A 144,179-nucleotide genomic window follows, 5' to 3' on the forward strand; every position below is an offset into this window, starting at 1 on the left:
CTACCTGTAGAGGTTGGTGGTGTTTTCCTGATCCAATCACTACCGCAGGCAGCTACATTATTTTAACGTTAGTGTAGTGCATACTCTGCACTGTGTTCAGCTAAAGCTATCTTTAGAAGGTTGGTGGTGTTTTCCTGATCCTATCACTACCGCAGGCAGCTACATTATTTTTAACGTTGGTGTAATGCATCCTCTGCACAGTGTTCAGCTAAAGCTACAAGTTAGTGTAGTGCGACCTCTGGACAGTGTTCAGCTAAAGCTACCTGTAGAAGGTTGGTGGTGTTTTCCTGATCCTATCACTACCGCAGGCAGCTACATTATTTTAACATTAGTGTAGTGCGTCCTCTGCACAGTGTTCAGCTAAAGCTATCTTCAGAAGGTTGGTGGTGTTTTCCTGATCCTATCACTACCGCAGGCAGCTACATTATTTACACGTTAGTCTAGTGTGACCTCTGCACAGTGTTCAGCTAAAGCTACCTGTAGAAGGTTGGTGGTGTTTTCCTGATCCTATCACTACCGCAGGCAGCTACATTATTTTAACGTTAGTGTAGTGCGTCCTCTGCACAGTGTTCACCTAAAGCTACCTGTAGAAGGTTGGTGGTGTTTTCTTGATCCTATCACTACCGCAGGCAGCTACATTATTTCAACATTAGTGTAGTACGTCCTCTGCACAGTGTTCAGCTAAAGCTATCTTTAGAAGGTTGGTGGTGTTTTCCTGATCCTATCACTACCGCAGGCAGCTACATTATTTACACATTAGTCTAGTGTGACCTCTGCACAGTGTTCAGCTAAAGCTACCTGTAGAAGGTTGGTGGTGTAAAAGTGGACCTCTCCTTGCTCCTCATCAGCTGGGATCTCCAACCCCACTATACCTCCAGTCCTCTCTGAGAGTGTAGTGCACAGTGTCCAACTAAAGCTACAAGTTAGTGTAGTGTGTCCTCCTCACAGTGTTCAGCTAAAGCTACAAGTTAGTGTAGTGCGTCCTCCTCACAGTGTTCAGCTAAAGCTACAAGTTAGTGTAATGCGACCGCTGCACAGTGTTCAGCTAAATCTACAAATTAGTGTAGTGTGTCCTCAGCTAAAACTACAAGTTAGTGTAGTGCGTCCTCTGAACAGTGTTCATCTAAAGCTACAAGTTAGTGTAGTGCACAGTGTTCAGCTAAAGCTACAAGTTAGTGTAGTGCGTCCTCCGCACAGTGTTCAGCTAAAGCTCCAAGTTAGTGCAGTGCGACCTCTGCACAGTGTTCAGCTAAAGCTACCTGTAGAGGTTGGTGGTGTTTTCCTGATCCAATCACTACCGCAGGCAGCTACATTTTTTTAACGTTAGTGTAGTGCATACTCTGCACAGTGTTCAGCTAAAGCTATCTTTAGAAGGTTGGTGGTGTTTTCCTGATCCTATCACTACCGCAGGCAGCTACATTATTTACACGTTAGTCTAGTGTGACCTCTGCACAGTGTTCAGCTAAAGCTACCTGTAGAAGGTTGGTGGTGTTTTCCTGATCCTATCACTACCGCAGGCAGCTACATTATTTTAACGTTGGTGTAATGCGTCCTCTGCACAGTGTTCAGCTAAAGCTACAAGTTAGTGTAGTGCGACCTCTGCACAGTGTTCAGCTAAAGCTACCTGTAGAAGGTTGGTGGTGTTTTCCTGATCCTATCACTACCGCAGGCAGCTACATTATTTTAACATTAGTGTAGTGCGTCCTCTGCACAGTGTTCAGCTAAAGCTATCTTTAGAAGGTTGGTGGTGTTTTCCTGATTCTATCACTACTGCAGGCAGCTACATTATTTTAACGTTGGTGTAGTGCGTCCTCTGCACAGTCTCCAGCTAAAGCTATCTTTAGAAGGTTGGTGGTGTTTTCCAGATCCTATCACTACTGCAGGCAGCTACATTATTTTAACGTTAGTGTAGTGCGTCCTCTGCACAGTCTCCAGCTAAAGCTATCTTTAGAAGGTTGGTGGTGTTTTCCTGATCCTATCACTACTGCAGGCAGCTACATTATTTACACGTTAGTCTAGTGCGACCTCTCCACAGTGTTCAGCTAAAGCTACCTGTAGAAGGTTGGTGGTGTGTTCCTGATCCTATCACTACCGCAGGCAGCTACATTATTTACACGTTAGTCTAGAGTGACCTCTGCACAGTATTCAGCTAAAGCTACCTGTAGAAGGTTGGTGGTGTAAAAGTGGACCTCTCCTTGCTCCTCATCAGCTGGGATCTCCTATTCCACTATACCTCCAGTCCTCTCTGAGAGTGTAGTGCACAGTGTTCAGCTAAAGCTACAAGTTAGTGTAGTGCGACCTCTGCACAGTGTTCAGCTAAAGCTACAAGTTAGTGTAGTGCGTCCTCCTCACAGTGTTCAGCTAAAGCTACCTGTAGAAGATTGGTGGTGTTTTCCTGATCCTATCACTACCGCAGGCAGCTACATTATTTTAACATTAGTGTAGTGCGTCCTCTGCACAGTGTTCAGCTAAAGCTATCTTTAGAAGGTTGGTGGTGTTTTCCTGATCCTATCACTACCGAAGGCAGCTACATTATTTACACGTTAGTCTAGTGTGACCTCTGCACAGTGTTCATCTAAATCTACCTGTAGAAGGTTGGTGGTGTTTTCCTGATCCTATCACTACCGCAGGCAGCTACATTATTTTAACGTTGGTGTAGTGCGTCCTCTGCACAGTGTTCATCTAAAGCTACCTGTAGAAGGTTGGTGGTGTTTTCCTGATCCTATCACTACCGCAGGCAGCTACATTATTTTAACGTTAGTGTAGTGCGTCCTCTGCACAGTGTTCAGCTAAAGCTATCTTTAGAAGGTTGGTGGTGTTTTCCTGATCCTATCACTACCGCAGGCAGCTACATTATTTACACGTTAGTCTAGTGCGACCTCTGCACAGTGTTCAGCTAAAGCTACCTGTAGAAGGATGGTGGTGTTTTCCTGATCCTATCACTACCGCAGGCAGCTACATTATTTACACGTTAGTCTAGTGTGACCTCTGCACAGTGTTCAGCTAAAGCTACCTGTAGAAGGCTGGTGGTGTTTTCCTGATCCCATCACTACCGCAGGCAGCTACATTATTTTAACGTTGGTGTAATGCGTCCTCTGCACAGTGTTCAGCTAAAGCTACAAGTTAGTGTAGTGCGACCTCTGCACAGTGTTCAGCTAAAGCTACCTGTAGAAGGTTGGTGGTGTTTTCCTGATCCTATCACTACCGTAGGCAGCTACATTATTTTATCATTAGTGTAGTGCGTCCTCTGCACAGTGTTCAGCTAAAGCTATCTTTAGAAGGGTGGTGGTGTTTTTCTGATCCTATCACTACCGCAGGCAGCTACATTATTTACACATTAGTCTAGTGTGACCTCTGCACAGTGTTCAGCTAAAGCTACCTGTAGAAGGTTGGTGGTGTTTTCCTGATCCTATCACTACCGCAGGCAGCTACATTATTTTAACGTTGGTGTAGTGCGTCCTCTGCACAGTGTTCAGCTAAAGCTACAAGTTAGTGTAGTGTGACCTCTGCACAGTGTTCATCTAAAGCTACCTGTAGAAGATTGGTGGTGTTCTCATACTACAGGCAGGCAGTTGATTTTGCTAGCTGCAGTATCAGTATATATATATATATATATATATATATATATATATATATATATATATATATATATTTATATATATATATATCCCAGCTTAGTGCAGCTACATCTCACTGCAGGCCATTAGTATGTCTGGAAGGCCAACAAGGAGAGGCAGACAGTCACAAGCCAATAAAAGAGGGCAAGCAGGCTCTGTGTCTAGAGGCAACAGTGCTGGTCGTGTAGACGGTGCATCCTCATCAGCACGTGGCAGTGGGACATGCTTGGCCTTGTTGAGCCACAACATGCAGAAGACTTGGTCGAGTGGATGACCAAGCCGTCCTCATCCTCCTCATCCTCTCTCATCCATGCTCAGGGTACTTTGTCTGGCAAAGCAGCTGCCAACATTGCCTCTTCCCTCGGCTCAATGGCATCAGTGACTCCTTTCCTAGCCCCACCATGTCCTCCTGAGGAGTCCCTCAAACTGTTGACCACAGTGTTGGGTACATGCTCCAGGAAGATGCCCAGCGTTTAGAAGGCTCTGATGATGATACTGAGCTAGATGAAGGCAGTAACGTGAGCACGGACAGAAGGGGTGCCCTAGAAGGACAGCAATCTGGCAGTCATGCTCCCCCTGCTGCAGCATACTGCCAGGTTTGCTCCAGTGATGAGGAGGGAGGGGATGATGAGGTCACTGACTCAACGTGGGTGCCTGATAGGAGAGAGGTGGAGAAGGAGGAGGCACATCACCAACGAGGCAGGATGCCCTCCAGGGGCCAGCCTAAGGGCAGCACACTGACTGCATCACACCGCAAAGCTCCGCATGTGCAGGGCGCTGCTCTCTCTGAGCGTTATTCCAAAAGTTCTTTGGTGTGGACCTTTTTTGAGACGAGTGCATCAGATCGCACTGCTGCTATTTGCAACATATGTCTCAAGCGTATCTCGCGTGGCCAAAACATCTCCCGCTTGGGAACCACATGCTTGACCAGACATATGTTGACCTGCCTTGCAGTTCGTTGGCAAGCGTATCTAAAAGACCCACACCAAAGAACAAAGAGGACCTCTCCTTGCTCCTCATCAGCTGAGATCTCCAACCCCACTATACCTTCAGTCCTCTCTGAGACCTGCACTGAGAGGAATGAAGGTGGAGAATTAGGTGTGTCACAGCCAAGTACTTGTGGGCAATCTGCTTTCGGTACACCAATGTCGGATTGTACCAGGCAAATTTCCCTGCCCCAGCTGCTGCACCGCCAAAATAAGTTCGCTCCCAGCCATCCACATGCCCAGCAGTTGAATGCTAGCTTGGCAAATTTGCTAGCACTTCAACTGCTACCTTTTCAGTTGGTAGACTCTGCCCGTTCCGTGAATTTGTGGAATGTGCGGTTCCTCAGTGGCACCGCTTTTTCTCACGGAAGGCGATTCCGGCTCTCTACCAGCATGTGGAAGGCAATGTCTTGGCCTCGCTGGACAGGACGGTCAGCGGTAAGGTGCATATTACCGCTGATTAATGGTCCAGCAGGCATAGACAATTACCTAAGTTTCACCGCGCATTGGGTGACTCTGCTGGCAGCTGGGAAGGATGCAGGACAAGGTGCAGTAGTGTTGGAGGTTGTTCCGCCACCACGCCTCCAAAATGCCACTACTAATGATTGTGACACACCTCTCTCCTCCACCCCCTCCTCTTCTTCTTCCTCCATGGCCTATTCCTGTGCTTTGTCCTCAGAACCAGCGGTGCTCCGTAGGCGTTCAAGGGGCTACGCAAGTATGCAGGCCAAAAGATGCCATGCAGTGCTTGAGCTGGTGTGCTTGGGGGACAGGAGCCACACTGGGACAGAGGTTCTGTCAGCTCTGCAGGGGCAAATTCAGAGGTGGTTGACGCCATGCCAACTTAAGGCAGGAATGGTGGTTTGCGACAATGGCACCAACCTCCTCTCCACCCTCTGACAGGGACAACTGACCCATCTGCCCTGTTTGGCTCACGTCCTTAACTTGGTGGTGCAGCGGTTCTTGGGCAGGTACCCGGGCTTACAGGATGTCCTGAGGCAGGCCAGGAAAGTCTGTGTGCATTTCCGCCGGTCATATAATGCCAGTGCTCGGCTGGCAGACCTCCAAAAGGAATTTAACCTGCCCAAGAACCGCCTAATCTGTGACATGCCCACCAGGTGGAACACAACGTTGTGCATGCTGCAGCGGCTGCACACACAGCAGAGGGCCATCAATGAGTACCTGTGCAACTATGGCACCAGGACAGGGTCAGGGGAGCTTGTTTTTTTTCTCCATGCCAGTGGGCCATGATCAGGGATGCATGCACTGTCCTGTCACCATTTGAGGAGGCCACGAGGATGGTGAGCAGTGACAGTGCATGCATCAGTGACACTGTCCCCCTTGTCCACCTGTTGGAGCACACACTGCGTGGAATAATGGACAGGGCAGAACAGAGGCAGGAAGAGGAGGACTTCCTTAGCTCTCAAGGCCCCCTTTATCCAGACAGTGTTCCTGTGTTCCTGTGTTCCTCTGTGATCGGTGAGAAGGAGGATTGTGTCAGTATGGAGGTGGAGCCTGGCACTCAGCATCAGCAGCAGTCTTTAAGGGATCATTTACAGTCCCAAGAAACACATGGACTTGTACGTGGCTGGGAGGAGGTGGCTGCGGATCATGTCGTCCTTAGTGACCCAGAGGACTCTAGACCGAATGCCTCAGCAAACCTACGCTGCATGGCCTCCCTGATCCTGCAAAGCCTGCAGAAGGATCCTCGTATCAAGGAGAAGGAACAATACTGGCTGGCAACCCTCCTTGATCCACGTTACAAGGGTAAGGTTGCGGACCTTATCTTGCCGTCATAGAGGGAGCAGAGGATGAAACATCTTCGGGAGGCTTTGCAGAAAGGTCTGTGCAACGCGTTCCCAGAGACTGGGAGGTTACAAACTCCTGTTTCTGGACAACGTGTTGCTGAGGCTTCGGTCAGTCAAAGAAGGAGCGGTGGAGAAGGTGGCCGTCTGACCGATGCGTTCAGACAATTTTTTAGTCCGCAGCCCCAAGGTATGATCGGTTCCAGCAACCATCGCCAGCAACCATCGCCAGCATCTGTTTTACATGGTGCAGGAATACCTAGGGGCAAGATCTGACTTGGACACCTTTCTCACCGAAAATCCTCTGGGTTACTGGGTCTTGAGGATGGATCACTGGCCAGAGCTTGCACAGTATGCAATTGAGCTACTGGCCTGTCCTGCATCCAGCGTTCTTGCTGAACACACATTCAGTGCTGCTGGAGGCTTTGTAACCGATCACAAGGTGCGTCTGTCCACGACTTGGTCGATCGACTGACCTTCATAAAAAAGAATTAGTCTTGGATCACCACCAGCTACCAAGCACCTGATGCTGATGTAACCAAATACATTTTTTTTGAAATGTCAGATTTCAGGCCCAATTTTTCAGCCCCTGTTTAACAGGGGCGTATAATTACAATTTTTGATGCAATTCTTTGCAGCAGGGCTAGTTCCTGCGCTCCAGCTAGAGTATCTGTGAGGGGTTGCAGTGTTGTGGCACCAGCACCAGTGCCTAAGGCCCAATTTTTCAGCCCCTGTTCAACAGGGGCATGTAATTACAATTCTTGATATAATATTTCACAGCAGGGCCCGTTTCTGCGCCCACCAAGAGTATATGTGAGGACTTACAGTGTTGTGGCACCAGCACCACCACCACCACCAAAGGCCCAATTTTTCTGCTCCTGTTCAACAGAGGCATGTAATTACAATTTATGATCTAATATTTCACAGCAGGGCCCGTTTCTGCACCCACCAAGAGTATCTGTGAGGACTTACAGTGTTGTGGCCTCAGGACCACCACCACCACCAAAGGCCCAATTTTTCTGCTCCTGTTCAACAGAGGCATGTAATTACAATTCTTGATCTAATATTTCACAGCAGGGCCCTGTGAGGGCTTACAGTGTTGTGGCCACAACAACACCTAAGGCCCAAATTTCTGCTAAGTATATAGGGCAGTCCCCTACTTTCAAACATCCAACTTACAAACGACTCCTACTTGTAAACGGAAGGAGACAACAGGAAGTGAGATGAAATCTACCCCTAGGAAGGGAAATTCTCTCCTGTAAAAGTTAATATGGGAAAAACTTTTCTCCTTTCCACTGATGCTTTATCACCAATACTTGTTTCACTAAAAACCACAAATTTTCAAAAAACATTTGTCATTGGGACAAAAAGTGAGGTGAAATCTTCTGAAGAGGAGCACAGACAGCAAAACAAATGTCACAGGGGTGATAACCCTTCTCTAGGTTTTCCAAAAAGCTTAAAATAGATTTTTTGGCTGGAGCTAAACACTTTAAAAATGTACCAGTTCAAAATTATAAACAGATTCTACTTAACAACAAACCTACAGTCCCTGTCTTGTTTGCACTGCCTGTATACTGCTGTTCAGAGTATATAGGGCCTGGGGGCCCCACACCTTTCCTTTTTTAATTTGGATGCGGGGTTCCCCTTAATATCCATACAAGACCCAAAGGGCCTGGTAATGGACTGGGGGGTACCCATGCCGTTTGTCTCATTGATTTTCATCCATATTGCCAGGACCCGACATTACATTAAAGCCGCAAGCAGTTTTAAATGACTTTTTTTCCTTTAAAAATTACATTTTGTGCAGGGACTGTTCTAAGCATGGGAAACACGCGCCACTTTACAGGCATACTATAGACACCCCCCAGGTACGATATTTAAAGGAATATTTCACTTTTTTTTTTTTTTTACTTTAAGCATCATTAAAATTCCTGCTCCCGAAAAAACGCCCTTTTTTAAAACTTTTTTTGCATTGATCCATGTCCCCTGGGGGCAGGACCCGGGTCCCCAAACCCAAATTATCGTTTAAAATGAGCACATTTGATTTCGAATGTTCGAGTCCCATAGACGTCAATGGGGTTCTAACGTTCGTGCGAATTTTCGCTCCGTTCGCAGGTTCTGGTGCAAACCGAACCGGGGGGTGTTCGGCTCATCCCTATTCCCTAGGTTTTCCAAAAAGCTTAAAAATAGATTTTTTTTGGCTGGAGCTACACTTTAAAAATGTACCAGTTCAAAATTACAAACAGACTCTACTTAACAACAAACCTACAGTCCCTGTCTTGTTTGCACCACCTGTATATTGCTGTTCAGAGTATAGAGGGCCTGGGGGCCCCACGCCTTTCCTTTTTTTAATTTGGGCGCGGGGTTCCTCTTAATATCCATACAAGACCCAAAGGGCCTGGTAATGGACTGGGGGGTACCCATGCCGTTTGTCTCACTGATTTTCATCCATATTGCCGGGACCCGACATTACATACTAGGTGTGGTTGAAAAAAGACCATCAAGTCCATCAAGTCCAACCTATGTGTGATTATATGTCAGTATTACATTGTATATCCCTGTATGTTGCGGTCATTCAGGTGCTTATCTAATAGTTTCTTGAAGCTATCGATGCTCCTTGCTGAGACCACCGCCTGTGGAAGGGAATTCCACATCCTTGCCGCTCTTACAGTAAAGAACCCTCTACGTAATTTAAGGTTAAACCTCTTTTCTTCTAATTTTAATGAGTGGCCATGAGTCTTTTTAAACTCTCTTCTGAGAAAAAGTTTTATTCACATATTGTGGGGTCACCAGTACAGTATTTGTATATTGAAATCATATCCCCTCTTAAGCGTCTCTTCTCCAGAGAGAATAAGTTCAGTGCTCGCAACCTTTCCTCATAACTAAGATCCTCCAGACCCTTTATTAGCTTTGTTGCCCTTCTTTGTACTCGCTCCATTTCCAGTACATCCTTCCTGAGGACTGGTGCCCCGAACTGGACAGCATATTCTAGGTGCGGCCGGACCAGAGTCGGAGAATTATTGTTTTATCTCTGGAGTTGATCCCCTTTTAAATGCATGCCAATATTCTCTTTGCTTTGTTTGCGCCAGCTTGGCATTGCATGCCATTGCTGAGCCTATCATCTACTAGGACCCCCAGGTCCGTTTCCATACTAGATTCCCCCAGAGGTTCTCCCCCCAGTGTATAGATTGCATTTATATTTTTGCCACCCAAATGCATTATTTTACATTTTTCTACATTGAACCTCATTTGCCATGTAGTTGCCCACCCCATTAATTTGTTCAGATCTTTTTGCAAGGTTTCCACATCCTGCGGAGAAGTTATTGCCCTGCTTAGCTTAGTATCGTCTGCAAATACAGAGATTGAACTGTTTACCCCATCCTCCAGGTCGTTTATGAACAAATTAAATAGGATTGGTCCCAGCAAAGAACCCTGGGGAACCCCACTACCCACCCCTGACCATTCCGAGTACTCCCCATTTATCACCACCCTCTGAACTCGCCCTTGTAGCAAGTTTTCAATCCATGTACTCACCCTATGATCCATGCCAACGGACCTTATTTTGTACAGTAAATATTTATGGGCAACTGTGTCAATTGCTTTTGTAAAATCCAGTTACACCACGTCTACGTGCCTTCCTTTATCTAGCTGGCAACTCACTTCCTCATAGAATGCTTAAGAAACCCACAAGCATTGAGTGAGCAAGTAAAAAGGAAAAGGTTGGGACTTTAAATGAAGCCAATGGTTTGCAAGCCGACACATGAGCGGTGGGTCAACAAACGTTATTAATAGTTAAATACAAACAATGGTAATCCACAATGTATGGTTAACACTAGGTAAAATATCATAGGATGCATAATAGCATTGATAACCAAAGATCAGCAAAAAAATTACGGTACTAACATCAATTGTCACAGCAGATAAAGTAGATAATAACATTGGTACAAACATCATTGCTAGGTAAAAAAAAGGGACCACCAGTGTCAGAGTAGGTGAACAATTAATAATGAAGTAAAGCCTGCCAGATTTCTGGCCTCAAAATCCTGTTAGAGAAGCAGTAACGTGTATATACTCGAATGGGTAGATAAAAAGAGACTGGTAGCTCGAAGCGTTTCGTGGTTCCGTGCTGACTACCTCTACCTCTGGAATATGTTCCGTGCTGACTATCTTGACCTCTGGACCCTCCCCCCATCACGTAGCTTAAAAACCCCTCTAACTTTTTGGTCATCTTCATTCCCAGCTGATCTGCACCCTCCTCATTTAGGTGCAGTCCGTCCCTTCTATAGTACCGGTTATCGACTGAGAAGTCGGCCCAGTCCTCCAGGAACCCAAACCCCTCCTTACTACACCAGCTCTTCAGCCACTTGTTTACTTCTCTAATCTCCCTCTGCCTTTCTGGTGTGGCTCGATGTACCAGTATTCCTGAGAATACTACCTTGGAGGTCCTTTTCCTCAATTTAGCTCCTAAGTCCCTAAAATCGTTCTTTAGGACACTCCATTAAAGCCTTAAGCAGTTTTAAATTACTTTTATTCCTTTAAAAATGTCATTTTGTGCAGGGACTGTTCTAAGCACGGGAAACACACGCCACTTTACAGGCATACTATAGACACCCCCCAGGTACAATATTTAAAGGAATATTCCACTTTTTTTTTCACTTCAAGCATCATTAAAATCACTGCTCCCATTTTTAAAACTTTTTTTTGCATTGATACATGTCCCCTGGGTCAGGACCCGGGTCCCCAAACCCTTTTTAGGACAATAGGCATATTAGCCTTTAAAATTAGCACTTTTGATTTTGAACATTCGAGTCCCATACACTTTAACGGGGTTCTAAAGTTTGCGTGAATTTTCGGTCCGTTCGCAGGTTCTGGTGCGAACCGAACCAGGGGGTGTTCAGCTCATCCCTAGTCAGCAGCAGGCTGAGGGCCACAATCAGGTAAGACCTGTGCACAGGGGCACAGGGGTAGAGGCTTCGACCCACCCAAATCTCTATGAAGCCTCTGGACTCCTGACCCTAATCCGGAAATTATGAAACCAAAAAAAAATTGTTTTCTCCATCCAGAAAAACATTTCTGGAGCCCCTCACATGCGAGACCCCTGTGTACTACAGTAGCAGTGCAACAGATCAGTCCAAGCAGTAGGCAAAAGCATAGTCCATAAAACAGGCCAGGGTCAGTTCACGTGCAAGCAGTCCAAGCGGTGGGCAGAAGTGTAGTTGATAAAACAGGCCAGGGTCAGTTCACGTGGAAGCAGTCCAAACGGTTGGTAGAGGCATAGTCAAAAAACAGGCCAGGGTCAGTTCATGTGGAAGGCTGTTGCATGGTTATTTGAGGAAGCATAGGAAATGTTCAGCACAAATGATGAAAATGGGGAAATGGATAAGAATATGGACTAATATTTTAGGGATGTGTGATATAGTCTGAAGCATTCACCAATGCAAAGGCTGGGTTCGGAGGCACACTGGGAACAATGGTAGCTGGTATCTCTTCGAAATCCTTTGTTGCTGCATACTCAACATCTTTTTTGCCGTCTTTGGCCTGCTTCAGATGGTGGAATGTGGTCTGGGAAGTGGCGTTCATGACGTCGGCTAACAGCATCAGAGTGAAGGTTTTCTGGGGGGGGTCTTTGATGGTAGATGAGGGACGTGACAACTTCTTCTATGAATTCTGGGAAGTGGGCAGGGCATTCTGTGGATTTAGGGTGAATTATGTAGGCATTATAAATGGCCAAATTAATTAAATAGAGTGCTACTTTCTTGTACCAGAAATGGGACCTCCTTATTGATAAATAAGGCTGAAGCATTTGGTCATTGAAATCCACCCCCCTATGTACAGATGTTGGCTTTACAATGGGACCTCGTCTTCTCTGAACTTCAACTGTAGTGTCATCATGGATGGTGGACATCACGTACACATTCCTGGTATCCTTCCACCTCAAGGCCAGCACTTCATTGCATCTCAAAGTTGCTCTTTCTCCCCTTCGCAATTTCTTATTCACTATGGCTTGTGGGAAGCTGTTCCTATTCTTTCTGGAGGTTCCACAGGCCAGGGTTTCTGCGAGGTATAGGTGTTTGAAAAGGGGCAGGCTGGTGTAGAAGTTATCCAGGTATATGTGGTAACCTTTCTTCAGCAGTGGGTATGCCAGGTCCCATACAATTTTACCAGTTGTGCCCATGTAGGCCGGGCACTCAGGGGGCTGGAGCTTGGAATCTCTTCCTTCGTATATGCGGAACACATACAGATATCTTGTGACTCTCTCGCAAAGCTTATAAAATTTCACTCCGTATTTGGCCTTTTTGCTAGGAATGTATTGTTTTATTCCTAGCCGGCCTGAAAAGGGTACCAGGGACTCAGCTACACATATATGCTTATCGGGGACATAGAGTTCTTCAATTCGTCTGGAAAAGAAATTAATGAGTGGGCGAATTTTATATAATTTATCGTAATTTGGATGATTGCGGGGAGGGCACTGGGTGTTGTCACTGAAATGAAGAAAGTGCATTATCATCTCGTATCGGGACCTGGACATTACGGAAGAATAAATGGGCATGTGGTCAATGGGGTTGGTGGACCAATAATCATATCCTTCATTTTTTTTTGTAAGCCCCATGTTTATGGTGAGGCCCATAAACACTTTGAACTCCTCCAGAGTCAAATCCTTCCACTCAAATGGACGGGCGTATGATGATTGGGGGTTGTTAGCAATATGCTGCTTGGCATATAAATTGGTCTGGTCCACAATGAGTTGCAGCAAAGTGTCGGGCAAAAATAAATAAAAACAATCAATTTTAGAAAAATTTGGGGTATTGGCCTGCACATCTGGCTGTGCGGTGAAAGGGGGAATTCTTGCTGATCCTGAGATGGAAGGCAGCCATGTTGGATTGGCAAGATGTGTAGCGGCCCTGGCTCTCGGGGGACGTGGCACTCCAGTGCTGGTAGTTGGGGGATTTGAGGTTCCTCTGCTGGTATTTGGGCGTGATGCTGCGGCAGTGCTGGTACTGGGCCTGGGCATTTCTTGTGGCTTTTGGTTTTGGCATCTATCGCTGGCGGCAGCGATGGTACTGGGCCTGGGAATTTGATCCTGGGGTATATTGCTGGTGGCTGCCTGGTTTCCAGAGCACCGTGCTCTTTGAGGAGGGATCCATTCATTTGCCGATCCACTACTATCCATCGGTTCAAATGCTGAATTCGATTCACAATCGGAATTGGTATTTGAATCTGATGAGAACTCCCGCTACTCTCATCAGTCATGGAGAGGATCTGGAATGCCTCCTCACTTGTATAGAATCTTTTGGACATTTTTTCTGATGGGCTGTGCGACAGGTGACAAATGACGGTCACTGATGGGTGACAGGTGATGGTCACTGATGGGTGACAGGTGACAGGGACGGTCACTGGTGGGTGACAGGTGATGTCTGACGGTCACTGGTGGGTGACAGGTGATGTGTGATGTCACTGGTGGGTGACAGGTGATGGGTGACGGTCACTGGAGGGTGACAGGTGACGGGTGACGGTCACTGGTGGGTGGCAGGTGACGGGTGACAGTCACTGATGGCAGTCTCTGATGGTGACTGGTGCACTTTATGGGACTGATAGGTGAGGGTCACGGATGGGTCATTGATGACGGTCACTGATAGCGGTCACTGATGACAATCACTGGCGATGGTCACTGATGGGTGACAGGTGCACCGCTGACGGCAATCTCTGACGATGACAGGTGCACTTTGTGGGCACTGATGGGTGACAGGGGCATTTTGTGGGCACTGATGGGTGACAGGTGCACTTTTATAAGCACTGATGTGGTGACTGTTGGGTGACAGCTGTAATGGGGGGGGGCGATGTGACAGGTTCTCTTTTTTGTGGTGTTGGTGCAGTACACTACAATACACACATAGATCGGTAACTCACTGCTCCTGGCTCTTCTCTCCTCACACTGGAAACGTTGTGTGAGGAGAGAAGAGCCGGTAACAGCTAGTAACCGGTCTATGTTTACATTTAGTGATCGGCTGTGAATGGATCACAGCCAATCATGTGGTAAACAGCCACCAGCCATTGGCTGTTTATCCTTGTTAGTGACGAGCAGTGTTCTTGGGAACATGCTGCCACCGACATGACCACTCCGCGCTCTCCTGATCGCGTGCATGCGCGGTCTAAAGCAGGGAATACCCATTTGTGATCGGCCGTGAAGTAATCGTGGCCAATCACATGGTAAACAGTCATGCCCAATGGCTGTTCAGCCCTGTCAGTGATGCGCTGTGTTTTGGTGACACGCCGCCACCAACAGTGCAGGGCTGCGTGCCCCCGATCGCGCGCATGCCCTGTGTAAATGGGCCGCTGTCATATGACTGCGGCCCAGAACAAGAGCCGCACCGCTCCGCTGTCATATGCCGGTGGGCAGGCGGCAACAGGTTAAAGTGAACCTATAAAATTAAAAATTCCTTTAAATATAGTGCCTGCGGGGTCCCCTTAGCCTGCCTGTAAAGTGGCACATCTGTACCATGTATAGAACCTGCTGCAGTAAGACTGACATTTATAAAGAAAAACAAAAAATTACATTTAAATTGCTGGCAGTACAATACCATTTCTGGCAATACAAAAATGGTAAACAGAATGGCATGGGGGTCCCCCCCAATTCACACCAGGCCCTTTGGTGGGGGGGACAAGGGCCTTTTCCCAACAACCCTGGGCTGTGATTGTGGGAGTCTGTTGGCAGGGGGCTTATCCATCTGCCTGTTCTGCCATCTGACAGTTCTTAAATAGGTAAGGGATGGGGCCACCTGGCAATGTCACCTGGTGGCACCGCTCCACTTGTGACATCACCAACTGGGACGGCTTTATTGTAAGATTGTGTGTATATGTATATAGTCGCAAAAATGTATACACTTCCCCTTTTTTGTGGTCACTTTTAAAATGAATTTGAGCTCCTCGTCACACATTTAGAACAGAAGACCAGAGCAGTCACAGAAGACGGAGAATGCAGAGCAAGGGGAATCCTGTTCACCCTAAGCGTAAAACAAGGAAAAGTGAAGGTCCGGAGATGGAGCTGGGTAGGATTTAAATATTTAACTTTAACATACTAAGTGAGATGGGAAATGTGTCAGTGTGTTTAGTAGTTAGTAACATTCAGGTGTATCTAAAAGCATTTTTTTTAGTTTTATGGGGAATATGGGATGAGATTTAAAATTGCCCAATGATAATTTTGCAGAAAATTTCCAGAATTTAACACGCAAGATTTAGGTGCACTCCCAAATTTAGGTGCCAGGAGACTCACAACAACCAATAAAGGGGAAGAGGGTTAGGAAGATGACAGCCATCTCACCATGTGTCCAGGACCAGGACTTATTCGTCTTTCCTGGGTGCCCTGGACATCTATGACAGGTGTCAGGAAAGGAGATGCGTGAACATCTATTCACTGATCATCCTTCTGAAGAATAAACCCAGGTGCACTCATTACTGATTACTTCTGGGTTCGGAACTGTCAATCTCCATCCCTCCTGATCACTTCAGGGTTCAGAACTGTCAATCTCCGGCCCTCCTGATCATGCTTATTCAGCTTCATAAGAGGGCAGAACTGATGATCAGTGAAAGGATGCGTCTCCTTTCCTGACACCTGCCATAGAGGTCCAGCGCACCTGATCCAGGAACTCATCCAGGTCTCAGGCTCCTCATACAGGTACATGACACTTTATACCAGCTTATACCAAAAAAAAAAAAAAAAAAAACAAATGCATAATTATAGACCCCTGATATATCCTTAAAGAGATCGGTCACTCTCGCTATGCTATTACGGAAGTCACTTTGGGCGGGGGGGCTCATGCAACCCAGCTTACCTTAGAAAGGTTGGAAAACTCCTTTTCCGGCTCCCTAGGCCCCTCTTATGTGTCTATTAGGAGCACAGGGTGACCGATAAAATGATGGACAACTACTTAATGGACGCTGAGAGCGTGGTTTGGATTACTTCAAATGGGACAGTAATATTTATCAACAATATCCCTTAAGAAATATATGAAGATAAATTAATTCCACTTTATCAGACTGCTGGGACTCATAGCAGATGTTAATATAATCAGCAAGCCACCTGGTGCTGGTGGTCTTCTGCTAAATTCTGTTTATTAAGGTGTTACAGTAAATCAAAAAGTGAGTACACCCCTCAGAGTTTTGTAAATATTTTATTATATCTTTTCATGGACAACACTGCAGAAATTATACTCTGCTACAATGTAAAGTAGTGAGTGTACAGCTTGTATAATACATTTACATTGTACACATATTTATAACACGTGTACATTTGCTGTTCACTCAAAATAACTCAACACACATCCATTAATGTCTAAACCGCTGGCAACAAAAGTGAGTACACCCCAAGTAAAAATGTCCAAATTCGGCCCAATTAGCCATTTTCCCTCCCCGATGTCATGTGATTCGTTAATGTTACAAGGTATCAGGTGTGAATGGGGAGCAGGTGTGTTAAATTTGGTGTTATTGCTCTCACTCTCACATACTGGTCATTGGAAGTTCAACATGGCACCTCATGGCAAAGAACTCTCTGAGGATCTGAAAAAGGAATTGTTGCTCTACATAAAGATGGCCTAGGCTATAAAAAGATTGCCAAGACCCTGAAACTGAGCTGCAGCACGGTGGCCAAGACCATACAGCTGTTTAACAGGACAGGTTCCACTCAGAACAGGCCTCACCATGGTCGACCAAAGAAGTTGAGTGATATTGAAAAAATGGATTCTGGACAGCAGTACTCCGATAAAAGCCTTTATTGTAATGAATAGTCAATGTTCATGTGACAACAGAAGCAGGACAAATAGTTGACACGTTGCACAACTTCATTGTTGCTTAGTCATAGCTGTGGGTGCGGCTGTCCAGAATCCATTTCTTCAATATTGCTCGTGCTGAGCCTGCACCTGGCTTCCACTTTGAGGAGGGCGTTTTCTTCAGTACACCACCTGGAGCAGTTCACCCCTTTGTTCTCTTGTCAAATAAGTTGAGTGCACATGTTCAGTGTCATATCTAGAGGTTGTCTTTGGGAAATAGACGTATGAGTGCTGCCAGCTTTGCTGCAGAGGTTGAAGGGGTGGGGGGTCAGCCTGTCAGTGCTCCAACCATACGCCGCACACAGCATCAAATTGGTCTGCATGGCTGTCATCCCAGAAAAAAGCCTCTTCTAAAGATGATGCACAAGAAAGCCCGCAAACAGTTTGGTGAAGACAAGCAGACTAAGGACATGGATTAAACAATAAACCAAGAGAAAACTGCTGCGCCAACTTAATTATATCAAGCTGCCAACACTACCAATTGGACTAATTGTGTATAAAAATAGGAAAATCAAAAAGTGTAGCGCTATATTATAAGTGTAAACATTTAGTGTAATTCACCTATGTATGGACTTGCAGTCAGTACTGCCAATCAACAAAAAGAAAAAAGGCCTTATCATAGCACCTGTGAGAAAAATCAAAAATCAGAAAAAATTGAACCACAAAAATCAGTAAGAGTACTTCTTCTAGACTGTGTAGTGGTGCCAAAACAATCCCATAAAAACAAAAAGAACAAACAAATACGTGTATCATTAAACTTTCAATGAGATATAAAGCAAGTCTCTGGGATATTAAACAGTTCATCTAAGCGTAGTCCCAAAGATGATCATAGGACATAAGTGTGGATCACACAGCAATATATATTCATATCCAAAATGCTTCTTCTTATATTCAGCAAGGGGTAAATAAAATGAAATGCCCTTACCAGAAGCGGTGGACTCACAGGCCGTTGGCGATGAGTCATATAAGCTTTCACCGTTTATACGGTAAGGTTAAAGCTGTTCTTGGTCTGTAATGGAAGGTTCCCACGACTTGCAGTCTTCAGCGATAGGATCGAATCCACCCCGATGGAGGAGCGCCTCAGATAGCACAATCGGATCCTCTTCTGATAATCCCTCCCTTGGTTTTACTCGTATGTGATCGAGAAAAAGAAAAAAGGCTTCCACATAGCATAAAATCCAGGTAACCAGGGAATTTTATTGTTATGGTTAAGAATTCCAATAAAAATCAGGTTTAAAATCAAAGTTCATATGAACAAAAAACAAATCTGGCGCAGTAAACTCAGATGGCTGTGGTAGCGTCGTGTGTGACGCTACCACAGCCATCTGAGTTTACGGCGCTCCTCCATCGGGGTGGATTCGATCCTATCGCTGAAGACTGCAAGTCGTGGGAACCTTCCATTACAGACCAAGAACAGCTTTAACCTTACCGTATAAACGGTGAAAGCTTATATGACTCACCGCCAACGGCCTGTGAGTCCACCGCTTCTGGTAAGGGCATTTCATTTTATTTACCCCTTGCTGAATATAAGAAGAAGCATTTTGGATATGAATATATATTGCTGTGTGATCCACACTTATGTCCTATGATCATCTTTGGGACTACGCTTAGATGAACTGTTTAATATCCCAGAGACTTGCTTTATATCTCATTGAAAGTTTAATGATACACGTATTTGTTTGTTCTTTTTGTTTTTATGGGATTGTTTTGGCACCACTACACAGTCTAGAAGAAGTACTCTTACTTATTTTTTTGGTTCAATTTTTTCTGATTTTTTATTTTTCTCACAGGTGCTATGATAAGGCCTTTTTTCTTTTTGTTGATTGGCAGTACTGACTGCAAGTCCATACATGGGTGAATTACACTAAATGTTTACACTTATAATATAGCGCTACACTTTTTGATTTTCCTAAGGACATGGATTACTGAAACCATGTTCTGTGGTCTGCTGAGACCAAGATAAACTAATTTGGTTCAGATGGTGTCAAGTGTGTGTGGCGACAACCAGATGAGGAGTACAAAGACAACTGTGTCTTGCCTACAGTCAAGCATGGTGGTGGGACTGTCATGGTCTGGGGCTGCATGAGTGCTGCTGGCACTGGGGAGCTACAGTTCATTGAGGGAACCATGAATGCAACATGTACTGTAACATACTGAAGCATGATTCCCTCCCTTTGGAGACTGGGCCGCAGGGCAGTATTCCAACATGATAACGACCCCAAACATACCTCCAAGACGACCACTGCCTTGCTAAAGAAGCTGAGGGTAAAGGTGATGGACTGGTCAAGCATGTCTGCAGACCTAAACCCTATTGAGCATCTGTGGAGCATCCTCAAATGGAAGGTGGAGGAGCGCAAGGTCTCTAACATCTACCAGCTCCCTGATGTTGTCATGAAGGAGTGGAAGAGGACTCCAGTGGCAACCTGTGAAGCTCTGGTGAACTCCATGTACAAGAGAGTTAAGGCAGTGCTGGAAAATAATGGTGGCCACACAAAATATTAATACTTTGGACATTTTCACTTAGGGGTGTACTCATTTTTGTTGCCAGAGGTTTAGACATTAATGGCTGTGTGTTGAGTTATTTTGAGGGGACAGCAAATTTACACTGTTATACAAGCTGTACACTCACTACTTTACATTGTAGCAAAGAGTCATTGCTTCAGTGTTGTCACATGAAAATATAGAATAAAATATTTACAAAAATGTGATTGGTGTACTAATGTTTGTGAGATACTGTATGTGTTATTCTATTAAGTATGCCTCTCCCATTGTTAATTGTGTTAATTGTTCTGTCTGCCCTCTCATGTACGTGTTTATACTTGTAATAATGTGTGTTATACAGTATTTTGTATTCAGGGTTGTAGGTGTCGGGCAGTCTAGACACCTAGGCTGGTTTAAGTGACTATTTAATTAGCTCATGTTAATTATATTCCTGTATACAGTTTCCTTTGCATATGATAATGTGATCAGCCTCACCTGACCTGGTGTACTATAAATTCTGTGTGAGGTTTCAATAAACAGTTCCAGTTCTCATACAAGCTATTGTCGGCTAGTCTTGTATGGTCCGCTATAACATCTGGTACCTATGTCCAGACTGGAGGAAGCGGTATACTGATGGAAGCACTCAAGCTAGGTGCTGAACGGTTCCATAACAATTACCTAGAAGCTTTTGAGCTCCTGTGATAGCAATAAATTTAAGCTAAAGTGGTATTAAAGGTTTGGCTTTTTTTTTAAATAAATTACAAACATGTTTTCCTACCTGCTCTGTTTAATGGTTGTGCACATAGCAACCCCAATCCTTGTCTTCTTGGGCCTTCTCCCACTCCTGGGTCCTCCCCCCATGACTATTGCCCCAATACCAAGCCTCTTGCTATGAGGGCACTGGTGCATGCTCGCTCCTGAGCTCTGCTCTATGCGTTTTATAGAACACATAGAGCCGTGACTCGGCCCCGCCCCCACTCTCTCCTCATTGGCTCACTGGCTGCGATTAAGAGCAGTGGGAACCAATGGCTCCTGCTGTTGTCTCTGCCAATGAGGAGCGGGAGTCCTGGGGCAGCTGAGGCTCCCATGCACATCATTCAATCGAGAGGGGGCTCACGTAAGCATTAGGGGGGCTGTGGGGGGAGCAAGACACATCAGGTTTTTTATCTTCATGCATAGAATGCATGAAGGTAAAAGACCTACAGCTTTTACAACCACTTTAATTTTTTTCAAAAACTACAGTTTAATAAAGTATAATAAATAACTAAATAAATAAATTAGTAAATAAACACCCAAATTTTTTAAAGCCCCTATCCCAACATATGTGAATAAATGGATGCAAATGTACACATCACAAAATGAACACACACGTATAAAAATGACAATCACACCACATATATAAGGTATCTCCACACATGCCCAAGTGAGAACAAGTTTTCTAGGGCCATAATTCACTGTTAACTTCAAAATGATGACCTGTAAGGGCTTTAAACGCATCATTTATGGACAATTTTGAGTACTGTAGATTCTCTCCATTTAACGTGCAATTTGTAAGTAGGGACGAGCCCGATGTTCGAGTCTTTATTTGCACTTCTTTTAGTTTTGGCTTTTTTTTTTCAGCACCAGATTCTTTCTTAAAACGTTCTCATCTGTTTTTACTACCTCTTTTTATTTTAAGTGCTCACTTTTTCTTGCTCTTCCTCTTCCTTTCTCTCTCTCTGTGACTCCCTCTGCAGATATATAAAGGTTGTTCTCAAAAGTTTCCATGCCCTGGGAGGAATTGTGAAATGTTGGCATTGGTATTGAAAATCTGACTGATCATGCCAAAAAACTGTCTTTTTCTTTAAGGATAGTGATGATATGAAGCCATTTATTATCACATAGTTGTTTGGCTCCTTTATAAATCCTAACAGAAATCACCCAAATGGCCCTAATGGAGAGTTTCCATCCCCTGGAATGTTTGGCCTTGGTACAGACACATAAGGTGATACACACAGGTTATGGCAGTTAAAGTTTAATTTCCCAAATCTGTGGATTTTTAAACTGCAATCTGTGTCTGTGTATAAATAGTCAATGGGGTTTATTTACTAAAACTGGAGAGTGCAAAATCTGGTGCAGCTGTGCATGGTAGCCAATCAGCTTCTAACTTCTAGCTTTTTAAATTAAGCTTTGACAATTAAACCTGGAAGCCAACTGGTTTCTGTGAAGAGCAGCACCAGATTTTGCACTCTCCAGTTTTAGTAAATGAACCACACTGTGTTTGTTAGCTCTCACACTGATACACTGAGAAGGCTAGATACTGAGCCATGGGGAGGAGAAAAGAACAGTCAAAAGACCTGCATAACAAGGTAATGGAACTTTATAAAGATGGAAAAGGATATCAAAAGATATTTAAAGTCTTGAATATACCAATCGGTACTGTTCAATCACTTAATAAGAAGTGGAAAATGGGGGCATGACTGGATGCTCTAGGGTACGGACATGCGTGACCTAGCTCAGCTGCACCTCCGGAGGAGGTCCTGCAAGCTGGAGCTGATGCAGTGGCGTGGGGATGGCTTACCCCTGACCTAACCGCTCTGTTGCTCTGCCTAGGGGAACCCGGTCTTCATTGAGGGGTCGGGGGATCAGAGAGAGAGAGGAGAGCCGCTGGTGCACCTCCAGTACCCCCTGCCACCCTCTCCTGGATAACTCCGTGCTGTGCGGATGGTCTGACGCTGAATAGGGGGAGAGTTCACACAGCCTGTCCCCTGGTCGTTGAGGGGAGAGACCTCAAAGTTAAAACAAGTGGGTGGATCCAGCATTTGTAATATACCTACCAGAGGAGACTAGGCTTGTTCTTTAGTGACACCCGGTGGACATTCAGTTCTCAGTTCTCTGCAGTTCAGTGCATTTGGGAAAAGAAATCAAGGGGGTCCCCCTTTCACTATTTTGGTGCCATTTTTCAATCTCATTATTCTGTCTCCCCTTTTCCTCCCTCTTTCTTGGGTGTAAGTGCCATCCTGCCCCAAATTTGGGAGGTAGTGCTGGGTTATTATAACACATTGCCATGATGTGGAAGAGGGGGGAAGACCCAGCGTGACAGGACAGTGCCCTCTCCAGTACCCAGTCACAACAAAATGTAAAGGGGAACCAGGTAGCAGCCGAATTAGAGAGATTCACCCATACCCCAGGTCAGACACCCACAAAAGGAGGGCAACAGAACCTGCAATCGCAATCTAAGGTGCACGGTGGGGCCGCAGCTGTAAGGAAAAGCCAAGGTCCAAGGGCAAGATATAGCAGCACCAGAGGTAAATTACACAGGACTGAAATCTACAGGGAAGGATACCCAGGATATTCAGGATACCCCAGAGTCCACATCTGGGGCTGGAGCCTTAACAGAAGGAGCACCATCATTGAAAGAGGTCCTGCAAGCAATTAACTCCTGTAAGACTTCTTTAGGTGAACTGTCTGACCAGCTTAAAACTATCGCTAAGCGCTATCCTTTGTCAGGCATGACCTACAAAAAGTGCGAAAAAGGACCACCGCCCTCGAGGGGAGAGTTAGTTTAGTGGAGGACGATCTGAACCCCCTCAAGCGGGAGATAAGAACTTTAAGAGAACAAATGGCTAACTATGAGCCGACCTGGCTTTCTTGGCGGTGTCGCCATTGCGCATACATGTATGTAAGTTGGTGGGTCAGATGTATATATGTGATGGGACATGTTTTACATTTGCCCACCTTTTCTTTTGAACCTTTTTCAAATGTGGTCTTTTCATATTTATAGGTGACCCTTGAGGTCTTTCTCCTGAAGAGTGACATAAAGGTCCCGAAACGCGTAGAGCTTACAACTACCTAAAGGTGTACCTAACCAATAACTATGTATGGACGTTCCAACCCATTTGTGCTCTCTTGATTCTCTTCATTTATACTTTGTAAACATTGGTATTTCTGTACAATATATGTTATATGTTATTGTGCTACTTTTTTGTACCAATAGTATGTCCGTCTTGTGGCAAGGTATAATTCCAACATTTGGTCGTTGAAGTCGACTCCCCCCATAAACAAATTGTATTCATGGATGCATGTTGGTTTTTGGATGGGGCCATTCCTTCTGGGGATTTCCACATAGGTGTTATTGTGGATGGAAGACAACATATACACATCCCTTCTGTCCCTCCACTTCACTGCCAGAATCTCTTTATTACGCAGACTTGCCGTTTCTCCTTTTCTCAACTTATTATTAACAAGACTTTGAGGAAAGCCCTTCCGATTCTTTTTTTACTGTGCCACATGCTGGCATCTTCTTCCGGTGAAGGTTGTGGAACAGGGGCAGATGTGTAGAAGTTGTCTACATACAGGTGGTAGCCTTTCCCCAGTAGGGGGTATATGAGGTCCCAAACACATTTCCCGCTATCACTACACTATCACTACAACTATCACTAAACTATCACTACAGTTCCCAAGTAGTCTGGGCAATTAGGGGGCTGCAGCTGGGTGTCTTTCCCTTCGTACACTATGAAGGCATATATGTACCCTGTGGCTCGGTCACATAATTTGTACACCTTCACCCCATAGTGGGCCCTTTTGCTGGGGATAAATTGCTTAATTTTAAGCCTGCCGCTAAATTTAACAAGGGACTTGTGACAGACTCACCCGGGACAGAGGCTATTGGAGGGGACTGAACGCAAGCCTCTTGCCCACCGATTATGGGCCCTAGCATTTGGGGGAATGGTGCTCTCTGTGAGCTGTATGCCTGGGGACCCTGGGGTTGGTGTTACTTTGGATTCAGCTCCATGTCCCCCCAAAACACACAGACTCTGGGAACCCTTTATATGCCATATTAGAATGATAAGACTGAATTATACTGTTGGGACACATCCTGTGAGGAGATGCTGGTGTCATCAACTCCAACTACTTGTGTTTATGTTGAGTGAGCTAATCACATTAGCCACCAGCACTGGCTAGGAGACGAACTGTTGATGACTAGGCTGAGGAGGGGGGAGATTGTTGTTTGTATTGTTAATTGTAATTAGCTCCAGCTATTGTGTTTATACTACTGTGTGAAGCTCGGTGCCCACAAGTCTGTCATCTGGTCTGGGTAAATGTTTTAGTAAATTAGCTCATGTTAATTAGGTTAGCTTTGGGTCAGCCTGCTGTATAAATGTGTGTGAGATCTCAAATAAAGAGTTAGTCCTGATGTACTCCAAGACTGGTGTTGTCTAGTTCTTGGGGGTTCCTATAGCCAGATCCATTGGACGTGTGTTCCAGAACTTAGGAAGCTGTATACTGACGGAAGCACTCAAGCGGAGTGCGGGACATTCCATGACAGGACTCATCCACACATATGTGTTGGTCCGGGGTGAACAGCTGGGGGAATACTTCAGAAAAATAATTTAATATTGTCCGAATTTTGTAAAGCCTGTCATAGTTTGGGTCATTTCGGGGAGGCCACTGGGTATTGTCACTGAAATGTAGAAACCTCATTATCATCAGATACCTGGTTCTGGGCATTACCGCGGAGAAGAGTGGCATGTGGTGGAGGGGGTGGGTTGACCAATAGGAACGTAATTCATTTTTTTTGGTGAGTCCCATATTAAATGTGAGGCCCAAAAAAACCTTGAACTCCTCCACTGTTAGGTCTCTCCACTCGTAGGGACGGGCATAATATGATGTGGGATTTTGCAAAATAAATTGCTGTGCATACAAGTTGCACTGGGCCACAATGGACGCCAACATGTCCTCTGTAAAATTTGAATCAAAAAAATTAATTGGGGTAAAATTCTCTCTGTCCACCTAGACTCCTGGCTGGGCAGTGAAAGAGGGAACGCTAGCTTCTCCTGAATTAGGAGGAAGCCACAAGGGGTTCTGAAGGGCATAGGGAAGGCTGGCATGGGACCTAACCCTTTGGGGCTGAGGTGACACCCCACTGGTACTTGGCTTTTCTTGCCGAGGTACTGAAGTGCTGGTGGATGGCACTGCGCTGCTGGTGGATGGCACTGCGGTGCTGGTGGATGACACTGCCTCCTCACCAGAACGCCTTCATTTGGCAGGCAGAATTTCTTCCTCCTCTAAGTCTGTTAGTGTTCCACTGCTGAGGACTGGCTCGTAATTTACGTTAGACTCAGAATCCAAATTGGAAAGGGAATTCGAAAAAGAGAGCTCCCCGTTGCTCTCGTCGACTGTGGAAAAAATTTGGTATGCCTCCTCGGCGGAAAAGCTTTTTTTGGACATGGCTGCTGGTGGTGATGAGATTGCACAGGTGTGTGCTAAGCCTGCACTGATGGGCACTGATGAGGTGGCACTGATGAGCACAGATGTGCACTGATGTGCACTGATTGATGGCACAGATGTGCACTGATGAGGCAGCACAGATGGGCACTGATTGCACAGATGTGCACTGATGAGGCGGCACAGATGGGCACTGATGAGGTGGCACAGATGGGCGCTGAGGCAGCACAGATGGGCACTGAGGAAGCAGCACAGATGTGCACTGATTGATTGCACAAATGTGCACTATTGAGGCGGCACAGGTGGGCACAGATATGCACTGATGTGGCACTTTTAAAGTGGTTACAGATGGGCACTGATGAGGTGGCACAGATGGGCACTGATGAGGTGGCACAGATGGGCACTGAGGTGGCACAGATGGGCACTGATGAAGCAGCACAGATGGGCACTGATTGATTGCACAGATGTGCACTAATGAGATGGCACAGGTGGGCACAGATATGCACTGATGTGGCACTTTTGAGGTGGTACAGATGGGCACTGGTGAGGTGGCACAGATGGGCACTGATGACATAGCACAGATGGGCACTGATGAGGTAGAACAGATGGGCACTGATGAGGCAGCACAGATGGGCACTGATGAGGTGGCACAGATGGGCACTGATGAGGCAGCACAGATGTGCACTAATTGATTGCATAGATGTGCACTGATGAGGCGGCACAGATGTGCACTGTTGAGGTGGCACAGATGGGCACTGTTGAGGTGGCACAAATGGGCACTGATGAGGCGGCACAGATGGGCACTGATTGCACAGATGGGCACTGATGAGGTGGCACAGATGGGCACTAATGAGGTGGCACAGATGGGCACTGATGAGATGGCACAGATGGGCACTGATAAAGTGGCACAGATGGGCACTGATGAGGTGGCACAGATGCGCACTGATTGCACAGATACGCACTGATTGCAGATGGGCACAGACGGGCACAGATGGCACTGATGGCACAGATGGGCACTGATGGCACAAATGATGCACTGATGGCACAAGTGGGCACTGATGCGCACAGGTGGGCACAGATGGCACTAGATAGATGTCACTGTGGGCACTGTTGGGCACTTTCCACAACGAGGAAAGGGGACGACGTCAATAGATGTCGTCCCGGCAATGTAGATCCACACTGTTGCCGTCATTTGGCTATAGCGCGGATCTGAACTGGTTAAGCAAAATTGTGAGTGAGCACATTCCCTTGGCTGAGAAGCAACCCCACACATAAATGGTTTTAGGATGCTTTACTGTTGGCATGACACAGGACTGATTGTAGCACTCACCTTTTCTTCTCCGGACAAGGTTTTTTTCGGATGCCCCAAACAATTAGAAAGGGGATTCTTCAGATCAAATTACTTTACCCCAGTCCTCACCAGTCCAATCCCTGTACCTTTTGCAGAATATCAGTCTGTCCCTGATGTTTTTCTTGAAAAGGAGTGGCTTCTTTGCAGCCCTTCTTGACACCAGGCCACCCTCCAAAAGTCTTCTCCTCACTGTGTGTGCCGATGCCCTCTCACCTGCCTGCTGCCATTCCTGAGCAAGCTCTGCACTGGTGGTGCCCCAATCCCACAGCTGAATCGAGAGTGTAGGGGATGGTCCTGGCACTTGCTGGACTTTCTTGGGCACCCTAAAGCCTTCTTCTCAAATGCAGTGGAAATGTTTTTTATGGGATGAAGTTCATTTTTATGGCAAAGAGGGATTTTGCAATTAATTAGGTAACCAATGGGAACAAATGCAATCTCCATTCACCTCACTATGTCTCTGTATATTTTGTTGGTTGAAAATGCGTTGACCCTGCTATTGTCAAACCCCCCTAACCACTTTCTTTCTTCAGCACTTATTGCAATTTTAATAAATACCATTCATCACTATAATGCCGCGTACACACGGTCGGATTTTCCAACGTTAAATGTTGGATGTGAGCTTGTTGTTGGAAAGTCCGACCGTGTGTATGCTCCATCGAACATTTACTGTCAGACTTTCCTCCAAGAAATGTTGGCTAGCAGGTTCTCAAATTTTCCGCCAACTAAACTTTGTTGTCGGAAAGTCCGATCGTGTGTACACAAGTCAGTCGCACAAAAGTTCACGCATGCTCTGAATCAAGCAGAAGGAGCCGCACTGGCAATTGAACTTCCTTTTTCTCGGCTTGTCGTATGTCTTGTACGTCACCACATTCCCGCGTTTGTAATTGTTGGCCAACATTTGTGTGACCGTGTGTATGCAAAACAAGTTTGAACCAACAACCTTCCAACAAAAATCCACTGTTTTGTTTGCGGAAAGTCCGATCGGGTGTACGGGGCATTAGCGTGATGTGTATTCGGATCCAGTTATGTGTGGGTCATCAATGGAAATGGCAGAAGAACCCATCATTTTCCAGGAACCTCTGAGAGAGTCAATGCTGCATCTGTAATAACTAGAACAGTTTATGAAAGGCTTGATGGGGTAATTTTCCTGTGAAAACATTACAAAACACTGGATGGTAGAAGAACCACAGCACAAGTTACCAGTCCAAATAATTTGTTATTCCAATGTAAGGTCAAATGGAGAATCATATGAGGAAGCCAGTGTGTTTCAGGAGGCCAACACCATCCCTTTTCATCAGGGCTTCAAAATAGGAGACAATGTATATGGAGAGTCACAGTTGCTGGTATTTGGACGTCACCACATTCCCGCATTCGTAATTGTTGGCCAACATTTGTGTGACCGTGTGTATGCAAAACAAGTTTGAACCAACAACCTTCCAACAAAAATCCACGGTTTTGTTTGCGGAAAGTCCGATCGGGTGTACGGGGCATTAGTGTGATGTGTATTCGGATCCAGTTATGTGTGGGTCATCAATGGAAATGGCAGAAGAACCCATCATTTTCCAGGAACCTCAGAGAGAGTCAATGCTGCATCTGTAATAACTAGAACAGTTTATGAAAGGCTTGATGGGGTAATTTTCCTGTGAAAACATTACAAAACACTGGATGGTAGAAGAACCACAGCACAAGTTACCAGTCCAAATAATTTGTTATTCCAATGTAAGGTCAAATGGAGAATCATATGAGGAAGCCAGTGTGTTTCAGGAGGCCAACACCATCCCTTTTCATCAGGGCTTCAAAATAGGAGACAATGTATATGGAGAGTCACAGTTGGTGGTATTTGGACCAGTGTAGTGTTAGACACAGACCTCATCAGCAGCTGGTTTGGCAGTCAAACCACTAACAGTGCTCTCTCAACTTAGTCCTTATACATAGTTGTCCTATTTTTAAAGTGGTCGTAAACTCTGGAAAAAAACCCTGCAAGACAAACTAGCCCATTATGAAATACTTACCTTAGAATGAAGCTGTTGCAGCAGTTCCCGTACATGCGCGCGGGAACCGCCGGTCACGGCACAGCAGCTGGAGAAATTACACAAACGAGCTGTGCAAGTTTAGGAGAAATTCATGGTACCTACAGGTAAGCCTTATTATAGGCTTACGTGTAGGCAAAAGTGGTTATAAAGGGTTTACAACCACTTTAAACAAAGGTGAAGGGGGCAAAGATGGGCATCCAAAAAGAGTTGGCTTCCTCATTCAATCTTCTATCTGATCATACATTGGAATACTACTGTATCTGGACTGTTAACTTAATTATCGGGGTGTTTAACTGTTTGTTCGCCCCGCCGAATCACCACAATGCACTGTGCCGCCACACAGTGCATTGGAAGCCCTGATTGTCTGAAACAATGAAAGCTTTGCCCAATCAGGGCACATAGCACTGTCAGAGCCATGATTGGATAGTAACGGAATACAACAAACCTATGGTCCAGTGCTATCTATCCACTGTCCCAGGTATGAAAGCAGTCTAACCACATTTAATCATTTTACATTTCCTGCACTGAGAAACACCTTTTCTGTTGTTTATCAAGAGGTTTGGTGGTGTTTTAGTTATTTTACTGTTATCATACATGGTTCCATTATGTTCCCAACACCAGAGACCCTAATAATTATTGTATACCTCTTGGGTAACTTGGTAAAACAGAACCTTATTTTGGGTCATGAAGTAAAATAATCCCCTTTAAGCGCTTCCCGCCAACAGTACACATACAGTATATGTGGCCTCACTGGACTGGACTTTTTTTCCGTGGGGCCGTATATATGCATATCTGTCTTTGTGCTGGGACAGAGCACCCCCAGCTCAGAGACCGAGGACTTAGCAGGAGCCCCAGGTCCCATACGAACAATCTGGACACGGAACTCCCGGTTCTAATTGGCTATCACAGTGATCAGTCACTGTGAAGCTTACCTTTGTAATTCTCTCTCTGTGAATGGAGAGCAAAGATACATTGTATCTCTCTCTCTCCTTTCAGTGAGAGATAAACAAACAACTGTGCGTAAAAAAAAAAATAAAATAAAGAAAAAACAGACTTGATCTAAGTAATTGCCAGCAAAAGAAAATCCTGGTATTGCTACCAGGATCAAAAAGTGGCTACTTCCGCAACAGAAAGTCTTAGTCAAGATTTTGATTCTATAAAAGTACAAAAATTTATTAATTTCACTAAGGGCGCAATTTACATGGCATCCACCCGAACCATACATCTCGCATGACGAGTGCCGGACCCAGTGACCTTGCTTTGAAGGACAGGCTTTTTCCATTGCGGAGCTCTTCTGAGCCCAAGGAGACATCAAAGTGATAGGATCCCAGTCCGTGCAAGGATCGAACGGGACACAACGACTACTGAATTTAACAGGGTGGTAATGTATGGACGTGCCCCTTCTCCCTTGAAATATCAGATAGTGCCTGTTGGAAAAGACTGTTGAAAAAGCATCCCGATTGCTAAATGAGAAGGCTGCTAGAATTATTCATTTTTGAGTAAAGTCGGTCAGTCAGTGCACTAAAGCCGCAATTGGATGATCGTTGCATCTTTGTTAGGCTATTTACTGTCGACTTGGACACGGAACTTTGCTTCACACACCCTTTATAAGACATATATCAACCAGCTGGGACCTCATTGTAGACTCCAGGTTTAATCTGAATAACACATTGGAGTGTACTCTCAAGTGACTAATAATATTTCAGATGGGACCACACAATGTCTAAAGGAATGATGCTAAGGCAACCACTCAAAAAGTGTAATGATCCACAACTCAAGGATACAATATCCCAATAAATTAGCGACAGGTTTTGACCACATGTCATCCAGTGATGACAACTTTGTACTTTTCAAACTTATTTGCAAGTTTCTGATTCAAGGGTTATCTTATCATGATTGAGATCCCCCGGGGGTCATTCACAGTGAAACTGCAAATACAACCTTTTTCCCCTGAATTGGAGAATTTTCTCCATTCCTTTTTTACATGCATTTTTTTGCATCAATGCGAATTAATCGCATGTCAGTTTCCCTGTGAATGGTATGCCGGTGTCCGGACTTTCTGTGTTTGGTTTTTTGATTGTTTATGTGTATTGAGAAGCAAAATGATACTCCAGCTCCACTGCCAATATGATGATCTATGAACTGTGGACCAATGCTCTAGCCAGGACGTTCAGGCCCTAAAACTTGAATCAGAAAAGGGCTGGCGACTCGGATGCTCTTGAATAAAAGTCCTTTATTTGGTTACATGGGTACACGGGTACAGGCTAAGCTGACGTGTTTCGGCTAAGAAGCCTTCATCAAAGCAAAGCTTACCCATGTAATCAAATAAAGGACTTTTATTCAAGAGCATCCGAGTCGCCAGCCCTTTTCTGATTTAAGTTTATGTGTAGTGTTGTGTGTGTTTTCATGTTTCCCTAAATGTTTTACAAGATCATCCCTTTGGGGGTTTTTATTTTGGAAAAAACCTTCAAAAGCACTATGAATGAAGCTGCTTCAATATTTACCAGCGCACCATGAATCCATGTAAATTGCGCCCTTACTGGAATTAATAAATTTTTGTACTTTTATAGAATCAAAATCTTGACTAAGACTTTCTGTTGCGGAAGTAGCCGCTTTTTGACCCTGGTAGCAATACCAGGATTTTCTTTTGTACCTATAGTTTGTTTGGCTACAGCAACAGTACCATTACGGTTTGTAAATTTACTTTTCACCGTTGGTTTTTGATTCAACAGGACTTGTTTTCTTTTCTCTTTTTTGTTTAAGTCAGTGCCAGGGTTAGTGTTTGGGTCAAGGTCAGGGTCAAAGATCAAGGTCAGGATCAAAGGTCATGGTCAGTATATTTTTGGCAGGATTAAAAAAAAAAAAATTAGTATCAGTGTCAGTGTGTTTTAGGTGGCATAAAAAAAAATGTGCACTATTGTTTCTGGGATGTACTACGGGTACAAACAACAGCTAACATACACATATGTGGTATTGCTGCGATCGTTGGGAGCAAGATTATTTATTTTAGGTTGCTCCTTGATGGTAGGTGTAATGGATCTGCAGTAATGTTCATGTCTGTCTGCTTACCTCTGTGTTCAGCTTAAGAGACCAGCCGCCTGTTTACCTGTCTGCTTAAAGTGGATGTAAACCCAATGTCATCCTTTCTAAACTCCTGCCATAGGGGTTATCTATAAGGATATAGATGCCTCCTGCATGTATCTTTACCTGTCAAATGTCTCCCCTCTGTCTGTTATGAGAGCTGAAAAACTGCATATTCTGTGGGCGGGTCTGTTGTCTGGACCTCGGTGGGTGGAGTTGTGATGTCAGTAGACTCCCCGCCCACCTCTACACTCCCCAGTGTATTTCTAACACTGAACTTCTGCTGAACTTCTGCTATGATCTCTAACATCCAGTGAAAAGACAGGAAAGTAACCACATGACTTCAGCATGCCAAATTATGCTGAGGTGTGAAACAGCCAATCCTTGCAGAGCTGCTGAAGAAAGGAGTGGGGGAGGGAATTAAAAAATACTGCATGTGTCTTAGGCTGTCACTCACAGCAAGGGGGAGTATTTGACAAAGTTTTTCTCACTTTGTCAAGATTTTTCTCACTGAACAATAAAAGAGGATTGCTCAGAGATGGATTAACTCTGTGTGGTAAGACTGGGCTCAAATAATAGGAAATCTTTTACTCTACAGTATGATATATATATATAAAAAAAAAAATTTCGGGTTTACATCCACTTTAAGTAATCTTCCCTCAAGCATGGCTCCACCCCACCCTCTAACTGGGAACACTATATTAAACTGTGCACTGCAAGCCAGCCTCGCTGATCCATATTGTGTGTTTGGCTTCCTGTGTGCTTCTTGCCATGTGCTCTATGTCTGATTCTGTTTACCGACCTTGGCTTGTTCTTGACTGTCCTTGTCTGCTTCATATCCTGACCTTTGGTGTGTTCTCTGACTATGCCTGCCTGCTTGTTGCCCCAACCTTTTGGCTTATCTTCTGACTATCCCATGTTGTCCCAGTCTGCTGCTTCCTCTCTATTCTCCAGTAGCCTACAGTGAGCGTGAGCTGGGAGACCCTGGGGGCCGGGACCTGGAGCCAGTTGCAGCGAAGTCCATCCCCACCATCAGGGGCCCTGGTGAACACCTACTGGCTCTTAGATTCCACACCCTGGGAAATCTCATGCTCTAGCTACCAGTGTGATCCTTGTTGGTGCCCCAGAGGACCTGCTTTCCTGAACCACCCAGCTCTCCATCCGCAGCAGTCAGCCATAGGGTCCACTGCCTTAGCGGTGAACTCCTGTTCCCAACAGGGTGCATCTGTCACCTGGCTTCAGGTGACCTGACATTAGGTTATAGTAGTAATAAGAAATATACAGCTAAATTAAAAAAAAAAAAACATATTTTTTTCTCTTTTGGGCCAGTTTTCCTTTGATAATAAAAAATAAAAATAAGGCAATATCCATTACCCTTTACCACCAAATGAAAGCCCAATTTGTACTGAAACAAAGTAGTTGTGATGATATGTATGGTTTTACTAACATATGTCAAAGTTGCAAAATTGTGCTTAGGCATTTAGATTTGTTTTACCCTTAGGTGCAAAAGGGGTTTATTCAATGGTTTGCAAGTCTTAGGTTCCATATCTCAGTGGTTTTTGGTGGAGTTTTCCAAAAATACTGGTAGACCTCTTTTATCTTATTTTTTTATACTATGCATTGAAACACATTTCTTTAAGTCATTACAGTGTAAACCATACTGATTGCACACATTGTCATGAGTTGCTCTTTCACATCTATATTTGTCCCCAGGGAAAGAGGACGAGAAAGATATATACATCAATTTGACTGATCTTAATCTACAGAGACAGAAGAAAAGTGCAAAAGCCAAAGGTAAGCTTTTAGAACAAAAAGGGTACAACCTTCTGTACTACTCCAGGTCTTACTCCATCGGAGGACACCCACCTCAACTTATAGGATATTTACCTTTTACTATCACCAGTATTTTGTAGTCTTTGCTCTAAAAATCTTTCAACTATTGAGAAGTGCTGTATGTGTCTGGAGCATATAAGCCAATGAAAGACAGCTTCTTATTGGTCCAATTATTGGTATATGGAGACCAATACCTAAATTTCTTCCTATTTTTACCGCTGGTGACATCCCATCCTGAAGTTACGCTCTACCTTGAGGAGGGGGATATAGGAGGATTTGCCAAAAGACCCGAAGAGATCGGGCAGACCCCACAAGCCCTATATGATCCCTCTTGTCATAAGGCAGGGGGATCTACAACATTTGGTGAGTGTACATCCATACTTAACTGTCACAGTATGATTCAGGTAGGAGGATTTCCTTTTCATTGGAGTATTTGAAATACTTTTTGGGACTTTGTTCATCACATTTTGGATCAATTTTGGATATTTTATGTTCACATATGTTATAAGGACTATGGAGCGAGAGTCATGGTTGGTGATAGTTGGACCAGTGTAGTGTTAGGCACAGAGCTCATCAGCAGCTGGTTTGGCAGCCAAGCCACTAACAGTGCTCTCTCAACTTAGTCCATATACATTGTTGTGCTATTGTTAAGCGCTGATGAAGGTGGCAAAGATGGGCATCCAAGATGAGTTGGCTTCTTAGTTTGATCTGATGAAGGGGGCAAATATGGGCATCCAAAATGAGGTGGCTTCCTCATTTGATCTTCTATCTGACCTTACATTGGAATAAAATCATATCTGGGCTATTAGCTTGTGGTGAGGCACCTCTATCTCATATTCATTGTTTTACATAGCAAACCATGGACATTGTGGGAATTCTCTGGTGCGTAGAAGCTTCCAGCCCAGTAACAAGATAACTTGTACAAACACCACTGCAATACTATTGGATGACAATGGCAATAAGACAACCATAGGGTCCAGTTCTATCCATACACTGCCCCAGGTACAAAAACTTTCTGATCATGTTTAATAATTTTACAAGTAGGACATTTATATTTCCTGCTCTGAGAAACACCTTTTCTGTTGTTTATAAAGAGGTTTAGTTGTGTTTTCGCTTTTTTTATGGTTATCTTACTTGGTGCTATTCTGTTCCTAATACCAGGGGCCCTTATAAATATTGTCTAACTCTTGGTTTACTTGGTAAAGTAAACCCTAATTGTGGGTCTTGGAGTAAAATAATCCTTTTTAATGGTGTATTTAGTGGATATGTTAAAATCTTGGGTTTCCATATCTCTTTGGCCACTGTTTTTTGGTAGAATATTTAAACAAAATACTGATAGACCACTTCTGTGTTATCTTTTCTATACTGTGCATGGAAAAACAATGTTTTAAAACCTTACAGTCTATGTATTGATTGCACACAATGGCAGGAGTTGCTCTTTCACATCAAGTAGTCTCTGTGTAAGTGCTGTGCCCCAACACTGTTGATACAATTAGTTCAGAAGATATGCAGTACGCAATTGGGGTAAAAGAACCAGTTCACTGGAGTCCCAATACAGTAAAACACACACATTTTTTGATCAAGCATTGGAGTCACATTTAAAATTAGACCACACTGGCCTCTGTTGAAAATTCCATATTGTATAAAAACACTGCTGACTGGGTGGTTCTGCAGTAGTAAATCATATAACATAGACAGCTGTTGTCCCAGGTCCCATCACAAGATAGTAATGTGTAGGCTACATGCCCGCTGATGGGGGTGGTATACCGAAGCCTTCAGCAATTGGAAGCACCGCTGTGAGTGGGATCACTGAGAAGTATGCCTGGAATACCTAGGTCAGTCAGATCCATGGATATCCATTCCTACTTTGATCAGAGGACTGGGATTTTCCAATGCTGTAAAAGGGGTTTCCTAACTTGCCTATTTATCTCCCATGGTAGTTCCTATATTTACCAACAAGGATGGCAAGACCTTTACCATCAAACAGTTCATAGCGTGCTCATGTGAATATGTGGTATACATTCTATGCTGTACGTGCAATCTTACAGTTCAGTATGCAAGAGGGAAACCTTTTGAATCTTTAAGCTTAATACGTTATCGCCCAATGGTCTTAATGAAGAATTGGAGAAACATAGTGTAATATGATGACCCAAGGTTCATCCCATAATGTAATCCAAGGCTGGCTTCTATTAATTTAACAATATCATTATTAGTCTTTGTATAGTCAGTGTATTAATATGAGTCTATATATGTATTTGAAAATATATTTAGCAATGTCATCAGAAAATATTTTTCTATATGAATCTACAGTCTCTGTAGATATAATATATTTCATAATTTTTATACATTTTTTTTTTTACTTATATCTTTATTTTTACTTTTATTATTTAATTTTAATTTTATTTATCAGTTTGTGTGCATATATCCAATTTCACTGGCAATTACTAAAAAGGTTTTAATTAATCTTTTGTAATCCTTCGTTTAAGAAATTTAAATGGTTTTCATATTAGAGTATGAATACGTAGATTATCAATCTTGTGTTCAATAAAGGTCGCAATAGGAAGAGGGTGGTGCCAACAAGCCTGAGGCTTTTTTTTTAGAGTTATACACTGCTCCTCCCCTCCATTTCCATTTTTTTGCCCTTTTAATCTGTGCCCATTTAGAGTGTCACGAGTGTCACGTGACTTTAGAAAGCACATACACGCAAAACGCGTTGTCATGGTAACATCCTGACACTCTGGTGTGCGTTCCACCCTAAACCACCCATAGCAGCCTCTCACCGACTCTACCCAACCTCTGGTGTGGCTCTCTGAAATATATTATATCTACAGACACTGTGAATTCATATAGAAAAATATTTTCTGATGAAATTGCTAAATATATTTTCAAATACATGTATAGACTCATATTAATACACCAACTATACAAATAATAATAATAATGATCATGTTAAATTAACAGAAGCCAGCCTTGGATTACATTATGGGAAGGAGGGACCTTGGGTTACCATATTACACTATGCTTCTCCAATTCTTCATTGAGACCATTTAAGATTACAAATCCAAAAGTTTTCCCTCTTGCATAACAGGGAATACCTTTTGTAATCAGTTAGGGTACTATCCGAAATGCACTCAATGGCAAAGTCCTATAGACATCTGTAACCTTTGTTGTGACACAAAAGAAAATGCTGAGGCACACTGTGCTTATCACATCCCCCCTTAATAAACCTCCAATGTTCTCAAACCTGTTCTCGCAGTGTATGTATAGTGTGACCTATGTACAAAAGAATGCAAGGACAGCACTGAATGTACACCATATATTCAGATGAGCATGTTATGAACTGCTTGATGGTAAAGGTCTTGCCAAGCCTTGTTGGAAAAATTGGAACTACCCTGAGATAAATTGGCAGGTTAGGCAACACCTTTTACGGCATTGGAAAATCCCAGTCCTCTGATCAAAGTAGGATTGGATATCCATGGATCTGACTGACTTAGATATTCCAGGCATACTTCCCATCTGTCCCACCGGCTATGATTCCAATAGCTGAAGTCTTTGGAATTCCACTTTCATCAGTGGGCAAGTAGCCTCCACATCTTGTGATGGGACCTGGGGCAACAGCTGTCTATGGTATATGATTTACTACTGCAGAACCAGCCAATAGGGAGTGTTTTATACAATATATACATTTCCAACAGAGGCCAGTGTGGTCTAATTTTAGATGTGACTTCAATGCTTGATCAATGAATTTGTGTTTACTGTATTGGGACTCCAATGAACTGGTTCTTTTACCCCAACTGTGCACTGCATATCTTCTGAAATAATTGTATCAACAGTGTGGGGGCACAACACACGTTCTAAGCACTTACACAGAGACTGCTTGACGTGTTTATTCTTGCTACCCCCTCCAAGGATTTTCTCTAGCAGCTATGGACTTTTTTGTGAAGAAATTCCCTGCCCTTGTTTTTCCATTTTGGCGCCTGATCCCTTTGTTGTGTCTTTCACATCTATGTTTGTCCTCAGGAAACTGTGATGAAGAAGGTGCATACGGCAATTTGTGTGATCCTGATCTATTGAGGAAGAAGAATGCCAATGCCAAAGGTGAGCTGTTACTATAACAAGGTACAACCTTTTGTCCTATTCAAGGTCCTACTCCATCGGAGGACACAAACCTCCATTTAGGACATTTACTTTTTACTAACACAAATATTTTGTAGTCTTGGCTCTATAAATCTTGCAACTATTAACCACTTCAATACCAGGCACTTAGGCCCCTTCCTGCCCAGGACAATATTCAGCTTTCAGCGCTGTCACACTTTGAATGACAATTGCGTGGTCATGTAACACTGTACCCAAACAAAATTTTTATCATTTTCTTCCCACATATAGAGCTTTCTTTTGGTGGTATTTGATCACCTCTGGGGTTTTTATTTTTTGATAAACAAACTAAAAAAGACCAAAATTTTTGAAAAAAAAAACGTTTTTCTTAGTTTTTGTCATAAAATTTTGTTTTCCCCTTCACTGACGGGCACTAATGGGGCAGCACTAATGGGAACTGATGGGCACTGATGAGGTGGCACTGATGGGCACTGATAAGGCAGCACTGATGGACACTGATGAGTTGGCACTGATAAGGTGGCACTGATGGGCACTGATGAGGAGGCACTGATATGTAGAATTGATGGGCACTGATAGGTGGCACTGATATGCAGCACTGATGGGCACCAATAGGCGGCACTGATATGCAGCACTGATGGGCACTGATAGGCGGCACGGATGGGCACTGACAGGTGGCACTGATGGGCACTGACAGGCGGCTGTGATAGGCCCTGACAGGCGGGTGTGATGGCCACTGACAGGTGGCACTGATTGGCACTGATAGGTGGTACTGATTGGCACTGACAGGTGGCACTGATGGGCAGCACTGATGATGAGGTACTATGTGTTACTGACAGGTGTTACTGCTGGGCGCTGATTGGCACTGTCGTGGGCACTGATTGGCACTGTGGTGGGAGTGCCGCGATGCGTGCCCCCCCCGGGCGCACACCGGCATGTTGTCCTGCTGGACATCATATGAGGCCCAGTCAGGATAACAGAACCACTTCCCAGCCATCAATCTGCTATAGGCCGGGCAGGAAGTGGTTAAGAAGTGCTGTATTTGTCTGGAGCACATAAGCCAATGAAATAAAGCTTCTTATTGGTTCAAATATTGGTATATGAAGACCAATACCTAAATGTAATATTTATTTGATGAAGGTTATGGAGGAATATATACAACTCAGCAGCACCTGACATGAATGTCACATTAGCTCAGCACAATTGGCAAGAGATACAACGTGGCATGCTGAGAATAGCCAACCACATTGTTTAGAATTGTGCTGGAATGGAATTGTGTATGGATGGGGAGTTCCTATACACAGTTGATGACTACAGGCTTGTTCACAATTGTCTGTCTATAATTATTTCAGCTGCCAAGAATTCACAAATTCGGCTTATATTGATCCTGATGGTCCTTCTCATCTTCCTATTCCTTGTTCAAGTTGTCTTCATAGGTATCTTGTTCACCTTCTGTGAGTATTACAGCTACAGTCTTAAACTTTACTAATAAAGACAATTGAGAATGGTTTACCATTAGAATTTTTGATTTGCAACCCCTTTTAACCTCAGGTTGGCATAGCATGGGCTTACAATACATAGCCAACAGTCTCTGGGCTCCTGATCATCACACCTATATGAGCTTGTTGGACATCCCTTCCCAAAACCATGATAGCTAAAAATGAGTTGCCCCGCTTTGCAACACATTCCACTCTTCTAGGAAGGCTTTCCACAAGATTTTGTAGGGAGTCTGTGGGAATTTGTTGCCATTTATGAGGTCAGGTCCTTATGATGGATGGGAAGACCTGGCTCACAGTTTCAACTCATCCCAAAGGTGTTCAGTAGGGTTGAGGTCAGGGAACTGTAAATTACGCTCAAGTTCCTCTACACCAAACTGGTCAACTCATGTTTTTATGGAGCTGACTTTGTACACAGAGATGCAGTTTTGCTGAAACCATAAAGGGCCTTCACCAACCTGTTACCACAGTCTTTGTTCACTGTAGCTTTAGAACCTTTCACTGGAAAAATTTGAATTCCATCATTTAGTATTGAACTTGATGGCGCATATGGATTGGTGCAAATTCTCTGACCACAAATGTAATTGGAAATTAGAAATGGTCTTAAATTGAAGAAATTTGAACATTAGAAATATATTTAGTTTTGAAATCCAGATTGGGAGTGAAGTTGAATTTGACCTGAATCCAAATTTTAGAGGTAAGACATGTTTGCTTATGTACATTTTCTGTCATTGGATAACATTTCCTATATTTGTTTTATCCTGCCCAGATAAGAACATGGCTGAGGAGCAGTCACATCTGAAAGAAACTGGTAGGTGAAGAAGGAGCTTGTATTGCTGTCTGGCAACCAGGGCCAGGACAAGGGGTGGGCAGGAGGGTTGGCTGCCCTAGGCACTGTGGTATCATGTGAGGTGTAGGGGCACCACAAGGAGATTGTGATGAGGGGTTTTGTGTTGGGAGGGGGGATTTGGGGGGCCGTAGAAGAGTTTTTCTAGGAGGGAAAATTTGGGGAGGTGTGCAAGGAGTGGTGATTTGGGGGGATTTGTGTTGAGAGAAGTGATGGGTGAAAAGGATTTGTGCTAGGAGGGGAGATTTGGGGGGTTTGTGCTAGAAAAGTTAATATGGTAGGGGGTAGAGAATTTGTGCTAGGAGGGAAAAAATTAATTTGGAGGTGGATTTTGTGCTAGTAGAGATGTTTGGGATGCATTTGTACTAGGAGGAGAAATTGGGGGGATGTGCTAGGATGGATAATTGGGGAGGGGAATCTGTGCTGAGAGGGCGATTTGGAGTGGGGGGTGGGATTTGTGCTTGGAGGGGAAATTTAAGGGGTAAAGGATTTGTGCGAGGAAGGGGGAATGGGGGAATTTTTATTTTGGGGGGGAGGAATTGTGCTGGGAGCATATGCATAATAAAGGGATTGGGCTGGGGAGAATGGGGGGGGATTTGTTTTGGTAGGGGGGACATTTATGCTTCAGGGGTAAGCATGCAGATTATTGCTCAATTTTTTTGGGGGGTGAGGAACTTTTTGCTGACACATAATGCTCATAGATCTTTTTTGAGGGGGGGGGGGGCACAATTTGGCATGTTCGCCTTGGGCTCTAGATGACCTTGTTCCGGCACTTCTAGCTTCTCTAAATTATACTCCAAAAATTCTGCACCTAAACAAACTGTATATATCCCCCTCCTACACAGCAACTGTTTTAACCATTTGCCGACCAGCCGCCGTCATTATACTGTGGCAGGTGGGCACGTTCCCGCGAACCGTCGTAGCTGTATGTCGGTCCCTTTAAGCGGGACAGCAGGCACGCATGCACTCACTGCACAGCGGGGGTGCCAATGCTCGTGACCGGTGGTTCGCGATGACCGATGGCCACGAGCAATCCTGGGCATGAGAGGCAGAACAGGGAGGTGTGTGAGTGTAAACACACACACCTCACAGTTCTGTGAGGAGAGTGAGATTGTGAGTTCCTACAAGCTGGAAACCATGATCTCTCATCTCCTATAGTCAGTCCCCTCCCCCTACAGTTAGAACACACACATAGGGAACAAATTGGGGCTATTTATTACAGCAAAAAGTACAAAATATTGTGGTTTTTTTTTCAAAATTGCAAACTGCTGAAGTGCAGTGGCGTAGAGTGGGGGGTGCGGGGGGTGCCGTGGCCCCGGGCGCGACATTTAGGGGGCGCAATTTTGTGCCAGTAGTGTCATTACCGGCTGCCGCCTCCTAATTTTATGTTCCTGTGTCCCCCGCGCTCCGGCCGCCATGTTAAGTATCTGGCGCCCTGTGATTGGCCGCATGGGGGTCATGTGAGCGCTCCTGAAGTCCCACCTCCGCACATGACCCTATCGCGGCCGCTGTCTTCTTCTCTTATCCTCCGGGGAATCGAGACCGATCCAGGCGCAGGCAGGACAAGGTGTGTGAGACTGAGACTCCCTCAATTCGTGTTACTGGCCTCAGGGGCGGGGGGGATGGGAGAGAAAGAGATAAATACTGTATACAGCCGCAGGACAGTGTAGTATGTATGGTGGGGTCGTCAGCCAGTGCTCCAAGGAGTTTCTCTTCCCTTCTCATGGCTTTAAACGTTGTGAAAGACTTTCACTATACTGTCCTGCGGCTGCATACAGTATTTATCTCTTTCTCTCATTCACTGACTGTGTCCATAAATGCACATCATGACATAAAATAAAATAGTAAACACATCACTACAATATATCACCACTGCGTTGTTTATCATTTTCTTAGGCCCATTTCACACTGGGGTGGGGGTGGCGTCGCCGGTAAAGCGTCGCTATTATAAGCGGCACTTTACCGTCGGTATTCGGCCACTAGAGGGGGCGGTTTTACCCCCCGCTAGCAGCTGAGAAAGGGTTAAAAACCACTGCAAAGCGCCTCTGCAGAGGCGCTTTGCCAGCGGTATAGCCACGCTGTCCCATTGATTTCAATGGGCAGAAGCAGTGAAGGAGCGGTGTATACACCGCTCGTTCACCGCTCCAAAGATGCCGCTCCAAAGATGCTCCAAAGTTCCTGCACCGCTCCAGTGTGAAAGCCCTCGGGGCTTTCACACTGGAGAGACAGCAGCAGCTGTTTCGGGGCGGTTTGCAGGCGCTATTATTAGCGCAATAGCGCCTGCAAACCGCCCCAGTGTGAAAGGGCCCTTAGGTTAAGTGATGCGCCTGCTAGGGTGATTTTTGACATGTGCTCTATGTGTGGATTTTTTTTTGCTTTAATTAACCACTTCAGCCCTAGAAGATTTTACCCCCTTCCTGACCAGAGCACTTTTTGCGATTCGGCACTGCGTCGCTTTAACTGACAATTGCGCGGTCATGCAATGCTGTACCCAAACGAAATTTGCGTCCTTTTCTTCCCACAAATAGAGCTTTCTTTTGATGGTATTTGATCACCTCTGCCGTTTTTATTTTTTGCGCTATACACGGAAAAAAAACGAAAATTTTGAAAAAAAATGATATTTTCTACGTTTTGTTCTAAAAAAAATCCAATAAACTCAATTTTAGTCCTACATTTAGGCCAAAATGTATTCGGCCACATGTCTTTGGTAAAAAAAATGTCGTGCGACGTGGCTCCCAAACAAAATTGACGTCCTTTTTTTCCCACAAATAGAGATTTCTTTTGGTGGCATTTGATCACCTCTGTGGTTTTTATTTTTTGTGCTATAAACAAAAAAATAGCGACAATTTAAAAAAAAACGCATTATTTTTTACTTTTTGCTATAATAAATATCCCCCAAAAAATAATTAAAAAAACATTTTTTTCCCTCACGTTTAGGCCGATATGTTTTCTTCTACATATTTTTGGTAAAAAAAAAATCACAATAAGCGTTTATTGATTGGTTTGCGCAAAAGTTATAGCGTTTACAAAATAGGGGATAGTTTTATGGCATTTTTATTAATCATTTTTTTTTACTAGTAATGGCGGCGATCAGCGATTTTTATTGTGACTGCGACATTATGGCGGTCACATCAGACATTTTTGACACATATTTGGGACCATTGTCATTTATACAGCAATCAGTGCTATAAAAATGCACTGACTACTGTGTAAATGACACTGGCAGTGAAGGGTTCACCCTGTTCACAAGGAGAGTACCAGAAGACACTGTCAGACACAGATGGATGGATGAAGCAAAAGGAGAGCCAGATAGCGAGCCGAGGTCAGGGCGGGCAGCAGACAACGTAATCAGGAGAACTAGCCGAGTTGGTACACAAGGGATCAGTTCACGAGAAGTCTGTTTAAGCAGGTTACAGGAAGGGTGCTCAGGAATAGGTGTTGCTCAAGCAAGTGGAACAACAGGTGCCAGCCGACCTACAGCAGTAAAGGTAAGACACAGATCAGCTCTGCAGCTGATCTGTGACATAGGGGGTAAGGGGTTTTATACTGTACTAGTCGAAGGGACTCATTGAGTGCTAAAAGTCCACGCGTTAGGGGGGGCGCAAATTACTTGCCTTGCCCCGGGCGCTGACAACCCACGCTACGCCACTGCTGAAGTGGTTAAAGTATCTGTGCAGATTTTCAAATAACAGCAAAAAAATAAGTAAAACTATGCTAAAGTAGCTAAAGATATAGAAAAAAATAAGAATCCTAAACACTATATACTTTTTGAAAGCAATTTCCCTGGAGAATAAAATGGTTGTTTTTGCAACTTTTTTTTATATTGCACGATATTTGTACAGTTTATTAAAAGCTAATTTTAAGGAAAACGTATACTTTAGTGTATTTTAGTGTACCCAAATACAATATAATACCCATTTTTTTGGTATTCTAAAAGAAAATTAAGTTGCACCAAGTAAATTGACACCAAGCGAGTCAGGTGTAAAGAGGAAAGGATCCCCACTACTCCCGACCAGCCCAGGTGAACAAATGAACAAAGAGCATCCTCAGCCTACATGTCTCCACCAAACCACACACTCTGATGCATTTTGCCCCGCCTTACTGGGGTGTTGGGGGGGCTTCAGGGTGTGTGGTTTGGTGGAGACATGTAGGCTGAGGCCACTTTTTATTTATCGTTTATTCACGTGGGCTGGTTGGGAGTAGCTGCAATCCTTTTCTCTTTAAATTTACTAACCCCCTAGATTGGTATTAGGACATGCCTGCACCCCATGTTCTGGGACACAGGGACATGCCCTTACCTCTACTTTCAGCATCACCAAAAAGCAATCAAACAGGTCACACCAAGCAAGTCGAGATTTACAATTTTGATCAACCATGAAATGGCGCCAAACTACGGTGCCTAAAAATTCCTATGGGTGACACATTAAAAGCCTAATAGGGCGTACACACGGTCGGACTTTGTTCGGACATTCCGACAACAAAATCCTAGGATTTTTTCCGACGGATGTTGGCTCAAACTTGTCTTGCATACACACGGTCACACGAAGTTGTCGGAAAATCCGATCGTTCTAAACGCGGTAACGTAAAAACACGTACGTTGGGACTATAAACGGGGCAGTAGCCAATAGCTATCATCTCTTTATTTATTCTGAGCATGCGTGGCACTTTGTCCGTCGGATTTGTGTACACACGATCGGAATTTCCGACAACGGATTTTGTTGTCGGAAAATTTTATATCCTGCTCTCAAACTTTGTGTGTCAGAAATTCCGATGGAAAATGTGTGATGGAGCCTACACACGGTCGGAATTTCCAACAACAAGGTCCTATCACACATTTTCCGTCGGAAAATCCGACCGTGTGTACGGGGCATAAAGGTTTAGAGTTAAACATTAGCTCTAGTGCTTGAATTATTGCTCACACTCCAAAGTTTGCAGCAATATTTCACATGTATTGTGCAACCACTGTTTACATGTGCGTGCGGGACCTACACTATATAACCAAAAGTATCGGGACGCCTGCCTTTATATGCACATTAATGGCATCCCAGTCTTGGTCCGTAGGGTTCAATATTGAGTCGGTCCACCCTTTGCAGCTATAACACCTTCAACTCTTCTGGGAAGGCTGTCCACAAGGTTTAGGAGTGTGTCTAATGCACTGTACACACGGTCGGATTTTCCGACAGAAAAAGTGCGATCGGATTGTGTTGTCTGAAATTCCGATCATGTGCGGTCTCCATTGGCCTTTTTCTATCAGAATTTCCAACACACAAAGTTTGAGAGCAGGATATAAAATTTTCCGACAACAAAATCCGATCGGTTAAATTCCAATCGTGTGTACACAAATCCGATGCACAAAGTGCCACGCATGCTCAGAATAAATTAAGAGACGAAAGCTATTGGCTACTGCCCCGTTTATAGTCCCGACGTACGTGTTTTACGTCATCGCGTTCAGAACGATCGGATTTTCCGACAACTTTGTGCGACCGTCTGTATGCAAGACAAGTTTGAGCCAACATCCGTCGGAAAAAATCCATGGATTTTGTTGTCGGAGTGTCCGATCAAAGTCCGATCGTGTGTACAGGGCATATGGGAATGTTTGACCATTCTTCCAGAAGTGCCTTTGTGAGGTCAGGCACTGATGTTGGCCATTGAAGCTGTTATAGCTGCAAAGGGTGGGTATTGTCCCAATACTTTTCACAATAAACAGTGAGGGAAAAAGTATTTGATTCCCAGCTGATTTTGTATGTTTTTCCCACTGACAAAGAAATGATCAGTCTATAATTTAATTGGTCAGTTTATTTTAACAGTGAGAGACAGAATAACAACAAAAATATACAGAAAAACACAAAAAAAAGTTATAAATAGATTTTCATTTTAATGAATGAAATAATTATTTGATCCCCTATTAGTCAGCAAGATTTCTGGCTCTTAGGTAACGAGCTGAGATTAGGAGCACTCTCTTAAAGGGTGACAACAGTTGGTGCGATTATTCGCAAATGAGAACAAATGAGAACAAATGGGTTCCCCTTAAGATCCATACCAGACCTGAAGGGCCTGGTATGGAATTTGGGGGGACCCCCACGCATTTTTTTTTTTAAATTTGGTTCGGGGTTCCCCTAATATTTAATATCAATAGTTTTTTATTGAAAATTTTCACAACATTGTAGTGTGTACACTGTATATCAATGACAATAAGTGAAATCAGAAATGTATGCATTGATTACTCAGCAGTTATTCATCAATATCACAAACAGAACAGAACAGAGATTTGGATCAGTCATATGCGAGTTAGAGAGTATCTGATGTTTTATAATTGCTTAGAGCGTCACCCTCGGGGACCCCATTGGGAACTATTTGTCGCCCGAGGGGGAGCTGCTCCTGTGGACAGGATCAAGTAAAAGCAAATTCTATAGCATAAATCAGCAGTAAATATGAATGTTGATGACTAAGATAACTCTAGGTGATTGTTGTATGTCAAGATAGAATATCAGGTTTCCGTTACTTTAGAGGAATGCCTCGGCCCCAGTCCAGGACTCCCACGGCCTCCACTTTGTCCATTCTTTATTCAAGCGGCCTGCACTGGAGGCCATCACTATTTCGAAATTGTAGTGAAGGTTCACCGTGTCAAGAGCTTGTTCTATTGTTGGGGGTTTGTCAGACTTCCACGACCTCGCTATGCACAGTCTCGCTGCGAGTAAGATATGTGTCAGGACGTGTCTGTATTGTGGAAGAACAGAATCAATATTGAGGTTTAGTAGTGCCAGGTCAGGGGAGGGGAGTAGGATTTGGTTTGTAATGTCTGTCAGTATGAGAAATATTTTCTGCCAGTATTTCTTTAGTCGAGGACAGGACCAAAAAATGTGGAACAAATCTCCCTTGGCTGAGTTGCATCGCCAGCATTGGTCGCTCGTAGGAGAGCTGAACTTAGCTAGCTTCGAGGGTGTGAGATACCATCTGAGGGACAGTTTTTGGGTTATCTCCCAAAGTGAGGAGCATTTTGTGACCGCGTAGGTAGACCTAAGTGCTCTTTGCCATTGGTGTTCAGTGTATGAGTGTCCTAGGTCACTTTCCCAGTGTACGTGGGGGACTTTTTTAGTAAATTGTAGTTTGCGGTTTAGGATATTGTAAAAGAGAGAAATGCCTTTTAGTTTTGGGGAGGGTTTCGTGAGATAGTCCCAGGCACTGGAGTGTAATGTGTAGAGAGGAAATTGGATGGCTTTAAGGCAGTGGGTGACGCGTCTATAGGTGAATAGCTCTGAAGGAGGCAGGTTGAATTCGCTTTGAAGACGGGAGAAGTGTTTCGGACTGTCATTTTGAAGGATATCCTGTATGGTATTGATACCTTTTTTGGACCACTGGCCTAGGTGTAGATCGGGTGATAAATGTTGGAGAGCTTCTATCGGGATAGGTACGGAAAGGGTGTCAGAGACAGCGCGACCGTTGTGTAGTATTTTTTTCCAAGCTGTGATTGTTGCTAACATTGTAGGAGGTAAAGCCGACGATATTTTTGGGCACCAGGGTGTGCTCATCGCCCAAAATTTTAAATTTGGATGGATCAAGGTCGAGTTCTCGATGGAACTCCAGAGCTTGCTAGGGCTGGATTGGAACCACTTGTCCATTTGGGCCAAGATTGCCGCTGTGTGATAGTCTTCAAATTCGATTGTGCCCGAGCCCCCGGCCGATCTATGGTGTCTGAGTATAGCGTGTGCACATCTGGGCTTAGTTCCGATCCAAATAGCTTTGTTAAACATAGTTTGTAGGGACTTGAAATATTGTTTAGGAATGGGGATGGGGATAGTTCTGAACAGATATAGTATTTGTGGTAAGTGGATCATTTTGAACGCTGCCAGTCTCCCGGACCAGGAGAGGTTGTGTTTAGTTAGGTTTTAGTGTGTCGCTTTTTAATTTGGCTAGGAGAAGTTTGAAATTTGCTGTGAAGAGTTGTTTGGTTGATTTAGTTAAATTAATTCCCAAGTAGGATATACTGTTGTCTGCCCAGGCAAGGGGTTCCCCTAATATTGATACCAGGCCTAAAGGGACTGGTAATGGACTGTGGGGGAATCCCAGGCCGTTTTTATCAATTCATTTTTAGGTGTATTGTCGGGACCGACAATTCATTAATAGCCGGCACTAGCGCTAGCACTTTTAGTTGACTTTTTTTTTCCTTTGAAATGTCATTTTGCTCTTGGACTGTTCTAAGCGCGGGAAACATGCTCTACTTTACAGGCATACTATAGACACCCCCCAGGTACGAAATTTAAAGGGATATTTCACTTTTATTGTTTCACTTTAAGCATTATTAAAATCACTGCTCCTGAAAAAACGGCAGTTTTAAAACTTTTTTTGCATTGATCCATGTCCCCTGGGGTAGGACACAGGTCCCCAAACCCTTTTTATGACAATAACTTGCATATTAACCTATAAAATCAGCACTTTTGATTTCTCCCATAGACTTTTAAAGGGTGTTCCGCGGCTTTCGAATTTGCCGAATTTGTTTGCTATTCGGCGAACGGGCGAACAGCCAATGTTCGAGTCGAATTCATGTTTGACCCAAACAGATAGCCCATCCCTAGGAATCAGCTTAGAACTACTCTGGAGAATCTTGTCAATGATCTCAAGGCAGCTGGGACCATAGTCACTAAGAAAACAATTGGTAACACACTATGCCGTGAAGGACTGAAATTCTGCAGTGCTCGCAAGGTCCCCCTGCTCAAGAAAGCACATGAACAGGCCCGTCTGAAGTTTGCTAATGAACATCTAAGTAAATAAGAGGAGAACTGGGTGAAAAAGTGTTGTGGTCAGATGAGACCAAAATCAAGCTCTTTGGTATCAACTCAACTAGCCGTGTTTGGAGGAGGAGGAGGAATGCTGCCTATGACCCCAATAACACTATCCCCACCGTCAAACATGGAGGTGGAAACATTATACTTTGGGGGTGTTTTTATGCTAAGTGGACAGGACAACTTCACCACATCAAATGGACAATGGATGGGGCCATGTACCTTCAAATCTTGGTTGAGAACCTCCTTCCCTCAGCCAGGACATTTAAAATGGGTCGCGGATGGATATTCCAGAACGACAATGACCCAAAACACATGGCCAAGGCAGCAAAGGAGTGGCTCAGGATGAAGCGCATTAAGGTCCTGGAGTGGCCTAACCAGTCTCCAGACCCTTATCTCATAGAAAATATGTGGAGGGAACTGAAGGTTCGAGTTACCAAACACCAGCCTCGAAACCTTAATGACTTGGAGAGGATCTGCTAAGACTAGTGGGACAAAATCCCTCCTGAGATGTGTGCAAACCTGTTGGCCAACTACAAGAAATGTCTGACCTCTGTGATTGGCAACAAGTGTTTTGCCACCGAATACTAAGTCATGTTTTGCGAAGGGGTCAAATACTTATTTTACTCATTAAAATGCAAATCAATTTATAACTTTTTTGAAATGCCTTTTTCTGGATATTTTTGTTGTTATTCTGTCTCTCACTGGGAAAATAAACCGACCATTAAAATTATAGACTGATCATTTCTTTTTTTTCATTTAATATTTTTATTACTAGTTTAAGAGGAAGAAAGGCATACACTTTACCAACATCAAATATAACATATTATGCATGTCTATATGCTAATCTAATATACAAATAAATTCATTTTCTTCTAAAGCCAAGACCATGCTCTCTAATTACAACAAAATCAAAACCTCATTACAATCTCCCAAACGCATTAAGGCAGAGATCCTCTCCCGCCCTTAATCAAAGTATATCTCCAACTCCCTCCTGGGGGGTTCCATCTATATTTTCCTTAACCACTTGCCTAACGCCGATATACGTCGGCAGAATGGCACGGGCAGGCAGAATCACGTACCCGTACGTGATCTGCCTCCCGCGGGCGGTGGGTCCGACCGGACCCCCCCGCGTGCCAGCGGCAGCCGGCATTTGTCTAGGAGCGTTGAGAGGCGAGGGGGAGGCCATCCGATCGTGGCCCCCCCCTCGCGATCGCTCCCAGCCAATGGGAATCCTCCCCTGCCTGTGTGTAGTTTCACACAGGCAGAGGATGTGATGTCACCTCTCCTCGGCTCGGCAGTTTCCATTCCGGCGCCGAGGAGAGAAGACATGTGAGTGCACAACACTACACACACAGTAGAACATACCAGGCATACTTTACACCCCTGACCCCACCCCAATTGCCCCCCGACCCCCCCCCCAATCACCCCTCCCCCCTCCCTGTCAAACTGACACCAAGCAGTATTTTTTTTTCTGATTACTGCATGGTGTCAGTTTGTGACAGTTAGAAGTGGTAGGGCAGTGAGTATTAGCCCCCTGTAGGTCTAGGGTACCCCCCTAACCCCCCCTAATAAAGTTTTAACCCCTTGATCACCCCCCGTCACCAGTGTCACTAAGCAATCATTTTTCTGATCGCTGTATTAGTGTCGCTGGTGACGCTAGTTAGGGACGTAAATATTTAGGTTCGCCGTCAGCGTTTTATAGCGTCAGGGACCCCCATTATACTACCTAATAAATGTTTTAACCCCTTGATTGCCCCCTAGTTAACCCTTTCCCCACTGATCACCGTATAACTGTTACGGGTGACGCTGGTTAGTTCGTTTATTTTTTATAGTGTCAGGGCACCCGCCGTTTATTACCGAATAAAGGTTTAGCCCCCTGATCGCCTGGCGGTGATATGCGTCGCCCCAGGCAGCGTCAGATTAGCGCCAGTACCGCTAACACCCATGCACGCAGCATACGCCTCCCTTAGTGGTATAGTATCTGAACGCATCAATATCTGATCCGATCAGATCTATACTAGCGTCCCCAGCAGTTTAGGGTTCCCAAAAACGCAGTGTTAGCGGGATCAGCCCAGATACCTGCTAGCACCTGCGTTTTTCCCCTCCGCCCGGCCCGGCCCAGCCCACCCAAGTGCAGTATCGATTGATCACTGTCACTTACAAAACACTAAACGCATAACTGCAGCGTTCACAGAGTCAGGCCTGATCCCTGCGATCGCTAACAGTTTTCTTGGTAGCGTTTTGGTGAACTGGAAAGCACCAGCCCTAGGCAGCGTCAGATTAGCACCAGGACCGCTAACACCCACGCATGCAGCATACACCTCCCTTAGTGGTATAGTATCGGAACGGATCAATATCTGATCCGATCAGATCTATACTGGCGTCCCCAGCAGTTTAGGGTTCCCAAAAATGCAGTGTTAGCGGAATCAGCCCAGATACCTGCTAGCACCTGCGTTTTGCCCCTCCGCCCGGCCCAGCCCAGCCCACCCAAGTGCAGTATCGATCGATCACTGTCACTTAGAAAACACTAAACGCATAACTGCAGCGTTCGCAGAGTCAGGCCTGATCCCTGCGATCGCTAACAGTTTTTTTGGTAGCGTTTTGGTGAACTGGCAAGCGCCAGCGGCCTAGTAAACCCCGGTCGTAGTCAAACCAGCACTGCAGTAACACTTGGTGACGTGGCGAGTCCCATAAGTGCAGTTCAAGCTGGTGAGGTGGCAAGCACAAGTAGTTTCCCGCTGCCACCAAGAAGAAGACAAACAGGCCCGTCGTGCCCATTATGCCCTTCCTGCTGCATTCGCCAATCCTAATTGGGAACCCACCAATTCTGCAGCACCCGTACTTCGCCCATTCACATCCCCAACCAAATGAAGTCGGCTGCATGAGAGGCATTTTTATGTCCTCCCGAGTACCCCTACCCAACGAACCCCCCCAAAAAAATGTTGTGCCTGCAGCAAGCGCGGATATAGGCGTGACACCCGCTATTATTGTCCCTCCTGTCCTGACAATCCTGGTTTTTGCATTGGTGAATGTTTTGAACGCTACCATTCACTAGTTGAGTATTAGCGTAGGGTACAGCATTGCACAGACTAGGCACACTTTCACAGGGTCTCCCAAGATGCCATCGCATTTTGAGAGACCTGAACCTGGAACCGGTTACCGTTATAAAAGTTACAGTTACAAAAAAAAGTGTAAAAAAAAAAAAAACACATACAAAAATATAAAATAAAAAAAAAATAGTTGTCGTTTTATTGTTCTCTCTCTCTCTATTCTCTCTCTATTGTTCTGCTCTTTTTTACTGTATTCTATTCTGCAATGTTTTATTGTTATTATGTTTTATCATGTTTGCTTTTCAGGTATGCAATTTTTTATACTTTACCATTTACTGTGCTTTATTGTTAACCATTTTTTTGTCTTCAGGTACGCAATTCACGACTTTGAATGGTTATACCAGAATGATGCCTGCAGGTTTAGGTATCATCTTGGTATCATTCTTTTCAGCCAGCGGTCAGCTTTCATGTAAAAGCAATCCTAGTGGCTAATTAGCCTCTAGACTGCTTTTACAAGCAGTGGGACGGAATGCCCCCCCCACACCGTCTTCCGTGTTTTTCTCTGGCTCTCCTGTCTCAACAGGGAACCTGAGAATGCAGCCGGTGATTCAGCCAGCTGACCATAGAGCTGATCAGAGACCAGAGTGGCTCCAAACATCTCTATGGCTTAAGAAACCGGAAGCTACGAGCATTTTATGACTTAGATATCGCCGGATGTAAACAGCGCCATTGGGAAATTGGGAAAGCATTTTATCACACCGATCTTGGTGTGGTCAGATGCTTTGAGGGCAGAGGAGAAATCTAGGGTCTAATAGACCCCAATTTTTTCAAAAAAGAGTACCTGTCACTACCTATTGCTATGATAGGGAATATTTACATTCCCTGAGATAACAATAAAAATGATTTAAAAAAGAAAAAATGAAAGGAACAGTTTAAAAATAAGATAACAAAGCAAAAAAATAATAAAGAAAAAAAAAAAAAAAAAAAAAAAGCACCCCTGTCCCCCCTGCTCTCGCGCTAAGGCGAACGCAAGCGTCGGTCTGGCGTCAAATGTAAACAGCGATTGCACCATGCATGTGAGGTATCACCGCGAAGGTCAGATCGAGGGCAGTAATTTTAGCAGTAGACTTACTCTGTAATTCTAAAGTGGTAACCTGTAAAGGCTTTTAAAGGCTTTTAAAAATGTATTTAGTTTGTCGCCACTGCACGTTTGTGCGCAATTTTAAAGCATGTCATGTTTGGTATCCATGTACTCGACCTAAGATCATCTTTTTTATTTTATCAAACATTTGGGCAATATATTGTGTTTTAGTGCATTAAAATTTAAAAAAGTGTGTTTTTTCCCCCAAAAATGCGTTTGAAAAATTGCTGTGCAAATACTGTGTGAAAAAAAAAAATGAAACACCCACCATTTTAATCTGTAGGGCATTTGCTTTAAAAAAAATATATAATGTGTGGGGGTTCAAAGTAATTTTCTTGCAAAAAAAAATAATTTTTTCATGTAATCAAAAAGTGTCAGAAAGGGCTTTGTCTTCAAGTGGTTAGAAGAGTGGGTGATGTGTGACATAAGCTTCTAAATATTGTGCATAAAATGCCAGGACAGTTCAAACCCCCCCAAATGACCCCATTTTGGAAAGTAGACACCCCAAGCTATTAGCTGAGAGTCATGTCGAGTCCATGGAATATTTTATATTGTGACACAAGTTGCGGGAAAGAGACAATTTTTTTTTTTTTTTGCACAAAGTTGTCACTAAATGATATATTGCTCAAACATGCCATGGGAATATGTGAAATTACACCCCAAAATACATTCTGTGGCTTCTCCTGAGTACGGGGATACCACATGTGTGGGACGTTTTGGGAGATTGAAAAAAAAAAAAAAATTTGTCACTTTCCTGCAACTTGTGTCAAAATATAAAACATTCCATGTACTCAACATGCCTCAAAGCAAATAGCTTGGGGTGTCTACTTTCTAAAATGGGGTCATTTGGGGGGGGGGGGTATGCCATCTGGGCATTTTATGGCCTTCAAAACTGTGATAGGCAGTGAGGAGTAAAATCAAAAATGTACGCCCTTAGAAATCCTGAAGGCAGTGATTGGTTTTCGGGGCCCCGTACGCGGCTAGGCTCCCAAAAAGTCCCACACATGTGGTATCCCCGTACTCAGGAGAAGCAGCTAAATGTATTTTGGGGTACAATTCCACATATGCCCATGGCCTGTGTGAGCAATATATCATTTAGTGACAACTTTTTGTAATTTTTTTTTTTGTCATTATTCAATCACTTGGGACAAAAAAAAATGAATATTCAATGGGCTCAACATGCCTCTCAGCAATTTCCTTGGGGTGTCTACTTTCCAAAATGGGGTCATTTGTGGGGGTTTTGTACTGCCCTGCCATTTTAGCACCTCAAGAAACGACATAGGCAGTCATAAACTAAAGGCTGTGTAAATTCCAGAAAATGTACCCTAGTTTGTAGGCGCTATAACTTTTGCGCAAACCAATAAATATACACTTATTGACATTTTTTTTACCAAAGACATGTGGCCGAATACATTTTGGCCTAAATGTATGACTAAAATTGAGTTTATTGGATTTTTTTTATAACAAAAAGTAGAAAATATCATTTTTTTTCCAAATTTTTGGTCTTTTTCCGTTTTTATAGCGCAAAAAATAAAAACGGCAGAGGTGATCAAATACCATCAAAAGAAAGCTCTATTTGTGGGAAGAAAAGGACGCAAATTTCTTTTGGGTACAGCATTGCATGACCGCGCAATTAGCAGTTAAAGCGACGCAGTGCCAAATTGTAAAAAGTGCTTTGGTCAGGAAGGGGGTAAATCCTTCTGGAACTGAAGTGGTTAAGTGTCTAACTCTCTCTTACCTCTATATTTACAAAAAAAAACACACACAAAACAAGTACAAAAAAAACCAAAAAACTTAAGGGGAGGGAGGGGCAGAGCCCATCTCCCCCCTCCCGCCTCCCCATCTCCTCCTCCTCCCCCTCTCCCCAACAACCCCCTCCCTTACTAAGAATCCAATGGCCACATTTTCTATTTTCAGTCATTAAGATTTACATCTATAAGGGTTTTTCCCTCTTCTGTATCAATGAAAAGATTCCACGGAGACCATGTTTTCAGATATGTCCCTCTTTTTTGCCGGGATGTCCAAACCAAATTCTCCATAAGGTTCAATTGTTCTACTCTTTTAAGCCACAATCCTACCGTTGGTGGTTGTGTCTGCTTCCAAGTGAGTGGAATACATGCTCTGGCTGCATTCAGAAGGTGACATAGAATAGATTTCTTATATGATTTAACTGGGATTTTAGTATCTTTTAAGAGGAAGAAAGATGGATCCTCCAGAATCTCCTGATCACTAAATTTTTGAGCAATTCTCCGGACTTCTTTCCAAAAGTAATCTATTCTGGGGCAGGACCAAAAAATATTAATTAACTGATCATTTCTTTGTTATTAGCCAACGTACAAAATCATCAGGGGATCAAATCCTTTTTTTCCCTCACTGTAGTTTGTATTGGATTAGGATTGGAGTTGAAATTTACTGAATCCAAATCTCAGAGGAAAGATGGGTTTGCCGATGTGCGTTCTCTGTCATTGGATAACATTTCCTATTCTTGTTTTATCCTGTTTAGGTGAGAACATGGCCAAGGAGCAGTCACGTCTGAGAGAAACTGGTAGGTGAAGCTTGCATTACTATCCGTAAAATTCTGTAAATGATACTATAAAAATATTCTAAGTATAGATGCACACTAGTATGGAAATAATATGAGCTTTATATAAGATACATCCAATGAACAAACAGGTATTTTCACCTAGGGGTGTACTCACTTTTGTTGCCAGTGGTTTAGACATTAATGTCTGTGTGTCGAGTTATTTTGAGGGGACTGCAAATTTACACTGTTATACAAGCTGTACACTCACTACTTTACATTGTAGCAAAGTGTAATTTCTTCAGTGTTGTCACATGAAAAGATACAAAAAAAATTACAAAAATGTGAGGGGTGTACTCACTTTTGTGAGATACTGTACATCCAGGAGCTATGTGCAACAATAGTAAACAATATTAAAATAAGAAAACTTGCCTAATATTCCCTACTTCTGGACTGGTATAGCAACAGTTTTTCCATGGAGACATGTGGTCTCAACTCTTCTCCCTCCCTCCCCACTTACTCCTTTTGGGGTTTCCAAACCAGAATCCCAGAGACAGGAAGTGCTTTATACATAGCTCTGTGAAAGCTTGGTTATTCACAAATACAAACAGCAGAGGGCATCATATCTCTACAAACATTTTACTGGAAAAACTTGAATTCCTTCATTTAATAGATGGTAGATCTGGGTCGGAGGAAATTTTCTGACCACAGATGTGATTGGGAATTGAAGAAATTTGAACATAAGAAAATGTATTTTAGTTTTGAAATCCAGATTGAGATTGAAGTTGAATTTGACCTGAATCCGAATCTCATGTCCTATTATTGTGTTTTATCCCATCTAGATAAGAACATCACTGAGGGGCAGTCACGTCTGAGGGAAACTGGTAGGTAAAGAAGGAGCTTGTATTGCTGTCTGGTAACTGCTATCAATTATTTCAATCACCTGTTGTGTGCTGGAGGGGGGCAGGGCATTTTGTGGTGTCGGCATAGACTGTCAGAAGTGACTGCTGCAGATAGCAGAGGGAGGAGACAGTAGATAAGAACCCGACTCTGTGCCTTGGATTGGGGCAATTATACACAAATGCTTCCTTCATTTTTCATTTCAGAGGTTTACAACCACTTTAAACAACAATATGACCTCTGATACTCAGTCACATTTTCTTGGCATTTCTTGACCACATTCACCTTATTTATGATAGAGTGAATGTGCACCAGTTGAAGGTAGATACCCATCAAATATCTGTCAGGACTAGGGATGAGCCGAACACCCCCCTGTTCGGTTCGCACCAGAACATGCGAACAGGAAAAAAGTTCGTTCGAACATGCGAACACCGTTAAAGTCTATGGGACACGAACATGAATAATCAAAAGTGCTAATTTTCAAGGCTTATATGCAAGTTATTGTCATAAAAAGTGTTTGGGGACCTGGGTCCTGCCCCAGGGGACATGGATCAATGCAAAAAAAAGTTTTAAAAACGGCCGTTTTTTCAGGAGCAGTGATTTTAATAATGCTTAAAGTCAAACAATAAAAGTGTAATATCCCTTTAAATTTCGTACCTGGGGGGTGTCTATAGTGTGCCTGTAAAGGGGCGCATGTTTCCTGTGTTTAGAACAGTCTGACAGCAAAATGACATTTTGAAGGAAAAAACTCATTTAAAACTACCCGCGGCTATTGCATTGCCGACAATACACATAGAAGTTCATTGATAAAAACGGCATGGGAATTCCCCAAAGGGGAACCCCGAACCAAAATTTAAAAAATAAAATGACGTGGGGGTCCCCCTAAATTCCATACCAGGCCCTTCAGGTCTGGTATGGATATTAAGGGGAACCCCGGCCAAAATTTAAAAAAAAAAATGACGTGGGGTTCCCCCTAAATTCCATACCAGACCCTTCAGGTCTGGTATGGATTTTAAGGGGAACCCCGCGCCAAAAAAAAAAAAAAAAAACGGCGTGGGGTCCCCCCAAAGATCCATACCAGACCCTTATCCGAGCACGCAACCTGGCAGGCCGCAGGAAAAGAGGGGGGGACAAGAGTGCGGCCCCCCCTCCCTCCTGAACCGTACCAGGCCACATGCCCTCAACATTGGGAGGGTGCTTTGGGGTAGCCCCCCAAAACACCTTGTCCCCATGTTGATGAGGACAAGGGCCTCATCCCCACAACCCTGGCCGGTGGTTGTGGGGGTCTGCGGGCGGGGGGCTTATCGGAATCTGGAAGCCCCCTTTAACAAGGTGACCCCCAGATCCCGGCCCCCCCCCTGTGTGAAATGGTAAGGGGGTACATAAGTACCCCTACCATTTCACGAAAAAAGTGTCAAAAATGTTAAAAATGACAAGAGACAGTTTTTGACAATTCCTTTATTTAAATGCTTCTTCTTTCTTCTATCTTCCTTCATCTTCTGGTTCTTCTGGCTCTTCTGGTTCTTCTGGTTCTTCCTCCGGCGTTCTCGTCCAGCATCTCCTCCGCGGCGTCTTCTGTCTTCTTCTCCTCGGGCCGCTCCGCACCCATGGCATGGGGGGGAGGCTCCCGCTCTTCTCTTCTTCTCTTCTTCTTTTCTTCTTTTCTTCTTTTCTTCTCTTCTTCTCTTCTTCTTCATTTTCTTCTCCGGGCCGCTCCGCAATCCATGCTGGCATGGAGGGAGGCTCCCGCTGTGTGACGGCGCTCCTCGTCTGACAGTTCTTAAATAACGGGGGGGCGGGGCCACCCGGTGACCCCGCCCCCCTCTGACGCACGGTGACTTGACGGGACTTCCCTGTGGCATTCCCCGTGACGTCACAGGGAAGTCCCGTCAAGTCACCGTGCGTCAGAGGGGGGCGGGGTCACCGGGTGGCCCCGCCCCCCCCCCGTTATTTAAGAACTGTCAGACGAGGAGCGCCGTCACACAGCGGGAGCCTCCCTCCATGCCAGCATGGATTGCGGAGCGGCCCGGAGAAGAAAATGAAGAAGAAGAGAAGAAGAGAAGAAAAGAAGAAAAGAAGAAAAGAAGAAGAGAAGAAGAGAAGAGCGGGAGCCTCCCCCCCATGCCATGGGTGCGGAGCGGCCCGAGGAGAAGAAGACAGAAGACGCCGCGGAGGAGATGCTGGACGAGAACGCCGGAGGAAGAACCAGAAGAACCAGAAGAGCCAGAAGAACCAGAAGATGAAGGAAGATAGAAGAAAGAAGAAGCATTTAAATAAAGGAATTGTCAAAAACTGTCTCTTGTCATTTTTAACATTTTTGACACTTTTTTCGTGAAATGGTAGGGGTACTTATGTACCCCCTTACCATTTCACACAGGGGGGGGGCCGGGATCTGGGGGTCACCTTGTTAAAGGGGGCTTTCAGATTCCGATAAGCCCCCCGCCCGCAGACCCCCACAACCACCGGCCAGGGTTGTGGGGATGAGGCCCTTGTCCTCATCAACATGGGGACAAGGTGTTTTGGGGGGCTACCCCAAAGCACCCTCCCAATGTTGAGGGCATGTGGCCTGGTACGGTTCAGGAGGGAGGGGGGGCCGCACTCTTGTCCCCCCCTCTTTTCCTGCGGCCTGCCAGGTTGTGTGCTCGGATAAGGGTCTGGTATGGATTTTTGGGGGGACCCCACGCCGTTTTTTTTTTTTTTTTTGGCGCGGGGTTCCCCTTAAAATCCATACCAGACCTGAAGGGTCTGGTATGGAATTTAGGGGGAACCCCACGTCATTTTTTTTTTTTAATTTTGGTCGGGGTTCCCCTTAATATCCATACCAGACCTGAAGGGCCTGGTATGGAATTTAGGGGGACCCCCACGTCATTTTTTTTTTTAATTTTGGTTCGGGGTTCCCCTTTGGGGAATTCCCATGCCGTTTTTATCAATGAACTTCTATGTGTATTGTCGGCAATGCAATAGCCGCGGGTAGTTTTAAATGAGTTTTTTCCTTCAAAATGTCATTTTGCTGTCAGACTGTTCTAAACACAGGAAACATGCGCCCCTTTACAGGCACACTATAGACACCCCCCAAGTACGAAATTTAAAGGGATATTACACTTTTATTGATTGACTTTAAGTATTATTAAAATCACTGCTCCTGAAAAAACGGCCGTTTTTAAAACTTTTTTTTGCATTGATCCATGTCCCCTGGGGCAGGACCCAGGTCCCCAAACACTTTTTATGACAATAACTTGCATATTAGCCTTTAAAATTAGCACTTTTGATTTCTCCCATAGACTTTTAAAGGGTGTTCCGCGGCATTCGAATTTGCCGCGAACACCCCAAATTGTTCGCTGTTCGGTGAACTTGCGAACAGCCAATGTTCGAGTCGAACATGAGTTCGACTCGAACTCGAAGCTCATCCCTAGTCAGGACCTGGATCACCTGCTTGTCGCACTGTGCTTCCCAGAACAGGCAGGATTTGGCTACTCCTTGGGACCCGTTTGTCTAGGTGTCAGAAACCATGAAATCAGACCGAGACAGAAGTACAGTTAAATCACACTTGTTTAATAATAAAAATAAATAGAACAAACGTAGTCAAAACATAGCCAGAGTTCAGGAACCAGAACGGATAGTCAGACAAGCCAAACGTCAGGGAGCCGGAGATAAGCGTAGTAGAACAGCGAGCAGGATCTGGAGCCAGAAGGGATGTCAGCCAAGCAAGTTTTTTAACAGGAATGCAGGAGATAGTTTCTGTGATATTGACTAAGGTGAAGGCAGAGATCCTGTGGGATGGATGGCTTAAGTAGGCAGAACTGACGAGCAGGATATCATCAACAGGTGAGTCACCGTGGAGAGATAGGAGCTGGTAATTAACCGACAGCTGAGCGGCCAGCTCAGAGAAGGAAGGGCTGAGCTCAGCCCTGACACTAGGACATGTGTCATGAGTTATATGTACTGAGCCTTGAATCTTGCTGATGTAGCATTCAGCTTCCTTGACGCTAACACATGTATGTCTACCCCCCCACCAAAACCTCTCCTGGTTTTGCAGATTCCAAATGCCCATTGAGTCCTAGCATTTACATATAAGCATAAGTCTAGTGAGATATCTCCTAGAGAAAAAACTCCCGAAAGCATCTATCCACCTCAACTACAATCTGAAAAGGGCTCTAGTTGCCCCACATTATATGCCTAATATATATATATATATATATATATATATATATATATATATATATATATATATATATATGAATTTTCTTTTGAGCTTGATGAGTTTTCCCATATACCACACCCTCATAGTTGCCTCATATAATTTGGCGCCCCCCTGTGGAGATCCTAATTTACCTGTCTGCCTCATCTCAGTGACAAACTGTACCCTATACTTTGTGCTTTTTACACATATACATGTAGCTCCAGAAGAAGCGCTTCCAAAGTGCAAAACTAGTTGAGCATTTCTTGAATGTGTCTTCTGAGTATTTAAGTAGAAGTGCTCTACTCCGGGTTGACTTCACGAACCCCTTCTTATGTGATCACTGTATGATAAATTATCAGGTCATCTTATATGTACACAGTACATGGGTGTTACTTTCTAGGGGTTTCTAGGGGTTTCCTTGTGAAATTGTTCATAATCTATCAACCCAGTCCATTGAGGTTTAGGTTGAAATCTGGACTGTATGGTTGGTCACCGAGACATGTTTTAAATCACATTCACATTTGTAAATGTTTTTATCTTTGTCTTAGTTTTTTTTTTTTAATACTAAAAATACTACATTTAATACTAAACTAGATGGCAGATGTGGGTCAGGGCAAATTTTCTGACCAAAAATGTGATTGGAATTCAAAATGGGTTGAAGAAATTTGAAACATAAAAAAAAGTTTTAGTTTTAAATTCCGGATTGGGATTAAAGTTGAATTGGATCTGAATCCAAATCTCAGAGGAAAAATATGTTTGGATATATGCATTCTCTGTCATTGGATAACATTTCCTATTATTGTTTTATCCTGACCAGATAAGAACACGGTGAATGATAGACATGTGCAAAACAAAAATAATTAGTTTTGTTTGGATTTCGTTATTTACATAAATTAGTCTAGTTAAATTAATTTAATCCGTTTACTTTGTTTTCGGAATTTGTTTTGTTTATTCGCATTCGAAACAATTAACATTTTCAAATTTCAAAAAGTTTTTGAATCAATTTTGAATAGTTTTCGAATTCGAAAATTTAAATTGTTTCGAATGCGAATAATTTGAATTTGTAAAATGATTCGAACACAATTAGAAAACGATTCAAATTTCGTCCAAATTTTTTTTTTTGTTATTTCGTATTTGTTTAAATTCGGTACTATTGTAATTTGGAAATTCCGATACATTGTTACATAGTTATATAGTAGGTGAGGTTGAAAAAAGACACAAGTGCATCAAGCCCAACCTATGTGTGTGATTATATGTCAGTATTACATTGTATTGCTTATCTAATACTTTTTTGAAACTATCGATGCCCCCCCCGCTGAGACCACCACCTGTTGAAGGGAATTCCACATCCTTGCCGCTCTTACAGTAAAGAACCCTCTACGTAGTTTAGGATGAAACCTCTTTTTTTCTCAATTTTATGAGTGGCCATGAGTCTTGTTATACTCCCTTCCGCGAAAACGTTTTATCCCTATTGTGGGATCACCAGAACGGTATTTATAAATTGAAATCACATCCCCTCTCAAGAGTCTCTTCTCCAGAGAGAATAAGTTTAGTGCTCGCAACCTTTCCTCATAACTAAGATCCTTCAGACCTATTATTACCTTTGTTGCCCTTCTTTGTACTCGCTCCATTTCCAGTACATCCTTCCTGAGGACTGGTGCCCAGAACTGGACAGCATACTCTAGGTGCGGCCGGACCAGAGTCTTGTAGAGTGGGAGAATTATCGTTTTATCTCTGGAGTTAATCCCCTTTTTAATGCATGCCAATATTATGTTTGCTTTGTTAGCAGCAGCTTGGCATTGCATGCCATTTCTGAGCCTATCATCTACTAGGACCCCCGGATCCTTTTCCATCCTAGATTCCCCGAGTGGTTCTCCCCCCAGTGAGTAGATTGCATTCATATTTTTGCCACCCAAATGCATTATTTTACATTGAGCCTCATTTGCCATGTAGTTGCCCACCCCATTAATTTGTTCAGATCTTCTTGCAAGGTTTCCACATGCTGCCAAGAAGTTATTGCTCTGCTTAGATTAGTATCGTCTGCAAATACAGAGATTGAACTGTTTATCCCATCCTCCAGGTCGTTTATGAACAAATTAAATAGGATTGGTCCCAGCATAGAACCCTGGGGGACCCCACTATCCACCCCTGACCATTCCAAGTACTCCCCATTTATCACCACCCTCTGAACTTGTCTTTGTAGCCAATTTACAATCCATGTACTCACCCTATGGTCCATGCCAACGCACCTTATTTTGTACAGTAAACGTTATTAGGGAACTGTGTCAAATGCTTTTGCAAAATCCAGATACACTACATATACGAACCTTCCTTTATCTAGAAAGAAAAGAACGGCTGCACACCACGGGAACGTTCCAACGATTTTATTCCAAAAAATAGCAAAAACCATCCAACAAAGACAGAGTGTCCAAACTCAGGAGGTGACACGTGCGTTTCACACTGACCTCAGTACTTCTTCACACCACTGAAGAAACACTGAGGTCAGTGTGAAACGCACGCGTCACCTCCTGGGTTCAGACACTCTGTCTTTGCTGGATGTTTTTTGCTATTTTTTGGAATAAAATCGTTGGAACGTTCCCATGGCGTGCAGCCGTTCTTTTCTTCCTATTGATCATCAGTGGCGGGCCATGGCTTGCACCCAGCGCATTCGGACTGTAGTGACTGTTCGCCTGGAGTGGTGTCTTCCTTGTTTGAATCTTCCTGTATCTAGATGGCAGCTCACCTCCTCATAGAAGGTTAATAGATTGGTTTGGCAAAAACGATCTGAATTTTCCGAAAAATGTAAATTCGTCCAAATTTCAATTTGAAACGAAATGGACCACACATGTCTAGTGGAGGATCAGTCACGTCTGAGGGAGACTGGTCGGTGAAGAAGGAGCTTGTATTGCTGTCCAGCAACTTTTATAAATCATACTCCAAAAGTTCTGCGCTTAAACAAACTGAATATATCCCCCCTCCTACACAGCAACTGTTCACAAGTATCAGGGCAGATATTCAAATAAACAAAAAAGAAAAAAAGTGCCAACATACACCGATCAGTCAAAACATTACAACCGCTCCCAACTAATTTTGAGTAGGTCCCCCTTTTGCTACCAAAGAGCCCTGATCTATTGAGGCATGGACTCCACTAGACCTCTGAAGGTGCGCTGTGGTATCTGCCACCAAGCCATCAGTAGCAGATCCTTTGAGTCCTGTAAGTTGGGAGGTAGGGTCTCCATGGATCGGACTTGTTTTTTCAGAACATCTTACAGATGCTCAATTGGATTGAGATCTGGAGAATTTGGAGGCCACATCAAAACCTCAAATTCATTGGATGAAAAAAATCAGAAGGCTGCACTCCTAATAGAAGATTCAAAGAAGCTTTATTCAAATGTCCATAAAAGAACTATATAGATGACCATACAGACAGGGGGTGAAAAATCTGACACATTTGACACAATAAACTTGCTTTCTCAAAACCACAATGACTAAACTGCTAGATACACTAATATATTACATTACATGGTACCTCAGGTATGTTCAATTAAGCAGGATAGACATATTCCATGTCAATCACCATTTACGATAAAGAGCGGATCACAATCCTTTTGACAATATACAGTACCAGTTATTTCAAATCATATTCCATAAAGGTAAAAACAAAACTAAAAAATTAAATTAAAACAAAACACGAGATATATCAATTGTTCCAAAAAACATAGAGCATGCACAGCAGTGTTACTAGTGATCAGAAGATTTTCTAAACATACATAAAAATGCATAAAAATCTAAAAATTGCTTATATACAGTATATAGAGATATCTCAACAAACAAACATCATTCGTAGTAGTGAGCCAGATCCCACTCAAAGTTTAACACTGCTGGGATCCTAGTTTGAAGGTTAAATATCCAAAGAACCTCCCGTTTACAGAGGAGTCTGAAATTATCATCGCCCCTCCCAGGAACCAGCACTTTTTTTCAATACCCTGTATTTGCAAGAGGGTAAAATCACCTCCCATGAACACCCCAGCATTCTCGGGTCTGTGACATCACAAGGGGGGTGGGGTCTCAGGGTGACATCACATCACATTCCAAAAGAGCAGTGCTAAAAAATATAAATATTGAATAATAGTCCCAGAAAATAAAATGTTCTTATTTGATAATAAAAAAAACAGTGAATGAACAAGTGTTGGAATCCCTCTGGTATTCAGTGCAAATATAGCAATGTAAATGGTGACTTTTCTTCCGTGCAAGTGTAGCAAACTAAACGGTGAATTTTCTTCTGTGCAAATACAGCAATGTCAACCTCAATAAAAGATGGCCCCTTACCTTACTGCTGTAAGGTAACAGCATGTATATAAAGCAAATGTAGATCCCCGGTCTTACAGTGGATCCCTCTGCCGGCTTCCTATCAATAGCGTGGCGTGGGGCTCATCTAAACAGCCTTATGTCCTGGTCAGTGGTTTAGGATGAAGTATTTATGTTTCTCAGGGGTGAAATATATGGTGTGGATGGTTCTCTGACGCGTAGCATCATGATCACGTGACTTAATCTTTCCCTGACGAAGTCACGTGATCGCGACGCTACGCTTCAGAACAAACAGGCATCAGAAGTGGCGTCAGTATAGGAGCTCGCTGCTCGTGGTATTTAGTATTTATCTTGCTTTTCAATGTGAGTACCACAGTTGGATTTATGAAATAAAACATTTATATTTTACATACTACACTACCTGGGACCCCTTCTTCTTTCTCCATATGATTTATGTACCTATCTGTTAAAAGTCTTTTAACTAATATCTAATATTAATTATTAACAAATATTAACAAATGAATGAATGGATTCGATCTTACAGAATAATTGAGTTAAATGAATTAAACTCAATTTTTTAGTTAAGATCATAATTTCTTTATATTACAATATTTCTTGTTTAGGATATTAATAAGAACATTGTATTTTAAATGAATATAATATACATACTGATTTATGTAGTATTAGATTTAGAAGTTAAAGGAAACTTATATTGTATAAGTTAAATGATTTTACAAATATCTCCTCCTGGCCCACTCTTCAGGAATGTCAACTCCTACCCTTGCGTGAGGTGGGAGGGAGACTGTTTCATTAAAAGCCCATGGTTTTCTGTGGAACTATAAGACATACCAAACCTTTTTTAAGAAGGTGGGGGCTATTTTAATGGGTCAGTTTTTAAGAGTAAAAAGCTAGTAACAGAGGACAGAAAGGCAGATTTGGCTGCAGACACACACACTATGAGGACAGCTACACATCTACACACAGAGACACATATGATTCAATCTTTGATAAAAAGTCTACCGCGCTAAATGCTAAAAAATTACATACAGGTAATAGATATAGATGATACACTGGTGACAATTAATAAAATTAATAAAACCGTCCCCAGTGAAAAAAAAGTGCTTGTGCTAGTGGAACAGTATCCAGTGCTGTGACTTGAATAATAGATGGATGATTCCGTGCTTCTTAAGTGCTTAAATAGGGTGCCCCCCTGTTGGATGTGCACTCACCCCTGGGAGTGGACTAACTATCGCTAGTTAGGTCAAATGCGCGTGCGGGGCGACCCCTGTGGATGTCCTCTGGTCCAATGATTGGCTTCGGTGAATGTTCCTCATATAAATAGATATAATAGAAAAAGCCTCATTGCGCGGTACCGTTAATAAAGAGCTTTTTATTCCAAGAAATATAAAGGTATTCAACTCACATGTATGAGTGCCTAATGTCCTGGCACCCGGAGTGAACAGCAGGTATAAGTAAATCCGTGAAATCCGCCTGATTAGTTCATACAGCTGCTGGCTCAGTGAAGGCTTGATTTCCGGGTTGAATGTGTGGGCGAAAGTGTCTCACGATAACGTGATTCAACCTTTATGCATTTCGGCCTATCAGATTGGCCGTCCTCAGGAAGTTACAATTCCGATCATTTTGTTGCTTGCAGCAACTAGTGTCTCGCCCCCCTTTTTCTTTCCTTTGGTAGTGTGGGAATATCTCTTTATTTTCATGAACAGTTACTGACTCCACACTTAAAGTGGAAGTAAACCCATCCATAAAACACGTGCCAGAAATATGTAACCCTCCCATTGGTTGTGCTCTCAACCAAACTGTCAAACCATCCAATGGCTGGTGTCATAATTGATCACATGTGCAGCATCATGGCAGTTGTAAATTAAACAGAGGCAAAGATGGCAGCTTCCTTGGCTGAAAACGATAGCGGGGTTTACTTACACTTTAAGATCACCTACAAAATCTAACCTTGCTTTATTACGAGTATTAGAGTTAAAGTCACTGGGAGATAAACAGTTCCCCAGAGAAGGACCCCGACGTGAGACAGTTTTGAAACCTCTAGACAAAATCTTAGCACATATTTCATCCTCATAGACTAGAGGATAGAAATATGACATTCTACGTTCCATTACAAATGTAATTGGAATTCAAACAACACAACAGAATGTATTTTGGTTTTGAAATCTGGATTGGGATTGGAGATGAATTTGACCTGAATCCAAATCTCAGAGGTAAGATATGTGTGTTTTCTGTCATTGGATAACACTTCCTATTCTTGTTTTATCCTGTCCAGGTGAGAACATGGCTAAGGAGCAGTCACGTCTGAGGGAAACTGGTAGGTGAAGAAGGAGCTTGTATTACTATCCAGCAACTTCTATAAATTATAATCCAAAAATTCTGCGCTTAAACAAACTTAATACATCTCCCTACTAGACAGCAACAGTTCAGAAGTATCAGTGCAGATATTCAAATAAACAAAAGAGAAAAACTTCCAACATATAACGTTCAGTTAAAACTTTATGACATCGCCCAGGAGCAGTCACGTCTAAAGGAAACTGGTAGGTGAAGAATCCAACAACTTCTTTAGGGCCTCATGCTTGCTTGGCATTCGCCCATCTCTTCTGAAAGCCTTTCTCCTGGCAGGAGAAAAGCAGTGTAAAAAACTTGCCTAAAGCTGTGTCTTTCAAATGCGTTCAGGCGCATCGAGCATTCTGGCGTTCATTCATTTCATTGGCCAGAATATTAATTCATTCTGGAGCTTTGTTTATATCATTTGTTATACATTTGCTGTATACTTCTTGCTATTGCCATACATTACCACCAAAGAACAGTCCAAAAAAAATACTCCTGCTCCTCACTACCATGGCGATACCACATATGAGGATGTTACAGTATTTGATGTTTGTACCCGTAGTGCGGCCTAGGAACAATAGTGCTCATTTTGCTTCTTTAAACACACTGACACCGATACCTATTGACCCTGTACCTTGAGTTTTGACCCTGACCTTTGACACTTTCCATGACTTTTGACCTTAAAGTGTTACTAAACCCACAACAGTAAAATCAGTCTGTATATGCAGAATTGCATGCTTGTTATACTCACTGTGGAACTTACGGGGTTAATCCTCTGCATCCTGCATGGACAGATCCTCCCCCTCCTGCACTGTCTATCTGGGCAAGTCCAGATAAGACAGAGTCAGAGTAGTCCTGCTGCACATGCTCAGTTTGGTCTCTATTGCTGGAGAGAATATTTCCTTGTTGACCTGAGCTTTTCAGGTCACATGATATTGACATTACACATTTGGGCGTGTATACAGATCCTAAATGACATCCCAGTGCCTCCCTCCTCCTGCATGCCCAGTAACTAAAAAAGAACACAGTGGGTGGGATGTCACATCTTGATTGATGGATGATCCGCCCCCCATTATGAAGACACAGGCTGTAGTGGAAATCTCTTCCTATCTGAACACTTAGTACTCGGGCGGACCCTGCTGCTTATGTGACCATGGTATACAGATCAGCCAAAAAGGTATATAGTGCCGGTATTTTAATGTAGAAAGAATATTTATAAGCTGTGGGCACTGCGGGGGGGGGATTAACTATTTTCATATTACTGGGTTTAGCAACACTTTAACCTTGACCCTGATACTGACCTAGATCAAACCCTGATCTAGCTATTTATTTGTATAATTTTACACACGCTTCTTTGTTTACACTTTTCTCCTCTAGCACGGACAATAAAACACAATGTAATTTTTTCTCCATTCAAGAGGAGGAAAAAAAAACACAGGGGTTACAGCGGGCTGTACAGTGACCGATCACTGTGATAGCCAATCAGAGGCTAATCACAATGATCGGGTGATTGGAAACCGGTCCTCCCCATTCCCAATAGTTAATATGGGTCCTGGGGCTCTAGATGAGAGCCCGGCCTCTGAGCTGGGAGCGCACTGTGTAGTGTGCTCCCAGCATAAATACAGATACTCATATGGAAAAGCAAGAAAAAAGTTGCGCTTAAAGGATGCAATAAATATATTGAAGGATTATAATATACGTGAAAACAAAGCAGCCAGCACCAAAGGCTTAGTCTTGAACCTCACAATAATAAAAAATACAAAAAGATGCAGCGCTAAAAAATTGGTGAAAAGGAAAAGGAAAGGAGAAAACTAAGGCACAGTCTCATCCACATAAATAAGTAAAAATTGTGCAGAAAATTGATAAAAGTGAACCAGTAAGTGAAATTAAGGTGAATATCAATAGAATATCTGAATAAACACAATATCCAAATTAAATAACATAAGGTGATAAATTTTCCGTACTTATGAACCATAGGTATTACAACAAATTAATGACAAATACATAACAATGTGTAAGAAAAGGACCCACAAGGATGAAATGCACAAGAAAAAATTATTTTTCTAAAGACGGTGACTTGAACAAAGGTGTCAAGAAAAAGCAGGTGAAGATAGTCTTCTATGTCTTGTCACACCCAGGGTGCAAAATCAAATGCGCTTACCGGACGGTGATGACTGCTATTACGGCAGTCTCACTCAGCACAGGGATATCGGTCTCCCCACAACCATAGCGTACAGCAACCATTAGCAGCAGATGATTCCCAAGGGTATAAAACAGAAACAATCCATAGTGTAATACGTCCAAGCGGTTAATTTATTGAATATAAAAATTGCACTTACAAGATCGCGGTATAAAAAGGCAGCAGAATATTGCAGCATAGAAACTTCGGCGTCTCCGTCTGTAACCTCCACTTCCTAAGTTCGTGTAAAGCCCATCCGAGAACGAACGTGATGACGTCATAGGCTCTTCCCTACGCGTTTCGTCACGATAGGACGTCGTCTGGGGATTGGCCAAGCTCGAACGTCACCACATATGGGCATTATAAACGCTGCGGGCACCATCTTAACTGATGGCAAATTGGATATCACATTGAAAACGGTACAGCCTTCTTAGATGCCGTCAATGCACATAACGAAGCTAAAAAATATCTATAAAGTGGAGGAAAGAAGAGTGCCATCTTGTGGTAAAAGAATATAGTAATTAATACATACTCGGATGGTAGAAAAAAACACAAACCATGAAGGGATGCAACAGACGGCAGACACTGCAATTAATTTGAAATATATAATAATAATTCAATCATACATGAAAATGATGAATACAATAGAAAATATATATTAATATCCGCAATTGTTGTTAAATGAAAACAAATAAAAATATACTTAAAAAATTGTAATTAAAAAATAAATTTAAAACAGAAAAAAAGGGGAAAATCAAAATATAAAAAAGTTTTAAGAATTATTTATAAAACAATTAATGTCCCAATCAACATTCAATCCGAAAGGAACAAAAGATTTCATATGGAAGATCCACTTAGTCTCAAGTCTAGAAATGGATCTAACTTTATTTGTACCTCTCCAATGGGGGTGTATCTTATCAAAGGCTAGAAAGAGAGTACCCTTCAATTTTTTATTATGATATTTGGCGTAGTGTCTAGATGGGTTATGTTTAGTAAAACCCCGCTTTATATTAGCCACATGTTCTGATAAACGTACATGTAATTCACTTTGGTTCGTCCCATGTACTGTTTAGAACATGGGCACTGAATAAGGTAGACGACATATTGAGTAGAACATGTGATGAAAGACTGAATGTCGTATATCTTATTCGTAACCGAGGACTGAAAAGTCTCACATTTCCTCCCCGTGGAGGAGTTTATTTGGCAAATGCTACATTTTCGGCAGGGATAAAAACCCTTCATGGTATGAAAGAAAGAAATGGTCTTGGGGGGATCTATAACATTCTTAGCAACACTATGTCGCAATGAGGGTGCACCTCTGTATATCATTACTGGTCTGTCAGGGATGACCGCTCCAAGAACTTTATCATTCTTAAGTATACTCCAATGTTTCTGAAAGATATTTTTAACAGAAAAATGTTGATTGGAGTAACTTGTAATCATAGACCAACCAAATTTATTATCAGGTACAGGGCTAGGTTCCACTTCTCTATGTAACATAAGTGTCCTATCCATATTGGCAACCCGAATTATGGTGGCATCTATCTCACTTTCAGAGTAACCCTTGTCGAGAAAACGTTGTTTCAGTATATGGGCCTGTTGATGGTATTCTGAAACATCTGTGCAGTTACGCCTAATACGCTGAAACTGGCCCTGAGGAACAGCCCTTAACCAGGCCAGATGATGACAGCTGGAGAGTCAGATATAGGCGTTTCGATCGGTCGCCTTAAAATGTGTGTTAGTAGTAAGGCGACCATTCCTGACCAGAATGTTGAGGTCAAGGAAATGGATCTCCGTACAACTGATTTTGAATTGAAGTGATATACCCCTATCATTCCGATTCAGTTGTGCGAAAAAACTCTCAAGAGAAGATTGGTCACCATCCCACAAAAGAAGAACATCGTCTATGTACCTTTTCCATAGATGTAGCTCTCTAGGGGGATTGTTATCGATGACCTCCATCTCCCATCTGGCCATAAATAAATTGGCCAGACTGGGCGCAAATTTGGCGCCCATGGCCACGCCACAAATCTGCAGAAAAAAATCACCCCCAAACCAAAAATAATTGTGGCCTGTTGCAAACCTTAAAAGTGATAGAGTAAATTATTTTTGAGGCCGGGGTAGAGCGGAGTCCTGATCTAAATAGTGGCTTACCACCTCAAACCCCTGTTGATGGGAAATATTAGTGTATAGAGAGGCCACATCTGCCGTGGCAAGAATGTAGCTCTCTTTCCACTCACAACCCTCCAAGAGGTTAATAACGTGAGTGGTATCTCTCAGATACGCTGGGGTTGCTGTCACTAAGGGCTGCAGAAAATTATCTACATACCTCCCGATCCTAGCCATAACCGAATCTATGCCACTAATAATCGGGCGACCTGGAGGGTTAGAAAGGCTTTTATGTATTTTGGGCAAGAAGTACATAACTGGGACCCTTGGAGCAGAGGGAACCAGGTATGCCTTTTCTTTTTTGTTAAGAATCTCTTGCTCAAAGCCCCTGTCAATCAATACCTGAAGTTCTTTTTTGAATTTCATTGTGGGATTTGAGGCCAAAGGCAGATAAGTATCTTGATCGGAAAGGAGTTTGTTCATCTCTTCCAGATAATGAGTTTTATCTAACATAACAACCCCTCCCCCTTTATCCGCAGGACGTATGACAATGTCATTTCGTTGGCAGATTTTAGTTAAGTGATGGTGAAAATCACTATGTTGATTCCGAGGGCATTTAAGTGCAATAAGATCCTTGATAACCATTTCCTTAAAAACTTGTATAGAAGGGGCAATAGGACCTGGGGGATTAAATAAAGAGGCAGGTTCACCCCTCTTTCTCATAATCAGGGAGCTTTAAATGAGGATAATCACGTTATTGTTAGACATCCAAATCAATATGATGATTATCCTAACCAGGAATGACTATCAAGACTCACCACGGAATTTTTTAGAAGAGAGTCAAACACATTTTTTTCCCAGGAACAAAAACAGAGTAAAAAGAGGATACGAAGAACGAGAGGCACTAGAGGGGGAGGAGGATCCAGTCCAAAGAAAAGAAAACAGTAAACATTAGCGGTGTGTTTAATTTGAGTACAGTCCAACTCTCTGTAGGTGAACAAAAAGTCCTGAGTCAAGGTCTTAAGTTTGCCCCCCACATAGATTGAACAAATTTGAAACATTCATCGATGTACACAAATTTGTACGAAAGATGAATATTAAGAGACATTTTATTTTAAATCCAATTAGTAATCAAATTTCATCCTCTGGCAATAGGTCTTCCATCATAACTGGTGGTACAGTTAATTCTGTACCCCCCTTGTCTAATCATGTAATTAATGTCCCTATTAGACATACTAATCTGTCCAATGCCTCTTTATTTAATCCCCCAGGTCCTATTGCCCCTTCTATACAAGTTTTTAAGGAAATGGTTATCAAGGATCTTATTGCACTTAAATGCCCCCGGAATCAACATAGTGATTTTCACCATCACTTAACTAAAATCTGCCAACGAAATGACATTGTCATACGTCCTCCGGATAAAGGGGGAGGGGTTGTTATTTTAGATAAAACTAATTATCTGGAAGAGATGAACAGACTCCTTTCCAATCGAGATACTTATCTGCCTTTGGCCTCAAATCCCACAATCAAATTCAAAAAAGAGCTTCAGGTATTGATTGACAGGGGCTTTGAGCAAGGGATTCTTAACAAAAAAGAAAAGGCATACCTGGTTCCCTCTGCTCCAAGGGTCCCAGTTATGTACTTCTTGCCCCAAATACATAAAAGCCTTTCCAACCCTCCAGGTCACCCGATTATTAGTGGCATAGATTCGGTTACGGCTAGGATCAGGAGGTATGTAGATAATTTTCTGCAGCCCTTAGTGACAGCAACCCCAGCGTATCTGAGAGATACCACTCACGTTATTAACCTCTTGGAGGGTTGTGAGTGGAGAGAGAGCTACATTCTTGCCACGGCAGATGTGGCCTCTCTATACACTAATATTTCCCATCAACAGGGGTTTGAGGCGGTAAGCCACTATTTAGATCAGGACTCCTCTCTACCCCGGCCTCAAAAAGAATTTATTCTATCACTTTTAAGGTTTGCAACAGGCCACAATTATTTTTGGTTTGGGGGTGATTTTTTTCTGCAGATTTGTGGCATGGCCATGGGCGCCAAATTTACGCCCAGTCTGGCCAATTTATTTATGGCCAGATGGGAGATGGAGGTCATCGATAACAATCCCCCTAGAGAGCTACGTCTATGGAAAAGGTACGTAGACGATGTTCTTCTTTTGTGGGATGGTGACCAATCTTCTCTTGAGAGTTTTTTCGCACAACTGAATCGGAATGATAGGGGTATATCCCTTCAATTCATTCAATAGATCCATTTCCTTGACCAACATTCTGGTCAGGAATGGTCGCCTTACTACTAACACACATTTTAAGACGACCGATCGAAACGCCTATATCTCACTCTCCAGCTGTCATCATCTGGCCTGGTTAAGGGCTGTTCCCCAGGGCCAGTTTCAGCGTATTAGGCGTAACTGCACAGATGTTTCAGAATACCATCAACAGGCCCATATACTGAAACAACGTTTTCTCGACAAGGGTTACTCTGAAAGTGAGATAGATGCCACCATAATTCGGGTTGCCAATATGGATAGGACACTTATGTTACATAGAGAAGTGGAACCTAGCCCTGTACCTGAAAATAAATTTGGTTGGTCTATGATTACAAGTTACTCCAATCAACATTTTTCTGTTAAAAAAAATTTTCAGAAACATTGGAGTATACTTAAGAATGATAAAGTTCTTGGAGCCGTCATCCCTGACAGACCAGTAATGATATACAGAGGTGCACCCTCATTGCGACATAGTGTTGCTAAGAATGTTATAGATCCCCCAAGACCATTTCTTTCTTTCATACCATGAAGGGTTTTTATCCCTGCCGAAAATGTAGCATTTGCCAAATAAACTCCTTTACGGGGAGGAAATGTGAGACTTTTCAGTCCTCGGTTACGAATAAGATATACGACATTCAGTCTTTTATCACATGTTCTACTCAATATGTCGTCTACCTTATTCAGTGCCCATGTTCTAAACAGTACATGGGATGAACCAAACGTGAAATACATAAAGCCAGTACTGAACTGGCTTTGCTGAGTCTGCTATTAATATTTTTGGTAATTGTCTCCTATCTCCTATCCAACTGTACATCCCTACTGAACTGGCTTTGCTGAGTCTGCTATTAATATTTTTGGTAATTGTCTCCTATCTCCTATCCAACTGTACATCCCTACTGAACTGGCTTTGCTGAGTCTGCTATTAATATTTTTGGTAATTGTCTCCTATCTCCTATCCAACTGTACATCCCTACTGAACTGGCTTTGCTGAGTCTGCTATTAATATTTTTGGTAATTGTCTCCTATCTCCTATCCAACTGTACATCCCTACTGAACTGGCTTTGCTGAGTCTGCTATTAATATTTTTGGTAATTGTCTCCTATCTCCTATCCAACTGTACATCCCTACTGAACTGGCTTTGCTGAGTCTGCTATTAATATTTTTGGTAATTGTCTCCTATCTCCTATCCAACTGTACATCCCTACTGAACTGGCTTTGCTGAGTCTGCTATTAATATTTTTGGTAATTGTCTCCTATCTCCTATCCAACTGTACATCCCTACTGAACTGGCTTTGCTGAGCCTGCTATTAATATTTTTGGTAATTGTCTCCTATCTCCTATCCAACTGTACATCCCTACTGAACTGGCTTTGCTGAGTCTGCTATTAATATTTTTGGTAATTGTCTCCTATCTCCTATCCAACTGTACATCCCTACTGAACTGGCTTTGCTGAGTCTGCTATTAATATTTTTGGTAATTGTCTCCTATCTCCTATCCAACTGTACATCCCTACTGAACTGGCTTTGCTGAGTCTGCTATCAATATTTTTGGTAATTGTCTCCTATCTCCTATCCAACTGTACATCCCTACTGAACTGGCTTTGCTGAGTCTGCTATTAATATTTTTGGTAATTGTCTCCTATCCCCTATCCAACTGTACATCCCTACTGAACTGGCTTTGCTGAGTCTGCTATTAATATTTTTGGTAATTGTCTCCTATCTCCTATCCAACTGTACATCCCTACTGAACTGGCTTTGCTGAGTCTGCTATTAATATTTTTGGTAATTGTCTCCTGCTGCCATATCTTTAAACTTCCATATTTACTGCTAGCTCTATAACAAACACACTGCAATAGCAATATTACTGGTGATTGATTCTCAACTCCATGTGGCTTGAGTGATCAAGAGAGGTAATTAGCTTTACGACCCTAGCCTGTGTCTGGCCTGGCCCTGGCCATCTCCTCCCCATATTCAGGTGTCTCACATCAGACCCAATAATGACCAACTGAGAAATGCATCCCAGCTTAGGCTGTCTATAAATTTATGGCAGCTTATGGGGTGGCGCAGACAGGGGCATGGCGCAGACATCATGGCTCTGTCACGAGTGATGCGCAGTTTCACCGACGCAGTTTAACGAAAGCAGGATAACTAAAGCTGCATGAACAACAGGAACTCTGCTCCACTCTGCAAGACGACAAGCAAACCAACTTTGAAATTTATTTTATATTAGGTTAGTTTCCCACTCTCTAGCCACTAACATGCTCCTTATTCTCTTCCTTCTCACATTGGTGTCTTCTATCCTCAAATTATCTTTACTCTACCCCTCCTCTCTTCCCTGCAGCATGCACATATCACCCTCACTCCTACCCTCTCCCTACTATGGCACCCATCATCTCCTGCATTTGCTGCACCCACATGCTGACATAAACTCCAGGGCCACTAGACACGTGCGCTCATGCACATCCCACTCCCACCTTGCCTTCCTCACCCTCCTCCTTCTCCTAGTCTCAGGTGATATTTCTCCTAATCCTGGTCCGCCATTTTCCAAATGCAAGCCACATATCCAATACCCCTCCCCCTCTGGCAACCACCGCAATCCACTCAGTTTAATTTCTATCCCCCTACTTCCTCAAAGCACCCCACCAATCTCATGTGCCCTGTGGAACGCCCGCTCCATCTGTAACAAGCTAACATCTGTACATGACCTCTTCATCTCTCATGGCTTGAACATACTGGCCATAACAGAAACCTGGCTGCAAAATTTTGACTCAGCTTCTCCTGCTGCCCTCTCCCATAGTGGTCTCCATTGGACTCACTCCTCCAGACCCAACAGACAGAAAGGAGGTGGAGTTGGCTTCCTTCTGTCCCCACAAAGCACCTTCCAAGTCCTTACTGTCCCTCCCTCTCTATCCCTCTCTTCTTTCGAGATGCACTGTATTCGTCTGTTTTCTCCCATTTCTCTGAGGATTGCAGCAATTTATAGGCCTCCAGGACCGGTATCGCGCTTCATTGATGACTTTGCTGCCTGGCTACCCTACTTTCTCTCCTCTGAAATACCCACCATTATTCTTGGTGACTTTAACATTCCTGTCAATGTCAACAGCCCAACTACAGCTAAACTTCTCAACTTAACCTCATCTTTTGACCTAACCCAATGGACACATACTTCCACTCACTCCAATGGTAATACCCTTGACCTTGTATTCTCCCATCTCTGCAACCCTGGCAACCTCACCAACACCCCCTTTCCTCTATCTGATCACAACCTCATTACTTTCACTGTATCCTTGCCTCCAACCACCCATCCCTCCAAGCAGCAAACAATTACTTGTAGAAACCTTCGCCACTTTAACCCTTCTCTTCTCTATTCTGCTACTGACAACCTATATGACATAATCTCTCCCCTGTCCTGTCCTGACCTGGCCACTTCTGTCTACAACAGTTCACTCTCATCATCACTAGATGCACTTGCTCCCCTAACCACACGCAGAATTAGGCCCCGACCGTTACAACCCTGGCAAACTGACAACACTAGAAATCTCAAGAGACATTGCCGTGCTCTTGAACGACTGTGGCGTAAAACCAAATGCCTGCAAGATTTCACCCTATATAAATCTGCCCTTCTAAAATACAATTCATGCCTCCATGCTGCCAAACAAGCCTACTTTGTCTCTCTTATTAATTCCTTGTCATCCAGTCCCCGTCGGCTCTTCTCAACCTTTAACTCTCTGCTTCGTCCACCACCCCCTCTACCCACTAACTCACTGACTGCCCAAGAGATTGCCAATCACTTCAAAGACAAGATCAATGCAATTCGTGAGGACATCTCCACTGTGCGTACATCTTCCCCACCCATCATACCTTGCCCAGCAGCACATTCAACCCTCTCCTCTTTTGAATTGGCTACTACGGAAGAGGTTACAAAAATTTTCTCGAATGCCCACCTAACCAATTGTCCCTTGGATCCTGTTCCCTCACAACTACTACGGTCACCCTCTTCTTCTATCCTATGCTCCCTCACCCACATCTTCAATCTCTCCCTTTCTAGTGGCATTTTCCCCTCCCCTCTAAAACATGCACAGATCACTCCCATTCTTAAAAAGCCCTCACTGGACCCTACCGACCTGAACAACTTAAGACCCATCTCATTGCTCCCATTCACCTCTAAACTTCTAGAACGCTTAGTCTACAACCGTCTTAGCTCCTACCTCAATGAAAATAACCTTCTTGACCCCTTACAGTCTGGCTTTCGCTCGCAGCACTCCACGGAAACTACCTTACTAAAACTCACTAACGATTTACTAACTGCTAAAACCAACAGCCAGTACTCCATACTCCTACTACTTGACCTCTCTGCGGCCTTTGATACTGTTGACCACCCGCTCCTTCTCAATAAACTACATTCCCTTGGCCTCCGAGATTCTGCTCTATCCTGGTTCTCTGGCTATTTATCACAGCGCTCCTTCAGTGTCACCTACAACTCTGTCTCCTCCTCTCCATTGCCCCTTTCTGTGGGGGTCCCCCAAGGCTCGGTTCTTGGACCCCTTCTCTTCTCTATCTACACCACCTCCCTTGGTCACCTAATAACTGCCCACGGCTTCCAATACCACTTATATGCTGATGACACCCAAATCTATCTGTCTACTCCTCACCTCACTCCTTCAGTCTCCTCTCGCATTACTAACTTACTAACTGACATATCAGCATGGATGTCGCACCACTTCCTTAAACTAAATCTCTCTAAAACTGAGCTATTAATATTCCCCCCCGCCCGTGCCCCCCTCCATGACTTTTCCATCAAAATCAACAATGCAACCATCAGTCCCTCCCCTCACGCCAGGGTACTAGGTGTAATCCTAGACTCCGACTTGTCATTTCAGCCTCAAATCCAATCATTGTCAAAAGTTTGTAGAATTCACCTCCGTAACATCTCTAAAATTCGCCCTTTTTTAACAAATGAAATCACCAAGCTCCTCATTCACTCCCTTGTTATCTCTCGCCTTGACTATTGCAACTCCCTTCTCATTGGCCTACCGCTCCATAGGCTATCCCCTCTTCAGTCTATCATGAATGCTGCTGCCAGACTTATCCACCTTACCAACCGCTCAGTGTCTGCCAACCCTCTACTTCAATCCCTACACTGGCTCCCAATCACCCAGCGAATTAAATTCAAAATTCTAACCACAACATACAAAGCCATTCACAACTCTGCCCCAAGCTACATCACTAATCTTGTCTCCAAATATCACCCAAATCGTCCAAGACCTCTCAAGACCTCCTGCTTTCAAGCTCTCTCATCTCCTCCTCCCATGCTCGTCTCCAGGATTTCTCCAGAGCCTCTCCCATCCTCTGGAACTCACTACCTCCATCTATCCGGCTATCCCCTACTCTTGCTACCTTCAGGCAATCCCTGAAAACTCATCTCTTCAGGAAAGCCTATCACGTCTCCAACTAATCTCCTACCACTTCCACCAGCTCATTCCCCACAGTTACAACCTTTTGTACCACCTGCCCCACCCTATTAGATTGTAAGCTCTTCTGAGCAGGGCCCTCTTAATCCTATTGTATTATATTATAACTGTATTGTCTCCCTTTTATATTGTAAAGCGCTGCGTAAACTGTTGGCGCTATATAAATCCTGAATAATAATAATAATAATAATAATAATAATAATAATGTACGTTTATCAGAACATGTGGCTAATATAAAGCGGGGTTTTACTAAACATAACCTATCTAGACACTACGCCAAATATCATAATAAAAAATTGAAGGGTAATCTCTTTCTAGCCTAAGATACACCCCCATTGGAGATATACAAATAAAGTTAGATCCATTTCTAGACTTGAGACTAAGTGGATCTTCCATATGAAATCTTTTGTTCCTTTCGGATTGAATGTTGATTGGGACATTAATTGTTTTATAAATAATTCTTAAAACTTTTTTATATTTTGATTTTCCCCTTTTTTTCTGTTTTAAATTTATTTTTTTATTACAATTTTTTAAGTATATTTTTATTTGTTTTCATTTAACAACAATTGCGGATATTAATACATATTTTCTATTGTATTCATCATTTTCATGTATGATTGAATTATTATTATATATTTCAAATTAATTGTAGTGTCTGCCGTCTGTTGCATCCCTTCATGGTTTGTGTTTTTTTCTACCATCTGAGTATGTATAAATTACTAAATTCTTTTACCACAAGATGGCGCTCTTCTTTCCTCCACTTTATAGATATTTTTTAGCTTCATTATGTGCATTGACGGCCAGCACCTAAGAAGGCTGTACCGTTTTCAATGTAATATCCAATTTGCCATCAGTTAAGATGGTGCCCGCAGTGTATATAATGCCCATACGTGGTGACGTTCGAGCTTGGCCAATCCCCAGACGACGTCCTATCGTGATGAAACGCATAGGGAGGAGCCTACGACGTCATCACGTTCGTTCTCGGATGGGCTTTACACGAACTTAGGAAGTGGAGGTTACAGACGGAGACGCCGAAGTTTTTATGCTGCAATATTCTGCTGCCTTTTTATACCGCGATCTTGTAAGTGCAATTTTTATATTCAATAAATTAACCGCTTGGACGTATTACACTATGGATTGTTTCTGCTTTATACCCTTGGGAATCATCTGCTGCTAACGGTTGCCGTACGCTATGGTTGTGGGGAGACCGATATCCCTGTGCTGAGTGAGACTGCCATAATAGCAGTCATCACCGTCCGGTAAGCGCATTTGATTTTGCACCCTGGGTGTGACAAGACATAGAAGACTGTCTTCACCTGCTTTTTCTTGACACCTTTGTTCAAGTCACCTTCTTTAGAAAAATAATTTTTTCTTGTGGATTTCATCCTTGTGGGTCCTTTTCTTACACATTTTTATGTATTTGTCATTAATTTTTTGTAATACCTATGGTTCATAAGTACGGAAAATTTATCACCTTATGTTATTTTATTTGGATATTGTGTTTATTCATATATTCTATTGATATTCACCTTAATTCCACTTATTGGTTCACTTGTATCAATTTTTTGCACAATTTTTAGTTATTTATGTGGATGAGACTGTTCCTTAGTTTTCTCCTTTCATTTTCCTTTTCACCAATTTTTTAGCGCTGCATCTTTTTGTATTTTTTACAGATACTCATATATTTGTCCCCACAGATAAAGACCCACTTTCATGAGCCCACATATATGCATACACTCCGTGGAAAGGGCCTAAACAACAATATGACCTCTGATATTCAATCACACCTTCCTGGCATTTCTTTTCCACATCCACCATATCACATAATTACAAAAACACAAGACTGCTGGTCCTGCATTGTTCTTGATGACTTTAGAGAGGCAGCAAAGTATTTCACCATTACCCTGTAGACCACATGTGTCAAACACAAGGCCCACGGGCCAAATCCGGCCCACCAGGCCATTTCATGTGGCCCTAGCACCTCGCCTACAGCTGTGGCACCCCCCTTGTCTCTGCAGTTGATGGCAGAGAGGAGGAAAAAAAACTCCTCCTCCAGACCCTGCACTTTCTTCTTAAAAGCTCCACCCCAGCTTCTTCCCAGCAGCAGCACAATTTACGGGGTTCACTGTGATGTAAGGGAGAGTGAGGGAATCTTCATTTACGATGGTGGGGGTGCTTTTGACATCTTATATAAGGGGTGGTGGGGGTGCTATAGACATCTAGTCTTACAGATACAACTGGCCCCTTTGAGGGCAACCATAATACTGATGCGGCCCATGATGAAATTGAGTTTGACACCTCTGCTGTAGACCAACCTATGGCCCTCCTGCTGTTGCAGGACTACAAGTCCCTTCATGCCTCAGCCTTTGGGAGTCATGCTTGTAACTGTCAGCCTTGCAATTCGTCATGGGACTTGTAGTTCCGTAACAGCTGGAGGGCCACAGATTGGGCACCCATGCCCTAGCCTAAATGAACAGATTACAGTTGCTGTGGAAGGGGGCAGAAAATGAAAAGCAGAGTTTCACTGTTGACTGGAGATCAGCTTTAAATGAACTGTTTTATTATTTATTCTATAATGAAATGCCCCCCATCCTAAAAAAGGCCAACGGGAGGGGTGCTTTAAAAAGAATAACTTGCTCCAAGCTCACCCCGGTCCCCAGAAAAAGGTGCCAGCAAGGGTGGGGAATTATGCACCACCTACCAGTCCATCACAAGTAGGTGGTTGCTCCCTCCCTGTTGAACTGGGTTAAAGGATCTTTTGGACCCCCAACCAACTCACCATGCAGGTATGTTAGAGTATCTGTGTTGCTGATTAAAAAAAATGTAACCAGAAGCCTTGCTTGCAAATGAAAAGGTTATTAAATTATTACTTACTCTGTTCACTGCCCATGTCACCAAACTCCACTGTCTCTGAGAGAAGCTGGCTGAAGATTTTAGTATCTGGATCACTTCTTCTGCAGGCCATTGGACCACCGTGTCTTAAGACACATGAGGTTGGAGTATAAGATCAAAGAGCGCAGTGTGGGACATGGACATTGTACACTCCCAGATGTATGCTAAGGTCTTCAACAGGCATATCTCTGGAAGACAGTGGAGTTCGGCAGCATAGGACAGGTACGTTTTAGTAAACTTGCAGATGAATTAATGTCAGTTATCCTTCCTTTGCAGTGACAAATGAACTGAAGAAGCCCAGGAATTTAAATAACGAAGTAGCAGGTAATCAAGGACCATGATTAGGGATGGGTTTTATGTTTGGGTCGAACATGTGTTCAACTCGAACATTGGTTGTTCGCCCATTCGCCGAATAGCGAACAATTTGGGGTGTTCGCGGCAAATTCGAAAGCTGCCGAACACCCTTTAAATTCTATGGGAGAAATCAAAAGTGCTAATTTTTAAAGTTAATATGCAAGTTATTGTCATAAAAAGTGTTTGGGGACCTGGGTCCTGCCCCAGGGGACATGTATCAATGCAAAAAAAGTTTTAAAAACGTCTGTTTTTTCGGGAGCAGTAATTTTAATAATGCTTAAAGTGAAACAATAAAAGTGTAATATTCCTTTAAATTTTGTACCTGGGGGGTGTCTATAGTATGCCTGTAAAGTGGTGCATGTTTCCCATGTTTAGAACAGTCTGAGAGCAAAATTACATTTCTAAAGGAAAAAAAGTAATTTAAAACTACTCGCGGCTATAATGAATTGTCGGTCCCGGCAATACACATAAAAGTCATTGAAAAAAACGGCATGGGGTTCCCCCACAGGGGAACCCCGAACCAGAATCTAAAAAAAAATGCGTGGGGGCCCCCCAAATTCCATATAAGCCCCTATAGGTCTGGTATGGATATTAAGGGGAACCCCGCACCAAAATGTAAAAAAAAATGGCGTGGGGGTTCCTCTCAAAATCCATACCAGACCTGGTATGGATTTTAAGGGGAACCCCGTGCCAAAATTTTGCTTTTGACATCTTATGTAAGGGGGGTGGGGGTGCTATGGACATCTAGTCTTACAGATACAACTGGCCCCTTTGAGGGCAACCATAATACTGATGCGGCCCATGATGAAATTGAGTTTGACACCTCTGCTGTAGACCAACCTATGGCCCTCCTGCTGTTGCAGGACTACAAGTCCCTTCATGCCTCAGCCTTTGGGAGTCATGCTTGTAACTGTCAGCCTTGCAATTCATCATGGGACTTGTAGTTCCGTAACAGCTGGAGGGCCACAGATTGGGCACCCATGCCCTAGCCTAAATGAGCAGATTACAGTTGCTGTGGAAGGGGGCAGAAAATGAAAAGCAGAGTTTCAATGTTGACTGGAGATCAGCTTTAAATTAACTGTTTTATTATTTATTCTATAATGAAATGCCCCCCCATCCTAAAATAGCCAACCGGAGGGGTGCTTTAAAAACCCTAACTTGCTCCAAGCTCACCCTGGTCCCCAGAAGAAGGTGTCGGCAAGGGTGGGGACTCATGCACCACCTGCCAGTCCATCACAAGTAGGTGGTTGCTCCCTCCCTGTTGAACTGGGTTAAAGGATCTTTTGGACCCCCAACCAACTCACCATGCAGGTATGTTAGAGTATCTGTGTTGCTGATTAAAAAAAAATGGAAACAGAAGCCTTGCTTGCAAATGAAAAGGTAATTAAATTATTACTTACTCTGTTCACTGCCCATGTCACCAAACTCCGCTGTCTCTGAGAGAAGCTGGCTGAAGATCTTAGTATCTGGATCACTTCTTCTGCAGGCCATTGGACCACCGTGTCTTAAGACACATGAGGTTGGAGTATAAGATCAAAGAGCGCAGTGTGGGACATGTACATTGTACACTCCCAGATGTATGCTAAGGTCTTCAACAGGCGTATCTCTGGAAGACAGTGGAGTTCGGCAGCATAGGACAGGTACGTTTTAGTAAACTTGCAGATGAATTAATGTTGGTTATTCTTCCTTTGCAGTGATGAATGAACTGAAGAAGTCCAGGAATTTAAATAACGAAGTAGCAGGTAATCAAGGACCATGATTAGGGATGGGTTTTATGTTTGGGTCGAACATGAGTTCGACTCGAACATTGGTTGTTCGCCCATTCGCAGAATAGCGAACAATTTGGGGTGTTCGCGGCAAATTCGAAAGCTGCGGAACACCCTTTAAAAGTCTATGGGAGAAATCAAAAGTGCTAATTTTAAAGGTTAATATGCAAGTTATTGTCATAAAAAGTGTTTGGGGACCTGGGTCCTGCCCCAGGGGACATGTATCAATGCAAAAAAAGTTTTAAAAACGTCCGTTTTTTTCGGGAGCAGTAATTTTAATGATGCTTAAAGTGAAACAATAAAAGTGTAATATTCCTTTAAATTTTGTACCTGGGGGGTGTCTATAGTATGCATGTAAAGTGGTGCATGTTGCCCATATTTAGAACAGTCTGAGAGCAAAATTACATTTCTAAAGGAAAAAAAGTCATTTAAAACTACTCGCGGCTATAATGAATTGTCGGTCCCGGCAATACACATAAAAGTCATTGAAAAAAACAGCATGGGGTTCCCCCACAGGGGAACCCCGAACCAAAATTAAATAAAAAAATGCATGGGGGTCCCCCCAAATTCCATACCAGGCCCTTCAGGTCTGGTATGGATAATAAGGGGAACCCAGCGCCAAAATTTTTTAAAAAATGGCGTGGGCGTCCCCCTCAAAATCCATACCAGACCTGGTATGGATTTTAAGCGGAACCCCGTGCCAATTTTTTTAAAAAAAATGGAGTGGGGTCCCCCCAAAAATCCATACCAGACCCTTATCCGAGCAAGCAACCTGGCAGGCCGTAGGAAAAGAGGGGGAACGAGAGAGCGCCCCCCTCTTAAACCGTACCAGGCCACATGCCCTCAACATTGGGAGGGTGCTTTGGGGTAGCCACCCCAAAGCACCTTGTCCCCATGTTGATGGGGAGAAGGGCCTCATCCCCGCAACCCTTGCCCGGTGGTTGTGGGGGTCTGCGGGCGGGGGGCTTATCGGAATCTGGAAGCCCCCTTTAACAAGGGGATCCCCAGATCCTGGCCCCCCTGTGTGAATGGTAATGGGGTACAAATGTACCCCTACCATTTCACAAAAAAAGTGTCAAAAATGTTAAAAAAGACAATAGACGGTTTTTGACAATTCCTTTATTAATGTCTTCTCCTTTCCCCGCTTCTTCTTCCATTTTCTTCTGGTCTTCCTTCGGTGTTCTTCTTCTTCCTCCATCTTGTTCTTTCACCCATCAACATGGGGACAAGGTGCTTTGTGGGGGCTAACCCAAAGCACCCTCCCAATGTTGAGGGCATGCGGCCTGGTATGGTTCAGGAGGGGGGTACTGTTTCATCCCCCCTCTTTTCCTGTGGTCTGCCAGGTTGCGTGCTCGGATAAGGGTCTTGTATGGATTTTTGGGGGGACCCCATGCCTTTTTTTTTATTTTGGCGCGGGGTTCCCCTTAAAATCCATACCAGACCTAAAGGGTCTGGTATGGATTTTGAGGGGGACCCCCACACCATTTTTTTTTAATTTTGGTGTGGGGTTCCCCTTAATATCCATACCAGACCTGAAAGGCCTGGTATGGAATTTGGGGGGACCATCACGCATTTTTTTTTTTTAATTTGGCACGAGGTTCCCCTGTGGGGGAATCCCATGCCGTTTTTATCAATGAACTTTTATGTGTATTGCCGGACCGACAATTCATTATAGCCGCAAGTACTTTTAAATGACTTTTTTACCTTTAGAAATGTCATTTTGCTGTCAGACAGTTCTAAACACGGGAAACATGCCCCAATTTACAGGCATAGTATAGACACCCCCCAGGTATGAAATTTAAAGGAATATTACACTTTTATTGTTTCCCTTTAAGCATTATTAAAATCACTGCTCCTCCATCATCGCTCGGTTCTCAGTGTTAGAGGCACCGGGGGGACAGATGTAGCATCGGGCCAATGCTGCATCCCCATAGGTAAATATGATACAAAAAACCCTATACATCTCTTTTAAGTCTTTGAAAGTATAAGAAGAAAATGATTTCCCAAGCTTTGTCTTAATGAAGAACTAGCACTGACTGAGAGAATATGGAAGAAACCAGTAAGGGTCTAGCTGGGATTTGAATAGCTTACACTAAACAGGGGGCAATACCAAATCACATAGGTAAAAAAAAGGTTGTAACTGCCCTAAACCACCATTAGATGTCAGTGTAGAGCAGAATAATAGTAACCTAATATAGTTTGAAACAACAGAAAAAAATGCATGCAAGTGGGACAGAACAGACAGCCTCAGTGATAGAGTGCTCTAGCAGCACATCATTATGTATGCAGCTGTTTTTTTTTACAATTAGCTTGGCTTTCAGACAGCAACACTGTCTGAACCATATCATAAAGGCCTTTTTTGTAGGTAGTTTCAGCAACAACACATTTTTAATCAAGTGAAATATGGCTGGCTTTGATCAACAGATAGAAATTGTCCAGCAGTTTGCTGAGGCGGCCCCTGCCACTGGCCAATTTTTTTACACAGCTGTATCATCTGAGGGTAAATTCTTTGTTAGAACATACTCTATCTGCCTGTTTCTTGTATCTCTGCATTTCCTCTGTTCTCCCAAATTAAAACTGTCCTGCCACTGGTCATTGTTTTTGCACAGCTGCATCTAAAACTGCAGAAAAAAGCTGTCCTACCACTGGACAGATTTTACACAGTTCTACCATCTGGGGGCAAGCTCTTAATTCTTGTTCGTAAAATATCTATCAATGCCTTGTATCTCTGCATTTCTTCAGTTCTCCCTGATTAAAACTGTCCTGCCACTAGTCATTTATTTTTACACAGCTGCATGTAAAGGGGCTGTCTTTTTTTCATTTTTGTTTGAATAGATCTGTGCCTTGTGTACCTGCATTTAGTCATGTTCTTGCTGATTAAAACATTTCCGACCAACATTGTGTGACTGTGTGTATGCAAGACAAGTTTGAGCCAACATCCGTCAGAAAACATGGATTTTGTTGTCAGAATGTGCGATTGTGTGTACGAGGCATAAGTTCCTATTTGAAAAAAAATCTGTTAAATTGTATTTTATTTTTTTACACAGCTACATCTAAAGTGGGCTGAATTTTTTATTTCTTGTTTGAAAACATCTGTGCCTTGTGTCGCCGTATTTACTCCTGTTCTTGCTGATTAAAACTGTCCTACCACTGGTCAGTTTTACACAGCTGTATCATCTGAGGTCAAGCTCCTAGTTTTTGTTTTGAAACACCTGCATTTCTTCTTTTCTCTTTAATTGCACTGTCCTGCCACTGGTCATTTTTTACACAGTTGCCTCTAAAGGGGCTGCCTTTCTATTTCTTGCTTGAAAACATCTATACCTTGTATTTCTGCATTTATTCATGTTCATGCAGAATAAAGCTGTCCTACCACTGGCCAAATGTTATACAGTTCTACCATCTGAGGCAAGTTCTTAAAGCGGGGGTTCACCCACACCACCAAAAAAAATAAATATTAAAAGCCAGCAGCTACAAATACTGCAGCTGCTGACTTTTAATACATGGCCACTTACCTGTCCCGGGGTCCAGCGATGTCGGCAGGGGACGCCGAGAACCCGCTCGGTTCTCGGCAGCTGCCGCCACCATCCTAGGTGAGTGAATCAGGAAGTGAAGCGTTGCGGCTTCACTTCCCAGTTCCCTACTGCGCATGCGCGAGTTGCGCTGTGCGTCCCAAGTGGTCCCCGCTCTCTCCTGGGAGCTGTGTGTTCCCAGCAGACAGCGCGGTGGGGACGGGAAGAGGCATAGACTCCCATGGGAGTCTATGCCGGAAGCGGGTGCAAATACCTGTCTTAGACAGGTATCTGCACCCCCCTCCCCCCTGAAAGGTGCCAAATGTGACACCAGAGGGGGGGAGGGTTCCGAAAAGTGGAAGTTCCATTTTTGTGTGGAACTCCGCTTTAATTCTTGTTTGTAAAATATCTATCTATGCCTTGTATCTCTGCATTTCTGCAGTTCTCCCTAATTAAAACCATCCTGCCACTGGTATTTTTTTTACACAGCTGCATGTAAAGGGGCTGTCTTTTTTAATTCTTGTTTAAAAAACATCTTTGCCTTGTGTCTGAGCATTTACTCCAGTTCTTGCTGATTAAAACTATCCTACTGCTGGACAATTTATAAACATCTGTATCATCTGAGGCAAACTCTTAGTTCTTGTTTGACTGTTTTAATTCTTACTTGAAGGTATTTGTGCCTTGTGTCTCTGCATTTACTCCTGTTCTTGCTAATCAAAACTGTCCTGCCACTTGACAATTTTTCCACAGGTGCAAACTCTTTGTTAAAATAAATCTAAATGTTTTTCTGTTCTACTGAAAACAAATCTGCCGCTTGACATTTTATACACAGCTGCATTTAAAGGGACTAACTTTTTAATTCTTGGCCAATTGCATCTGGGGGCTGACTTTTTAATGCTTGTTTCAAGACATCTGTGCCCTGCATCTCTGCATTTACTCCTGTTCTTGCTGATTAAAAATGTCTTACCGCTGACCCGTTTTTACACAGCTGCATCAACTGAAACCAAACTTGTTTGAAAAAAACCTGACCTGTGCCTTGTGTCTCTGCATTTCTTCTTTTCTCTTGCATTAAAACTGTCCTGCCACTGACCGTTTTCTTACACAGCTGCATCTGAGGGCTAATTTTTTTTATTCTGGTTTAAAAATTGCTGTGCCTTGTGTCTCTGCATTTACTCATATTCTTGCTAATTAAAACTGTCCTGCTACTGGGCAATTTTTTCAATGCTGTCTTAAAGCAGGGTTTCACTGTCCCCAAAGTTGCTTTTTTTTTGGCAAAATTACAAAGATTATGATATATAAATATAGAACTCACTTGTTCAGTTTTTAGTGATTAGCGCTGTCCGTTTTCTCATAATAAAAAAAAGTTATAAATTTTAATCTTGCCAGTTGTCATCTTGCCTGTGGGCATCTGAAGCCCACAGGCATCCTCTTCCGGGATACGATGCTGCTGATCGACCAGCATGCACCGCCCGTTCTATCCCCGATGCGCAGTAAACTCTGTCAACTCCTCAGGTTGCCATCACAACGGCGGCGTCGTAAGAAGTCCCGCCCCGTTGTGATGGCAACGGAGATAAGCAAGACGTCACATCAGTTGAAATCCCGCGAGATTTCGCGGCAGCTCTCTGCACTGACTCCTGGGATGAATGACACGAGATCCCAGGAGACAGTGCGGCGAGGACAGGAAATGATGCTTATACCCGCAAAATCCCCACCCACAGCCGCAGGGATCTAACACAGGCAAGATAGACCAGGCCACATATCTGAAGGTACGAACAAAAGAAAAAAAAAAAAAAACGGTCCACTTGCGGCTGCAAGTAAGAAGAGAATGCAAGGTAGTGGTAAATCTGAATTCTATCTACAGCCATAGCTGCGCACAGCCTATTGTATTTGGGTGTGCACCCCAAAGCTCAAATACATATGCATGTGTGTTTGTCTACATATATATGCAGTGCTGCTGTTAAAAATCATGGGGGGCCCCATACAGCGCATCTGCCCCCCTGCCAAATGTATCTGAGGACATAGATTTATCAGCCGCTTTCTCTGCAACCTCAGCTGCACAGATGAATGAATAGGAAGCGCTTCGAGGCTTCCTGCTCATTCACAGGCTGAAGCATAGTAAATATAGTTTATTATGCTTCAGAGATGAATGGACACATGAGTGATTGGTACCAATCAGTCACTTTGTTTATTCAGGAAAGGAAGGGGCCAGAAAATGACATATTACCAGGTCCCTTTCTCCACTCTCCATCCTGAAACATCCATCTGTGTGGCTTCCGAGCGGGAGAGGAGGGAAGCCGGCAGCGCTGTGGGGGAAAGGGGGCCTGGGCAGATGTGCTTGAACCAGTCCCCCTAAGGTGTAAACAGAGAAGCTCGCAACACTGCAGGGGGAGGCAGAAGAGGATTGGTGTCTGCAATAAGTACAGCCGGCCCTCTTGCTCAGCAGGTACCTGGGCCCCACTTTTAACTTATGGGGCCCCGGACCCAGTACAGGAGGGCTGGTTGTACTGCCTTATCATCAGCCCTGTGTATATGGCCGCATCACACTGTTCTCCCTGTGTAAGCACGCCTCTTAAGGCAGAGCCAGTAAGAGGGAGATCTTTCCCATCTCCCCGCCTGCACACAGAGAGATAATGCTAATGCGCACAAGATAATTAGGGTGTGCCAAGGCACACCCTGCTCACCCTGTGCGCATGCCTATGTCTATAGACCTGAAGGAAAATCTCTTTCCCTCTCACTGCTCATGTGTACAGGGAAGCAGCTCCTCAGCCGAGGTAACCTGCCATTCTTTGTATTACAGGTTCAATTTTCAACAAGATTCAGAGGAATTTGGGAGCTGTGGGGAAACTCCTAGAAGAGGTCTCGAAGATGAATAGTGAGTTTCTCATTTGCACCCACCTTAAAAAATCTGCAGAGTTAATTGTTGTGTAAAACTGCATGTATATTCGTTCCCTGTAAATGGAAGCAAAAAAAACAAGTTTTTTTAAGCCATTTTCTTACCAGGTTGAATGTTATTTATCCATACAGAACAGAGTAAAATCGGGAACATAGCATGATATGAGCGTGAGATGGAGCTGACCATCATAAGTATTTATTTCCTGCGATAATCAGTTCCATTTAGTGGAGATAAGGTGGTATTTTCTTGATTCAGTCTATGAGGAACATTTGACCTGGAGAGAAAATAGCCTAATGACATTCAATATTGTCCCCATTTCCACAGAACAAATGTGCATACGGTTTCATAAGACAAATAGCTACACTGTTTTTTTTTTTTTATAAATACAGCCCTAATGCCCCGTACACACGATCGGATTTTCCGACAACAAATGTTGGATGTGAGCTTGTTGGCGGAAAGTCTGACCGTGTCTATGCTCCATCTAACATTTGTTGTTGGACTTTCCGCCAACAAATGTTGGCTAGCAGGTTCTCAAATTTTCCGCCAACAAATGTTTGTTGTCGGACTTTCTGATCGTGTGTACACAAGTCCGTCGGACAAAAGTCCACGCATGCTCGGAATCAAGTACGAGCCGGAAGCGCTCGGTCTTGTAAAACTAGCCTTCGAAATAGAGATATCACGTACGTCTTGTACGTCACTACATTCGTAATTGTTGGCCAACATTTGTGTGACCGTGTGTATGCAAGACAAGTTGGAGCCAACATCCTTCAAACAAAAATCCACGGTTTTGTTGTCGGAAAGTCCAATTGTGTGTACGGGGCATAAGAGTGTACCCAGAATTTAATGCAGAAACACATAAATATAGGAATGGAAGCACCCAGTAAGACTTTCAACCATCAATGAGCAGGGTCTTGTCTCCATTAACACATAACATAGTGAGGTGTCAGAGGATGGGAGAGCTTCAAAATACACTCATACAGTATATACATATTAACACTCTATGTCACTTTTGTGTGATACTGTATATATATATATATATATATATATATATATATATATATATATATATTAGAGAAACATTAGGACCCGGTTGAACTGCATCTGATTCGCATGACATGTGAACCTGCAGCTTTTTCAATGGAGCCTGTTCACATATGTGCGGGCCGACTGCAGCACATTTAGATAAAACACAAAAAAAGCTGCAAAAGGCATTAAGGCCAGCCAATAAGCACATTTCACAATAATAGAGATAAAGAGTCCAAAGAAGGATAGGTAGGTTAAAGGAAGTGTGAACCCGAGAGGTACACAGTGGTATGTAGCCCACCACACTGCCATCTACATCATAGCACTGTGATTTAGGCCTCATGCACAGGGGACGTTTTTTAAAGCAGCTGTTTTTGGCTTCATGCGATTATTTCGGTAGCCAGTATTATTTCGGTAGCCAGTAAACTCCCCAGCATGTTATCCTATGTATCCATGCCCACATAGGCTGTTATCAACGTTTTTTGGCAGAGGCGTTTTTTTCTGGCTGGAAACCCCCCCCAGAACTAGTGTGTTTGAAAAATGCAGCTATTCCACATTTATGAGCGTTTTTGAGCCATACGCTTTCCTGAGAGTACAGTTTTTGTTAAAAAAAAAATGCTAAAAACGCTAATGCAAAAAAACGTTGCAAAACATGGCAAAACTTGCATTTTTAAAGTGACATTCTACAGCTAACTTCCAGTGTGTATGAGGCCTAAATGAGTATAGGTATTTATACAGTATAGAAGAGTAAAGCACTGTATACTATTGTATAGCACAATATAGCCTAGTAAAGCACTTTAAATCACTATATAGCACTGGATAGCATAGTATAGGACCATATCTGACCAGGAACAAGGATTATACAATGCATTATGGGTTCAGGCACAAAATTTCAGACATACAGTTGTGCTCTTAAGTTTACATACCCTGGCAGAATTTATGATTTCTTGGCCATTTTTCCAGAGAATATGAATGATAACACAAAAACTTTTCTTTCACTCATGGTAAGTGTTTGGCTGAAGCCATTTATTATCAATCAACTGTGTTTACTCTTTTTTAATCATAATGACAACAGAAACTACTCAAATGACCCTGATCATAAGTTTACATACCCCAGTTCTTAATACCCTGTATTGCCCCCCTTTAAGATCAATGACAGCTTGAAGCCTATTGTGGTATTTGTGGATGAGGCTCTTTATCTTGTCAGATGGTAAAGCTGCCCATTCCTCTTGGCAAAAAGTCTCCAGTTCCTGTCTGTCTTGCATGAACTGCACGTTTGAGATCTCCCCAGAATGGCTCAATGATATTGAGGTCAGGAGACTGAGATGACCACTTCAGAACCTTCAGCTTTATTCTGATGTAGCCAATGACAGGTCGTCTTGGCTTTGTGTTTTGTATCATTGTCATGTTGGAATGTCCAAGTATGTCCCATGTGCAGCTTCCTGGCTGCTGAATACAAATGTTCCTCCAGTATATTTTGATAACATACTGCATTCATCTTGCCATCAATGTTGACCAAATTTCCTGTGGCTTTGTAGCTCACACATCCCCAAAACATCAGCGATCCACCTCTGTGTTTTACAGTAGGAATGGTGTACCTTTCATCATAAAAAACAAAAAAACAAAAAAAAATGCCTGATGAAGGAGCACGCATGCTCCGAAAGTGTGCACGCAATTAGCGTCATCACTCCGCGACCCGGGAGCCGATGCGACGGACTATCCCTGCTGCCTCTCACCGCTCCTAGCCTGGGACACTGGAATCCACCGGCGCCGCCTGACAGGACCATGGGCACCAAAGGATCGCCCCCTGTGGACCCCCATAGAACCCTGTGGATCTGGACTCATCCCACTGATGTGCCTGCATTTATTGACTCAGAGTGAGTGTACAGGGGGTCCCCGGGTTACGAACAAGATAGGGACTGTAGGTTTATTCTTAAGTCGAATTTGTTTGTAAGTCGGAACAGTACCTTTTTTTCAGTGCAAATCCAGTCTTTTATTTATATTTGTATAATTTTCTTATTTTTAATATTATTTTTCTTATTCTTTACTTTTTTAATTACTTCTTTTTTTATTTTATTATTTTAATTATTACTGTATTTCTTATTTTTTTTTTTTTTTTTATCAATTTTTTTTTCATTTAAACTTTATTGCTATCACACAGGAGAAAACAATTCCCTGTGTGATAGCAATTGGAGGTGACAGGTTCTCTTTATTGACCCTGTCACCTCCAAAACAGGAGTCCCAGCACTGTGCTAGATTTCCACAGCACAGCACAGCTCTCCCCTCTCACTGTTTACATGGCAGCAGGGACAGGAGACACCAGAGAGAGGGGAGCTGATGTGTGATGGCACAGCAGGGAGATGGATGGATGGTGACAGCAGCAGTGTCTGTGATCCGAGACCGGGCAGGCTGGCCGCAGTGCACCTCCGCTGGGGAGGCGGCGCAGGAAAGACCGGGGATCCTGGAGGCTTCACTAGGCCGCGGCCACGATGGGCAGTTTTAGCGGCCTGGCAGGCCACCGGACCGTACCAGGCCTGTGGATGGGCAGGCAGCATGACTAGGGGGGCCCGCAGCCAGGCCAGGAACGGAGGAACGGCTCAGTCAAGGAAGGAGAGGAAGATTCGGCCGGCAGTGACCTCATTCAGGCCCCGTTCGTAAGTAGGAGTTGTTCGCAACTCGGATGTTCGTAAGTCGGGGACCCCCTGTATTTCTACTGAATAAAAAATGTGTGCTTTTAATACTGCACTTAGGTTGGCGCTGCTTTGTCTCTCTTTTGTACCTTTCATCATAGGCCTTGTTGACTCCTCTCCAAATGTAGCATTTATGGTTGTGACCAAAAAGCTATATTTTTGGTCTTATCACTTCAAATGACTTTGTGCCAGAAGGTTTGAGGCTTGTCTCTGTGCTGTTTGGCGTATTGCAAGCGGGAAACTTTGTGGCATTTGTGTAGTAATGGCTTTTTTCTGGTGACTAGACCATGCAGCCCATCTTTCTTCAAGTGCCTCCTTATTGTGCATCTTGAAACAGCCACACCACATGTTTTCAGAGAGTCCTGTAATTCACCTGACGTTATTTGTGGGTTTTTCTTTGCATCCCGAACAATTTTCCTGGCAGTTGTGGGTGAAATTTTAGTTGGTCTACCTGACCGTGGTTTGGTTTCAACAGAACCCCTCATTTTCCACTTCTTGATTAGAGTTTGAACACTGCTGATTGACATTCTCAATTCCTCGGATATCTTTTAATATCCCTTTCCTGTTTTATACAATTCAACTACCTTTTCTTGCAGATCTTTTGACAATTCTTTTGCTTTCCCCATGACTCAGATTCCAGAAACATCAGTGCAACACTGGATGAAAGATGCAAGGGTCTGTCAGGAGTCCAGAAACTCATTGACCTTTTATACACACACACTAATTACAGGCAAACAGATCACAGGTGAGGATGGTTACCTTCAATAGCCATTCAAACCCTTTTGTGCCAACTTGTGTGCATGTTGTCAGGCCAAAATCACCAGGGTATGTAAACTTTTGATCAGGGTCATTTGGGTAGTTTCTGTTGTCATTATGAGTTAAAAAGAGTAAACACAGTTGATTGATAATAAATGGCTTCAGCAAAACACTAACCATGAGTGAAAGAAAAGTTTTGTGTTATCATTCATATTCTCAGAAAAATAGCTAAGAAATCATAAATTCTGCCAGGGTATGTAAACTTATGAGCACAACTGTATATTCAGCTAATCCCATGAGATCCACCTTGAGCACAATATAGCATCATTTCTAGTGGAGACACCACCAAATGACTGAGTTCAGGTGTTTCCAGTGAAGGGTACTGTTATTGCTACAACATAGAAAGACAGTGTAGACAATTGTCCTCTTCTAGCCTTGTTGTAACAGTTGAACCACTTCCATACCGGGCCTATTCTGGGACTCCTCTCCTACATGTAAAAATAATATTTTTTTTGCTAGAAAATTACTCAGAACCCCCAAACATTATATGTGTTTTTTTAGCAGACACCCTAGGGAATAAAAGGGCGCCCGTTGTAACTTTTTATGTCACACAGTATTTGCGCAACAATTTTTCAAACATGTTTTTTTTTGGAAAAAAACTGTTTCATAATTTAAACAAATAACACAACAGTAAAGTTAGCCCAATCTTTTTGTAGAATGTGAAAGGTGATGTTACGCCGAGTAATTGCGCACACTTGTGGAATGGTGCCAAACTTTGGTACTTAAAAATGTCCATAGTCAGTGTTTTAATTTTTTTTACAGGTTAGAATTACAGAGGAGGTCTAGTGCTAGAATTATTGCTCTCTCTCTAATGCACACGATGATACCTCACGTGTGGTTTGAACTGCGTTTACATATGTGGGCAGGACTTACGTGTGCGTTCGCTTCTGTGCGCAAGCACACGGGGACGGGGGCGCTTGAAATTTTTTTATTGTTTTTTATTGTTTTATTATTTTATATTATTTTATTATTTTTATATTATTTTATATTTTTTATTTTTATTGTTTTGATATTTTATTTATTGTTTATTTTACTGTAATTTTTTTAGTTTTACACTTTCTCTTAAAATTTTATTTTATTCCTCTTACAAGGAATGTAAACATTCCTTGCAATAGGAATGGTGTGTGACAGGTCCTCTTTATGGAGAGATGTGGGGTCTATAAGACCCCACATCTCTCTCCAGGCTGGAAAGCATCAGATCAACAAAAAAATGACAGTTCTGATGCTTTCCAGCCGAGATCACCGCTTTGTTGACATCCGCGGCCCGGACGTGACGTCATAATGTCGTACCTGGGACTCCGACAGTCAAAGAGATGACTGGTGACCATCTCTATGCTCTTCATCCGGCACTGGCGGATTCTTTCTCCAGGTCCCCGATGGCACTGGAGAGCCCGGAGAAGCACCGGAGGGTGGCGGTAGGGGGGGTGTCCCCTCCCGCTGCCTGTAAGAACGATCAAGTGGCTGAACTGCCGCTATGATCATTCTTACAGTGCACAGAATCGCCAGCTGAAAAAGATGATATCTGAATGATGCAACTGCAGGCATCATTCAGATATCACCACTGAAAGTCAAAGATGTTATATGACGTCCTTGGGCTAGAAGTGGTTAACCACTTCCCACCAGCAGTACGTCACATGACGTCGTGGACTTTGAGTGGTGATATCTGAATAATGCCTGCAGGCATTTGAAAAATCACTGTGCAAATACCGTGTGACATAAAATGTTGCAACAACCGCCATTTGATTCCCTGGGTTCTTTGCTAAAAAAAACATATATAATGTTTGGGGGTTCTGAGTAATTTTCTAGAAAAAAAATGAGGATTTTTTACATGTAGGAGCGAAGTGCCAGAATTGGCCCGGATGAGAAGTGGTTAAGGAAACCCTTTTCTGTTTCAGCATGACTGTGTCCCTGTGTACAAAGCCAGCATCAAATAGACATGGTGTGACCAGTTTTGGTGCAGAGGAACTTGCGTGTCCTGCACAAAGCCCCGAATTCAACCCTACTAAACACCTTTGAATGCCGATTGTGATCCAGGTCTTATCATCCAACATCACTACCTGACCTTACAAATGGGCACAAATTACCACAGGCACCCTCAAATCTTGTTTTAAGCCTGATCAAAAGAGGTGAGACCACCTCCATATAGAGTTTCCACCTCATCCCTTTAAACCTGAACACCTTTGAATTACACGGGTTCTGAGGCTAATTAAATGCAGATAAGGCACCAAGTGAGTTTAATTACCACCTTAATCAGCCACAGAACCTGTGTAATTAATATGTGTTCGGGTTTAAAGGGATGAGGTGGTAACCATACCTCCATATGGCCATGGTAAAAAGGGATTTACAACAAGCGCATATAGGTGTAATGGTCAGGTGTCCAAAAACTTTCCACCACATAGCATATATGAGGCCCAGTCATGCTAATAATTAACATTTGATTGCATTGCATTTTCCTTTAATCAAAAGTTTATAGAATGGGAAAAGTCCCCGATCGTCTGAGATTATTTTTGCCATCCCCCTCTCTCTCTTTTTCAGGCTCTGCTCAACCATTGTGTGATAGGTCCTGGAGGCATTATGGTCTCAGCTGTTACTACAAGTCCACAAAAAAGGAGCCATTGAATTCTGCCAAGGAAGACTGTGAGAAAAACAAGGCTCACCTGGTGATCATTAACGGGGAGGATGAGATGGTAAGAGTGGTGCGCACCACAATGGAGAAATAAAGAGGCTCGAGTATGACCTTACCATGTGACCTCCTCTTAGAAGAAACACTATTTCCTCTAATGGATTAACCAATTAATATGAAGCAAAATACATCCCAGATCACAATGATTTGCTTAATGCAGATGATATTAAGAATCTTCTAGGTAGATAAATCCAAGAGATGTTGGGACTTCAAGGCTTATTGATGCAGAGTAGTAGAGGGAAGGATGACAATCATTAGGAAAAGCTCCCCGGCTTACATGCAACCTGGGCTACTCTCCAATGGGCACCCGGGAATGTCACTCAGAAGAGCTTAAACCAAAAGACGAAGCACCAGGCCAAATTTGTGAAGGAGCCCAAAAAAGCTTTAATGACGCAGGCAACCAACACGTTTCGGGGGCAAACACACTCTCCCCCTTTATCAGGGCTGCAATTCAAGTATTAATGTAAAAGTATGAATATTGAAAGTTAAAAAAAATGGATCTTATGCATATATGTACCAAATTACACAAATTACCATATTTATCGGCGTATAACACACACTTTTTTCCCCTTAAAATCGGGGGAAAATTGTGGGTGCGTGTTATACGCTGATCCCTGCCGATCCCCCCCGCTGTTTGTGAGCGGAGCCGCCGATATACATAGATAGCCGAGTGTACTCGGCTAGGTTCGGCTAGCTCCGCTCACAGTCACGCCCAGTCCCGCCCTACGATGGACACTCGGCTATGTGTGTATATGGGCGGCACTCGGCTCCGCTCACAGTCACGCCCAGTCTGGGCGGGACTACGAGAGGAGCAGAGAAGAGCCGAGAAGAGCCGGCTCTGTGTATCTCGGCGCCGGCTGTTCCATTTTCAAACTGCAGTGACACTGACAAGTCACTGCAGTTTAACTGCAGCCTGGGCAAGGCTGCAAATGTCACTGACAAGGCTGTAGATGGACACTGACAAGGCTGCAAGGCTGCAGGTGGACACTCATAAGGCTGCAAATGACACTGACAAGGCTGCAAATGACACTGACAAGGCTGCAAATGACACTGGACAAGCATGCAGATGGACACTGACAAGGCTGCAGATGGACACTGACAAGGCTGCATTGATGGGCATTTAAATGTAAGTTTTTTTCCTTAAAAAGTTTTTTCCTTAAAATTCCCTCCTAAACTTGGGGTGCGTGTTATACGCCGGCACGTGTTACACGCTGATAAATACGGTAATTTGGTGTTTACTGTACATGCAAGACATTTTTTGGTCTCGTTCATAACATTTTGGTTTTATGGTTCTATGTATATGTGGATATTGGTTCCACCATTTTTTGATTTACAATTTTTATATTGTTACATCTTTGTACTTGTATGTGTCTTGTAGCCCCGATGAAGGAGTGGTAGTGCTTTCCCTCAAAACATGTTAGTTGTCTTGTTTTGGACTCCTTTATGAATTTGGTCTGGCACGCCTTCTTTTGCTGCTCCCTTATTTGGAATCTTTTGGCAGCTCGAAATGTTCATTTTATCTCCTGCGGGCATTTGGTGAGCTCCTTTGTATTCCTTTGCATGTCCTTTCATATTCCCCTCACCCTTTCTCAGAGCCTATCGGAAAGGGGCTGTACCTGATGATGAAACTTATATCAGGAAAAAAATATGACCTCATTGTGTTGAGATCAGAAGATTAAAAACAAAATGTCAGCTAATGATGGGATGGGGGTCTTATACATTTCTATACAATATTGAACAGGAACACATTTCTTTAATTGGGTCAATGAAAATCACAATGGCACAAAACATGTCCAGAGTCCTAAATGTCTCTGTGTTATCACATTGTGACATTGTCAGCTGTGTAGGAAAAAATTTCACACACATGGAACCTTATCCAATTTGTATAATAATAGTGTGTGACTGTGGGGGGACATTAGAGTGTAAGCTCCTCTGGTACAGAGACTGAAGTGACTGGCTCGGTGTTCTCTGTGCAGCACTGCGGTATATGTCAGAGCTATATAAATGTAGAATAATAATAGTGTGTAACTGTGGGGGGACAAGAAACGATTACACATTTAACTCATGCATGCAGCCTTTTTTCAAAAATCTGATCTTATAAAATCAAGGGGTGTGAAAGGACAGAAAGAAAAGCCGCACACCCAGAGACTGACAGACAGCAGCTACGGGGACCTGAGATTCCTCCATGCTTTTGTCCAGGCCCCTGGGTGCCACCTGTCCTTCTCAAGACCCTGAATCTTCCCAACTTCACCCAGAACGTTGTCTACCACCACCTCGACAGGAAGGACTTTTTTTCTAAGTGGAAACCTGACACTGTGCATTTCACATGAAGTAACGGACTACCAAGCTAACTAGAAAAAGTGTCTCAAAAGACCCGTATGACCACTTTGCATAACTCAAGCGGAAAGGAAAGGGACACCCAGAGCCTCACGCACCCACTTATAGACTTTTATATTGAAGGGGCACTGAAGCAAGAAATGGTCCACACCATAACACTACACTTCTCCACAGAACGATGCTTTAAGTTGCCCTTCACATAGAGTCAGCCATGAAACAAGAGTCAGGCCAAATCTCAAAATTTTAAAGGGATTCGCTCCAGATTAATCAAGCGCAGACCCTTCCTTATAACAGGGCCTAGGTAATCCCTCAAGGCCAGTGGCTCACTAAAGGCAGATTCAACAACCCTCCTCTCCAGGGCCTTCTTAGGAAGAGACTTAATTTCCTTCGCCCGTCACTCGTCACTGCCAAAGCATTTTCAGACACGGAGCAACATAAGCTGGGAGCTTACCATGTAGGACCCTCAGGCTTTTCACTGGCCCACCATTCTCCCAGCTTTGCAGAAAAGGCCTAAACCAGGACTGAAAAATACCAACCCACCCAGGCAGTTCCTCTGCCAGCATGTTACCAAAGTTATGTTTCTATCAGGAACCATGAATTAGACCGAGACAGAAGTATAGTTATATCACACTTGTTTATTAATAATAATAATAATAATAATAGTAAGGTAAACAGAGTAAGCATAGTCAAAACAAGCCAGAGTTCAGTAACCGGATCGGGTAGTCAGCCAAGCAAATGTAAGAGAGCCAGAGATAAACATAGTAGTACAGCAAGCAGGATCAGGAGCCAGAAGGAACGTCAGCCGAACAAGTCTTCAACAGGAACGCAGGAGAAAAGTCTCTGTGATGTTGACAAAGGCGAAGGCAGAGATCAAGTGAGCTGGACAACTTTAAGTAGGCAGGACTGATGAGCAGAATCAATTACAGCTGGGTAACTATGGAAAGAAATGGGAGCTGGCAATTAGCGGACAGTTGAGCGGCCAGCTCAGAGAAGGAAGGGCTGAGCCCAGCCCAGACAGTTTTAAAAACATCAGAGAAAAGAACACCACTGGGTTGACCATACCTAGGCCACCCATCCGCCTGGGAACGTAGGTTGCAGACCTCTGAGGTTCAGATTGTTCCCCATAACAGCTGGAAGAAACAGCTGTAGATCTTCGCCTAAAGAGACACTGGCAAAACACAGACAAAGCTGACATACAGAAATACCGGGATCAGGTAATTTTTAATCGGGTCAATCCTTTCCCTGTAAGAGAGTTTCCAATCCTTTCAGCTGGCAACCTTGGCATCAGCATCCTGTAGCCTGCCTTCCCAATTTGCAAGGCCGTAATCGCTGGGACCAAATTTGATGCCTAAAACTCCTGCCAGGACTCTAGGAAGGTGTCCGGAAGCTCAAAGGCATTGCCTTCCTCTCCCATCCAGAAAACCTCACTCTTATCCTGAATGACCTTTGAGCCAGAAGCCTTAGCATACTGCTCCATCACCGAGACCACCTCCTCCGCCTCCTCTGACCCAGAAATGAAAACAGACACGTCATCAGCATAGGCTATGACTCTCAAAGGGGGCTCACCAGGAATGCCCAAAGGCACTCCACACAATCACCTGCCTTCTAACTTCCTGATGAAGGGATGGATTGTGAACGTGTATAGCAGAGGACCCAAAGGACACCCCTGATGCACACCAGAGCCAACCTCAAAAGGCCATCTGATCCAACCATTCACAAGCATGAAGCTTTCAGCCCCTCTGTACAAGGTCTTCAGCCAATCGATAAAGCCCCCCTCCAGGCTATACTTGCCAAGGAGCAGCCATAGGTACTCATGATTGACCCGATCAGAAGCTTTAGCCTGATCCAATGCCAGCCAGAAAATTATTTTTGCCAGTATCTTTCTATCAACATTGAAAAGGCTAATAGGCCGCCAATTCTCAATCCTCAAAGAATCTTTAGCCTTTGACAGAAGAATCACTGCAGATTGTCGCATGGAGGGAGAGAGAGCGAACCCTCTCTCAGACAGCCAATAAAAACCTCCACCGAATACGGGGCCAGACTAACCTTAAAGTGTTTAGAAATCTCAGCTGTCAATCCATCTGGCCCGGGCAACTTCTTAATGAAAAGCTTATCAATAGCCTTGACTACCTCATCTGCAGTGATATCCTCTGTCAAACTCACCAGAGAATTGCCATTTCCAAATCCTGGAATAGAATCCAGAAAACTTGACATGCCTGCCTGATCGAGGTCCCTGAAAGATTGCATTTGATCCCATTGCAATCCTTAGCCAGATGCCCCAGGCCCTGACACAGAGAGCACTTTATCTCTGGACACGAGGAGGTGAAATGACCCAGAGAATTGCACTGATTACAGACCTTGGGCTGCCCAGGGTAAAACATGACAATCCTATCCTTCCCAATGAAGGCTGGGGAGGGCAGATTCTGGACGACATTCCCACACACATGCAGCCTCATCTGCACTGACCACCTACCTGTCCATATCATATGCCCCTCTCATCCACAATCTTCTTCAATAGGGTCAGAAGCTCGTCATATCTCCTCAGCCAGACAGACAGTTCAGCAGAAGGAATTGATTCATTCCTTTACCAGGATAGTGACATTCTTCACAAGAGGTTGGCGTAAGACAAGTTTTGGGACAAGTCCCTCCCACCCCAGCAGACTCCTATACACATGTTCAAACTTTTCCCAAAACATATCAAGAGACTCGGGCTGAACAAAGGACAAATCATACTCATAGGAGCCTACCGGACTGTTCAAAGCAAAGATGTCATCTGCCTTGAAACCCATCGCCAAAATCTACACAACCAACCTCCTTATAGGAGGAGCACCCCCTCCCACCCACCTGCAGCACTACATTCCTCCTCCTGAAAGACAGGGATGCAGATAGCAGAACTGCAGCAGACCTCCCCCTGAGCTGCCCCCCTGATGTGACCATCTCATCACAGCCAGAGCCCCAGCATAGGTTTTACTTGCAGGATTAGACACTCCAGACCTCAAAACTGCACCCTGCCCATTGGTTGCAGGAGCCTCAGAATCCCCACTCTGTACATCACCATCAGAGGCAGCAGCAGGTGTTACTCAATCCACCAACACACATACATTCCCTTATTCAGCATTACAAGCAGCTGTCAGGTCACCTGAGACCAGGTGACAGATGCACTCCATAGGAGTCAGAAGTGCACCGCTAAGGTAGTGGACCCTAGGACTGACTGCTGCGGATTGAACCCTGGGAGGTTCAGGAAACAGGTCTACTGGATCACTAACACAGATCCTAGCTAGAGCATAGATTCCCCAGGGCGCGGAGTCTAAGAGCCAGCAGGTGTTCACCAGAGCCTCCATTGGTGAGGATGGACTGCGCTGCAGTCTGGCTCCAGGTCGTGGCCCCCAGGGTCTCACAGCTCACGCTCACAGTAGACTACAGGTGATAGAGGAAGCAGCAGGCTGGAACAACAAGGATACTAAAGGGATAAGGCAGAGATCAGGGCGACTAGCAGACAGGAACAACAGCGTACACGCCAAAGGTTTGGGGTCACAGGCAAACAGGCATAGTTGGGGACACGCCAAAATGTCAGGATCATGAGCAGACAGGGATAGTCGAGAACACGCCAAGGTCGGTAACAGAGACAAACGTAGAGCACACGGCAAGCAGAAAACTGGAAGCCAAACACACAGTGACACAATGGTTGATCAGCACTGCTAGCTTGTAGTGCACAGGTTAATATAGGGTTCCCTGATAGGGCCTGGGGTGGAGCCATGCTTAGAGGAGAGGTTATAAAAACGGCCAGGTGAGAGTGACTGGCCTCTTAGTCTGAACACATGAGATGAGGTAAGCTGACAGAGAAAGATTACTGCATAACCATGACAGCAGCTTTATAATTCACATTAATTTTCACATCCGTGGCACTACTGCTCCCAGCACACCCACTCACACCAGATGGTGCTGTCTTTATCTCCTCCACCCCTGACATACTTCTCTTAGGCAAAAGCCCTCCACTCCTTGTCACTCTTCCCTGGCTTTCCGAAACACCTTTCAAAGTGCAGCCATTTCCCTTCCCACCATTTTCTGCTGTGCTTGCAGCAACCAGCGGGGATGGTTCAGAAAAATATGGCAGATCCCTTCCCTATCCCCCAGCAGAGTTCACAGTCAGATGGCTTACTGTCATCAGAGTTCAGAGTCACAAATTTCATTGTAATACAGTCCAGTACTTCAGGCACAGCAGCCATCTTCCCTGCAGAGCCTTGAGCAGACACAGGAGGTTTTCCCTCCAAAACTTTTCTCTGCATGCTGGTGTCCAAACTGTCCATTTTTACCATGCATGGCTTGTAAAAGTCATTTTTAACTTTACCAGGTACAGAGTCCTTGCTATAATCTTTGTCTGCAGAATCCGTTGAAAATTGAAAAGTTCTTCCACTCAAGGGAAACTCCATTTCCTGAATAAAGTTCAGCAGCCCTGCATCCATTTTCCACCTTCTGTGCTGTTCCTCCAGCTTGCTGGGGAGGGAGGGAAGCAGAGGCCGCCATTTCCTCTGGTGAGACAGATCCTGAAGTGGATGGGATAACAGGGGCAACATCCAGGACCCCCTCCTTCATTCTTCACCCGTACGGCCATCACTAAAGCTTTTCTTCGACTGGTGTCATCCCTCATTCTCTGGAATAGTTCCTCATTCTGGAACTTTTCCTTGCAAGCTCCACTCTTTTCCTTTAATGATTTCACCAGGTTCTGCTGATTTTTGGTAGCGTCCGCCAAAACAGAAAGCGCTGCTTTTCGGCTCTGTCGCTTCTTGCTCCATGCTTTATCATGTGAAACTTTCTTTTTCCTGTACTCAGCTTTCAGGCTCATCAGCTTTTCCTCCTCCTTTGCAATATGAACCAAATGGTCAGTAACCCACTCTCTGAAAGTGGGGGTAGATTCCCCCTTTTTTAGGGCCAAAGTTGAGGTCTTCAGGTGAAGATGAAGCTTGGGATCGCAGATCAGATCCCTCAGGGGGACCATCGCCCAGATCATCTCCAGAATCTCCTATCCTCACTGGGGCTAGGTAACTCATCTGGTTTTCAGAGAAGGACAGCTGCAGCACACAAGACCTCTCTGGTGCACAGGCTGATTTGACTGGCTCAGTTTTCTCTGTACAGCACTGCGGTATATGTCAGAGCTATATAAATGTATAATAATAATAGTGTGTGACTGTGGGGGGGGAATTACAGTGTAAGCTCCTCTGGTACAGAGACTGATTTGACTGGCTAAGTGTTTTCTGTAGACATGTGCACTGCCAAAAAATTTGTTTGTTTTTCATTTTCGTTTCATTTGTTTATTTTTTTTTTAATTTTTCGGGTCATTCGTTATGATCGCAATTCGTAAATTTGTACATTCGTACATTCGAACATTCGTACATTCGGAAATTTGTACATTTGTACATTCGGAAATTCGTACATTCGCACATTCATACATTCGGAAATTCGTAAATTAAAAAATTTGTATATTCGTAAATTCGTACATTTGTAAATTAAAAAATTCGGGAAATTTGTAAATTCGAAATTTCAAAATCCAAAAACCCGAAAATTCGAAAATCTGAAATAGTAACTAACTATTAAATTATAGGTATTGTAATTTCCTTTCAAATTTGGCTGTTAGTAAACGTAACAAATACGAATTTATCCAAAGTTACGAATTATCCGAAATAATGAATGCTGCATCTAAACAAATGGAACGGAACAAATTAATAATAAATAATAATAATAATAAAAAGCTTTTATTATTATCATTGTTATTAATTATTATTAATTCATTACGTTCCATCCGTTTGGATACGGCATTCGTTATTTCGGATAATTCGTAACTTCAGATAAATTTGTATGTGTTACGTTCACTAACAGCAATATTTGAAAGGAAATTACAATACCTATAATTTAATAGTTAGTAATAGTTAAGTTATTACTAGTTAATTATTATTTCAGATTTACGAATTTACGAATTTACAAATTTACTAATTCACTAATTTACCAATTTACGAATTGACTAATTTACGAATGTACAAATTTACGCATTTACGAATGCACGAATGTACGAATGTACGAATTAACGAATGTATGAATGCACAAACGTACGAATTTACAAGTTTTCGAATTTACGAATATTCAAAAAAATTCGTTAAACGGGATTTCGTTAATTCGGATATTTCCGAATGAACGAATTTGTTGAAACTCGTTTAAAAACGAATTTGGAACGAAGCGAATTGCACATGTCTAGTTTTCTGTACAGCACTTCGATATATGTCAGAGCTATATAAATGTATTATAATAATGTGTGACTGTGGGGGAGGGGACATTAAAGTGTAAGCTCCTCTGGTGCAGATAAACTAGAAGAGCGTTGGAAAATGTTCACACTTTAACATGCTCTTTTGTCTGTCTCTTTAAAGAATTTCCTGCGCGGTTTTTCAGAAAAACAGTCCTGGTGGATTGGTCTCAGAATGGTCAATGGAGCCTGGGAATGGTTTGATGGGACTTCTTATGAGATGACTCCAAAGTAAGACTTGAATCCCCAAAATATTATATTCCTTCTTCCATACAGAAAAGCGTATCTAACTGAAAGATAAAATGTGCTTTATTCAAAAATTATCCCGTGCACCAGCTACACCCCTGATGTCAAACTTGTGGCTCTTTAGTATTCTGCAGCTCAGCAACCAGTAGAATGAGTGGGAGTATTACTATATCCTTTGTCTTCAACCATACCCGTAGCTTGTTTACAGTCTCTGACCATCTCCTGTACCATTTCCACAGTCTTCAGTTTCTGATCATAATGCCCACAGTTTGCAACCATCTTCTGTATCATGTCCACAGTCTCTGACCATCTCATGTAGTAGGTCCACAGTCTTTGACCACCTTCCGTAGAAACTCCACAGTCTTTGAACATCCGCTTTAGTAAATCCAAAGTCTCTGGCCATCTCCTGTAGTAACTCCACAGTCTTTGACCATCTTCTGTAAAATGCCCATAGTCTTTAACCATCTTCTGTACCATGTCCACAGTCTGACCATATCCTGTACCATTTCCATGGTCTCCTATCATACCGCTGTAGAATGTCCACAGTCTTTGACCATCCAAATGTAGCATTTCCACAGTTCACTACACATCTCCTGTACCATGTCCCCAGTGTGAGACCTTCTTCTGTACCATGTCCACAGTCTCTGATAATCCCCTGTAGAATGCCCACAGTCTCTGACCATCCACTGTAGCATTTCCACAGTCTCTACCCATCTCCTGTACCATGTCCACAGTCTCTGACCGACTCCTGTACCATGTCCACAGTCTAAGATCTTCACCTGTACCATGTCCACAGCAGTGGCGGCCCGTCCATTAGGGGTCGCTAAATGCATAATGCAAAGCGATGGTAAAGCACCGCTAAAGCGGTGCTTTAACGCTAACGCGGCCCACTGTCAGTGTGAAAGGGGTCAAACTTAGGAACAACCAACACAAACAGTATACTAGAAAAATGGAGTGCCATAAGAAATGTATAAATATAAAGAAAAGTACCTTCATCCTGTCAATTTACAAACAGTATACTATATCCTCACTGGCAACTAATAGCTGACAGTGATTTAATTAACTTGAGCTAATTAACTAGTCGCTTAAACCAGCCTAGGCGGAGGCACAGAATACTAGCAGACAATAGGTGAGTTAATTAGTACAATCAACAATACAACCCATGATCTCCCCCCTTCTCAGACTAGTAGGCAACATAAGACCCAGGGTTTTCCAGATTTAATTAATCGGCTTTCTTTTCACAAACATCTGTCTACTGAGTTTCAGGTTGGCAGAGACCACCATGGCTTCCTTGATTGTTAAACGTAATAATGTCCTTTTGAATTATATAACAGAACATCTTCCTAAATGCTTGTAGCTCCATCAAATGCCAGGGCCCATAGTCGGTAGGCAAAAGGCTAGCCCCCAGTCCCCTCCAAAAGCCTCTGTCCTGGGTGAGTCTGTCACATCCATAGTTTCTGATCATCTCCTGTACCATGTCCACAGTCTCTGATCATCTCCTGTACCATGTCCACAGTCTCTGATCATCTCCTGTTCCATGTCCACAGTCTCTGACCATCTCCTGTGCCATGTCCACAGTTTCTGACCATCTCCTGTACCATGTCCACAGTTTTTGACCATCTCCTGTACCATGTCCACAGTCTCTGACCATCTCCTGTACCATGTTCACAGTCTCTGAGGATCTCCTGTTCCATGTCCGCAGTCACTACACATCTCCTGTACCATGTCCACAGTCTCTGACCATCTCCTGTTCCATGTCCACAGTCTCTGACCATCTCCTGTACCATGTGCACAGTCTCTGACCATCTCCTGTACCATGTCCACAGTTTCTGACCATCTCCTGTACCATGTCCACAGTTTCTAATCATCCTCTGTAGAATGTCCACAGTCTCTACCCATCTCCTGTACCATGTCCACAGTCTAAAACTTTCTCCTGTACCATGTCCACGGTTTCTTATCATCTTCTGCAGAATGTCCACAGTCTCTACCCATCTCCTGTACCATGTCCACAGTCTAAAACTTTCTCCTGTACCATGTTCACAGTCTGACCATCCCCTGTACCATGTCTACAGTCTCTAACCATCTCCTGTACCATGTCCACAGTTTCTGATCATCCTCTGTAGAATGTCCACAGTATCTACTCATCTCCTGTACCATGTCCACAGTCTAAGTCCATCCCCTGTATCATGTCCACAGTCTAAGACCATCCCCTGTACCACTTCCCCAGTCTAAGACCATCCCCTGTGCCATGTCCACAGTCTAAGACCATCCCTTGTGCCATGCCCACAGTCTAAGACCATGCCCTGTACCATGTCCACAGTCTAAGACCATCCCCTGTACCTTGTCTACAGTCTAAGACCATCCCCTGTATCATGTCCACAGTCTAAGACCATCCCCTGTACCTTGTCTACAGTCTAAGACCATCCCCTGTATCATGTCCACAGTCTAAGACCATCCCCTGTACCTTGTCTACAGTCTAAGACCATCCCCTGTATCATGTCCACAGTCTAAGACCATCCCCTGTACCATGTCCACAATCTAAGACCATCTCCTGTACCATGTCCACAGTCTAAGACCATCCCCTGTACCATGTCCACAGTCTAAGACCATCCCTTGTGCCATGTCCACAGTCTAAGACCATGCCCTGTACCATGTCCACAGTCTAAGACCATGCCCTGTACCATGTCCACAGTCTAAGACCATACCCTGTACCTTGTCTACAGTCTAAGACCATCCCCTGTACCATGTCTACAGTCTAAGACCATCCCCTGTACCATGTCTACAGTCCCTGATCCATAGTTACCCGCACATCCATTATACCACACCTCTGAAGAGCGACTCACTGCCCATGTCATTTAAGCAATTTTGCTTTAGATTATTATTATCAGTGTATGAGTGGTGAATGGTGGTTGTTTGTGGTATGCTCAGCCATGGCTCCCCTTTGTTTTTTAAATGACAACGTTGTCATTTTAACTGTTTGGGCCTATGTTAGTCACTCACCATAGCCCTTCTTTCATGGATTGTTGTATATTTTTTGTGTGGTGTTTTTTCTATTTGTTTAATAAATTTTGGCTTTCTTTTTCCAGACAGGGCTTGAGGGTTTTCTGTCCTCTTGAGAGATTTTTCTCTGTGTTTTCCCTTGTATGCTCCAGGACATCCCTAACGGGTATCCCGCATTCTTCATGCTGTTGATTGCCTGATACAAGCCTGTTTTTGTTAAATATTTATTTTGGTGGTTGATCCGGGCTAACCAAACCTATTTTTTGCTACAGTCCCTGATCATCCACTATAGCATTTCCACAGTCTCTGTTCCTTTGTTGTAGCATGCTCATAGTCTCGGACAGTCCACTCTAGCATAACATATACTCAACATTTTTGTTAGGAGTTGCAAATATTTAGAAATATACTGTAAAATTGCTCTTTTAATGCATAGATGTGAGCAGCAGACTAAAATACAGTTTACTCCATTATACAGAGACAATTTAAACCAATATCAGTCCTTTCTCAAGAAGTAGCCTGCCCTGAGAAAGCACCTATGCTGGTCCTACTCTTCTACTGACATATTCACATTGAAAGTGCTATTTCTTTCTTTGGGATTGGTAGTCCCACCGTGCAGGTTACTAATGGTGATTGAATTTTTTTAAATGTCAAAAACTAATTTTCAGAGGGTTTTATACAGATTGTGAATGCCAGTGCTTCTTTCACTTTGAGTATTATTTTTATTTCGGCTCAAATATCTTCTAATGCCGGGTACACACGGCCGGTTTTGCCGTCAGAATAAACTCCGAAGGTTTCTCCGACGGAATTCCGACGAAATTCCGCTCAAGCGGTCTTGCATACACACGGTCACATCAAAGTTCAACAGTCCAGAATGTGGTGACGTACAACACGTACGACGGGACTAGAAAAAGGAAGTTCAATAGCCAGTAGCCAATAGCTTCCGTCTCGTACTTGCTTCAGAGCATGCGCCATTTTTGGTCCGTCGGAACACCATACAGACGAGCGATTTTCCCGAAAGGAATTGGTTCCATCAGAAATATTTAGAACATGTTCCATTTCGAGGTCCGTCAGAATTTTCGAAAAAAAAAAAGTCCAATGAGGCCTACAAACGATCGGAATAGATGATGAAAAGCTGTCGGACATTCCGCTCGTGTGTACGTGGCATAAGACTCAAGTGCTGCTACCCTGTTCAGTATCAGCTTCACCCAGGTCACTAATTGCACTTGTTTCCTGCAGGTTCTGGGGGAAGGGTCAGCCCAATAATTCATCCATGACGGGTTATACAGGAGGACAAGACTGCGTTCAGTTTAACAATGAAAACGGTTGGGATGACCGACATTGTGTCACAAATTACAAGTACATCTGTGAGAAGGAGATACCCTGAACCGTGCCACTGAACCTCAAAAATACCTCCAATCTCCATCTGCTCATCTCTTCTACTGCTTCCTAATGCAGGAATATAGAATATACTAAAACCAAGAGAAATATGTAGACCTCCATTCTTTCAAGTCTAATACGGGCTCCCATCCTTGGACTCTGTTCCCACATCAAAATTCAGTGCGCATAGTATCAACTGGTGGAAAAAACAGAGACTGTGTAACTTCAGACTGTCAGGTGCGTGGGGAACCGTTCCACAATCTGTGTATCTCTACATGTTTCACGGCACTCAGCTGCTTCATCAGGAGATATGAAGGCTTACAATGTCTAAAAATTGAGAAAAAAACAACACTGTCATGCAAAATATATCACAGAAATATACAAGAAATGCAATCAATAATCATCTTTCCCCACAAATAGGATCAGGAAAGTTACCCTGGGCTGAGAGGTGGTAAGGCCCAGCTAGGGACATCAACTAAAGGGCCGTGCCTTCCCACCAAAGGTCATGGGAGAGTTAAAGACAGACCATAAAATATTACAAACCAAAAATAGATAAAGTATAGTCACTAATATTCAGGTATGAGAGTGGTTAGCAACAAATAAGCCCGCCAAAGAGAAGAATCTCCAAGGTTTATAGCTCGACCCTTAGTGGCAGGGACATTGTGCTGCCAGAGATAATTAAACTCATATTCCCAAATACAGATGAGATCAACTAGGTCAGTAGTTTTTCGTATGTGAATGATAGAAACATATTCAAGCCCACAAGATGGAGATCTGTTAAAAATAATAATAATAATAATAATAATAATAATAATAATAATGGACAGCAATAAGGAGTAGTCGTGGTTGCAACTGCTGGAGGTAGTTGGCGGACCCATACCTTGCAGGACACATTGACTGGTAGGTCACTGGTGGCGATTTTGCTTTGTTATGGGCAGCCCTGATACTATATACTTAACTTTTCAGTGCACTTGGTGTATTGCTGCTCTTGGAGGGGGTTTGAGTATAATAGTTAGCTTGTATAGATATAGATACTGATATGCTTTATCACCAAAAGTATTAGGACGCCTGCCTTTACACGCACGTGAACTTTAATTACATCCCAGTCTTAATCTGTAGCGTTCATATTGAGTTGGCCCATCCTTTATAGCTATAACAGCTTCAACTCTTCTGGGAAGGCTGTCCACAAGGTTTAGGAGTGTGTCTATGGGAATGTTTGATCGTTCATCCAGAAGCACATTTGTGAGGTCAGGCACTGATGTGGAAGACAAGGCCTGGCTCGCAGTCTCTGCTCTAATTCATCCCAAAGGTGTTCTATTGGGTTGGGGTCAGGACTCTGTGCAGGCCAGTCAAGTTTCTCCACCCTAAACTCGCTCATGCATGTCTTTATGGAACTTGCTTTGTGCACTGGTCATAAAACATTTGGTAGAGGGGGATTATGGTGTGGGGTTGTTTTTCAGGGGTTGGGCTTGGCCCCTTAGTTCCAGTGAAGGGAACTCTTAAGGTGTCATTTTGGACAATTTCATGCTTTCATGCTTTGTGGCAACAGTTTGGGGTTATATAGGTTAGAGAATCCGCGCTTTGGACAGTAAAAAAGAGCTGCTGCCTTTCCCTAATTAGTTCCCCGAGGGGGCTAATTGGTAAGTATAGTGAATAATTGGGAAAGAATTGGCGCTGCCCTATTTCATATTCCTTAATTAATTATGGATGTAGAATCCATATAGCATGAGCTTTATCAATTTATATGGATTCTACATCCATAATTAATTAAGGAATATGAAATAGGGCAGTGCCAATTCTTTCCCAATTATTCACTATAACAGTTTGGGGTTGGCCCTTCCTTTTCCAGCATGACTGTGCACCAAATGCACAAAGCAAGGTCCATAAAGACATGGATGAGCGGGTTTGGGGTGGAGGAACCTGACTGGCCTGCACAGAGTCCTGACCTCAACCCAATAGAACACCTTTGGGATGAATTAGAGTGGAGACTGCGAGCCAGGTCTTCTTGTCCAACATCAGTGCCTGACCTCGCAAATGCGCTTCTGGAAGAATGGTCAAACATTCCCATATGTAGCACCCTAAAATTTAGGCGGGGTTGCTTCTCAAAATTTACTTGCCAGGAGCAGTTACCCTGGTTGATCCATTGATTTCTCCCTAAGTTTGGCCTTGTTGCACTTTTCTGTTCTACCGCTAGGTGGCCGGGTACCTGATGGTACTAGATATGAGAAGGGCAACACAAGGTCAGATTATGGGTACGTGGGGTATCTCAGCCAATGGACAGGGGTTTTCGTGGATCCCTTGACCTGCTGGGAGAACCTATATATTTGGGTGGAGTCAGGTGATCTATGTTCTGTGCCACCTGGAGGGCTATCTGGGTGGACGTGTGTTGTACTTCCCGGGCTGCTAGACCGAAGATTGGGCCTATCCCAGGCAAATCTGGCTGCTAGGCTGTCTGAGGGCCTATCCAGAAGCAAGAGAGCAGCGTAGGGTTGGGATTGTGGCTTGCAGTCCAACCAAAAGTGACAGTTCTGCCGGCCGGAGGACCTGTCATGGTCGGAGGTAGAGGGGAAGCTGTTGCCACTAAGGGACCATCCACCTTCTTACCAGGGACCACAGTGAGTAACTAAAGCAAGTACCGGAGCAGCATTTTCACCAACGGTGAAGAATCTGGAAATTTCAGTGGGTATCAAGCCACGGACCCAGCCAGTGAAGATAACGCTTACAGAGCAGCCTTGTGTGTCATGCCAGGGACTGAGCAGGCCAGTGGGGTGAAGCTTGAGAGGTATCTTGAGTGCCAAGCTAGGGACCCAGCAGAGAGGCGGGGGTGATGCTTGAGGAAGATACCACTGGGAAAATTGGAGGAGCTCAAGGGATTCAGTGGCAGTGAATCATTGGGTCTAGTGAGAAACCGGGAGCTCGTGGGCTAAGGAGCTGAGGGGAGAGATTGTAGTGGAGGTGGGGGGAACTTTTGCGCTTTGTGTTGGGAACTGTTAGAGACTGTTGCCATGGGAGGCGGCATTCCTGCATGTGCGGATGTGGCGTCTTGCTGGATGCCCATTGAGGTCTCGGAGGCTGCCAATTGAACTTGTAACTACCAAAGGGTGTCCTGGCCCTGACCCCCTCTCCCCCAAAAGTTTGTTAAGAGAAATAAAAGTCTCTTTTGCATTCAAGAAGTGTCTGGTGCCCAATAACTTTGACCTTCTTGTACCCACTGTGCCTTACAACCCACCATATACAAAAGGATGGCGACTGTCTCTGGCCCTGGTTCTCATTGGACTGAGGCAGGCCTGGGACCTTGCTACACATAGACACACTCCTAAACCTTGTGGACAGCCTTCCCAGAATAGTTGAAGCTGTTATAGCTGCAAAGGGTGGGCCAACTCAATATTGAACCCCAATGGACTAAGACTGGGATGCCATTAATGTTCATGTGCTTGTAAAGGTAGGTGTCCCAATACTTTTGGTAATATAGTGTATATTAGCAGTGATTATTGGATGTCTCCCTACTATACAGTACCATTGGTGGATTATCAGTTTGGACAACATTGACTCAACCTCTTAATATTACGGGAACATCTATTATAATGGAGCTTGACCAGTGCACTGGAGCTCCTTATCGCTGCCCATTATTATTTTTTAAAAGATCTCCATCTTGTGGCCTTGAATATGTTTCCAACATTCACATAGAAAAAAAACTACTAACCTGATTGACCTCATTTGTATTTGCAAAGTTGAGTTGTATTATCTCTGGCTGTATAACACATAGGTTGGACTTGATGGACTTGTGTCTTTTTTCGACCTCACATGTAACAATATCCCCACCAGGGTTATAGGGTTCACCTATAAAACTTGGAAAAACCTTCTCTTTGGTGAGTTTATTTTGTTACTAACCTCTCTCATACCTAAATAAATGTTGTGTAGATATATTTGTGACTATACTGTACTGTATCTATTTTTGGTTTGTACTTTTTAGTCTTTTATGGTCTTTTATGGTCTCCCATGACCACCGGTGGGAGGGAATGGCACTTTGGTTGATAGCCACCTCTCGGCCCGAGGTAAGTTTTCCTGATCATATTTATGGGGCCAGATGATTATTGTTTGCATTCCTTGTATATTTCTGTGATATATTTTGTATTACAGTTTTGTTTTTTTGTACATTTCTAGGCATTGTAATGCCCCGTACACACGATCGGACTTTCCGACAACAAAACCGTAGATTTTTGTTCGAAGGTTGTTGGCTCCAACTTGTCTTGCATACACACGGTCACACAAATGTTGGCCAACAATTACGAACGTAGTGACGTACAAGGCGTACGTGGTATCTCCATTACGAACGCTAGTTTTACAAGACCGAGTGCTTTCGGCTCGTCCTTGATACCGAACATGCGTGGACTTTTGTGCGACGGACTTGTGTACACACGATCGGAAAGTCCGACAACAAACATTTGTTGGCGGAAAATTTGAGAACATGCTAGCCAATATTTGTTGGCGGAAAGTCCGACAACAAATGTCCGATGGAGCATACACACGGTCTGACTTACCGCCAACAAGCTCAGATCCAACATTTCCCGTCGGAGAGTCGGATCGTGTTATAACAGTCTCTATTTTGATATTTTGTATAGCAGTTGTATAGCAGTTGATACTATACGTACTGAATTTTTATGTGGGAACAGAGTCCGAAGGGGGGAGCTCATATTAGGCTTGCAGGCTATTTGTTTTTATTGATGCATTTGTAATAAAATACATTTTTAAATATTGTCAGTTTGGTTGTATTATGAAGTCTCTGGGGGTACTAAGAAAGTCCACTTCCTCGTTGATTTTTTAGATATTTTTTTTTGCTGGATGAGCAAAAATGAACCAAAATTGACCAGTTAGATTAGAGCATGTTTTGGTTTTACTCAATTGATGCGTGTGTGTTTTTTTCATCCATGACAGCCAAGGGGCACTAGAGCAATGTCTTTGTTCACACGTATCATTTGTAGGTGAATTTTACGTTATTTCAGTTGATGAATTTCTGCATTCCAAAAAAATTCTCAGTTTCTCTGCTTAGCAAGTAAAGAAGGTCATTTGTATACTCTGTACAGGTAAAATGAGGCTCTAATGGATTTACTGTAGCTGTGCCAACCATTCTGTTCTGTAGTTCTGTAATTGGACTGGGGCAGAATGAAAAAAATTTGCTTTGTTTTGTTTCGATTCATTATTTACATAAATTTGTTCAATTCGTTTTACGGAATTTGTTTTGTTTATTGGAATTTGAATTGATTCAAATTTTCAGAATTCGGTCAAGTTTTCGGAATATGGTTATATTATTTCTATTCTATTTTATTCTATTGTATTGTTTTTTCTATTGTATTCTACTCAAATTTTAATTTATTCTATTTGAATTTTGGGAAATGGTTATATTCTTTCTATTCCGTTCTATTGTTTTTTTTAATTATTTTCTATTCTTGTTTTTCTGTTCTATTCTTTTCTATTGTATTCTAATTATTCTATTTGAAATTTGAATTTGAGAAGATGGCTATATTCTTTCTATTTTACTCTATTCTATTTTTTATTCTATTCTATTACTGTATTTTCTATTCTATTTTGTTCTGATTTACTCTATGCCTTTTTTTTCTATACTAATATATACTAATTTATATTCTAATATACTAATATTTTCCATTCTTTTATTTTCTATCCAATTCTTTTCTTTTCTATTCTAAATAAAATTTATTCTATTCAAAATAAAATTTTTGGAAAACGGTTATATTGTTATATTCTTTCTATTCTTTTCTATTGTTTGTTCTATCTTATTATTTTCTATTCTAGTTTTTTATTTTCTGTTCTATTATTTTATATTCTATTCTATTCTTTTCTATTCAAAATTCGAATTTGGGAAGATGGTTGTATTCTTTTAATTTTATTCCATGTTTATTCTATTCTATTGTTTTTGTTTTCTATTCTATTCTTTTCTATTCAAATTTGAATTCATTCTATTTGACTTCTGGGAAATGGTTAATTTCTTTTTATTCTATTCTATTCCATTCTATTGTTTTTTAAATTCTATTCTATTCTTTTATTTTCTATTCTTTTCCATTGTATTAAAATTTATTCTATTTGAAATTTGAATTTCAGGAGGTGGTTATATTCTTTCTATTATACTCTATTCTATTTTTTATTCTATTCTATGCCTGTATTTTCTATTCTATAATGTTCTGTTTTACTCTATGCTTTTATTTTCTATACTATTATTTTCTATTCTTTTATTTTCTATCCTATTCTTTTCTTTTCTATTATATTCTAATTCAAATGTATTCTATTCAAAAGTAAAATTATATTCTTTCTATTTTACTCTCTATTTGGCCAGACTGCGAGTGCACCTGTGTATTGTCTTGTTGAGTATTAGTGTCAGGAAGCTAGTTGTTAGGTAATTTGGACAGGGTGTAATCCCCAATCCTCATTAAATTTAATAGGTACGATGCCCGACGGGTGTGGAGAGGTGACTCGTTGTACATCTTGCGGCATGTATGCGTTTCTTGATCATCCGATCGAGAGTGAATACTGCTGTGCAAAATGTAAGCACATTGTTTCCCTGGAAGCCCAGGTTCTGAATCTGGGGAAGCAACTGTCAGCACTGAGAAGACCCTCCATACTAAAGGAGAGCCAGGAACATACACGGCAGGTGCTGGCAGGGGCCAGCACAGAGGAGACAAAGAGTTGCAGGCACTAGCAAAGAGTAGATGGGTGGCAGTCAGGAGGGGTAGAGGGGGAAGTGATAGGGAAGCCAATCCAGGGCTGGAGCATCCCAATAAGTACACTCCATTGAGTGTCATTGGTGAAACCAGTCAGGGACCAGCACTGCTGGAGATGAGGGACTCTCCTAGCTGCCAGGGGAAGAACTCCTCCAGTGAGAGTGGGGGGAAGCGAAGGGAAAGGAAAGACAGATTCTGGTGGTAGTGAAATGGATCGACCAATCATCTAGTGAGTATCTGTCCCCGTCCTGATTAGGCCTATGTAATCTGGTGCATGCACAATGAAGAACCACACACTGAGACTGTGTTCAGATACGTGATACTTCTTTATTCTTCCTGGTTACATGGGGTTTTATATATGTGAGCGACTTGTGCTGTGAGGGAGTACATCATTAGCACAGTGTTATCTATATAATTGTAGCTTCTGATTGGTCATGTCCATATAAGGTGAACTTCCTCCAGAACCTAGATGTCATCATTTTGGGTGTAGTCCTGGACAGAGGCGCCATCTTAGTTATACATTCTTCACTCGATGGGAGGGGGTGCTGCTAGCGGCCATTTTGAGCAAGGAATTAATAAAGCACTTTTTATATACAGAAAAATATAGACTTTGTTAGTATAAAAGCTAGAAATAGAAAATGGGCATTTTATCTGATCCATCACAGTCTCCCCTTAAAATGACTATTTTCAACTGTCCCTAATCGTCCTAACTCATCTGTCCGTTTGTGCCTTGGAAATCTTTTGTGCTGCACGTGATGGCTTTTCCATCACCCCCCTTGCCACAGACTTTGCACATAAAGAAGTCAGATGCTGTCCCTAATGGCATTGTACTTCACAGGGAGGGACTGTAAGGAGTGTAAGGTTTCTCTTCTGTCCCATCAAAATCTCCTCTTTCTTGGTTAAAAAAGGTTGGGGTGCTATTTTCCACAGTTTTCTGCACTAACTTCTTCAGACAAGGTAAAATGCAACAAACCATCAGAGCGAGGATTATCATAGTTACATAGTTACATAGTAGGTGAGGTTGAAAAAAGACACAAGTCCATCAAGTCCAACCTATGTGTGTGATTATGTGTCATTATTACATTACATATCCCTGTATATTGCGGTCATTCAGGTGATTATCTAATAGTTTCTTGAAGCTATCAATGCTCCCCGCTGAGACCACCGCCTGTGGAAGGGAATTCCACATCCTTGCCGCTCTTACAGTAAAGAACCTTCTACGTAGTTTAAGGTTAAACCTCTTTTCCTCTAATTGCAATGAGTGGCCACGAGTCTTATTAAACTCTCTTCTGCGAAAAAGTTTTATCCCTATTGTGGGGTCACCAGTACAGTATTTGTAAATTGAAATCATATCCCCTCTCAAGCGTCTCTTCTCCAGAGAGAATAAGTTCAGTGCTCGCAACCTTTCCTCATAACTAAGATCCTCCAGACCCTTTATTAGCTTTGTTGCCCTTCTTTGTACTCGCTCCATTTCCAGTACGTCCCTCCTGAGGACTGGTGCCCAGAACTGGACAGCATACTCCAGGTGCGGGCGGACCAGAGTCTTGTAGAGCGGGAGAATTATCGTTTTATCTCTGCAGTTGATCCCCCTTTTAATGCATGCCAATATTCTGTTTGCTTTATTAGCAGCAGCTTGGCATTGCATGCCGTTGCTGAGCCTATCATCCACTAGGACCCCCAAGTCCTTTTCCATCCTAGATTCCCCCAGAGGTTCTCCCCCCAGTGTATAGATTGCATTCATATTTTTGACACCCAAATGCATTATTTTACATTTTTCTACATTGAACCTCATTTGCCATGTAGTCGCCCACCCCATTAATTTGTTCAGGTCTTTTTGCAAGATTTCCACATCCTGCGGAGAAGTTATTGCCCTGCTTAGCTTAGTATCGTCTGCAAATACAGAGATGGAACTGTTTATCCCATCCTCCAGGTCATTTATGAACAAATTAAATAGGATTGGTCCCAGCACAGAACCCTGGGGGACCCCACTACCCACCCCTGACCATTCTGAGTACTCCCCATTTATCACCACCCTCTGAACACGCCCTTGTAGCCAGTTTTCAATCCATGTACTCACCCTATGGTCCATGCCAACGCACCTTATTTTGTACAGTAAACGTTTATGGGGAACTGTGTCAAATGCTTTTGCAAAATCCAGATACACCACGTCTACGGGCCTTCCTTTATCTAGATGGCAACTCACCTCCTCATAGAAGGTTAATAGATTGGTTTGGCAAGAACGATTCTTCATGAATCCATGCTGATTACTGCTAATGATATCATTCTTATTACTAAAATCTTGTATATAGTCCCTTATCATCCCCTCCAAGAGTTTACATACTATTGATGTTAGGCTAACTGGTCTGTAATTCCCAGGGATGTTTTTTGGGCCCTTTTTAAATATTGGTGCTACATTGGCTTTTCTCCAATCAGCTGGCACCATTCCAGTCAATAGACTGTCTGTAAAAATTAGGAACAACGGTCTGGCAATCACCTGACTGAGTTCCCTAAGTACCCTCGGACGCAAGCCATCTGGTCCCGGTGATTTATTAATGTTAAGTTTCTCAAGTCTAATTTTAATTCCGTCCTCTGTTAACCATGTAGGTGCTTCCTGTGTTGTGTCATGAGGATAAACACTGCAGTTTTGGTTACTGAAGCCCCCCGATTCACTCGTGAATACTGAGGAGAAGAATAAATTCAATACCTCTGCCATCTCCCCATCCTTTGTAACCAGATGTCCTTCCTCATTCTTTATGGGGCCAATATGGTCTGTCCTCCCTTTTTTACTGTTTACATACTTAAAGAATTTCTTGGGATTTTTTTTGCTCTCCTCCGCTATGTGTCTTTCATGTTCTATCTTAGCCATCCTAATTGCACCCTTACATTTCTTATTGCATTCTTTATAAATTCTGAATGCTGTGGATGATCCCTCAACCTTGTATTTTTTGAAGGCCTTCTCCTTTGCTTTTATATGCATTTTTACATTGGAGTTAAGCCATCCAGGATGTTTGTTCGCTCTTTTAAATTTATTACCCAATGGGATACATTGGCTAATGCCCTTATTTAATATGCTCTTAAAGCAAACCCATCTCTCCTCTGTATTCTTTGTTCCTAATATTTTATCCCAATTTATGCCTTTTAGCAAGGTTTGTAGTTTAGGGAAGTTGGCTCTTTTGAAATTCAGTGTCTTTGTGTTCCCTTCATGTCTCCTATTTGTGTGATTTATACTGAAACTAATTGACCTGTGATCGCTGTTACCTAAATTGCCCCGTATTTCCACATCTGTTATCAGGTCTGTATTGTTGGTAATCAGTAGATCTAGTAATGTTTTATTTCTAGTTGGTGCGTCTACCATCTGACCCATAAAATTGTCCTGCAAGACATTAAGGAACTGGCGAGCCTTAAATGAATGCGCGGTTCCCTCCGCCCAGTCTATGTCTGGATAATTAAAATCCCCCATTATGATAACACTTCCCATCCTTGCTGCTAATCCAATTTGTGATAGGAGATCCGTCTCCACTTCCCCCCACAGGTTAGGGGGCCTATAGCATACTCCCAGTATTATTTTCCCCTTAGCTTCATCCCTTTGGAGCTCTACCCATAAAGATTCCACCTCCTCCCTAGCCCCCTCAGCGATGTCATCTCTCACATTCACTTGTACATTATTCTTGATATATAGGCATACCCCTCCCCCTTTTTTACCCTCTCTATCCTTGCGGTATAGGGTATACCCTTGAATGTTTGCCAGCCAATCATGAGAGCTGTTGAACCAGGTCTCTGAAATTCCCACAAAATCCAAATCCTCCTTGTACAACAGTATCTCTAGTTCACCCATCTTGTCCGCCAGGCTCCTGGCATTGGTGAACATGCCACATAGTTTAGACCGGTCACATATTGTCCTCGTATTGGGTGTTTCAAGACTGCAACTTGGACTTGCTACTATACTCACCTTGTGTTTTTGTGCTTTGGTTAACCTACCACTAATGCCCCCAATACTACCCTCTGGAATATCTTCCGCGCTGGCTATCACTGTCTCTGGACCCTCCCCCCCATCGCCTAGTTTAAAAACCCCTCTAACTTTTTGGCCATCTTCATTCCCAGCAGATCTGCACCCTCCTCATTTAGGTGCAGTCCGTCCCTTCTATAGTACCGGTTACCGACTGAGAAGTCGGCCCAGTCCTCCAGGAACCCAAACCCCTCCTTACTACACCAGCTCTTCAGCCACTTGTTTACTTCCCTAATCTCCCTCTGCCTCTCTGGTGTGGCTCTGGTGTGGTATCAAAATGATGAAAACGGCTATACCTATTTGGGCTAAAATATTTTTGTTTCCACCCGCTCATCCAGCTAAAATATTGGTCCCATGGGTCTGAGATACATGTATTCTTCTTCAGCTCTACTGATAGGCTTTCCAACTTTTTTTATGGCCAGGGTGACCTTACCATTTGGACCAGTGTTCTCAGGGATGTATGTACAGCACTTCCCTGTACCTTCTATCATTTTACAAACACCCCCTTCTCCGCTAAAATCATGTCCAAGGCCATGCTATTCTGAAATGTCATGTAAGATGTGGGGGCTAATTGGTCAGCAATCCCCTGTAGGGCATCTCTGGTGTAATTCACAAACCGCTGCTGATTGTAATATATGTAATTTATCCAGTCTACATTTTTGTTGACAGTGATTATGGGAATCAGAGACTCAAAACCTGCCTTTACTTGGTCTTGGGCTTTAAACTCATCCGTGACCCCCCTTGGGACCCCTATGGCATCTATATACACATGTGGGTCAAAACTTCCCTCAGGAGCACTCCTCCTATGCCCTGTACACGCGACAAGTTTTGCCGTCGGAATAAACTCTGAAGGTTTTTCCGACGGAGTTCCGACGGAATTCCGGTCAAGCTGTCTTGCATACACACGGTCACACCAAAGTCCAACCGTCCAGAACGAGGTGACGTACAACACGTACGATGGGATTGGAAAAAGGAAGTGCAATAGCCAGTAGCCAATAACTTCCGTCTCGTACTTGCTTCAGAGCATGCATCATTTTTGGGGTGGCTCTCCCATGGTGGTCTCCATTGGACTCACTCCTCCAGACCCAACAGACAGCTTATGGGGTGGCGCAGACAGGGGCAAGGCGCAGACATCATGGCTCTGTCCTGAGTGGCTCTGTCACGAGTGATGCGCAGTTTCACCGACGCAGTTATCAATTCTGATCATGTCTTCTCTGCTCTTTTACAGGTAATTGTCTCCTATCTCCTATCCAACTGTACATCCCTACTGAACTGACTTTGCTGAGTCTGCTGTTAATATTTTTGATAATTGTCTCCTATCTCCTATCCAACTGTACATCCCTACTGAACTGACTTTGCTGAGTCTGCAGTTAATATTTTTGGTAATTGTCTCCTGCTGCTATCTCTTTAAACTTCCATATTTACTGCTAGCTCTATAACAAACACACTGCAATAGCAATATTACTGGTGATTGATTCTCAACTCCATGTGGCTTGAGTGATCAAGAGAGGTAATTAGCTTTACGACCCTAGCCTGTGTCTGTAGCTGGTCTGGCCCTGGCCATCTCCTCCCCATATTCAGGTGTCTCACATCAGACCCAATAATGACCAACTGAGAAATGCATTCCAGCTTAGTCTCTCTATAAATTTATGGCAGCTTATGGGGTGGCGCAGACATCATGGCTCTGTCCTGAGTGGCTCTGTCACGAGTGATGCGCAGTTTCACCGATGCAGTTTAACAAAAGCTGGATAATTAAAGCTGCATGAACAACAGGAACTCTGCTCCACTCTGCAAGATGACAAGCAAACCAGCTTTGACATTTATTTTATATTAGGTTAGTTTCCCACTCTCTATCCACTAACATGCTCCTTATTCTCTTCCTTCTCACATTGGTGTCTTCTATCCTCAAATTATCTTTACTCTACTCCTCCTCTCTTCCCTGTAGCATGCACATATCACCCTCACTCCTACCCTCTCCCTACTATGGCACCCATCATCTCCTGCAGTTGCTGCACCCACATGCTGACATAAACACCAGGGCCACTAGACATGTGCGCTCATGCACATCCCACTCCCACCTTGCCTTCCTCACCCTCCTCCTTCTCCTAGTCTCAGGTGACATTTCTCCTAATCCTGGTCCGCCATTTTCCAAATGCAAGCCACATATCCAATACCCCTCCCCCTCTGGCAACCAGCACAATCCACTCAGTTTAATTTCTATCCCCCTGCTTCCTCAAAGCAGCCCACCAATCTCATGTGCCCTTTGGAACGCCCGCTCTATCTGTAACAAGCTAACATCTGTACATGACCTCTTCATCTCTCATGGCTTGAACATACTCGCCATAACAGAAACCTGGCTTCAAAATTTTGACTCAGCTTCTCCTGCTGCCCTCTCCCATAGTGGTCTCCATTGGACTCACTCCCCCAGACCCAACAGACAGAAAGGAGGTGGAGTTGGCTTCCTTCTGTCCCCACAAAGCACCTTCCAAGTCCTTCCTGTACCTCCCTCTCTATCCCTCTCTTCTTTCGAGATGCACTGTATTCGTCTGTTTTCTCCCATTTCTCTGAGTATTGCAGCAATTTATAGACCTCCAGGACCGGTATCGCGCTTTCTTGATGACTTTGCTGCCTGGCTACCCTACTTTCTCTCCTCTGAAATACCCACCATTATTCTTGGTGACTTTAACATTTCTGTCAATGTTAACAGCCCAAACTTCTCGAATGTTAACAGCCTAAACTTCTCGACTCAACCTCATCTTTTGACCTAACCCAATGGACACATACTTCCACTCACTCCAATGGTAATACCCTTGACCTTGTATTCTCCCATCTCTGCAACCCTGGCAACCTCACCAACACCCCCTTTCCTCTATCTGATCACAACCTCATTAGTTTCACTGTATCCTTGCCTCCAACCACCCATCCCTCCAAGCAGCAAACAATTACTTGTAGAAACCTTCGCCACTTTAACCCTTCTCTTGTCTATTCTGCTACTGACCACCTATATGACATAATCTCTCCCCGTCCTGTCCTGACCTGGCCACTCCTGTCTACAACAGTTCATTCTCATCATCACTAGATGCACTTGCTCCTCTAACCACACGCAGAATCAGGCCCCGACCGTTACAACCCTGGCAAACTGACAACACTAGAAATCTCAAGAGACATTGCCGTGCTCTTGAACGACTGTGGCGTAAAACCAAATGCCTGCAAGACTTCACCCTATATAAATCTGCCCTTCTAAAATACAATTCATGCCTCCATGCTGCCAAACAAGCCTACTTTGTCTCTCTTATTAATTCCTTGTCATCCAGTCCCCGTCGGCTCTTCTCAACCTCTAACTCTCTGCTTCGTCCCCCACCCCCTCTACCCACTAACTCACTCACTGCCCAAGAGATTGCCAATCACTTCAAAGACAAGATCGATGCAATTTGTGAGCACATCTCCACTGTGTGTATGTCTTCCCCACCCATCATACCTTGCCTAGCAGCACATTCAACACTCTCCTCTTTTGAATTGGCTACTACGGAAGAGGTTACAAACATTTTCTCGGATGCCCACCTAACCAATTGTCCCTTGGATTCTGTTCCCTCACAACTACTACGGTCACCCTCTTCTTCTATCCTATGCTCACTCAACCAACTCTTCAATCTCTCCCTCTCTAGTGGCATTTTGCCATCCTCTCTAAAACATGCGCAGATCACTCCCATACTTAAAAAGCCCTCACTGGACCCTACCGACCTGAACAACTTAAGACCCATCTCATTACTCCCATTCACCTCTAAACTTCTAGAACGCTTAGTCTACAACCGTCTTAGCTCCTACCTCAATGAAAATAACCTTCTTGACCCCTTACAGTCTGGCTTTCGCTCGCAGCACTCCACGGAAACTACCTTACTAAAACTCACTAACGATTTACTAACTGCTAAAACCAACAGCCAGTACTCCATACTCCTACTACTTGACCTCTCTGCGGCCTTTGATACTGTTAACCACCCGCTCCTTCTCAATAAACTACATTACCTTGGCCTCCGAGATTCTGCTCTATCCTTGTTATCTGGCTATTTATCACAGCGCTCCTTCAGTGTCACCTACAACTCTGTCTCCTCCTCTCCATTGCCCCTTTCTGTGGGGGTCCCCGAAGGCTCGGTTCTTGAACCCCTTCTCTTCTCTATCTACACCTCCTCCCTTGGTCACTTAATAACTGCCCACGGCTTCCAATACCACTTATACGCCGATGACACCCAAATCTATCTGTCTACTCCTCACCTCACTCCTTCAGTCTCCTCTCGCATTACTAACTTACTAACTGACATATCAGCATGGATGTCGCACCACTTCCTTAAACTAAATCTCTCTAAAACTGAGCTATTAATATTCCCCCCTGCCCGTGCCCCCCTCCATGACTTTTCCATCAAAATCAACAATGCAACCATCAGTCCCTCCCCTCACGCCAGGGTACTAGGTGTAATCCTAGACTCTAACTTGTCATTTCAGCCTCAAATCCAATCGCTGTCAAAAGTTTGTAGAATTCACCTCCATAACATCTCTAAAATTCGCCCCTTTTTAACAAATGAAACCACCAAGCTCCTCATTCACTCCCTTGTTATCTCTCGCCTTGACTATTGCAACTCCCTTCTCAATGGCTTACCTCTCCATAGGCTATCCCCTCTTCAGTCTATCATGAATGCTGCTGCCAGACTTATCCACCTTACCAACCGCTCAGTGTCTGCCAACCCTCTACTTCAATCCCTACACTCCCAATCACCCAGCGAATTAAATTCAAAATTCTAACCACAACATACAAAGCCATTCACAACTCTGCCCCAAGCTACATCACTAATCTTGTCTCCAAATATCACCCAAATCGACCTCTCCGCTCTTCTCAAGACCTCCTGCTTTCAAGCTCTCTCATCTCCTCCTCCTTTGCTCGTCTCCAGGATTTCTCCAGAGCCTCTCCCATCCTCTGGAACTCGCTACCTCCATCTATCCGGCTATCCCCTACTCTTGCTACCTTCAGGCAATCCCTGAAAACTCATCTCTTCAGGAAAGCCTATCACGTCTCCAACTAATCTCCTACCACTTCCACCAGCTCATTCCCCACAGCTACAACCTTTTGTACCACCTGCCACACCCTATTAGATTGTAAGCTCTTCTGAGCAGGGCCCTCTTAATCCTATTGTATTGTATTATAACTGTATTGTCTCCGTTTTATATTGTAAAGTGCTGCGTAAACTGTTGGTGCTATATAAATCCTGAATAATAATAATAATAATTTTTGGTCCGTCGGAACAGCATACAGACGAGCGGTTTTCCCGATAGGAATTGGTTCCGTCGGAAATATTTAGAACATGTTCCATTTCTAAGTCCGTCAGAATTTTCAAAAAAAAAAAGTCCGATGAGGCATACACACGATCGGAGTAGACGATGAAAAGCTTCCATCTGACTTTTTCTGTCGGACATTCTGCTCGTGTGTACGCGGCATAAGTGATAGCCACCTGTTGGGCCCTCACCAGATTTAACTGGAAAAGGATATATATTATAGACATCATGGTGCAGTCAATGTCTTGTCCTCTGGATTTGGGACTTTCTTACAGTGGGAGGGGTGGATCCAAGTGTTCTTCCCAGCCAACTTCACAGATGTGGTTGTGGTCAGCAGGACCTGGAAGGGACCATCATATCTGGGTTCAAGAGAATGTTTTCTCACACATTTCTTTACCAGCACCCAATCTCCAGGCAGTAGTTGGTGTGTTCCTTTATCTAATTTAGGATCTGGAATGGAAGAAAACACCTGGGCATATACAGTATTCGGGTTAATTCTTGTGATAATGCGGTTATATAGTTAGTCGACACATCGTACTGCAGTTATAACTGTTGTGGAAAATAACAACCAAGTCTAAGGGCTGAACCAAACAAAATCAAAATGACAATCAAGTCTAAGGACTGAACCAAACAGGAACAGGAAGAGCCGTTGATTGGCTTTTCCTCACTCGCGTCTGTCGCGATTGGTTGCTCTCCTGACAGGGGGGTCTGTGCTGATTGTTTATCAGTGCAACCCACCTCGGATGCCTACCCAGGACCACCAGGATGCCGCCAGGACCACCAGGGATTGCCACCACACTGGACCACAAGGTATGCCACCCTAGACCACCAGGGAAATGCCAATCAGTGCCCAGGCAGCTACCAATCAGTGCCCATTCCCAATGCCTGCCAGTGCCATCAGTGATGCCTATCAGTACCATCTATCAGTGCCGCATATCAGTGCCCATCAGTGCAGCCTTTCAGTGCCCATCAGTGTCGCCTATCAGTGCCCATCAGTACCCACCAGTGCCACCCATGAGTGCCCATTAGTGCCGCCTACCAGTGCCCATCAGTGTTGCATATCAGTGCCACCTACCAGTGCCCATCAGTGCCACCTATCAGTGTCCACCCTCAATGCCTGCCAGTGACATCAGTGATGCCTATCAGTGCCATCTATCAGTGCCACATATCAGTGCCCATCAGTGCCGAATATCAGTGCCCATCAGTGCCCAGCAGTGCCGTCTATCAGTGCCACCCATAAGTACCCATCAGTGCAGCCTTTCAGTGCCCATCAGTGTCACCTATCAGTGCCCATCAGTACCCACCAGTGCCACCCATGAGTGCCCATCAGTGCCGCCTACCAGTGCTCACCAGTGTTGCATATCAGTGCCACCCATCAGTGCCTCCTACCAGTGTCCATCGTTAGTGCCTGTCAGTGCCCATCAGTGCCACCTCATTGATGCCACCTCATCTGTACCGCCTTATCAATGCCCATCAGTGTCGCCTTATCAGTGCCCATCAGTGAAGGAGAAAACTTACTTATTTACAAAATTTTGTAACAGAAACAAAAGAAAAACATTTTTTCAAAATTTTCTATCTTTTTTTTATTTGTTTAGCAAAAAATAAAGAATGCAGAGGTGATCAAATACCACCAAAGTAAATCTCTATATGTGGGAACAAAATGATAAAAATTCTGTTTGGGAACAGTGTAGCATGACCGCGCAATTATCATTTAAACAGCAACAGCGCTGAAAGCTGAAAATTGGCCTGGGCAGGAAGGGGGTGTAAGTGCCCGGTATTAAAGTGGTTAATAATTCTAATTGTGAAAATAATTGACTGAAGAGAAATGTCCTTTTCTATAATATCCCCGGGGCATACCCAGAGGCCAGATGAATATTCCTGATGTCGGACCCTCCCATAGAGTATTTGGTTTTGGGGAGGAAATGGAAGCAAAGTGCTCTGCATCACCGGATGGAGCCTGCTGGGTGAGTTCAGTCTGAGATTACACAGTGCTACAAAAAACCTTCACCAGGTGCTGCCCATTGTCCTCCATATAATCAAAAACCATTCTCCTGCGCTCACAATGGTTAGCCAAGAGGTACACAGTGTAAAAATTCCTTCTTAGGGCTAATGGTCTTGCTGCCCCCTTAGGACAATGGGTACCCTTATAGACTGAAAGACAACGATAAAATGAAAATGGCGTACCGACCTAGCACATTACCTCTGTAGAACAACAATAAATATACTCACAAACACATATTGTGTAAACACGTGTCATAGCAAGTGGGACCAGATGCCTTCAGGTCTACTGTAGTCTATTGGTACTGTGGGAGGACCGGGAGGTGTCCGTAACGGCTGATGCCTGATGCGTTTCAAGGGCGAACTCTCTTCATCAGAGCCAGGGTGGGGAATGACTAACAGACAACCTCAATGCACATATATGCACAATCAGCAACGATGTCTCCACCCCCCCCCCAAAGGTAATTACGTGGTGGGGTCAAGCTCATATAACAAATGCATATAGTTTGTATATAAAGATACACTATACTGTATTCCCAGAAGTATTGGGACGCCTGCCTTTACACGCACATGAACCTGAAAGGCATCCCAATTATAGTCCGTAGGGTTCAATATTGAGTTGGCCCACCCTTTGCAGCTATAACAGCTTCAACTCTTCTGGGAAGGCTGTCCACAAGGTTTAGGAGTGTGTCTATGTGTAGCGAGGTCTCAGGCCTCCCTCAGTCCAATGAGAATCTCCAGGGCCAGAGACAGCCGACATCCTTCTGTATATGGAGGGTTGTAAGGCACAGTGGTAAGGCTGTCCACAGGGTTTAGGAGTGTGTCTTTGGGAATGTTTGACCATTCTTCCAGAAGCGCATTAGAGAGGTCAGGCACTGATGTTGGAGGAGAAGGCCTGGCTCACAGTCTCCGCAATAATTCATCCTAATGGTGTTCTGTCGGGTTGAGGTCAGGACTCTGCGCAGGCCAGTCAAGTTCCTCCACCCCAAACTCACTCATCCATGTCTTTATGGACCTTGCTTTGTGCACAAAAATCCTTTTACGCTCCTATTGATTTGTATGGAGAGAGAAGCAATTCCGATACAAGCAAAATATCAATGACACAGGCCCTAAAGATAGACAACTTTCTTTGCTGCGCTACCTTTTGATAAAATAACAATAGTCCATTTTACAAGCCTCCCAAAGTTGCTTCATTCATTTATTTAGAATCTAGCCCACAGACAAACCACTGCTGTTATGAAACACGGCAAAGGTATTTTATGTCATATCTGTTCCTGTTCAAATGTAAATTACTACATCACCTTCCCCAGAAAACTCTACCAAGGACAAAGGTTAGCTCATCATGAGAGTTGAGAGCTGAGATAGCCAGACAATTGTCTGTATCCCTATCCCTGTGATGACTTCTCAAGGCCAGCACACCTGCCGTGTCCATTATGAGGTGTTTCCCACCATCCCCGTGCTTAGTTCCTGGGTCTGGACACCTGCTCTGCCCATTATTAAGGAGTTCCCACATCCCTGTTCTGAGTTCCTGGCTCTGTACGCAAGCTGTGTCCATTATTGAGGGTTCCCACTATCCCTGTGTTGAGTTCCTGGCTTGTACGCCAGCTGTGACCATTATGAGGGTTCCTCCATCCCTGTGCTGAGTTTCCGGGGCTACAAATCTGCTGTGCTCATTATGAAATGCTCCCGACATCTCTGTGCTGAGTTCTTGGGTCTGCACACTTGATGTGCCCATTATGAGGGATTCCCATCATCCCTACACTGGTTTCTTGGGTCTGAAGAACTACTGTGCCCACTAAAAGGGCTTCCCACTATCCCTGAGCTGTATTCGTAGCTTTGTGCACCTGCTGTACCCATTATGAAAGGCTCTCAGCATACTTGCATCCTGCATCTGTATAACTTCTGTACCAAGGTAGAGAAAGAAGAGGTGAAAGAGAAAGGCGGAGTAAAAGAAGTGGGAGGTGGATGAGGGGTAGTAGGAGGAAGAGGCCACATTAGCAATGCATGGCACCTACTACCAATGTGTGGCATCACCTCTACTTCTCCTTTTAGGATTTTTTTTTGCATGGGCCTGATGTGGGGAAGAGCAAGCAGCCTATGACCGTAGGAATCTACACTTAATTTTTTGCTGCTGCTTGCCCTTGTACCTGGTCTTATGATTTTCCCTTATATTTGCTCTCGCTACTCCTCCTGCAATGTGGGAGAATGAGTAGTTTTCCCTCAGCATCTATGCCACCAGTGCCCTGACTATAATGAAATAAATATATTTACCCACTTAAGAACCGAGCCTCTTTCTGAGATTTGTTGTTTACAAGTTAAAAACATTTTTTTTTGCTAGAAAATTACTTTTTTATGTTTAATGTTTGTAACCCTCAAACATTACACATTTTTTTTCCTTAACACCCTAGAGAATAAAATGGCGATCGTTGCAATACTTTCTTTCACACCGTATTTGCGCAGCGGTCTTACAAGCGCACGTTTTTTGGAAAAAATAAATTTTTTTTGAATTAGAAAATAAGACAACAGTAAAGTTAGCCCAATTTTTTTATATTGTGAAAGATAATGTCACGCTTCAAAATTGTGCCCGCATGTGGAATGGCGACAAACTTTACCCTTAAAAATCTCCGTTTAAATCTCACGTTTAAAAAATTCTACAGGTTGCATGTTTTGAGTTAGAGGAGGTCTAGGGCCATAATTATTGCTCTCACTTTACCGATCGTGGCGATACCTCACATGTGTGGTTTGAACACCGTTTTCATATGCGGGCGCTACTCACGTATGCGTTCGCTTCTGCACGCGAGCTCGGCGGGACAGAGAACGTTTAATTTTTTTTTTCCTATTTATTTTACCTTTTATTTTTTATTTTTACACTGTTTTTTTTAAAAAAAAAAAAATGTCACTTTTATTCCTATTACAAGGAATGTAAGCATTCCTTGTAATAGAAAAAAAGCATGACAGGTCCTCTTAAATATGAGAGCTGGGGGTCAAAAAGACCTCACATCTCATATTTACACTAAAATGCAATGGAAAAAAAAAATTGTCATTTAAAAAAATGGCCCTTTAAGAGCTGTGGGCAGAAGTGACGTTTTGACGTCGCTTCCGCCCTGCATTGTTATGGAGATGGGTGGCGGCCATCACCCCTCACTCAACTCCATACCTAACAGGAGACAGGACGCAATTGCCTGCGCCACTGCCGGCAGCTCCGGTGAGCAGCGGAGGGCAACGGAGCGCGTCGGGAGGGGGGCCCTCTCCCGCCGCCGATAAAAGTGATCTCGTGGCGAATACGCTGCAGAGACCACTTTTATCTTGTAGTGGACCGCCTGCTGAAGAAGAAGCAGCTAGCTGCTGCCATAACAACGATATCCTCCTTTTAAACAGCTGACCTAAAACTGCGGCGGGCGGTCCCTAAGTGGTTAAGAATTCATATTACCACAGAGTGGTACTGTGGATACGACACACTTGTAATTAATGCCATGTCCAGATATTAGAGAATATTGGAAAAAAATTTTTTTTGGATGATGGACTTTGTAGGCATGTACACAGGTATTTAAAAAAAAAGGTATTTTTTACAAAAATAGAATCAAAAAACAAATACACAAATTTCATATATTCACAAATTGTGCCTGAGAGCATAATTAACACACCATCTACATAACCAAGAGTATTATTGAAAACTTCGGAAAACCGAGCAATTCACTTTGACAATAATATGAATTTTTGAAGAGGTAGTGTGTCAAATAAAAACTCAGCTTTGCTCTACATGTTGCGCGTTCAATAACGCTTCTTCAGGAGCTTTTGGCGTACTCTACGAATGAAAAAAAATCAGCATAAGTTCATCACATTCTACATATATATCAAACATTAATATATAATATTGTTGCCTCCTCAGTGACCTTGGTGAATTTACTTACATTTTTCAGAAAAGATAAGATGACATTACTCTCCACTCAGTTTATCTTATCTTTTCTTTTCTGAGAAATGTAAGTTCTCATTATACTGCTCAATCACCCAACAATCTAAATGTTACATCCGTTCCTATAAGTCCTATGTCCCATGCTAAGGTCATTCTATCTTTCTGCTTTCTGTGTGTTTTTTTTTTGTGGTAATTGTGGTGTGGGAGGTGTTTGGCTGGGAGTGGCGGTCAGAATTCACCAAGGTCACTCAGGAGGCAACAATATTATCTATTAATGTTTGATATATATGTAGAATGTGATGAACTTATGCTGACTTTTTTTTGTTCGTAGAGTACGCCAAAAGATCCTGAAGAAGCGTTTTTGAACGCGCAACAAGCTGAGTTTTTATATGACACACTACCTCTTCAAAAATTCATATTATTGTCAAAGTGAATTGCTCGGTTTTCAATAATACTCTTGGTTATGTAGATGGTGTGCTAATTATGCTCTCAGGCACAATTTGTGAATATATGACATTTTATGTATTTGTTTTTTGATTCTTCTCATCCAAAAATTAATTTTTCCAATATTCTATAATGAAATAAAGAAATACAGTAAATTAAAAATACAGCTGGCTAGCTTTTTCTGTGTGCAGCCCAAAAACCGCTTTAGTAAAAAAAAATTAAAATACAGAAAAACATACAATTACATAAAAAAATAAAAAATTAATGTAAGTGAAAACATTATTTTACCATTCACTTCAGGAAGTTTTTCCTAGGATACTGTTTTCTCAAAAGTTGTTTTCTTGACTCAAAAGTTGACTTTGTTTTCTCAAAAGTTGGACGGACTTAGATTTGAAACATGTTTCAAATCTATCTGACGGACTCGAGTCCAGTCGAAAAGTCCGCTCGTTTGTATGCTAGTTCGACGGACAAAAAGCCACGCTAGGGCAGCTATTGGCTACTGGCTATGAACTTTTTCTGTGTGCAGCCCAAAAACCATCCATCTAATCTGCAGTTGACCACCTTCTGACTTGGAGTTGACATCCCTTTTTCCTAAAGTTGACCACATTTTGACTTACAGTTGACCTTGTTCTAAAATTAAGTTGACCTCTTTGTAACCTGCAGTTGACCTCCCTCTGACTTGGAGTTCACCACATTTTAATCAAGAGTTGAACTGTGCCCATCAGTACAGTCCCATCAGTGCAGCCTTATCAGTGCTCATCAGTGCAGCCTTATCAGTGCCAATCTGTGCAGTCTATCAAACAGAAACTGAAGTGCCGAAGTGGTCAGAAATGCCCACAAGGTATAAGAATCGTACCTGGCTGTCCTGGTGGTTCCCCTCGTCCTCCTCTCCCCTATCGTAAACACACATACTCCGGTCGGAAGGAAGTTGCAATTGATGCTGCAGAGGAGGGTAGGCGGACCCTCTGCCAGTTGCTTTAAGTGGTCTGGTCAGTCAACGGGCATTTATGGGGCAGCAGTCCCCGCCCCCCCGCACTGGAGCATGAGCAGGAGCCCCCTTAAATAGTTCGTCTTGCACCAGCATGCATTGAGTGTGTGCACACTCGTGCACATCCCTGTGTGCATGCACATGCCTAGTCACCATTCTGCTGATAATTATGCGCATTAGCCATTTTGCATGCATGCAAATCTCTGCTGGCCAAACGTCTGGTAGTCATTCTCTGACAGCCTAAGTGATGGAGTCTAGAGTCAACAATGTTTAAAACAGGCCTTTAAGAAGGCCAGGGATCATTCCCGTAATGATTTACTCTATAAAAGTAAAATCCCAAACCAGGAGCAGACTTCTAGCCTAATGCCGCGTACACACGAGAGGACTTTACGGCAGACTTTGCCCGGCGGACGGGATTTCGTCGGACAATTCGATCGTGTCTGGGCTCCAGCGGACTTTGTTTTCTCAAAAGTTGGATGGACTTAGATTTGAAACATGTTTCAAATCTATCCGACGGACTCGAGTCAGGTCGAAAAGTCCGCTCGTCTGTATGCTAGTTCGACGGACAAAAAGCCACGCTAGGGCAGCTATTGGCTACTGGCTATGAACTTTTTCTGTGTGCAGCCCAAAAACCACTTTAGTAAAAAAAAATTAAAATACAGAAAAACATACAATTACATAAAAAAATAAAAAATTAATGTAAGTGAAAACATTATTTTACCATTCACTTCAGGGAGTTTTTCCTAGGATACTGTAGATTATTCACAGTTCATTATCCATCACAGATGCATTTGAACTGCGGTTGACATCCATCTAATCTGCAGTTGAACACCTTCTGACTTGGAGTTGACATCCCTTTTTCCTAAAGTTGACCACATTTTGACTTACAGTTGACCTTGTTCTAAAATTAAGTTGACCTCTTTGTAACCTGCAGTTGACCTCCCTCTGACTTGGAGTTCACCACATTTTAATCAAGAGTTGAACTGTGCCCATCAGTACAGTCCCATCAGTGCAGCCTTATCAGTGCTCATCAGTGCAGCCTTATCAGTGCCAATCTGTGCAGTCTATCAAACAGAAACTGAAGTGCTGAAGTGGTCAGAAATGCCCAAGAGGTATAAGAATCGTACCTGGCTGTCCTGGTGGTTCGCACGAACAATAGAACCCCATTGACGTCTATGGGACTCGAACGTTCTTATTCAAAAGTGCTCATTTTGAAGGCTAATTTTCATGGTATTGTCCTAAAAAGGGTTTTGGGACCTGGGTCCTGCCCCAGGGGACATGTATCAATGCAAAAAAAACTTTTAAAAACATTCATTTTTTCGGGAACAGTGATTTTAACCACTTTGCGCCCGCGCTATAGCGAAAGATGGCTGCAGCGCGGACGCTACCTGCCAGGTGGCCGTCCCTGGACGTCCAGCTGTTTACTTCCGCGATGCGCGCTCCCACAGGCGTGGATCGGGGAAGTTCTGTGCTGGCCATGTCCCTTGGACACAGCCAGTCACAGATCCCCGTAAACGGCAAATCACAGCGGCCGTTTACAGTGCGATCGTCGGTGCCATCATCTCTCATCGCCGGCTCTCCCTCCTCACAGAGACAGCGTTTGAGGAGGGAGAGTGAACCGCTGCAGCGGTGAGTGTAAAAAAAAAAAAAAAAGGAAAAAAAAGTCGTTTGTGTCTCCTGTCATCCCTCCCCACTGTCATCTGTCCCCACTGTCATCCCTCCCCACTGTCATCTGTCCCCACTATCATCCCTCCCCACTGTCATCCCTCCCCACTGTCATCTGTCCCCACTGTCATCTGTCGCCAGTGCCATCCCTCCCCAGTGCCATCCCTCCCCAGTGCCATCCGTCCCCACTGCCATCCGTCCCCAGTGCCATCCCTCCCCAGTGCCATCCCTCCCCAGTGCCATCCGTCCCCACTGCCATCCGTCCCCAGTGCCATCCCTCCCCACTGCCATCTGTCCCCAGTGCCATCCCTCCCCAGTGCCATCCCTCCCCAGTGCCATCCGTCCCCAGTGCCAGCTGTCATCAGTGCCACATATTACTGCCATCTGTCATCAGTGCCACGTATCAGTGGCATCTGTCATCAGTGTCACGTGTCATCAGTGCCACGTATTAGTGCCATCTGTCATCAGTGCCACGTATTAGTGCCATCTGTCATCAGTGCCATGTGTCATCAGTGCCACGTATTAGTGTCATCTGTCATCAGTGCCATCTGTCATCACTGCCACGTGTCATTAGTGCCACATATTAGTGCCATCTGTCATCAGTGCCACGTATTAGTTCCATCTGTCAGTGCCACGTATTAGTGCCAAATGTCATCAGTGCCACATATTAGTGCCACCTGTCATCAGTGTCATCAGTGCCACGTATCAGTGCCATCTGTCATCAGTGCCACGTCAGTGTCATCAGGGCCACGTATCAGTGCCATCTGTCATCAGTCACCAGTACATCAGGTGTGATCAATTTTTTATGATTTGCACCACAGCTTGTAGACTCTCTAACTTTCACAAAGACCAAATAATATCCACTAATTTGGGTTATTTTTACCAAAGATATGTAGCAGTATAAATTGTGGCCAAAATTTATGAAGAAAAATTAATAATTTGCGAAAATTTTATCACAGAAACTAAGAAAAATGTGTTTTTTTTTCAAAATTTTCAGTCTTTTTTTATTTATAGCGCAAAAAATAAAAAACCCAGAGGTGATCAAATACCACCAAAAGAAAGCTCTATTTGTATGAAAAAAGGACAAAAAATTCATTTGGGTACAGTATTACATGACTGAGTAATTGTCATTCAAAGTGTGAGAGCACCGAAAGCTAAAAATTGGTCTGGGCAGGAGGGGGGTTTAAGTGCCCAGTAGGCAAGTGGTTAATGATGCTTAAAGTAAAAAAAAAAAATAAGTGAAATATTCCTTTAAATATCGTACCTGGGGGGTGTCTATAGTATGCCTGTAAAGTGGCGCGTGTTTCCCGTGCTTAGAACAGTCCCTGCACAAAATTACATTTTTAAAGTAAAAAAAGTAATTTAAAACTGCTTGCGGCTTTAATGTAATGTCGGGTCCTGGCAATATGGATGAAAATCAGTGAGACAAACGGCATGGGTACCCTCCAGTCCATTACCAGGCCCTTTGGGTCCTGTATGGATATTAAGGGGAACCCCGCACCCAAATTAAAAAAAAAAAAAGGCGTGGGGCCCACAGGCCCTATATACTCTGAACAGCAGTATACAGGCGGTGCAAACAAGACAGGGACTGTAGGTTTGTTGTTAAGTAGAATCTGTTTGTAATTTTGAACGGGTACATTTTAAAAGTATAGCTCCAGCCAAAAAATCTGTTTTTAAGCTTTTTGGAAAACATAGGGAAGGGTTATCACCCCTGTGACATTTGTTTTGCTGTCTGTCCTCCTCTTCAGAAGATTTCACCTCACTTTTTGTCCCAATGAGAACATTTTTTTGAAAATTGGGGTTTTTAGTGAAACAAGGTGATAAAGCATCAGTGGAAAGGAGAAACGTTTTTCCCATATTAACTCTTACAGGAGAGAATTTTCCTTCCTATGGGGTAGATTTCATCTCACTTCCTGTTGACTTCCGTTTGCAAGTAGGAGCTGTTTGTAAGTTGGATGTTTGAAAGTAGGGGCCTGCTCTATCTACTCTGCAGAAATTTGGGCCTTAGGTGTTGTTGTGGCCTCAACACTGTAAGCCCTCACAGGGCCCTGCTGTAAAATATTAGATCAAGAATTGTAATTACATGCCCCTGTTGAACAGGGGCTGAAAAAATGGGCCTTTGGTGGTGGTGGTGGTGTTGCCACAACACTGTAAGTCCTCACAGTTAATCTTGGTGGGCGCAGAAACGGGCCCTGCTGTGAAATATTAGATCAAGAATTCTAATTACAGGTCCCTGTTGAACAGGGGCTGAAAAATTGGGCCTTAGGCACTGGTGCTGGTGCCACAACACGGCAACCCCTCACAGATACTCTAGTTGGAACGCAGGAAGGAGCCCTGCTGCAAAGTATTGCATCAAAAATTGTAATTACACGCTGTCACAGACCTAGCCGGGACAGAGGCTGTTGGAGAGGACTGTGTGCAGGCCTGTTGCCCACCGATTATGGGCCCTAGCATTTGGGGGAATGGTGCTCTCTGTGAGCTGTATGCCTGGGGACCCTGGGGTTGGTGTTACTTTGGATTCAGCTCCATGTCCCCCCAAAACACACAGACTCTGGAACCCGTTATATGCCATATTAGAATGATAAGACTGAATTATACTGTTGGGACACATCCTGTGAGGAGATGCTAATGTCATCATCTCCACTCACCTGTCTGATGTCAGCTATAATGGGTTTAATGTAAATAAGTTTAGTCTAGGTTCTAAAGGTATTCAACTCATTGTTGTTTGTTCTAATTAATCCTGTGTTGATGTTTATGGTAATGTGTGTTAATTGAATGAGCTGATCACATTGTCCTCTATACAATGTAGGAGACGGGACGACTCCTATTGGAGCTCATGTTAATTAGGTTAATTAGGTTATGTTTGTATTGTTAATTGTAATTAGCTCCAGCTATTGTGTTTATAATCCTGTGTGAAGCTCGGTGACCACAAGTCTGGGCAAAAGGTCATGTCTCAGCCACCTAGGCTGTATAAAGGATGAGATAATTAGCTCATGTTAATTAGGTTACGTTTGTATTGTTAGAGTAATCTTCGCCTGTGTATATAAGACTGTATTCTGGTTCTGAATAAAGTGAGTTCATGGTAGCAGTGAAGCAGGTGTCGCCTTGTCTTGATGCTCAGAGAGGTTGGAATATCTGTTATCTGTATACAGACTGGGAGGAAGTGGTATATGACGGAAGCACTCAAGCGGAGTGTGGGGCGTTCCGTGACATTGGTGGCAAGCAGCGGGAAAGCTTCCTGCAGTCTGGGACATCCAAACTTCCATCTGGATCCAAGGTCCAGATAGTAGGAGAGGAGAGGTACAGATACCAGCCGCCATGGATGAGGAATTCAGAAGGAGGTTGTGAGAGATGCAGATACAGCACAGAGGACCAGTATCGGAGCAGGTCCTGCTGGGATGGTGTGATTCTATTCGCTGCAAACTCTGGAAGGAAGCGCTAGCCCGTGAGCAGCGACACCAGGGAAAAGTTCTCCCCTCCATCGAGGAAAGGTACTGGTCGCAGTACGGACTGCGGGTGCGGTTTTTGGGAGAAAAACCACACAAGAAGCAGACAGCTGAATTAAGCAGGCTGGTCTGGGCAGAGATGAAGCTGGATGAGAGCTACAGAGCCCTCCGGTGGCATGTATCTCAAGCATGTCCCTGGATAGCGGATGACAGCCCAACGGAAGGCTTAAGCTACGGCGGCTTGGGACTGTTGTTTGTGAAGCTGACAGGGGACCCTAACTTTGGGAGTGATTTGGAGCGGCGGGTGGACGAAATCATGGATTTCAGAGAAGGGCTACTGAACATTTCGGAAGTGCACTGGGCACAGGAAGATTTGGAGTTTCTGGCCGTTCAGGAATGGGAGCTAGAGATCGCCTACAGACGGCTGCTAGACATTGCTCAGTGCCAGGGCTGGGCTCCCTTTGCCTGGGACTATCAGGAAATACCAGCTGAAGATCTGGTAACTGAACAGAGGGTCCAAGACCTCTGTCCCACACTTTTACCAATTCCAGAGACTGGGGATTTAATAGACGTTTCTGTAGAGGAGGAACCACCTGGCAAACCCCCAGCAGAAGTGCTGGCAACCGGACAGAGGGTCCAAGACCTCTGCCCCACACCTGCAGCAATTGTGGAGGCTCAGGCTGAGAAGATGGCAATCACTTCCCAGCAGCAGATACAGGGGGAGAAGGGAGAGGAGGTGTGTGTTGTCCCTCCCCAACAGTTGGCCAGGGCGGAGGAAGTGGGCTTTCCTCCCCAGCAAAGATCCGTGTACCTGGGAGACAGTACCATAGACATGTCGTCCCAGCAGCCAGATGAGGGAATGGAAAAGGAAGCAGCCGGCTCACCTCCCCAATGGCAGCTACACAGTTTGGGAGTAGAGGAAGCCAGCCTCCTGCCCCAACAGTTAGCCGGAGCAGAGGATGCGGAGTCCCCAGCAGAAGTGCTGGCAACAGGGCAGAGTGCTACCAACCTCTGCCCACCACCGGCAACAACTACAGAGTTCCAGGGAGGCGGGGCAGTCGGCCTCCCTCTCCAACAGTTAGCCGGAACAGATGGTGTGGGGTTTCCAGCAGAAGGGCTGGCAACAGGGCCGAGGACTGCTGGACTCTGCCCTCAACTAACAGAGGATGGATTTCCTGTGAAGGTGAATGGGACTTCAGTCACCACCTGTATACCCCAGGGATGCTGGGCAGTGGGCCCAGATCCCCAACAGCATGACAGAGTGAGCCCAGTCACCCTGTCTTCTCTCCAGCGGCAGATATGTTCTCTGAGAGAGGCAGAGGTTGGCTGGGTGAGTAATGCTTTGTTTGGAACAATTTATTTGGGGTACTGTGTGGGTACAGGCAGTAGAGGACTGGAGCTGTTTACTAACTTCAGAGTCAACCCGTCTGGGGTCTCCTCCTGTGTTAGTCTCCTGCCGAAAGGGGAGAAATGTCACAGACCTAGCCGGGACAGAGGCTGTTGGAGAGGACTGTGTGCAGGCCTGTTGCCCACCGATTATGGGCCCTAGCATTTGGGGGAATGGTGCTCTCTGTGAGCTGTATGCCTGGGGACCCTGGGGTTGGTGTTACTTTGGATTCAGCTCCATGTCCCCCCAAAACACACAGACTCTGGAACCCGTTATATGCCATATTAGAATGATAAGACTGAATTATACTGTTGGGACACATCCTGTGAGGAGATGCTAATGTCATCATCTCCACTCACCTGTCTGATGTCAGCTATAATGGGTTTAATGTAAATAAGTTTAGTCTAGGTTCTAAAGGTATTCAACTCATTGTTGTTTGTTCTAATTAATCCTGTGTTGATGTTTATGGTAATGTGTGTTAATTGAATGAGCTGATCACATTGTCCTCTATACAATGTAGGAGACGGGACGACTCCTATTGGAGCTCATGTTAATTAGGTTAATTAGGTTATGTTTGTATTGTTAATTGTAATTAGCTCCAGCTATTGTGTTTATAATCCTGTGTGAAGCTCGGTGACCACAAGTCTGGGCAAAAGGTCATGTCTCAGCCACCTAGGCTGTATAAAGGATGAGATAATTAGCTCATGTTAATTAGGTTACGTTTGTATTGTTAGAGTAATCTTCGCCTGTGTATATAAGACTGTATTCTGGTTCTGAATAAAGTGAGTTCATGGTAGCAGTGAAGCAGGTGTCGCCTTGTCTTGATGCTCAGAGAGGTTGGAATATCTGTTATCTGTATACAGACTGGGAGGAAGTGGTATATGACGGAAGCACTCAAGCGGAGTGTGGGGCGTTCCGTGACACACGCACCTGTTAAACAGGGGCTGAAAAACTGGAGACTGCAGCGCCCTGCACATGCGGAGCTTTGCGATGTGATGCAGTCTGTATGCTGCCCTTAGGCTGGCCCCTGGAGGGCATCCTGCCTCATTGGTGATGTGCCTCCTCCTCCCCTCTCCTATCAGGCACCCACGTTGAGTCAGTGACCTCATCATCCCCTCCCTCCTCATCACTGGAGCAAACCTGGCAGTATGCTGCAGCAGGGGGAGCATGACTGCCAAATTGCTGTCCTTCTTGGGCACCTGTCCATGCTCACGTTACTGCATTCATCTAGCTCAGTATCATCATCAGAGCTTTCTAAACGCTGGGAATCCTCCTGGAGCATGTACCCAACACTGTGGTCAAACAGTTCGAGGGACTCCTCAGGAGGACATGGTGGGGCTAGGGAAGGAGTCACTGATGCCATTGAGCCGAGGGAAGAGGCCGTGTTGGCAGCTGCTTTGCCAGACAAAGTACCCTGAGCATCGGTGAGACAGGATGAGGAGGATGAGGACGGCTTGGTCATCCACTCGACCAAGTCTTCCGCATGTTGTGGCTCAACACGGCCAGCTGCTGAAAAAAAGACCAAGCGTGTCCCACGGCCACGTGCTGATGAGGATGCACCGTCTCCACGACCAGCACTGTTGCCTCTAGACACAGAGCCTACTTACCCTCTTTTATTGGCCTTCCAGACATACTAATGGCCTGTAGCTGCACTAAGCTGGGATATATATATATATATATATATATATATATATATATATATATATATATATACTGATGCTGCAGCTAGAAAAATCAACTGCCTGCCTGTAGTATGAGAACACCACCAACCTTCTACAGGTAGCTTTAGCTGAACACTGTGCAGAGGTCGCACTACACTAACCTGTAAATAATTTGGCTGGCTGCGGTAGTGATAGGATCAGGAAAACACCACCAACCTTCTACGGGTAGCTTTAGCTGAACACTGTGCAGAGGTCGCACTACACTAACGTGTAAATAATTTAGCTGGCTGCGGTAGTGATAGGATCAGGAAAACACCACCAACCTTCTACAGGTAGCTTTAGCTGAACACTGTGCAGAGGTCGCACTACACTAACTTGTAGTTTTAGCTGAACACCTTGAGGAGGATGCACGACACTAACTTGTAGCTTTAGCTGAACACTGTGAGGAGGACGCACTACACTAACTTGTAGCTTTAGCTGAACACTGTGCAGAGGTCGCACTACACTAACTTGTAGTTTTAGCTGAACACTGTGAGGAGGACGCACTACACTAACTTGTAGCTTTAGCTGAACACTGTGCACTACACTAACTTGTAGCTTTAGCTGAACACTGTTCAGAGGACGCACTACACTAACTTGTAGCTTTAGCTGAACACTGTGCAGAGGTCACACTAAACTAACTTGTAGCTTTAGCTGAACACTGTGAGGAGAACGCACTACACTAACTGTAAATAGTCTAGCTGCCTGACTGTGGTACTAATAGGATCAAAAGAACACCAGAAATTTTCTT

At 43.6% G+C, this 144,179-nt stretch overlaps 1 protein-coding gene across 1 annotated transcript; it reads left to right on the top strand.

Annotated features, from left to right (window-relative positions):
- The first annotated feature begins 15,304 nt into the window (after positions 1-15,304).
- LOC141134910 (uncharacterized) lies at positions 15,305-112,178 on the top strand. Its single transcript, XM_073624342.1, has 14 exons — positions 15,305-15,455; positions 34,098-34,178; positions 38,238-38,315; positions 39,683-39,784; positions 40,596-40,637; positions 56,151-56,192; positions 57,011-57,052; positions 67,850-67,891; positions 83,116-83,163; positions 84,888-84,935; positions 91,266-91,340; positions 98,426-98,577; positions 107,327-107,433; positions 111,685-112,178. Exons 1-14 carry the CDS (start codon positions 15,383-15,385, stop codon positions 111,830-111,832), a joined length of 1,080 nt encoding a protein of 359 aa, XP_073480443.1. The 5' UTR covers positions 15,305-15,382; the 3' UTR covers positions 111,833-112,178.
- The last annotated feature ends 32,001 nt before the right edge of the window (positions 112,179-144,179 follow it).

The sequence above is a fragment of the Aquarana catesbeiana genome, linkage group LG03, assembly GCF_042186555.1.
Source record: "Aquarana catesbeiana isolate 2022-GZ linkage group LG03, ASM4218655v1, whole genome shotgun sequence".
In the NCBI taxonomy this organism is placed as follows: domain Eukaryota; kingdom Metazoa; phylum Chordata; class Amphibia; order Anura; family Ranidae; genus Aquarana; species Aquarana catesbeiana.

Coding starts and splice junctions, on each gene's coding strand:
- LOC141134910 (XM_073624342.1), top strand. CDS start 15,383: ATGCAGAGCAAGGGGAATCCTGTTCACCCTAAGCGTAAAACAAGGAAA. Junction 39,785..40,595: donor AGGTATCTTGTTCACCTTCT/GTGAGTATTACA, acceptor TATCCTGCCCAG/ATAAGAACATGGCTGAGGAG. Junction 98,578..107,326: donor TTAACGGGGAGGATGAGATG/GTAAGAGTGGTG, acceptor GTCTCTTTAAAG/AATTTCCTGCGCGGTTTTTC.